This window comes from Xenopus laevis, chromosome 1L (assembly GCF_017654675.1).
Source record: "Xenopus laevis strain J_2021 chromosome 1L, Xenopus_laevis_v10.1, whole genome shotgun sequence".
Lineage (NCBI taxonomy): Eukaryota > Metazoa > Chordata > Amphibia > Anura > Pipidae > Xenopus > Xenopus laevis.
In genome coordinates, this window is record NC_054371.1 from 108,226,400 (window position 1) to 108,370,578 (window position 144,179).

The window sequence follows — 144,179 nt, forward strand, 5'->3', positions numbered from 1 at the left end:
AAACCAAGACTTTTGCAACATTGTTTAAAAAATAACAAGCAAGAGTTAAGCAAATGCTGCTTTCAATGGCAATTGTTTAAAAGCACTGTCATTTTTTAAAATATGTATGTTGAAAAGTCGCTAAGAATTGTTTTCTTTTATTAGGCAAATTTTTATATTGGGGTTGACTTGTCCTTTAAGCAATTGGCACATTTAAAATAATTCTTGTCAATATGCAAAAGGGAGATGCAAGTTACCTTGTAGCATGTGCTTTTAAAGTATGGGACAGTGGAATAGACCTAATAAGAAAACTATTACTTTTTTTGGCCACATACTGATGGAGCTTTATCAGGTGTAGCATAGGCCTATGAAAGTGACAGGTGCTAAGCAAAATAAAATAGGGCTGGTAAAATGCTTTGTGATTGGTGGGGGTAACAGTGAAAGGATTTAAAGAGCAAATGTGTGGCAGTGATAAGTTTGTCTAAATGTCACTGTCCCACTGGGATATCGATGAACAACCAGAGAACACTATACTAAAAACAATTTGACAAACTTCTTTTCCCTTTTACTTTGTCAGTTAAGACCATCCTCTTTTTCCTCTTTATGAGTATGTATGTTTCTTATTATTCCTTGTCTGCTTATACATTCCTTATTATTCAGATAACAGTAGTGCATATTTACATAGCATGTTACAGGCATAGGGGTATATTTATCAAAGACTGAAGTTAATGATCGCCATAGTCCACTAGTGTGAAATACCACATCTCTCCATTCATTTCTATGGGATTTTTAAAGGCGTATTTATCAAATGGTAAACTTTCACTTTCACCCTTTGATATTTTACCCCAGCGGACTGGTGATCTGTAATTTCACTCTTTGATAAATATACCTCTTAGAGTGAAGGCTTCTCAAAATCTTTATATTTATAGAATCCCTTAAAACAGCTGTTTTCTACCTTTTCAGTACACACCACAACAAATTTCAGCCATAGCTGATAAATATGTAGGGCAGCAAGTGTCTACAACAGTTTCCACCTTAAAGGAGAACTAACCCTCCTATTAACAACTTAACAACCTTCCATTGTTCTCCTCTCTTCTCCCTCCCCACACTGTGTATTAGACAGAAAGGTACCCCTGAAAAAACCTGAGCCTAAAATTCAGCGGAGTTCCCTGGTTCCATCTTCTAGCCATTCACATTCTCTTCCAGATTTGTGGCGAGGCCACAAAGGCCCGGACCTAGGGCGGCAAATTATTAGTGGGGCATGCTGTCTGGCTGCTTGCTGAGGAGCACCAGTGCTCCAGCGTGTGCGCTAGGACCTCGCAGTCAGGCCGCAGACAGGCGCTAGGACCGCCTGGCCTAGGAGCGCCCGCAATACAAATCCGGCCCTGCCCTTGATATCAGTTTACCTGATGTACCATAGGGGTCTCATTCTGATCTAATCTCCCAGGCCCTGAAGTATTCATAAGAGTAAATATTACAAACATAAATACCAAACTGAAAAACTTGATTTGATTTTACAAACTTTTCACAAATTCAAAAAAATATCAGTGACGTAAAGTGACGGGGCCCCCAGCAAAAAATATCTTCAGAGGAGCCAGGCACAGCAATCCCTGTCCACGTACTCCTGACCCCGTCACCCTTTCCCCCCCCCATTCTCTTGCTTCTTGGCCGCTGGGTATTCTTCCTCTATAGCTACACCACTGCTAATAATGTTAACATAGCAGTCTCTTGCTTCCCAAAAAAAGCCATAGCATATATTGCCCCATAATGAACAAACAAAAAACAACTCAATATATGTATCAAAATAAGATTTCAGAATGGCCAATGGTTTTCTAGGAAAAACTAGCAAACCTTTATTAAACACAATGGATTTTTTTTACATCTGCCTTTTCCATTTACATTCACTGCATTTACAGTCTCATATGTGAGGTATTAATCTATGCACAAATGTAACAATTTCAACTTTCATCCAAGCACTAATCTGGAAACATTCTCTACAAGCAAATTTAAAAAGTAAGGGGTTTTATCTGCAGGAAAAATCTAAACCCCTTTATCCTTAACCTTTTATGAGGTTTATTAACATTTGAAACACCTGAATACTTTAAAAGGTTATGAAGAGGTGTAAAGCAACATTTTGTGAAACCTGACTTTCTTAGAAAACGTCAATAGGTGCACTACATTGTGCATTTATATGGTGGAATTAAGAAATGGTTGAAAGTTATCCCCATGCTAAATCTGATATTCTGGTAGGCAAGTCCTACTCTATTTAATCTTCAGTTGTCGTGATGACTGACACAACAACATTTTCATATACATTTAGCATTGTTACAAACTATTGGCAACTATGACCAAATACTAAAGCTCAAAATGTGGCTTGAACCAGTGATTTAGGGTTTCAGCTAAATTGTTCAGGGAAATCCTGAAATGTAAATGTATTACAATCTTCCAGCTCTCAAGCAAAATCCTCTAGGAATAATTAGAACTGTTTCTTAACCAAGGTTTGGTGCTTAAAACTGTTTTTTCTGCTTAATTTGGATACCCTCATAAAATAGTTAAGAAATACCAGTCCAATGATTACAGTAATAATAATAATATAAATATTGCTCATAATAATTATGGCTCTATTTCAGTTGTTTTCCAGCTAGCATAGGGAAGAATAGGGATGTAGCGAACGGCGGAAAAAATGTTCGCAAACATATTCGCGAACTTGCGTCAAAAATGCGAACGGTTCGCGAACGTCGCGAACCCCATAGACTTCAATGGGAAGGCGAATTTTAAAAGCTAGAAAAGACATTTCTGGCCAGAAAAATGATTTTAAAGTTGTTTAAAGGGTGCAACGACCTGGACAGTGGCATGCCAGAGGGGGATCAAGGGCAAAAATTTATCTGAAAAATACATTGTTGACACAGCGCTGCGTTTTGTGCTGTAAAGGGCAGAAATCACACTACGTCACTCAGGTGATGTTTCTGGACACGGAATGTGAAAAAGCTCACACAGCTAGGTGGCACTTGGTTAAAGACTGGGCAAACAATGCCTGCAAGGGCAACGTATACAGTAGTGGATACGGAATATATTATTGCTGCTGTAAAAACATCACTCAGGTGATGTTTACGGACACGGAATTATTATTGTTATTTAGACAGAATGTGAAAAAGCTCACACAGCTAGGTGGCACTTGCATACCTCCCAACTGTCCCTCTTTTGACCACTCAACCCCCTGTCCCTCTTTTGTACTGGAAAGTCCCTCTTTTCTCTGCACTGAACAGCCAGAAAAAAAACAGTTTCTAACTTAATTAGCTTTTGGCAGAGAGCTCAGAACAGCTAACAGGTGCAAATAAGATACTTTGTAACAATTTTGACTCTGGTTGGTGCTGGTGGTGGTGAACTACTAGGAGGAGCAGCACACCAGTCCCTCTTTTCTCTGAACTGAACAGCCAGAAAAAAAACAGTTTCTAACTTAATTAGCTTTTGGCAGAGAGCTCAGAACAGCTAACAGGTGCAAATAAGATACTTTGTAACAATTTTGACTCTGGTTGGTGCTGGTAGTGGTGAACTACTAGGAGGAGCAGCACACCAGTCCCTCTTTTCTCTGAACTGAACAGCCAGAAAAAAAAACAGTTTCTAACTTAATTAGCTTTTGGCAGAGAGCTCAGAACAGCTAACAGGTGCAAATAAGATACTTTGTAACAATTTTGACTCTGGTTGGTGCTGGTAGTGGTGAACTACTAGGAGGAGCAGCACACCAGTCCCACTCCCCAACACAGCTAGCACTGGGCTCTTACAGTAGCAAAGTAAAAAAAACAAAAAAGAAAATAAAAGCAGTCCTTACAAGGACTATTGGGTTACAGGCAGCAGTCAGCAGATGAGAGATCAGCAGCAGGACAGCTGCCCACAGCAGCTACATACAGAGCACTGCAGTAGAAGGTAGATTACTAGCCAGCAAAGCTACCTAACCTAAAATGTCTCTCAAATCCCTGCAGAGTTCTGTCCCTACAATACAGAGCAGTATCAAGTAGATTACTAGCCAGCAAAGTTACTATCAACTGTCCCTCAAATCACTCAACAGCTCTCTCCCTACACTAGCTCTTCCAAGCACACACAGGCAGAATGAAAAAACGCTGCAGGGCTGCAGTTTATATATGGAAGGGGAGTGGTCCAGGGGGTGTGGGGGTGGTCCAGGAGGGAGAGCTTCCTGATTGGCTGCCATGTATCTGCTGGTCTGGGCGCCAGCTAAGGTGAACCCAAATTGGCGAACGTCGCGCGACGTTCGCGAACATTCGGCGGACGCGAACAGTCCGCGACATCCCTAGGGAAGAATAGACTCCAGTTCAAAATTGTAATAAAAAGAGTTGGATTTGTAGTCTTAGATATGTATAATCAATAGTTTAAACTGCTGTTAGATTGCTTGCTTAGCACCATGGCCAGATAATGGTCTGAAGGTAACTTTTTGTTTTTGGTTCTTTGTTCTACCATTCTGCGCCCCGTCCCCTCCCTTTTATTCGCTCAAATTTTCATCATCAGGACCGTAGCAATGGGGATTGGCGCACAGGAAATCTAAAAACCGACCACGTCTCCTGTGTATCTTCAGTGTTTCTGAACCAATGTGGGTGTGGTTGGGCCACGTCACCCCCTAAAATCCTGCAGCCCTAGGCCCAGACTTTGGTGACCTTTCCACAAATCGGGGGCCTGCGTACATAGTTACATAGTTACATAGTTACATAGTTAAATTGGGTTGAAAAAAGACAAAGTCCATCAAGTTCAACCCCTCCAAATGAAAACCCAGCATCCATACACACACCCCTCCCTACTTTTAATTAAAATTCTATATACCCATACCTATACTAGCTATAGAGTTTAGTATCACAATAGCCTTTGATATTATGTCTGTCCAAAAAATCATCCAAGCCATTCTTAAAGTCATTAACTGAATCAGCCATCACAACATCACCCGGCAGTGCATTCCACAACCTCACTGTCCTGACTGTGAAGAACCCTCTACGTTGCTTCAAATGAAAGTTCTTTTCTTCATGGTTAGGTCCTCTCCTAAGGTCACCAAACAAGAGCCCAAACTGATAACAGGTGCCATATACTATTCATGTTATATGTTCCTTAGTGAAATCAACAGGAACTTATGTAACATTCCCAGATGAGTTTGGCAGCTTTGACTATTGCATATACATAACATCTTACATTTTAACAATTATTTTCAACATGGAAGAGATATATTTCTAAATATGTTTATATGTGTATTAATCTGCAAAGCACACTTGGAACCACAATCCAGCAAAATAAGGGCTAATTTTTAAGCAACACTGCCTTGTGAGGCAACTTCGGGCGACTTCAGAAAACGAATCGTGCCATCCCACCGGCGATTTACATTTTAGCCGGCAGGAAGGCAGTTAGGGGAGATTAGTCGCCCTGAAGAAGAGGAGATTAGTCACCGGGTGACTAATCTCCACGAATCTGCCTGTGTGCCTGACCCTAAAGCTGACCATACAGATTTTATCAGTTGTACAAAAAAACGTTTGGATATCTATCATATGGTTTAATGCCACAATCTAAAACTAACATTTAGATTTGAGCTGTAGGATTAAATTAGGAAACATAACAAACCAGACAATGTTCTGGCCATTTAATTGACAGACAACAATCATATGAAACGTATGTCCCAGTGACAGTCACAATATTGTTAGATAGGCAATACATTGTGAAATTTTCTAACCTGTCCAACCAACTAAATGACCAATCACCATTGTACGTAAATTGTCTGGACGATTATTCGCACACACACTGCCCGAAAATCGTTGTACACTTATGTCTGTGCATGTATGACCATCTTAAAACATGGAGCATATCATAAGTGTAAGGAAAAACTTCTGTTTTAGACCAAAACCTTTCAGGTTGTATTTGCTAAATTAGCCTGAGTTATCTAGCATTTTACAAATATAATCATGTAAACATGATTGATCCACCATGTTTACTTTCCTGGTGTCACTCCTTGGTTTATATTCTTTTTATTTGTTTTTGTTTGCATGTGCACGCAAGATCTTTTGTGATTTGTGATGTTTATTGTACAATGATTGTCCAAGAAGAATTAACAGATAAAGGTTAATGGCACATGGGGAGATATTAGTTGTTGGTTTATTAACCAATAAAAAACAGCACCTCCCTCAGAATAATTGTTTGATCCACTCAACCCTGAAACTCAAAGGGTAAACTACATGGGAGATTTTGTGGGTCAGATTTTATCTAATCTTACCATGCAACTGCATGCAACACCATGCAACAGCACAATGTTTGTAGGAACCTACAAAATCTGATTTCCCTATAGCTAAAATGTAAAGTTGGATCCGATAAAGTCGGATGGTGTACTTTGTTAATACATCTACATCTGACATTCAATGTATTTCAATAGGAAAATAAGTCCATCAGATACCAATCAGATTTTATCTTGTCTGATAAAGATGCAGCACAAAGTATTCCCATCCATCATGTCATGTGGAATGTAAAATTTTCCATGTGGTTTACTCATTACATTTTTGTATCAGCCCCATTATATTTTGATCCATATAAACTTCCACTTGTAGGATGTGTTTTGTTGATTGACACCATCCTACAAAATCTCCTGTAGAGTTTAGCCCAAATAGTTCATGTAGTTTTTTCATCAACATAGGCAGAGCAACACTCAAAATGATTAAAATGATCATCAATGATCATCAAAACATGTATATTATTTAGATTATGTGAGAACAATTGGCCTACCATGGTCTCCACCTGTGTGTAGTCAGATTTTGCATAACACACCTGTCAGACAGTGGCATAATTATATTCTAATTTTGTTATACACTAAATTGAAATTTTAGATATAACTGGGTGCTAATGTTGGAATATCATCCTGAGTCTACTGTCTTGACTGTTAATTCCCTCTTCTCAGGCACCAATGAAATATGGAGTCTGAGCCCCGGCTACCCCTCAGGATGTAGGAACCTGATGTCACGTCTGCAACCCCTATAGTGTCTACCCTCACCTGTGGTTTTCACCTTTTTATGAATATTTCACCAGTGTAAAATATATTTAATATCGACAAAAACACATTAGATAAAATATATTATTAAATTACGTTTAGATCCTTTTGCTTTGCACCAATTTTGATAAGGCCTTGAAAATTATTTGAGCGGGACAGTCCCTCTTTTGACAGCTGAACCTGCAGTCCGTTTGTACTGGAAAGTTTTCTCTGCACTGAACAGCTAAAAAAGATACACTGTTTCTAACTTAATTGGCTCTTGGCAGAGACCCCAGAATAGATACTTAAAATACATTTGTAACAGTTTTGTCCCTTGGGAGAAGTTAGACTCACAGCTTAAAATTCACCTTCATTAGTAAAACGGTAATAAAACATAAATAGGCTTACTTTGTCCTTTAAACCTGAAGCATGATAATACTTCATCATCAGTCAGCACAAAAGCAGTGCCCAAGAGCAAAGTACAGATCTCAAAAATACTTAGATCAGTGAAGCAGTTATGTGATAAAGAAAAAGTGCTTATGTCACAATATTTCTTATTATGTTCCAATATTCATCATGGATATGCATAAAGTATATTTGTTTTAGGAACGTCATCAAACATATTAATCTTCAATATCTATCAAATTAGTTTGATGATCTGAACAGGATTAAAATAAATGTGTAAATGTGATAAAGTGTTTATGTCTCCAAAAGCTCACTGCAACACTTATTTTGTCTTGTACTCAAGGGGAGCAAGGCTATCTTTGCTTGTTGTTTAGGAGGGGTTTGGGGACTGCACAGACGAATGATTAGTTGATCATGCCAGCATTGACATTTTGGCTCCTGCCCAAAACCATTTTGAGGCTCTAGACATGAGCCGAAAGGTTGATACTGGAATGATTTAATGTAATGTTCATTTTAAAATAACTATGAGTGCGCTTATATTGAACTATATAATATAATATTTATTACATTTTTTAGCACTAATAATACCCAGCATTTATACCGCAACCGCATATTTTATGGATGAACTGATGAACTCTACTTATCTGTAAACACAACACAGGCAGCGATTAGGTAAGCGGAGGGGCTCATTTATACAGATTTCTTTGCCTCTCGTATCCCAGGAGAAAAGGTAGGGGCAGGGCCGGCCCGAAATTGTGGGAAGGCCACAAAGGTCTGGGCCTATGGCGGCACAATTTTAGGGGCAGCATGCAGCCCAGCTGCATCTACTCCCTTACTGCTACACATACTGAGTGCATGAGGGAGGTTTGGGCCCTCGTGCTGCTAAACATTTGGCCTATTTCATGGCCATTCCCTATTCCTATGAGAAAAAAGGCTAAATAGTTGGAATAATTGATTATAGTATGTAAAGAAAAGAGACTAGAATAATAGAGGTTGAGTGAGGAGAGGAAGAATAATAGTACTTAGAGTGGGACCTGGGCTAAGGTTTTTGAGTTGGCCCCTGGTGTCCCAGTCCCACACTGAGGGGCACATTTACAAAGGGTCGAATATCGAGGGTTAATAAAACGTTTGATCGATTGAAGTAAAAATCGTTCGATTGAACGATTCAAAGGATTTTAGAAAAACTGATGGGGAAGGTCCCCATAGGCTAACATTGTACCTGGGTAGGTTTAAACTGCCGAACTATGTAGTCGAAGTTTTTTTTAAAGAGACAGTACTTCGCCTATCGAATGGTTGAATAATCAAATGATTTTTACTTCGAATCGCTCGAATTGAAGTCGAAGGTCGTAGTAGCCTATTCGATGGTCGAAGTACTCAAAAAAATACTTTGAAATTCAACATTTTTTTTTGCTTCGAATCCCTCACTCGAGCTTAGTAAATGTGCCCCTTTGTGTGTGTGCAGACTCAAGGGGGGGGAGCAGAATGGCCAGACATGGACTGGCCTAGGAGCACAGACACAGAACACACCGGCACAACATGGGTAATTCTAGCAGGTTTAACCTTGCTCGTAAACCTGCTAGAATTACCCATGTTGTGCCGGTGTGTTCTGTGTCTACGCTGTTTTTGAGGTTGCCCAATTCCTCTATCATCGAGCACCTGGGATTCGTTTGATTTTGGACGGCCAGGGTGTGCGAGTGTAAGTTTTTCTTTTCTGGCCTAGGAGCACCACATACAGAAGGCAAGAGAGTTGGAAGCAAAACAATAATCCATTAGTACTTATAAAATTACTTCTTAATTTAAAAAAAAGATTAAGGACTGGGAATAGAATTATCTTCCTCACAAGAACCAAACATGGAGTAGCCTCAGTTTCCCTGTTTAGCTCAAAAAAAAAAAAAAAACCTACTTGTTTTTATAATTAATACACAAAGGCCCCAGCACCGGTTTTGAACTACTGCCCCTTTAACAGCTCTTTAATACTTTGACAGCCACTCGTAAATCTGTGGCAATCTATTCCCTTGCCCTTTTACCCCTCCTCATACTTTCTCTATTTAGTAGCAGCCACACATTTGACAGAAAAGGCCACGCCCCCTTCATTTAGTGAACTTTTCTCTAGACACGTCCCAGACGGACTCCCCATTCATTCCCTGATTCTTGTCTCCACCCCCAGCCCCGAAGCCTATATTATTCCAGTGGGAGCACGTTCCTCTCTCTCTCTCTCTTCTGTGCTACTGAATCAATGTCTTCCGAAAAGATCTTCCTGGAGGGTGAGAGCTGTCAGTCTTCCTGGCACAATGCGACTGCGGGGTACGATGAGACTGACACTCACCTGGAGATCCTGGGCAAACCGGTGATGGAGAGGTGGGAGACCCCATACATGCACAGCCTGGCGACGGTAGCGGCCAGCAAGGGTATGTATGGATTTAAAACATACCATATGGTACTATCTGGCTCTCCTATTACTCTAAACAAACAAACCTTCACAAACTGGGAAGTGCTAAATAAAAACGCACAGAGGGTACAATAAAGATCTGCATAAAAGAAAGTGAAATTCATAGGCTGACCTGACCATTAACATAATTTATCTACCGTATATACAGAGAGAGAGGGACAGAGGTGCATTTGTTATATATAGTATTACAGCTAGTAAATCATTCATGGGGCTTTGGGAACAGTTTGGATTTTCCATTTATCCAGAAAATTGGTACAGGTATAGTTAAAATCAGAAATCGTCTACTAGACTTCTGGTTAGGATCACTATTGCTTTAAGGCAAGTGGCACAAGTTGGGTAGTGATTTAGGGGGGGTTTGGGAGAATAGATACTGTGGGTGAATGAGTTCAGCAGTGAATGTCTTTCCACAAGTAATACTTTCTTTTTGCAAATTTTAAAAATGTTGCCCTGTAAAGTTGTTATATAGCAGGCGTGCTCTGTTTTTTGCTTTAAGGTTTTCTTGGGGAAACGAGCATGCAGCATTGGTAGGAGCTGGAATTTGTATGTCTTAGAATGGCAGGGAGTTGTCACATTTAGTAACAGCTGTGTGCTGCAAGCAGGGGGGGTGGGGGCCCTAGCCCTATTTCGAAGCTCTTTATAGTTCCTTAAAATATTTCCTTCACTGCATGGATTCAGCATGTATAAGGTCTCTTTGTAATGCCACCAGGGTTAATACTTCGATCAGAGCTTGTTTCTCACGTTCCCTTCCTTCTTGTTCTTTGTACCGTTGCAGAGTACATTGCTGTTAGTTAGAGGGCAATGAGGTAGTTTGCAGTTCTAAAGATAAGTTAGTCCCAGTGACATTCTAGGCAACCTTATCTTCTTAGGCTGAAATCTTAAGCATTTTACTGTAGACGGGGCATTCAGTTCACTTTTTCTTTTTTTTTTTTATAAATACTGATGAATAGGTAATATTTGAGGTGGTTTCATGTATTATGTACAGTGCCATGGTGCTATATACATACCCTTACTTCCCAGATTTTTTTTATTGTAAAGTGCTGAATAATCCTTTTTATTTTTCCTTCATGGCTTAACCCCTTAATTAGATGCATCCACCCTCAATGATTAATCCCATTAAACCCTTTTTATCTTACTGTGGTAAAAAAACAAATTTATTGTATTCTACACAGGATATCTGTTATCTACTATATTTTTTTTCTGCTCACTTTTTAAAACTGTGTACTGTGGGTGGTTTGTATTTTTAAACAAAATTTATTGTGATTTTAAAGCAAAATTTATTGTGATGAGTGCACACAGGTTAATGGTATCAAGGCAGCGCACCTTGAAAATGCATTTTTAGTGCAGAAACCTGTCCTGAATAAGACAGGTTTCTATATATGACAAGTATTTTTATATGATTAGTGGATTTGCACTGTTTTGATTTCTTTCTTTAAAGGGGTGGTTAAAATTGTGAATTGTCTGAGAATATCAATCTCTACATCATATTAAAAGTTTAATTGAAAGGTGAACAACCCCATTAGGCTTTGTGAATAATTGTTTATGAAAAGAGCAATCTGCCTGCCGCCACTCCAGTACTGATCAATGTGTGATTTATTACAATCCTGAAAATAATTCTAATCTTATTGTAATCGGATGGTAAAGCATTGTATAGAGATAGTAAAGGTGGCCATACACGGAGAGATCCGCTCGTTTGGCGATGTCTCTCTCCCCGATATGCCCTTGAGGTGGGCAATATCGGGCTGATCCGCTTGTGGGCCCTAGGGCCCAATGATCGGATCCTAACGATGCCTAACGGTCGGATCTGGGGACTGTATCAACGAACAGATGCAGCCACGATCCAACGGGATTTTTTAGTCCCATCTGATCGAGAATTTCGGCCAGATCTCGATCTGGGGAGCCCGTCGGGGGGGCTCCATACACGGGCCAATAAGCTGCCGACTTGGTCGCCTTTAGTTACTGTTAGAATAGGTTAGCAAATGTTTAATAGTTGGCTTCCAGGTTGCTTGGATCATTCCCCATTCATAATAATGTGGGTAAAATTAAGTAAAAGATGCAGTACCTATATGGAGATGCATATGCTTCTAGCTGTAATTTTAATAAATAATTTCCAGTTATTTCCTTTTACATTTTTTAAGCCATGCCAACTTTTATTTTTAGGTGGCCGTGTGCTGGAGATAGGTTTCGGCATGGCAATTGCAGCCACTAAGTTGGAACAGTGCAACATTGAGGAACATTGGATAATTGAATGCAATGATGGTGTATTCAAGCGGCTTCAGGAGTGGGCCACAAAGCAACCACATAAGGTGACTGGTATATTACTGTTTTTTAAAGGAACAGGAGCCCAAATAATGTTTGCAATAACTTGTAAATAAACTGTGCTTTTTGTAAGCTATCCAACACTCAACAGTGGTAGAATACTGCAGCACTCTTATTGTAACTCTTATTGTTACTGATATTGTATTTATTGTTACTTATACTCATGATCATAAATATTGAGAATATTCTAATGGAGATTTTCAATCTTTACCTTTTCAGATTGTGCCATTAAAAGGGCTGTGGGAGGATGTAGTGCCAACATTGCCCGATGGACACTTTGATGGTAAGCAGTACAAAAACGTTGTAACATATTTGCCACAGTTAAAATGCCTCTGTGACTACCTGACTCTTTTCTCTAACCCTGCAGGGATCCTTTATGACACATACCCTCTCTCTGAAGAAACATGGCACACACACCAGTTCAACTTCATCAAGGTAATATGGGTGAATTTTTGGAACACAGACAACACCATGAGCTACTATTTTATTTGAAACTGTGGAGTTGTGTTAGTTTAAAGTAGTAGGTAGCCTTTTCTCATCAGTATTTTCTATTCTTCATTAGGGATGTAGCGAACGTCGGAAAAAAAGTTCGCGAACATATTCGCGAACTTGCGCAAAAACGCGAGCGGTTCGCGAACGGTTCGCGAACCCCATAGACTTCAATGGGAAGGCGAACTTTAACATCTAGAAAAGACATTTCTGGCCAGAAAAATGATTTTAAAGTTGTTTAAAGGGTGCAACGACCTGGACAGTGGCATGCCAGAGGGGGATCAAGGGCAAAAATGTATCTGAAAAATCTGCCTGTGTGTGCTTGGAAGAGATAGTGTAGGGGGAGAGCTGTTAGTGATTTCAGGGACAGATGATAGTAAGTTTGCTGGCTAGTAATCTGCTTGATACTGCTCTGTATTGGAGGGACAGAAGTCTGCAGGGATTTGAGGGACATTTTAGCTTAGGTAGCTTTGCTGGCTAGTAATCTACTGTTCTCTTTAAACAACTGCCATACGTTGACCTTGTAGGCATTGTTTGCCCAGTTTTTTTGGACGCAGCCACTGAAGCACAGTTGCCATAAAAAATATGCCATATAAATGCTGAAAATAGTAATTTTTCGCCATACGTTGACCTTGTAGACATTGTTTGCCCAGTTTTTTTGGTTGCAGCCACTGAAGCACAGTTGCCAGAAAAAATATGCCATATAAATGCTGAAAATAGTCATTTTTTGCCATACGTTGACCTTGTAGGCATTGTTTGCCCAGTTTTTTTGGTCGCAGCCACTGAAGCACAGTTGCCAGAAAAAATATGCCATATAAATGCTGAAAATAGTCATTTTTTGCCATATACGTTGAGTCAACGTATGGCAAAAAATGACTATTTTCAGCATTTATATGGCATATTTTTTCTGGCCTCTGTGCTTCAGTGGCTGCGGCCAAAAAAACTGTGCAAATAATGCCTACAAGGTCAACGTATACACTACTACAGCGGTGGATACGGATTACGTAAAATATATGAATGCTGCTTGAAAAAAAGTAACTCAAGTGGTTTTTCTAGAGACGATAATATTATCAATATTTAGACAAAATGTGAACAAGCTCACACAGCTAGATGGCGGGTTGAAGAAAACAGTGTGCAAATAATGCCTACAAGGTCAACGTATACACTACTACAGCGGTGGATACGGATTACGTAAAATATATGAATGCTGCTTGAAAAAAAGTCACTCCGGTGTTTTTTCTGGAGACGGTAATATTATGGATATTTAGACAGAATGTGAACAAGGTCACACAGCTAGATGGCGGGTTGAAGAAAACAGTGTGCAAATAATGCCTACAGGGCAAATAATGCCTAAAAGGTCAACTTATACACTACTACAGCGGTAGTAAAATAAAAAAAAGTAAAATAAAAAAAAAATGAATATTAAAAAAAAAAATTAAAGTTGGTGCTGCTGAACTACTAGGAGCAGCAGATTAGCACACCAGTCCCACTCCCCAACACTGCTAGACTAATAGCACTGGGCTCTTATAGTAGTAGTAGTAGTAGTAGTAGTAAAACAACAAAAAAATAAATAAAAGCAGTCCTTACAAGGACTACTGTTATTGCAGCAGTCAGCAGATGAGATCAGAAGCAGGACAGCTGCCCACTGCAGCTACATACAGAGCACTGCAGTAGAAGGTAGATTACTAGCCAGCAAAGCTACCTAAGCTAAAATGTCCCTCAAACCCCTGCAGACTTCTGTCCCTCCAATAACAGAGCAGTATCAAAACGATTACTAGCCAGCAAACTTTCAACTGTCCCTGAAATCACTAACAGGCAGCAGCTCTCTCCCTACACTATCTCTTCAGCACACACAGGCAGAGTGAAAAAACGCTGCAGGGCTTCGGTTTTTATAGGGAAGGGGAGTGGTCCAGGGGAGAGCTTCCTGATTGGCTGCCATGTACCTGCTGGTCTGGGGTGAGAGGGCAAAAAAAAGCGCCAACAATGGCGAACCCAAAATGGCGAACGTCGCGCGACGTTCGCGAACTTCCGGCGAGCGCGAACACCCGATGTTCGCGCGAACAAGTTCGCCGGCGAACAGTTCGCGACATCTCTATTCTTCATTGCTTTTGTAAAATGTTGGTTAAAAAATAGATTAATGCCGTTTCTTCCATCTCATTCAAGCTCTGTAAACTGACTTGCTGACTTTCTAAACCAAGGGTAGGCAACCCGCGGCTCCAGAGCCTCATGCGGCTCTTCATCCTGCTTGCTGCGGCTCAGTCTTGCGGAAGCCGCCAGCAGATGTGAGGGCTGCATAGACATCCCAGCAGTGACAGGCAAGACCGAGCCGCAGCAAGATGATTCATCATGGTCCTTACCGTGGTCACACACTCAAGACGAGAGGGAAGATCAGCAGAAGTCACATTAAACAGATAAGAACACTATCATTTAATAGGGCTATTCAGTGTTTAATTTATTTCAAAGTAGGCCTACACATACACACTGCACTTCTGTTTGTTGTATTCTGTTGTTGTAACAGTTAAAATTAAAAAAAGGTTAAAACTTTTAAAAGTTTATAAGCTGTGTTGTATGTTTTGCGGTTCCAGACTATTTTTCTTTAGTGGAAGAAGGGGCAAAATGGCTCTTTTGATAGTAAAGTTTGCTGACCCCTGATCTAAACTAATAAAATGATACTTTATTTGTTACATTTCACAGCAGCATAAGAATCCATGCAACTAATGTATCATTTGCAACAGTAGCTGTATAGGGGCTGAAGTGTAAGCAGCTGCTACAGTTTAGTAAATCAGAATATGTAAACAAACTCATTTTTAAAAATTACACAAAACAAGAATAAAACAGAGATCAACTGAAAAAAAAATCAATTATTTTGTGCTATTTCAACATAAGTCTTAAAAAGTAAGTAAGACTGGTGTTTCTCAAGATGATTTTACCAAGTTTGTCTAAATAGAAATGATTAACTTTTTAATGAGGTTTATCATTTGCAGAGGTTAGAGTCAACCTGGCATCAGTAAACCACAATGTTTCTGCAGGGTCACGCTTATCGGCTGCTTAAACCTGGTGGAGTCCTTACCTATTGTAATTTGACATCTTGGGGTGAACTACTGAAGACCAAATACAATGACATAGAAAAAATGTTCCAGGTATGTAGTTTCTGTGAAATCCTATAACACGATTCCATATACTCGAAACATAATACCTTGTTTATAGGGTTGCCACCTTTTCTGGAAAAAAATACTGGCCTTCCTATATATTTATCTTTTGGGATCAGCAATCATTTTTACTGCTCAGGCCAGTAAAATACCGGCCAGGTGGCAACCCTACTTGTTTACCAATGCAGCCAATAGTGCAAAATGCAATACAGTGGCACTTCAATTTTACATCCCCTGATTTAAAGTTTCCCCTCATTTTACGTTGTTGTTTTGTGGTCCCACCTATATATTATGCATAATACATTTCCCTGATTTAACATTTTCCTGGATTTTACACCATTTTTTTTCTGGTCCCCTGAAAAACAACATAATGGGGTTCAACTGTATTTGGGCAGCAAATTGGCATTTTGTTTTTTTTTTTACACACTTTACCCACAATGCTCTCCTCCAGTCCTAGATTGCAACCATCTCAGCTTTTCAAAGTGACACAGTAATACATGTGCAAATTAGCTTGTTTCGTGAATCACACAGACATTATGGTGATGCCATTACTTCTGATGCACATGCATTTATAACATGAACAGCAAGTTAGTAACAGCTATTGATGCCAAAAACTGGACCCTGGAACTAATGCCACATCCAAGCTGGTAATTCCAGGCTTCCCTTTTCTAAATGTGTCAATAGAAGCAGCAAAGACAAAAAAAAGAGATGCACTAAGGGGTGTAACTACAAAGGAAGCAGACCATGCAGTTGCGGGGGGGGGGGGGCAGGAGTGTAGAGGGCCCAGTGAGACCCTAATTAATGAGTAAATTTAATATATCGGTTGAAAATATATTGGTAGAAAAGGGCAACTTATAAATATTTGGAAAAATCAGATGGGACTCACGAAGCAATTGTGCTGATATTTTCAGTGCTTTATTGAGATCTCCACACAACGGAAGGGAGAGGAGCCCCCGAAACGTTGTGTGGAGATCTCCATAAAGCACAGAAAATATCAGCACAATTGCTACACGAGTGCCATCTGATTTTTCCATAATTCCTACTGTTGAATGAAGCTGTTCCATGCAACAGAGCTTCCAGATAGAGCACCACATAATTTACCACATGGAAATTGGGACTATATTATAGTATAAATAAGTATAGTATAAATATTTGGGGGCCTAAATTGAACTTGCTGTGGGGCCTAGTGACATCTAGTTATGCCACTGGATGCATTCATCCTATAAGTAGAATTAAGCAACGCTAATTCAATCCAAAACTCTAAACTCCCTTCGACATATAAGGTGTTTCTTATAAAGGTGTTTTTCGATTCAATGCCTTTTTTTTTTATTCTTTTGCTTGCCCTAGAGTAGTACTATACAGTAGTCTTGTAAATTTTCCAGTCAGATTGAGGACCACATGTGTGCCTTGATATGAGGGCCAAATGATCGGATTAGCCCAATATTGCCCACATCAAGATGGACATAGGTCCACTTGTTTGGCGACCTTGCTAAATGAGAAGATCTTCACATTTACGACCAGCTTTATGCTTGTAAATGACAGACAAAAAGTATTGTTTTTACAATTTATAATATTACAATATTATACATAACCCTAGATCTTTAAATTGATTTTTTTTGCATTAAGCTGTTTAATTAAAAATACACAAGTTTCCATTCAGAAAAGATCAACAGAGCACCTTAATGTCACTAAACAACCACAAACCATTCACACTGGTATACATCTCTCTTCTATTACCTGTGATACAAAGTCATGATCTACCAATAGAGATGGTGACCAGTAGATCATGGCAGCAAATGGTCTTCAAAAAACTCCCTTGAATCCCCTTTCTGCAAACCGCCTATTATTCAGATTTATTTCAATGATTTGCTAGTGGATGATATGCCCCACACACGTAATGTCTGGGTATACTTGATATACTTCTTACCAATGTCAAAAAGCCTCCCTTGGCTACATCTTCAAGGGTCCAGTAGTCTAACCAAAGTCCGAGGTACTTAATGGTGTGGAGAGTTGGATAAAAAGGCAGGAAATTGATGGTGTGCTAAAATTATGGTGATAACATGGTTATATTAGTTATAAGGAAAGCTTCATCTATAACATGTTGGAGAACCTATGTACAGTATATTCTTGATACCATACTTATATACATTGTTTCTCTTTGCAGGAGACTCAGACTCCGCAACTAGTGGATGCTGGTTTCAAGTGTGAGAACATTAGTACTACTGTAATGGACCTGGTACCCCCTGAGGATTGTAGATACTACTCCTTCAAAAAGATGATCACACCAACCATTATTAAAGTCTGAGAAACTGTGGAACCTACATTTGTAACAGGAACCAAAATGGTCACACTGGCCATCTGCTAAATGATTACTGGATCTTCTTCTGTATGAGAGACTGTAAAACCATGAGGGCAAGAGTTGTGATTTTTAGTTTTATACAGCAAGCACTCTGCCAGCAAATTACAGTGAATGATCAATAAAGCCATATGTTTGGAACATCTGTTATTTTTGTTTTTTCTTTTATGTGCTATATATTAAAAGCACTGTTATCTACTTATAAGAGGCTAAACCACTGCTTGGTATCAGTCATAAGCATAGCTAGTGAAGTATGTGAAAATATAACAAACTAGGTATGCCCAAACCGTCCAGCTAGTTCATAACACATTGTATTTGCTTTCATTACAATATTTAAAAATTGGGTTTTATAAATAGATTGTCTAGAAAAAAAATTGTTGGATAGATTTGTTTTTTCTTGATAAATGCTTGATGTAAGACCCAATATTTGTTTGCACAGATCGAGCTCATTAGAATGAGCATGGACATCCAAGGCTTATTTATATGTACATACAGTGTGGGATTTAGGAAGTCTTCCCCATTACATTTTTAGATATAGAATTATATAACATTTAAATCTTTCACCCATTTATAAATACTGTACACTTATTTAAAGGAGAAGGAAAGCTACGGAGGCATTTTATTGCCAATAGATTAGCTGCATTAGTGCAAGCTAGAATGCTATATTTATTCTGTATATTTATTCTGAATTTTTTACCATACCTGAGTAAAAAGCTGTAGAAGCTCTGTTTGTTTAGGATAGCAGCTGCAGTATTAGCTTGATGTGACATCACTTGCTGCTGGAGTCTCTCCCAGCTCACTTATAGCTCTGGGCTCAGATTACAGCAGAGAAGGGGTAGGGGGGAAGAGGAGCAAACTGAGCATGCTCATGCCCAGGGCAAGGAGGTTTAAGCTGAAGGCAGGAAGTCTGATACAGAAGCCCATGTGTACACAATAGAAGGAAAGAAACGCAGTGTTTCTTTTGACAGGATTCAGAACAGCACTATTTTGAGGGTTTACTGGTATATTTAGATGGACCTTTCTGATAAGGTTTACTTAGTTTTAACCTTTCCTTCTCCTATAAATACCATGATTGGAATGAATTGAAAGTGGGTGAGTTTTTCTGTGGTGAGCTCTGATTTCACACTTTGATAAATCTGCCTTAAATAAAGTATAATGAAAAGTGACTGACCTGGCCAAATGCACTACAAGCATAAAAAAATAATCAATGCATTCCCCAGCTACATCCGGTCTTTGCAATGTATTCTGTGGAAGTACATACATTTTCCAAAACAGGGCTTTTTTTTAAGTTACAAATGCCATGTCACCAGGTTATATTTTCATAGGCTGGAAATAAATTACTTGGTTGCATTTCTTGCCTGCATCTCTCAGGCTGTATCCTCCTATGTAGGTTTTATGGGAAAGACCAACACCATTTTTTTAAGCATAACACCACCACTTAAAGGATGGGGCAAGGGTACTAGAACCACATGTATACAGATGGAATGCATTCCACCTGTGTTCAGTGCTTGCCTGCGCCTCAGAAAGTAGATTTAGGATTCAACACAGGAATAAACCAGGGTGTAAGAGCCCTTTAACATGGACAGTATTCTTATCACAAGAACATAAGTGTTTCCAGGTGTGCTAACACAAGAGATACTCAGAAAAAAATAACTCACTGCAAGCCAACAAGCCTGTTTATACGTTTGTGATCCAATTTACGGCAAATAGAAGTTTATTACATAAAATGCTACATTAGAGCATATGAGTTTATACAAAACATCAGTTTGATAAATACAATTATTGTTATTCTACTTCCGATACCAGACTCGTAATCTCTTCTCTCGTTTAATCTTCTTCTGCAGCTGAAGAATTCCATACAATAGCGCTTCTGCCGTTGGAGGACAGCCTGTGAATAGACGAATAATAGAGGCTTAATATATCCAGAAGGATTAGGTTAAAAGAAAGCAAAGTGGCTTTTTAATTTTAGCCTACTGAGATTTATCCTTCAACTGACCGAGTTAAATTACATAAATAAAATGAGCTGTAAAATCATTGAAAAGCAACAAAAAAACCCAAAAGAAATAACATCACTTCAATAGGCTGAGCTGTGCTAGAGCTTTGCAACTAGGTCTCTCTTTCCAGTGGGAAAGACTATTGCAGATTGCAGCCTAAGTCTAAAAAGATATTAAATCTATTTTAGACTACAAACCACAAACAGATGAGTGTTTAAACAAAGGTTGCTTATTAGATTCATCTTTTTCTAATAAAGAAAAATAATCTTTCCTTAATTGTATCCTTTTTCTATTATTTATATTTATTATTCTTTTAGCTCCCCATGCCAGTGTCTTCAACCTGTATATAAAACCACGCCTCTGCAAAATTATTTTTATATTCCAAGCAATCTAAATCTTCAGTGCAGGAAGACTGTGTAACGACTCTTGGGACCATGTACAGATGTAGCAGCACCCCCCCCCCCCCCCAGTCTGGACTGAGAATTAAAATATGTCCTGGCATTTCAGGAACACAGAGGCCCAAACAGCCCCCACTAGCTAAATACTGACTTTCAATGGCACCTTATAGCAGCCCCTCTAGGATTTGCTAGAACCCACAGATTGCCAGTCCGGGCCTGCTCCCCCCTTTGCTCACCGGAAAATGACATGCTACATCTATGCCCCTAATACATGCAAGTTTTGTGACTTACATAAGGTAACTTGACACAAGTGCACCCCACTGTTGTGGGCTGATCTGTTTATAATAAGAACTTGATTGGTGGATTTATACCTTAAGCATAGGGAAATTAGGTCCTTCTCCTTCAACCTCACCTCTCCTCCACAAGAGCTGACTTGGGAAGGAGCCCATCCCGAAATGGTTGGGTTGGCAGTTCCAACTGGTTAGTAAAGCATAACTAAATGGTTGATAAAGGTGGCTTCATGGTATTTAAATAGGGGATGGGAAGGATTCCTATTTATTGGCTGGTATTTGGTGACATAACGGACGCCTTAAATTTCCATAAATAAGGCATATTTTATTTATTAGTTGTAAATTGAATAAGATTGCAGAGATAGAATGCAATATTCCACAAGGAATGCAATACAGACTGGAATAGGACTGCAAGAAAAGAATATTCCAATGTAATCTGTCATACCAAAATCTATGCTCTCAATTTGTTTTGACTTATTACCTGGGACATAGATATCCACTGGGACAATGCGGTCGCATCCTCGGACCACCGAATAAGAATAATGATAGTAACCTCCTCCATTAGCACAGCTGTGGAACAATTAAACATAAAAACCATTTACCCTTTATAAATGTGCATTTTACATAATGTATGTCATGTACAAATAGTTGCTATGTAAAATGATTATATCCCTAATTCAGAGCAGTTACTGCAAAGTACAAATAACTCACAGATGTGTTTTAACAAGTTGCATAAACTATTAAGGTGGCAACATTCAACAAAAATCTGAAAAATAGAAGGATGTTTAAATTAGTAGGAAAAAAAGAAAATCAGAGTAGTTACTTACCTTCCCATAGACACAACATACCGTGGCTCTGGCATTTGATCATAAACCTAGGGCAAAATGTTTGTATTAGTTAAGGTCTCTTTACCGGTGCCCACCACCAACTACAGTGTTGTGGTGTAGGCAGTAGGAGTGACAGACCTACATAAAGATGTGTGGAAGAGGGTTAGTTTGTAGCAGTCATTGCAAACAGAACTACTTAATTATCCCTGCCCTAAAAACTTAAAGGCAATGTCACATGATGCTGAACATTTTGTCTGATGAGCAACATTTCTGGTAGATAGCTTTCTACATTTTATCCATACCTTCCATGATGCTAATGTTTCTATTTTATAAGCTGCAGGAAAAAACTTTTTTTTCAGAATAGTTATTTCAAACAGAAACATATACACAAAAATACCGCTGCATGACATGGCCAAAATAACAAGGAAGTTTTAACTACAAAAATTCTAGATTTATTTGATAAGATTCTGCAGCAACATGCGATTGAAGATATAGGGGTAGATTTATCAAAATCCGAGTCAAAAAAAGAAAAAAAGCAACACTGAAAAAAAACGTGTGCGACTTGTTTTCTCGAATACTAGCTTATATAAGAAAAAACGTGACAAAATATTCCCGCAAGTATTTTTTTCGTGGGGAAAAAAAGTTGCATGCCAGTGAGAATCTCATTGCCCCATTAATTTTCAATGAGGCTGAAAAATGTTTTAATAAACCGGGAAAATAAATAAAGTTGTCCGAGAACATTTTCATTGACTTCTATGCAACCTCGCCCGCTTTTACTTGAGTTTTTTTCTGGCAACTTTTCCTGGTTTTATTCTTAAATGACTATTCAAGGTTACAAAGAATTTTCTTGAGTATATTCATACTTTTTTTTTACTGCGTTTTTTCTCAAATTGAGAAAAAACCCAACTTGATTTTTGATAAGTCAGCCCCATAATGGGAACATACATTAAGGGCCGATACTATAAGCATTTATTGCTTACAATATAATAATGGTCAGTTTTATTGCCACAAAATTGAGAGACTTGGACTATCCTCACCTTTCTAAGAGCTGGGGCCATCTTATTGGTGAGGGTTCCTGCCACGATCATCACATCTGCTTGCCTGGGACTAGCTCGAAAAACTACCCCAAACCTGTCCATGTCATAACGAGGCGCAGCCATATGCATCATTTCTACTGCACAGCATGCCAATCCAAAAGTCATGGGCCACAGGGAGCTCTATGGATATAAAAGAAACCAATAGCAGGCAATTCTGTAAAAGGATCATCAATCAGATTTTGCAATATCTGCTCAAAGATCGAATACCTAAATTTAAAAGATCATAGGATAAGGAGGATGCATGAGGATGGTTAAGGAAATTTAGAAAGAGTGCAAATGAGTAGAGGGTATGGATGGGTATAGACATTTTAAATGTAGTTGATTTTATGACTTCCAGTTCTAAAAATAATTATTTTCAGAACAGCCTTTTAAAGACTGTTATCAGAGAACAAAACTCCTTTAAAATCCCCATACATTATGATTTAAGTAGCACAGCAGGGTTGTGCGTGTTCTTGGACACCAGAGAGCGGAAGTGAAGCATTCAAAGATGTGGCCACCAACCCTGGTACAATGACTTTTCTTATGAGGTGGGGGTTGCATTAAACTATTAGCGTGCATGGGTGTGTGGCTTGGGAGATGAAGTGGTATAAAGGAATTTTTTACTCCTTTAACCAAGCACCTGTGTGAATTATAATGAAGTACAAATTTCTGAAAGATCATGATCATTACCCTGCGTGCCCAGTTCACCAGCTCATCCAGTTTTGTGATAACAAACTCCCCTTTGTTGCTCGGCAGTGATGATTTTTTTGCAGTAACTGCACTGCTATTCTGTCTGACTGGTAGGAGGCTGAAAAATAAATGAAACAAATACACAAGTTACATTATACATACCAGGACAATAAATGGGTATAGATAAAGCATTTTCATAAACATTATCACTTTTTAGAAATATGTGATGTTTTACCAAATTCTCTAATATGTAATTATGATATTGGTTAAGTATGTTATAAAGGTATAGTTTCCTTTAACTCAGGGATCCCCAACCTTTTGAACCCATGAGCAACATTCAGAAGTAAAAGGAGTTGGGGAGCAACACTACCATGAAAATGTTCTTGGGTGCCAAGTAAGGGCTGCGATTGGCCATTAGGTAGCCCCTATGTGGATTATCAACCTACATTGAGGCTCTGTTTAGCAGTATACTTAGATTTTATGCAACCAAAACTTGCCTCCAAGCCTAAAATTCAAAAATAAGCTCCTGCTTTGAGGCCACTGGGAGCAACATCCAAGGGGTTGGAGAGCAACATGTTGCTCACGAGCTACTGGTTGGGGACCACTGCTTTAACTGAACTAATTGCTGTAGTTACAAGGAGGGTAAATGGACACTATAAATGTTGTTGGACATTGCTTCATTTCATCAATATACCACACTATAAAGTGATATAACTTGCCTGGTGGCATTTTCAGTTTGAGTTGGTGGGTTCCAGGTCCTTGTGTGTATGGCAGCCAGAGAGGCTGGTCTAAAAAAAGAAGAGACAATTAGAATAAGCAAATAAAGACAATACATTGAAAAGAAAAGTGATAGAAAGCATGCAAGCTAACAAGAAAGCCACTGTTAAGAGAACACTCACCGAAATGTAGGAGCACAGAGCCGAGACAGCCATGAAGCTGTAAAAAGATATAGTTGGATTGAACTACAATGCAATTGTTCCCATGCTAAAAATGACATGCCTTTTTTAACTAATGGAAATTATATATATATATATATATATATATATATATATATATATATATATATATATATATATATATATATATATATATATATATATATATATATATATATATATATGTATGTTGCACGTGGTACTGGCACTCACAGGGTTTACATGAAAAAAATCAAACGTTCGATATAGTGAAATAAGAGAATAAGGTTTATTGAATCCGACGTTTCGGTTCCCCACAGGAACCTTTCTCAAGGGCAGAACCGAAACGTCAGATTCAATAAACCTTATTCTACTATATCGAACATTTGATTTTTTTTCATGCAAACCCGTGAGTGCCGGTACCACATGCAACGTCTATCTATTATTCAACCAGAGCACCCAGGTATTTTTGTGTACTTTATGCATTATATATATATATATATCTCTATCTCATGTATAAAGGTTAAGGGTGCAAAATGCAATAACATAACTGTCCTAAATAAGGCATGCACTCACAGGTCTTATCCAAGGAGAAAAAATGGTGTTTATTCAGCAAAAAACTGCTAACGTTTCGGGTAGCCCTCTAGCCTTTCTCAAAAGTGTGTTTTATATATATATATATATATATATATATATATATATATATATATATATATATATATATATATATATATATATAAATCCCATACAACTGGTGCACTCTAAACTGTCCTCACATGCCTGGGTGCCGGTCAACACATTAGTATAGCAGAAAACAAACAAACCGCATTTCAAGGACTTCGTGTCTCAAAAGCCAAGTGAAAGTTTATTCTTGCTCAACGTTTCAGCGCTCCAACTGAGGCCGTCTTCCTATATATATAATTTTATTTTTTCCCCTGGGTACTGCCCTGCTCATCCAGAGAGGAGTAGATGGAATTCAAAACTTGAGTGTCACAGGCAAATGTTTTTTTTATAAAACGGTGGCACTAACCATAAAAGTATTAAAAGCATATAGCCACTTAAACATTTTTGACTGAAGGTAATGCAGTTTAATTCAACAGCACATACAACAGGCATAATGTTTTAAGAAATAAAGTTTGATATTTATTTTACAAAAGTGGAATTTAAAGAAATGTATATTTATCTATAAAGTTTTTTTGTTTGATTTTAATTTAAAAAAAGGAAAAAGATTTAAAGGAATACTGTCGCCACACAAATATTGCTAAAAAAGAGCAATAGAGTTGTACATTGGTCCTTCTTTACAATGTCTATTATGGTCAGAGAACAATCACTTACAAAAGTGACAAAAGTTAAAATTCAAAGTGACCTCATTGCTGCTCAACCCTATTACGTATGTATAACACTAATCATAAAGAACTTAATTGTTACACAGCCCTGTGCCAGAAACTACTTCATCTAGATGTGTTTATGAATTATTGGGCATTTCATTAGAGAACAGGTGACAACTAACAAGCATATGCTCATGTTTTTCTTCTATAAACCCTCCCAAAAATAACAGAGGAGTAAAACTAATAAATTTTTTAAGAAATAGGTACAACTAGGTTCAAGGGATGGATTTAAATTTTTACAAACTCAAATGGATACTTTTATTTTCCAGAGTCATGAAAGATATCTTGTGTTCTCAATTGCTATCAAAATCTATTTGTGTTATAATTTTTAGCAAAAATATGCATAGATTCCAAGCAGTTTGACTACCCTGCCACTTCATCATCAATCTGGTATATTCCAAATATCAACTATATAAAATTAATTTGACTTCCTGCTAATTTTGGAACAGAATAGGTAGAAAGAATGCCATTGGCAAACCCATAACTGGTAATATTTTAAAGTAGAACTGTGGGTAATCAGAGAAATTCTTGTATAGCTCGAATTTTTCAAGTTCAGTTTATGTAACTGTAATTAAGATAAGAGGTCAAGGAACATAAAAACACAGTACATTCACTGACTAGCATTAGCCGGGTGTACTGAAACAATAAATAATATTGGAAAAAAAATCACTGTTGTATAATAATATTGTACAGCATATGCTGGGAAGTTTCCCTTCTAATATACAGCACTACACTTACAGTAATGCAACTGTTGACATTACTGAAACACCAATATTTTCAGCAAATTACGTTTAGCAAACTCAAACAAATGTTACCATGCTCATGGTCAGCAATTCAACCCCCCCCCCCAAAAAAATGCGGCCAGTTCAACCTGTATTTTCCAGGTTATAAACAAACAAAAGGCACATCTGACCATTATTAATTGGGTTCAAGTGGCGACTCTCGCAAACCCAGTATCTTAAGGGACAATAAATACAAAACACAAAGTTAAACAATACTTAATAATAATAAAAATAACGATATAATACATGTCCCTAGATAAACATAGTTGCGTTCCAGTTGGTCATATCAAAAAGATACCACAGGTGACAGCAGGGCATGCAAAGAACATCTATATGCCGGTCAAAAATGTCTCCTATAGCCTCCGCGTTAATAGGAAGCACAAGCAATCCAATGACCCTTCTACCTGTCAGTGCCGCCATATTGGCTTTCGAACGCCCCCTGAGAACTTCCGGCGCATCCACTTGCCAAACCCAGCAGTTAAAGTATTCCCCGGAAAAATAAACTCTGTGTTTGTGTTCCGGTGTCACAAGAAACGCACAGGGACAACCAGTTTTTTTTGTAACACCGGAAGCTGCTAGTAATAAAAACCTACTTTGCGTTATGTTCTGTTGTGCGTTGTGTTTACTTTACACAGAATGGCTAAATACAAATACTCTTTTAGCACAAACTGGACAAAGGGACGTGGTGGCGTCCATAGCATTGGTAAAATTAGTGGCTTTTAAAAAGTTTCAGAACATCATTGCTTTGAAACTTCTATTTTACAGCATTTTATCTTCTACATACCTTATAACATAGAGTTTAAAAACATACCTCCCAACATTTTGGAAGTAAAAAGAGGGACTAAAATTTTTTTTACGCACGTAGCGCAGCAATTTTTTGACCACACCCCTTTCTGTGGCCACACCCCCTAATTACCATGTTTGTTTTACAAAATTTGGCAGGTTATGAAAGTTTGAAAATATTTCTCCTTATCTAAACTGTGTTTTTGTGTCTCAAAATTGTTACAAAGTATCTTATTTGCACCTGTTAGCTGTTCTGGGCTCTCTGCTAAAAGCCAATAAGTGAGAAACTTTGTTTCTTTTTCTGGCTGTTCAGTGCAGAGAAAAGAGGGACTTTCCAATACAAATGAGGGACTGCGGGTTGAGCTGTCAAAAGAGGGACTGTCCCTACGAAAAAGGGACAGTTGGGAGGTATGTAAAAATTACGAATGGCTGCCATATAAGGGCTCATTTGCTAAAATGAGTGAAACTTGCAAAAAAGGCCTCAGCCATTTTTTTTGCACAATGATGAGCATTGCTTTTTCTATAAGATAGTCAGTCTTTCAGTTATTTGATCAAAATACCTTAAGACTAGTCCTTGGACTGAATTTATGCAGCTTAGTTACCGTCAAATACAAGGTGTTCTTTTATTGTTCTATATTTTATTACAGAAAGGGAATACCTGTTATCATATAAAGAGCAAAAAGAATGAAAAAAAAATTGAGAGACTTTATATCTAATTTATATCTAAATAATATAAGAATAGTAAGAACATCATACTGAAATACTGGCTTTTCTCCAGCTAGATAAAACTTTTGGGGAGCTGTACTGTTAGCAACCCATAGTATTTTTTTTTTATAAGAGGGGGACAATTTGAGAGACCTGCTTAGCCCCAGTAATATAAAACAATGTAATGACAGCAGGTACCTAGGGACACCAAAATGTGCTATGCTTCCTTGCCTGAACTGTAATTGTTACTCATCCCACGAAAGGCTATAGTATTCCACTGGAATATGGTATGTGTGTAACTGAATTTTTTTGTATTATGAAATTGGAGCTAATTTATCAGCATTGGTCACAGTAATCCATAGCAGTAACCCATACCAATCACATTTAGCTTACATTATTCCATACCTCCCAACATTTTGGAAGTAAAAAGAGGGACAAAAAATTTTTTCCGCACGTAGCGCAGCAATTTTTTGACCACACCCCTTTCTCTGGCCTCACCCCCTAATTACCATGTTCGTTTTACAAAATTTGGCAGGTTATGCAAGTTTGAAAATATTTCTCCTTATCTAAACTGTGTTTTTGTGTATCAAAATTGTTACAAAGTATCTTATTTGCACCTGTTTAGTTGTTCTGGGCCCTCTGCTAAAAGCCAATTAAGTGAGAAACTTTGTTTCTTTTTCTGGCTGTTCAGTGCAGAGAAAAGAGGGACTTTCCAGTACAAATGAGGGACTGCGGGTTGAGCTGTCAAAAGAGGGACTGTCCCTCCGAAAAAGGGACAGTTGGGAGGTATGATTATTCTACCTGCAACTGACTGAATAAAAAACCTGTTCATTGATTGGATGCCTCAGAAAGCCCTAGTGTTTCCCTCTACTAAAAATAGAAGAATAATAGAAGTCAGTGTTCTGTGATCACATGAAGTCATAAAACACAAGATGCTAAATGCTTTTATACAGCTGATACAACACAATGTTTGAATAGTTTTGAGTTTATAAATGATCCCAGTACATTCCTCACTACTGTGTCCTGTATAAAACATTTATTCCTTGGCTTTGGGTTGCCACCTGCCCAGTTTTCACCGGGACAGCCCAGTTTCCGGGAGGGCTGTCTGAGTAAAAAACTGCCTGTCTGGATTTAAGAATCAGGAAAATCCAGACAGATCTTTAAATGGCACAGTGATCAACCCTGCCTCGACACATGGACACAACCTCAGACCACCACACACTCTGCCCCCGACATTACTAGGTCTGAGACTCACCAGAAGGTGGCAACCCTATTTTGGCTCTATACATTTATATGAACACTGTTTTCTAAGGGTTTCTTCTGGGTATTCTGGTTTCCTGTCACTTACACATGGCAGTGGGCACTGTAGGGTTAATCCCTCCTGTCGCAGACGGAACAGGAACTTCCTAATGAATAAATTAACCTCCCTTCCCCCGCGCTGCCATCTTTTTTTCTTCCTGCCTCCCCCAACTAGTGCCAGCGTGGTAAAACATCTCCTGCGCTGAAGCCCCAGGACCGAGCCTTCGTGCTTATGTGCGTTTCTGGGGGGACTGGCGCGTCCATGGCCATCCGTTGCCGATCAGCGTAGTAAGTCGCAATGCCGGTTTTTGGCGCATGCACAATAAACCGCTGAATGACTGCAACCTGCAGAAAGGTCATGCGCAGTCGCGAAAATTCAAAAGCCAAACGCGCCAAAAGGATTAGATGCTGCTGTATGAGTAATAGATATACTGAGTCTCTATCTCCCCCTACAGTATCTACTGTAAGTAGATACCCTTATACTTATGCATCAGCCTCATGACGGACAGGATAAGTGTTAAGCACCAGTACAATTATTGTTTCAACAGGGGACTGGTGTGATGAGTTCTAGACGCTCATACTCAGGCTCCTCATGTGGACATGCAGCATTGCCAGACAAAAGATTATGCACAAAGTGCACTGGAAAAGGCGGCTGGGGTCAACTCCAAACAGTTCTCAGACCTGATGAAGTGGATGAAAGATTAATTTAACAATTCCATGTCCAATATGGTTTCACAAGTCATGGACAAAAGAATGAAAGCATCAGCATCAGACCTAGAGAAACGATCTCCCCAGTATCTGAAGGTGAAATTTCGGAGTCAGAATCAGAAGAGGAATCAGACATATCACCAGAGATGGTGGAGCCCCTAATCAAAGCAATAAGAAAGACACTAGACCTAAGAGATCTATAACAAATAAAGGTGACAAAATGTTTAAATCATCAGTTAAGAAAAAACATGTATTTCCTCTGCATGAGGTCATTAAGAAAACTATGGAAACAGAGTGGGAAACACCTGATAAGAAAATTACCTTTTCCAAAAAATGTAAGAAGATGTTTCCTTTCTCGGAGGAAGATGCAAAAACATGGCATAACATACCCAAAGTAGATGCATCCATTACCAGGGTGGCCAGAAGAACCACATTACCTGTAGATGAGGGAGTATCCCTCAAAGACACAATGGAACGAAGGCAAGAAGCCACCTTAAAGAAATTATAACTCTTGACGGGGGCTATCTGCAAGGCTGAGGTAGCTAATACTACAACAACCAGAGCCAATAAAATCTGGATAAATGAGCTGGAAAATGCCATCAAGACAGGGACAGAAAGATCCAAACTTCTGGAGATGCTCCATGATATCAAGATAGGCAATGATTATTCTGCTGAAGCCTCACTCAGTAATGTCAAATTGGCAGCCAGATCAATGGGTCTTGTGGTGGCGGCAAGAAGATCCCTCTGGCTGAGGCATTGGAACGCAGATTCCCAATCAAAGCACAACTTGTGCTCTTTAACGTTCAAAGGAGACATTGTTTGGAACCAGTTTGGATCAAATCATTTCTAAAGCCTCAGCTGGAAAATCTGCGTTCCTAGCCCAAGAAAGAAGAGACAAAGGTTCAACTACAAAAACCAGCGTAACTCCTTTTGAGATGCAAGGCAATATAGACCAGGAAAGTACAACCCTAAGCAATGGAAATCCAGAAGCCAAAATTTCCAATCACAGGGTTACAAAAGAGAGCCCAAAACTAACAAAAAAGCATGAAGGTGCGAGAGTCCAGTTGTCTTATCTAGGAGGAAGATTGAACAGCTTCAAGACAGTTTGGGCTCAAAACATAAGAGACAAATGGGCGGTGGAGGATATCGAATGGAATTTGTAAGGAAACCCTTTCATCTCATCAGACAGACCAAGAACAAAAGAAGCCACAAAACATCTTTGGCTCATAATAGGAGACTTATGGTGGAACAAAGTGATCTCAAAAGTCCACCCAGATCAAAGATTCACGGAAATCTACTCCCACCTTTTCCTACGAAAAAAGGTAAATGGGGACTACAGAGTTATTTTAAACTTAAAAAACCTCAACAAAAATCTGAAGAATCCCACATTCAGAATGGAAACCCTAAGATCAATCGCTGCAGCCCTATCCAAAAGAGATTGGATGGTCAAGCTGGATCTAAGGGACGCCTATTTACACATACCCATTTGGAAAGCTCACAGAAGATTCCTAAGGTTCAAAATTCTTGGAGAACACTATCAATATGCAGCAATGCCTTTCGGGCTGACAACTGCTCCAAGGATTTTCACAAAAATCCTAGCCCCGGTATTAGAAAACCTGAGGCTCAAGGGAATCCAAATTTATGCCTATTTAGACGACATCCTTCTCAAAGCACAGACGGTGGCAACTTTGGAGACTCATCTAACAATAGTACAAAGCTACCAGTAAGGTTGGAAAATAAACGAGGAAAAGTCCATGCTCATCCCCAGTCAGAGGCTGGAATATCTGGGCACAATTTTGGATACCAAAAAGATGCTCTTGAGCCTTTCAGAGGTAAGAATGAAGGATATAATCTCGCAAAGACACTAACTCATTCGCCACCCTATTACAACAACAAAAATTTGCCAGAAGTTACTAGGAAAAATGATCTCCACAATAGACTGTGTCAAATGGTCACAACTACACTCCAGGATTCTCCAGTTGATTTCCTGTCCCAATGGAACAGGAAGCAAGAGCAGGATTAACTCATCTATTTGGGGAAAGAAACATTGAAGAGTCTAACTTGGTGGACGCAAGCAGAGAACCTGTCAGTCCCCATGCACCTCTTGGTAGATTATGGGATCACAATTACCACAGATGCCAGCAGTACAGGATGGGGAGCCCACCTGGGGGAACACAAAGTACAAGGTTGGTGGAATAAAGAAGAGTCAGAAATCATCCAACTGGAGGGAGTTATAAGCAATCCACCTGAGTCTCTTAGCCTTCAATCCTCTAATATCAATGAAGGCAGTTCTGATCAAATCAGACAATACAACAGCGGTCAGATACCTCATGAAACAAGGAGGAACAAAATGTTGGAGCCTCTTATCTCTGACCATGACCATACTTACATGGGCAGAAAAACAACGAGATAGCAGACAAATTAAGCAGATCTCCCCCAATGGAAGGAGAATGGGAACTAAACAATCAAGTTTTCAGAACAATTTGGAGGAAATGGGGTCCTTTCAAGATGGACTTGATGGCATCCAGGTTCAACAAGAAAATGCAAACATTTTGCTCTTGGAAAAAAGATCCAGAGGCCACCTTGACGGATGCTTTCTCAATAACCTGGAACTGGGGACCGTTGTACATATTCCTTCCAATAGTACTGATCCCGAAAGTTATCAGGAAAATACTGGAAGATCAAGCCAATGTAATCCTGATTGCTCCCTGGTGGCCAAGACGAGTGTGGTTCCCTCAACTTTTCAGACTGGCCAAAGGGAATTTCTGGAAACTGCCAGTAAGACAGGATCTCCTCACTCAGCAGACACGGGTGCATCTCTATCCAGAAAAACTCGCTCTAACGGCTTGGTGTTTGAAAGTGAGAAATTGAGATCCCTAGGCCTTTCAGAAGGCTCAATCACCACCTTGCTAGCGGCCAAAAAACACTCTACAACTGAAAAATATTACAAGACCTGGTAAAAATTCTCAGAATGGTGTTCCACCAGGAATACATTCCCCACACAGAACTCCGAATTACAAATAGTGGAATTCTTACAAAGTGGAGTGGAATTAAAATTGAGCAATTCGACCCTCAAAGGCCAGATTACAGCCATTTCGCATTTCTCAGGCATAAACTGGAGTTCCAGACCACTAATCAAAAGGTTTGTTCAAGCTCTAAAAAGAACGAGACCCTTACCTAAAACCAAAGTTCCCCAATGGGATTTAAGTCTGGTCCTGAAAGCTCTAACAGAGACTCCTTTCAAACCTCTGGACAAGGTACCTCTTAAAATGGTTAACATTAAGCTGGCGTTTCTTCTTGCCATAACATCTGCCAGAAGAGTGAGTGAAATTCACGCTATATAAGCAGAACCAGACAAAATCACTTTTTATAATGATAAAGTGATTTTAAGAACTTTGGATGAGTTTACACCAAAAGTGGTGTCAAATCTTCATATGTCTCAAGACATTATACTGCCTACCTTTTTTGAGAACCCTAGATCCTTGGAAGAAGAGAAGTGGCATTCTCTAGATGTTGTCAGATGCCTCAAAATCTACCTTGGAAGAACCAAGGAGATCAGGAAATCTAACTTGTTGCTAAACATTGTCCCACACAGTACCCTCTCAGCTTAAGGCACACTCAACCAGAGGTACAGCAGCATCCTGGGCACTCCGGGCCCAGGTAACTTCAGAAGACATCTGCAAAGCAGCAGTATGGAGTTTGTGGGACACCTTTATCAAACACTACAAATTTGATGTTTACTCAAAGAGTCTTTCTAATTTTGGCTCTGCAGTTCTTAACTGTGCTCTAAATAATTAAATTTTCTTTGGCATAACCCACCCATGTATTGGCTGCTTCTGTATGTCCCTACAGTGCCCACTGCCATGTGTAAGTAACAGGAAAACAGAAAATCAATACATACTTACCGAGATTTTCGTTTCCTGTACTGAAACATGGCAGTGGGCAAAGCTTCCCAACCCTCGTTATGGGGGAGTTAAGAAATCAAAAGATGGCGGCGCGGGGGAAGGGAGGTTAATTTATTCATTAGGAAGTTCCTGTTCCGTCTGCGACAGGAGGGATTAACCCTACAGTGCCCACTGCCATGTTTCAGTACAGGAAACGAAAATCTCGGTAAGTATGTATTGATTTTCTGTTTTCCTTCCACACTCCAAGAACAGGCAGCAAATTGACAATTGTGGGCAGGGCTTATTTTTAGCATGCTGTGCTAAGAGACATGCATAGCATCCCTCCACTTCTTTCACCCCAATTCAAGCACTGTGAGTTACCCACTAAAAGTTGTTACCTGATGAAACAAAGAACTTATTTTTAATCATTTTACACTTCTGTATATTTTGAATGAAAATATTAGCAGGTTAATGTGTAATTATATTCTTACTTACTTTTTTGTCACTATAAAATGATTCATAGTCTTTGAATTACGAAGTCCTAGAGAGTCATAAGTCCCTATATCATACTATGAGTGCTTTTGGGGTGTTGCAGAAATCCAAATGGGTTTAACAGCCTATAAATTCTAGAATTCTAGAAACCCTCTGCCTCAAACAGAAAGAGACTGTGATAGGTGGTCTACCTTGAAAACACTAGCTTTGGTATTTAGGATCACCTGCAATAAAAAAAATGTATAGTGAAAAATAATAGGTGGATAGACTGAAAATACTTTAGCTTTCATATTGATCTAATACAAACTTTTTTCTCTTGCCTAATTGGGGGACACAGGCACCGTGGGGATGAAGATCCTGCAGCTGGAGATGGACACTAACATGTTAAACTTGACTCCTCCTCCTGCTCTGGGCTTCATCCCCTGCCTCCTCCTACAATCTCCAGTTTCGTTTAGTGTCCTCAGAAGGAGAAGACACAACTTTTAGTGGCTGGAGCATATGATCAGGACTACAGGTTAAGATCATGCCACACAAAAGGGGCCACTGATCCTTTCAAGAGCCCTTCCAGCTGCTTCCTACTCTGCCCTATAGCCTTCCCGCTCTACGGAGGTCTGCAGGCTGGCTCCTCTCTCCCTACGCTGTCTTCCCGCTCCCCGGAGGCCTGCAGCAGCGTTCTACACCCCACCAGGAGTGTACACTTATGCAGATATCTATATATGTGGGGAGTCATCTGCACATATATGGCTATTTGTGTATACTGGGAGACGTTATATATGCAGGGCATAAAGAAGCTGGCACATTGGTGAGTACTACCACCTTGCATACTACACCCCTCTCTCTCTCTCTCATAGGCCCCTTACTGTCCTCCCTTTCTCGCCGTTCCTTGCCTGTCGCTGGTTTCCGCGCCTTTTTTCATCCTACTACGCCATACCTGCGTTCCACGCTGGAACGCACTTCCGCCGCACTGTACGCGCAACCTCTCGCGCCCATTCTTGGCGCCAACACGGGACCTTCCCCTTCCTGCACGGCTCCCCTGCGCTTCTGACCGTGCGCACAGTACCTCGCGCCCTATTGGAGCCAGCAGCCTGGCAGCGACCCCTGCGACTGCACAGAGAGAACTAACCTCTTCAGCACACGCAGGCAAGTCTCCTCACTTTCCGTTCTCTGCCTTCTGCATGATTGTTTTTCCAGGTTGCTTACCCTTCACTCTGTCCCCCTTCTGTATCTACAGAGTACAAGGATCATTCTTTCTGCCATCTACCCTGCTCTTAGGCCGGAATCCCCTGCCTCCTTCGCAATAAATAAATAAATATATAAATACAATATTCTCCCTACCCTTGTACCCTACATATACAAGGAGGGAAGCATTATGGCAGACAAATTAGAGGAAGCCAGGACATCCAAGTCCTCCGCTCATCCTCGCCCTAATACTCAAATATCCTTCCTGGCCTGCGCAAATTGTAAAGCCAAATTTCACTCGGCCGATTCCGTGTGTATGGCCTGCAGAACTTCAGATCCCTCGCCAACTCCCACGGCTAGCACATCTGAGTCTGACAATTAGGGCACTCTCCCTCTCACTTGCAGGCATCCAAAACCTGGCCCGCATACCCGAGACATTAGACAAGGTACTCGAGCGCTTATCACAACCCGCTAGGCCTGCTGAACTCCCAGTCTCTAAACGCCCAGCGCATTCGCCTCCCAGTTCCCCAAGGGAACCGTATTCTCCCTCCGATGAGGAAGGCCAGGTCACTACAGAGGATGGTTCTGATCAAGAGCACACAGATCCAGACGTTGACTCACCTAGAACCCAAAAAGAGGTTGAAGGTCTTATTCAAGCAGTGCTTACTACCCTTAACATCGAAGAATCCGTCTCAACGGTTGAACCTGCAAAAAACATATTCAAGAGACAAAAGAAAAGTTCTTGCGTTTTCCCAGCATACGAACAACTTGATGACTTAATTAAAGCCCAATGGAAGCACCCTGATCACAGGGTACAGATTTCCAGGCGATTCTCTCAAACATATCCCTTTCCGCCTGAGTGCACGGATCTCTGGGCGTCACCCCCAGTGGTTGATCCTCCGGTTTCCAGGCTTTCCAGGAATACCACTATTCCGGTGGCTGATGCAGCAGCATTCAAGGACCCCATTGACAAACGTCTAGAAGGATTCTGCAAGTCATCTTTCACGGCGTCCGGTTCAGCGTTTAGACCTATATTCGCAATTGCTTGGGTTGCAAAGGCCATGGAGGTCTGGATCGAACAAGTAGCACAACTGATAGGGTCTGAGGATCCAACTACCGACAATCTTCTGTCACAGATAGCTGACGCTACCAACTATGTTGGGGACTCTGCAATCGATGCAGCAAAAATGGTAGCACGAGCCTCAGCACAGTCGGTGGCGGCTCGTAGGTTTCTCTGGCTAAAGACTTGGTCAGCGGACTTAACATCCAAACGTTCTCTAGTCAGCCTCCCCTTCCAAGGCAAACTCCTCTTTGGTTCCGAGCTCGACAAAATAATCTCACAGGCAACGGGTGGCAAAAGCACCCTACTTCCTCAAGCCAGAACTAAGAGACCACCCTTCAAGAGACGACCCTTTTTTCGTCCCTTTCGGCAAGGCCAAAGTTCAAAGGCACAGAACGACAAACCCAACACCAGCTTCCGCTCACGCTACCCAGCCAAACAGAAGTCCGGTTGGTCCTCCAAACCAGCTCCACCCAAGCCTTCCCACGACAAGTCCAACTCTGCATGAAGGGGTGCCCACCCCCGAAAGGGTCCCCTTAGGAGGCCGCCTTCAATCCTTTCGGGAGGTGTGGGATCAACGAATCCAGGACCGCTGGGTCCTTCGTGTAGTTTCTCAAGGACTACTGATAGACTTTACTCAATCTCCACCCCACAGATTTTTCATATCCAGGCTGCCCAGACATCCTCACAACAGAACTTCGTTCCTCAAGGTCATCCAAGACCTAGTCACGGCAGGAACCATTCAACCTGTCCCTCAACCAGACAGGGGAAGGGGATATTACTCAAACCTTATCATGGTCCCCAAAAAGGACGGCTCCCTGAGACCAGTCTTAGACCTGAAAGATCTCAATCCCTTTGTGAAAAGGTGTCACTTCAAAATGGAATCAATCCAGTCCGTTTTGGCGTCCATGGAAGACGGGGAGTTTATGACGGTCATAGATATCAAAGATGCCTACCTACACATCCCCATACACCCTGCCCACCACCGGTTCCTCAGATTCTTCGTCAACGGTCACCACTGGCAGTTCGTGGCTCTTCCATTTGGACTTTCCTCTGCCCCCCGCACCTTCACCAAGGTGATGGCAGCAGCACTAGAGGAACTAAGACTTCAGGGAATTCCTGTCATCCCATATCTGGACGACTTACTCGTGAAGGGACAGTCCCAAACGATAGCCCTTCACCATACCCTAGTGGCCCTAAAAACTTTGACGGACCTCGGGTGGATGATCAATTTCAACAAGTCACACCTCATTCCGTCTCAGACTATAGAATACTTAGGTCTGATTTTGGACTCCAGAAGAGGGAGAGCATTTCTTCCTCCGGACAAGACCAATACACTACAGAGCAGGATTCGGAAACTCAAGTGTTCCCACAGGATCTCTCTCAGGATTGCCATGCAAACCCTCGGTACGATGGTGGCTTCTTTCCCAGCAATCCCTTACGCTCAATTCCACACCAGGCCTCTGCAACAGGCAATTCTGTCACACCAACGCAAAGATCGACACGATCTAGACCGCCTGATAACCCTTCCAATCCGGGTGCTACACTCTCTCGACTGGTGAGGGGGGAGACCATTCCCACCCCTACATTGGACGGTCCTCACGACGGATGCCAGCTTACGGGGATGGGGAGGTGTCTTGGACCAGACCACAGTCCAAGGGCTCTGGGATCAGGAGGAGAGCTCCCTCCCTATCAATCTCCTGGAACTGAGGGCAATTCGCTACTCACTACAAAGCTTAACACACCTACTCCAGGGCCGAGCAATACGGATCCAATCCGACAATGTCACCGCGGTGGCTTACATAAATCACCAGGGCGGCACCAGAAGCCCCGCAGCACTACAGGAAGCAAACGAAATCCTCCAGTGGGCAGAGAACAACGTTCCGGCGCTCTCTGCGGTACACATACCAGGGGTAGACAACTGGATAGCGGACTACCTCAGCAGGGAAACGCTAGACCAGGGAGAGTGGAGTCTGCATCACGAGGTCTTTCAACTGCTGGTGGAAAGATGGGGGCTACCAGACATCGATCTGATGGCTTCAAGAAGCAACTGCAAGGTTCCTCGGTTTGTTTCAAGAAGTCTAGACCCATTAGCACACGCAGTGGACGCTCTGGTGATCCCTTGGCAGTTCTCTCTGACCTACATCTTCCCACCTCTGGCACTTCTGCCGAAGGTCGTCAAGAAGATCAAACGGGAAAGCACCACGACAATTTTGATAGCCCCATACTGGCCCCGGAGGTCATGGTTTGCAGACATAGTGGCGCTGGCAAAGGACGATCCCTTCCACCTGCCACTCAGACAGGACCTTCTTACTCAAGGCCCCGTCGTCCATCCGAATTCTCGTCAGTGGGCTTTAACGGCATGGCTCTTGAGGCCTTAGTGCTGAAGAGAGCAGGAGCACCTGAAGACGCGTTACCCACTATGCTTAGGGCGCGCAAGCCTGTTTCCTCCAAGGCGTATCACAGGGTATGGAAAACCTTCATCTCCTGGTGCGAACACCGGGACACAGACCCGCAGAGAGCTAAGGAGAAGGATATCCTTTCTTTCCTTCAGGATGGGTTGCAGAAAGGGTTGGCACTGAGCTCTCTGAAGGTGCAAGTATCAGCATTATCCATCCAGCTCCAGGAGAAGCTGGCGCTCCGGAGCAATATCAGAACTTTTCTTCAAGGGGCAACCCGTTTAATACCTCCATATCGCTGCCCAGTTCCACCCTGGGACCTTAACTTGGTGCTCTCTGTGCTTCAGGAGGATCCCTATGAGCCAATCGACATGATTCCTCTGTCTACACTGACGGAAAAGGTTGTCTTTCTCCTGGCCATCACCTCTGCTCGCAGGGTTTCGGAACTAGCCGCACTCTCCTGCAAATCACCTTTCACCATCATCCACAAGGACAAGGTGGTGCTTAGACCTACTCCGGACTTTTTACCTAAGGTTGTATCCGAATTCCACCTTAATCAGGATTTAGTTGTGCCTTCGTTATGTCCAGACCCCAAAAATCCTGGAGAGAAGAAACTGCACAACTTGGATGTCGTACGAGCTATTGAACACTATCTTCGAGCTACCAAGGAGGTACGAAAGTCAGATTCTCTCTTCATCATTCCGGATGGCCCCAAACGCGGGTCCAAAGCGGCTAAAACCACGGTAGCGAAGTGGATTAGGGCTACCATCACTAGAGCCTATGCAGTTAGAGGACTACAGCCTCCACTCAAGGTGAAAGCACACTCTACTCGCTCACTTAGCACTTCGTGGGCTGTTCGACACCAAGCATCGGCGGAACAAGTTTGTAGAGCGGCCACCTGGGCGTCCCTTCACACCTTCACACGCTTCTACAGGCTACACACACGGGCCTCTGCCGAAGCCGTCTTTGGGAGGAAGGTGTTACAGGCTGTGATCAGTTAAACACCTTATAGCTTGTCAGTGTCCCACCCTCATGGGTTGCTTTGGGACATCCCCACGGTGCCTGTGTCCCCCAATTAGGCAAGAGAAAGAGAGATTTTTGTACTTACCGTTAAATCTTTTTCTCTTGTCCTATATTGGGGGACACAGGCTTTCCCTCCCTGTTTGACACTGATTTTTCTGATTATAATCTGTTAATTCTCCGTGTTGGGAGTAATTTTCTAAGTTCTATATGTTTTGAGAGGGTTAAGACTCTTCCTTCTTATGGGTTTTTTCTGCTCCTTCTTCGGTCGAAACTGGAGATTGTAGGAGGAGGCAGGGGATGAAGCCCAGAGCAGGAGGAGGAGTCAAGTTTAACATGTTAGTGTCCATCTCCAGCTGCAGGATCTTCATCCCCACGGTGCCTGTGTCCCCCAATATAGGACAAGAGAAAAAGATTTAACGGTAAGTACAAAAATCTCTCTTTTTCAAGCCATATAGGACAGAAAAATCCTGGCTCTTGGTACCACAGAAGTTGGACAGCACTGTTCTAGTTGGCTACCATGGTTATTCAGATCCTAGCAACCAGATACCTGCCGAAGTTCCACGTTAAGAAACTGCTGAACAAAAGGCTAAATAAATAAAAAACTACAAATTAAAACAATTGCAAATCATCTAACAATAGTACTTTCTACATCATGCTGAAAGTTAATCTAAAAGTGAACTCCCCCTTCAAATAAATCTGTGGGCCCAGTAACTTCTAGTTAGAACACTGTACCAATCTAATGAAAACAGAACTGTCTAGTGATGTAGAGACAAGATAATATGAATTACTAGTAACCATTCGATATGACTTACTAATGTTTCAGAGAACAAATACTGGGATAAATTTCACAGTTTCACTTGTATCACAACCAACTAAAACAAGCATCATCATAACAAACATGAATAGCTTTATATTTATTTATTACAATGAAATATCTTCACTTTATCAAACATAATGTCTAAACATAAACCAGAAAGCACAGATGTAGAGGTAAGGTAGTAATTCGAGTGGGAGAAGGCCTGTTGTATTGATAACATTATGTTTTTTATTTAGAAGGCTGGAATTTAATGAAAGTAAGAAGGATTCAACACCTATAAAACATTAAGTTATTCACAGAAAAGGAAATACAAAATAATATTTTAATGTGCCTCATTACATGTAATATGAGCTCTAGCTGTAATAAAAAAATATAGATATACATTCTATAGATTTCAACAAAGACAACACTTTGGAAGAAGGCTGGTCTTGGGCACATAGCAGGTGGTCCACTACCTCCCTAGCTCACCAGTTGACCCTCACATTATTGTTCATGTAGCGTTTTTTTGAGATCTCAAACCTGATAAACAGAGGTGATGTTTCTAAACATTGAGCTTGCCTAGTCGAAAAGCAAATCTAAACCTCACTGGTTGTGTCTGAAGATGGCACTGCTTAGTTATTCACAGTAACACTATACACAGCAATAGGTTCATGTCCTTACGTATTCTGGCAAAATTGTGCCTATATCACGATAAAGGTCATCAGGTACATTCCACATTATGTTAATTGCAAGAAGTATGGTCAACATATCCCTGTATATGACACAGCTTATTTAAAAGTATGCTTTCTGATAGATGCATAAAGAACAAACAGAGCGGTCCATATAATTGGACAATAAAGAAAAGCCTTAGGATTGGTCAGTGCTTCAGTATAGTACCAAAGAAAAGTAGTTCACATTATATACATGTTTAATTTTCATTCCCTTTGTTCTTCGTTTGATTCCATCTTGAGTCCAAGCTTCTCTGATTTCTTATTTTTCAAAATTTGTTCCTCAAACAAGTTTCTTTCCCTTAAAATAAAAAGTTAGAATTAGTGTTTGCATATGCCATGCTAGAGCACAGTACACCATGTTTAGCAAAGACAGTTAAGTTTCTTTGTTATAGTAGTGTTATCCTACCTTTTACTGACAGAGGGGCCATTCAAATACTTCTTTTCTGCTTTCTCATAATTAATTTTGTCAATAGCTGATATAGCAAAAATAACAGCCTGTAGGAGTAAAAAAAAACATGGTTTCCATTATTATCTCTTGTGAACAAACCTTTCTGGGCTGTTTAATTAATATAATAATTATGTTAAAGAAATACTTTCAAAACAGAAGTAACTTATTAACTATATTTTATATAAAAAAAAGTCATAGCTTTAAGGCTGTTTTGTTGCCCGCACTAAATCGCATTCCCTGTGGGCAACAAAATTGCCACACTGAAACCAGTTGAATTGTGCAATTGTTCAAAAATACTCCCTTCCAAATTTTTGCACAATCTAACTGGTTTCAGCATGGTGATTCTGGTCATCTGCAATAGAAAGGTATTTCCAGGGGTTTTGTCTCCTGAGGGGAGTGCAATTTACCAAGGGTGATGTTGTGTGTATAGTAATAGTTTGTTTTACTTCTGACAGAGCTCTTAGTTCTTCTGCTTTACAGCTAAATATCTCTCCAGGTAGTAAATGTTAATCAACCTTTCAAGTTAAGGGTAATTTATCAATATAGTGTTTGGCTGTCAAGAATGTATGTAACAATTGTGTATAACAAGTAAACAACAAATTATGCTAAAATACCTCACTCAATTGACATATAGGATGCCAACATACGTGTATATATATGTCTATGTTTTTTTTGTTTTATTCATATTTTCGGTCTCAGCAACAATGGTTCAGTAGAGAGAAATATTTCTGCCGAGACCAAAAGGTTGGTTCAATCATTGTTTTCACTTTACGAGATCTGTGAGTACAGCAGGAAATACACTAAAATATTATGTCATGTTAAGCTGGCCATAGATGTTTAGGAGTTTTTATAAGATCTTTTCGTTATCGCAAGACCAAGCTTATCTTGAAACGATCATTAAAATGTACAATTTGTCCATCAACTAAAAAGACCATTTAAAGCAATGTTGTCTATTTGAAGCTAGGAAAACCGACTGTAGCTGCCTGCTTGGCCCTGCAAACAATTGGACAATAGATAGACTTCACTGTGACCGAAGTTTCTAACCTGGCCAATCAATTTTCTTCAAATGGTTAGGGGAGGACAAGGTGCTCCAAAATTAAATGTAAAGTAACTCACCAAACAGTGAAATTGGTCCGGGTGCGCCAGCCCCAGACCCCCAGCTTTACGGAGCGGTACAGCAGAACATAAGGAAGCAGAGCTGACACTCGAACGGATCAACAAGACCAGAGATATTCAGTTAAAAAATAAATTTATTGGTAGAAAAGTTAAAAATATAGCTGCATCTCCATCCACCCTACGCCTACCCCTCAGGGTGCTTAGTCATCGCACCCTGAGGGTGCGTATTTTTTACTTTTCTACCAATAAATGTATTTTTTAACTGAATATCTCTGGTCTTGTGGATCCGTTCGAGTGCCGGTCAGCTCTGCTTCCTTATCTTCCAATCAATTTTCTGACGGTGTCGGAAGAAAAATAGTTAGATGCGCGATCGTTCGATTCCCACTAACCTCACAATAATTAACGGATTGGATTGCTCTGAAATCGGTCGTTCATCAAAGAAAAATCTTTGCGTCTATGGGGGCCTTAAGGCTATAGGTTAAAACTTTGAATGCTTTTAAAGGATCCATTTAAAAGAAACAACGACAAAAATACATCCCTTTGGGCAAAAGTACTAATTTTTGATGCTGAATATTTCACAGTGGCTCATGTAAATAGCTAATGAATGTTACCTCTGGAAGCAAAACATCCATAATAAAGGCTGCTGGGTCTTTATTCATTAGCTTCTGTGCTGTGCAGCCCATCTGCTCGCAAACATTCTGCAGATAAGCAACCACATATTCGACTTGTTCCTCATCTTCCAGATAGGTCTCTATACAGGTCGTATGTCGGTCTGCAACCTGAAAATCATGTAACCAGCGGGACTTTTTTTTCCCTGCAAGGATGTCCATAAGATGATTCTCAGCCTGCTTGGTCTTAACAATAAAGTCCACCAGTCTTTCATTTGCACGATCCCTTGCTGCTCGTGCACGGTCTGGCAATAACTTCCTGTCTAAATGAGATTTGCTAGTCACTTCTGTTTGTGAATCTTCACTTTCGGTATCCACAGTGGGGAAGAACAACCGTGATTTGCCAAATCTCAGCTCCTTCCGAACAGGGTAGCCTTAGAAACAAGAAATTAAATTATAGTTTCAGGTCTGTCTAATCTTTAAAATAGTGGCAATGGAAAGGCGTTAAAGCAGTATATAAAAATGAGCAGAAAAAAGTTATTTTAAACACAGAGGAGTGTGCATCACTTACTTATAGCTGCAGTACAGTATTCCACAAAAGATCCAGAAAATGAGCTACACCCTACAAAACAAAATATATAAATATTATATTGGAAGAAAGAAACAAAATCATTATACAATGAAGTTCTTTAGTGGTGGAAAAAGGTGTAACATACATTCTTAAATAAGGAAGCCAGAGGATTTTACTACCGATTAATGAAGTGCGGCAAGAGATGCTCATGATTAAGTATATGGTAAAATTAAGGGCATGTTAAATATGGGCATAAGGTATTTACTCTCATATAGGACAAATGTGACCCCAGGGAAAATTGCCCTATCAGTCCCAGGAACAGCTCAGCATGGCTCGAAATGAAAATTACAAGTTGATTCAGCAAAGTTTCAACCTTTTTCAGTTGGATTAGGCCGAATCCAAGCACCGGGCCAAACTGAATCCAAAAAAAATCACGTGGCTTTTGGTCACACAAACAAGAAAGTAAAAAAAAGTTTCTCTCTCCCCTTTCCTTACCTAGTTTACATATGCAAATTATGGTTCGGATTTGGTTCGGTATTCGGCCAATCTTTCACAATAAAAAGCATGGCAAATAATAATTAAATGTAATGAAGCCATCTTAACTTAAACTAATATCACACTTGGAATAAAAATGCCGGCAGGGATTATGCTCCAATCCACATCCTGTTCATTGCTTCAAGCAATGATAGGCACAGCGTTGTGTTAATGCTCACACAGAAAATATTTCAGCCTGAAAATGTGCAAGCATGCATTTTTCGGCCAAAAACCTGCCAGCAGTGACAGGAGGATGCTGTACCTCCGTGATTACTGAACAGAGTGCAGAATGGAGTAGATGGCGTTTCTCTAGTGGCATTTTTCCTCTGGTACAGAAAATGTGACGTATAACACGTGCCTAATGGAAAAACTAAATGAAAATTAACCCATCTCACATTACATTAAATTCTCTGCCGTTCTAGCTCTGACTCCTAAAACAATGTTGCATGACAACAGATTAACAGTTCTGGACTATTACATTGGTTTGACTCAGACCCACAGAAACAAAAAGGCTAAAAAAATACAGCTTTCAATACAATAACTTTAACAACACAGAAAAACGTCAATAGATGTATATATAAAATAGTTGCTTAGAATAACAATATGCAAAAAACATTTCTCCATTTGGAAGACCTCTTTGTATCTGTCCAGCCAGCACCTAGCAGTCTATTTCTTGTCAAAAAAGATAGTTAGTCTGATGTCAGTAGTAGGAAAGCTTTTTGAAGGGTTATTAAAGGATAAGATACTGGACTTTATAGCAAATCATAATACTATGAGTGTGTGCCAGCATGGTTTTATACGTAATAGATCTTGCCAGACTAACTTAATTTCTTTTTATGAGAAGGTAAGCAAGGACCTGGGATGGCAGTGGATGTGATTTACTTAGACTTTGCTAAAGCATTTGATACAGTGCCACACAAAAGGTTACTGGTTAAATTAAGGAATGTTGGCCTGGAACATAGTATTTGTACCTGGATAGAGAACTGGCTAAAATATAGACTACAAAGAGTGGTGGTAAATGGAACATTTTCTAATTGGACCAGTATTGTTAGTGGAGTACCACAGGGCTCTGTACTAGGTCCCTTGCTTTTCAACTTGTTTATTAATGACCTGGAGGTGGGCATTGAAAGTACTGTTTCTATTTTTGCAGATGATAATAAATTATGCAGAACTATAGGTTCCATGCAGGATGCTGCCACTTTGCAGAGTGATTTGTCCAAGTTGGAAAACTGGAAAATGAGGTTCAATGTTGATAAATGCAAGGTTATGCACCTTGGCAAAAATAATATAAATGCAAGTTATACACTAAATGGCAGTGTGTTGGGAGTTTCCTTAAATGAGAAGGATCTAGGGGTTTTTGTAGATAACACGTTGTCTAATTCTGGGCAGTGTCATTCTGTGGCTACTAAAGCAAATAAAGTTCTGTCTTGCATAAAAAAGGGCATTAACTCAAGGGATGAAAACATAATTATGCCTCTTTATAGGTCCCTGGTAAGGCCTCATCTGGAATATGCAGTGCAGTTTTGGACTCCAGTCCTTAAGAGGGATATAAATGAGCTGGAGAGAGTGCAGAGACTTGCAACTAAACTGGTCAGTGTGGAAGACTTAAATTATGATGGTAGACTGTCAAGGTTGGGGTTGTTTTCTCTGGAAAAAAGGCGCTTGTGAGGGGACATGATTACACTTTACAATTACATTAGAGGACATTATAGACAAATAGCAGGGGACCTTTTTACCCATAAAGTGGATCACCGTACCAGAGGCCATCACTTCAGACTAGAAGAAAAGAACTTTCATTTGAAGCAACATAGGGGGTTCTTCACAGTCAGGACAGTGAGGGTATGGAATGCACTGCCAGGTGATGTTGTGATGGCTGATTCAGTTAATGCCTTTAAGAATGGCTTGGATGATTTTTTAGACAGCCATAATATCAAAGGCTATTGTGATATTAAACTCTATAGTTAATATAGGTATGGGTATATATAATTTGTGTGAAAGTAGGGAGGGGTGTGTATGGATGCTGGGTTTTCGTTTGGAGAGGGTGGACTTGATGGACTGTCTTTTTTCAACCCGATTTAACTATGTAACTATGTAAGAGCCACAAGTGAAATTTGACCCTTATCTCCTGATTTAAGGACTAAAGCCATTATATTCTACAGAGCATGTTATTTGTTGCAAATATGTGCACTATTTTAACTTATATGGCTTCACTGTGGCTACACAGCAGCTTATTAATATATAAACTATATTCCAGCCTGTAAAGCAAATGTAATTTTACCAGTGAAGGGTAACCTTGCCATATATTTAAAATCATAGAAACCTTATGTTTTTTGGTGTTGCTGCTCCTTTAAACACATAGGCATAGGTTATTTTGAAAAGATAAGACAAAATTAACAGGAGAAAAAAACACATGGGGATGAATTGAAAAATCTTCAGGCAACGCTAAGGTTGTAAAGTAAAAAAATCTAATTGGTCAATACAGATAAGATCCATATAGGTGTCCATACATATTAAGATCCACTCACCCCCTAGGCCAACAATTGGATCATAATAGGGGTATGCAGGCCGTTGGGAGAGGACCACATCAACACATAGATGTGGCCCTGTCTAAAAGGATTTTCAAACCTGCCCAATAGATATCTGCCAGATATCTATTGGAGAGTCAGTTGGGGAGGGCCCACACATAGGCTTTACTAGGGTTTATTGTATTTGATATATGCCACCCTTGTATGCACCAAATGCTATTTATCTGAATTGTGGACTCAACAACATTTCAACACTTTGTATATAAAATAGAAACGGTGGCTTCTTCCAACCCCCCACCTCTTTAAGGACAGGTCATGACAAATGAATGAGATAAGCAAAAAATAAACACTGCCTTGATGGGGCACATCAGCAATGCATACTTTGTGCAAACCAGGTAACTGAATATGTATTTAACAAATGTGGACATTCTCCCTTTAACTTGTGAAAGTTTATCATCTAGTTTCCCTGTTGAGTATCCTGGGTTTTCTTTTCCAAAATACAATTTTACAAGTATTAGAAGTATTTTGTTATGCATGTTATTTTGTAAATAGACAGTATGGATGATTAATCAATAACTGGGACTTGCTACTTTTTAATAGTGACAAGGCTTCTTAAAAAGATTACAGTGGATGGTGATTTTTATTTTTCCAGAGTGAAGTGAGACAATAGTAAGTGGCTATCATCATAAACAAGGGGCAGTTTTATCAATATCCAAGATTGTGATTTTTTGTGAGAAAAACACCATAGTGAACGTACTAATTTGTTTTTGAAAAGTTAATTTATTCTGGAAAAAAACTGCCAAAATTCAGATGAGAAATCTCAGCAAGTAAAACCTTGTGTTGCTTATAGAATTGGGAATTGACTGAAGATTTAAACAACCATTATTTTACAGTTTATTAAAATAATTGAGAACAAATGGATATTCGTTTGCATGCAGTCATGGGTTATTTTCTTGACAACTGATGAATCTGCCACCCCATGTTTAATCAGGATTAGTGCTGACTAAGCCTTAAGTCTCTAAGTATGATCTAAATATGATAGAACATGATGACATTTCGGGGGGGGGGGGTGTACTTGTCCCCTGAGCATGTAGCTACAATATAACCCAACAATGCATATACCTCTATTTTTTACTTGGCGTAATAGGATTATACATAAGTATATGCCAAGTGTACATTAAAAAAAACCCAAAAATCTTTTCTTGATTAAACTGTGTCAGTCTATATTTGTACATATTTGTACATATATTGAATTAATTTGTAGTGTAATTATTTTAATTGGTTATTTCTAATTTGGGATTGAAACGGTTACCTGGTTGGTAGGCTCCCACTTACCCTAGCAACCAGGCAGTGGTTTGACTGGCAGACTGGAATACGAATAGGGATAGGTCTAAATAGAAAAAATAATGGAAAAATATTAACAATAAAATAAATCTACCTCTAAGGCTACTCTAATTTTTGGCTGCCAGGGTTGGTGAAATAATATTGCAAGTTGAATAAAAGAAAACAAAAACAACAATTCGGCACGCCTCGTTTTTGTGCGCTTGGCTCAGCTGCCCAGTGCAGGAATGTCCACAGCCCAGTTCTGGGCCGCTGCCCAGCGGTTGGGGACCCCTGGGCTAAGGTATACAAATCCTTGATGGAAAAGGGAATAAACAGCAGTAGCAAGCAATGTCAGTCAGTACAGTATCTGTGCACCACTGACTATGGAAAGCAGAGGGACCTCAAATCCCAGAATTCATTACTTTACAATAAAATAAGGTGAGGGAGAAGTTCAGGTCCGGATTTGTGGAAAGGCCACAAAGGCCTGGAAAGGCTGAATTTTAGGGGGGAGGCATGCTGCCCAACCACACCTGCATTGGTGCGGGAGCACTGGAGATTCACAGGAGATACAATAGTTTTTAAAATTTCCTGTGCATCAATCCCCAATACTCCGGACCCGATGCTGAAAATTTGCGCATGTGCACAAAGGAAGAGGAAGGGATGGGGGCGATGAACGGCAGAAGGCCTAAGGGCGCTTGCTATGCAAATCCGACCCTGGAGAAGTTAGTTCACTCTGTAATCCTAAGGGGGTTGGAGATGTGGCTCTTGCAAGCACAGACCAACTAGCATTGTGCCATTTCAGTCTCTGGAATCAAGAATGTCTCTATGAAAAAAAATGTAAAAATGTGGAAGTTCAGAAACTATTTATGCATCTTTTTTACACAAGCCCAAATTAATTAGGTTGTGTCTCAAATGTGATATATTTTCCCTTTAAGGAACATCTCACTTCCTTAAAAGACAAAGAAATGTTAAAACTAAGTAAACTTTATCAGAAAGGTCCAGGGATATACAACCTTAAACACTCAGTAATGCTGCTCTGAGTCCTCTGTGAAAAGAGCCATCATGTTCTTTTCCTCCTATTGGTTACACATGGGCTTGGTATCCGTTTTCCTCCTCACTCCCCCTCTATTATGCTGTAATCTGAGCCTAGAGAGGAGCAGGCAGCCAGACACAGCAGGGTAGTTATGTCACACAAAGCTGATATGTTAAGCAAATGAGAGAAATTCTATGGCTGTTTACTCAGGTATGGTAGAGCATTCGGACAAATAAATATAGCGTTCTAGCTCGCACTATTATGGCTAAATACATCACAAGTTTCCCTTCTCCTTTAGGGCAGAGACACACGCTGCTATTTCGGGAGATTAGTCGCCCACCGACAAATCTATTCTTCGGGCGATCTCCCCGAACTGCCTTCCCGCCAGCTAGAATATAAATTGCCGGTGGGATGGCACTCTGATCGCTTTGGATTTCCTTCGGGCGACTATGGAAAACTGAAGCGATCCGAGTGCCATCCCGCTGGCCATTTACATTCTAGCCAGAGGGAAGGCAGTTCGGGGAAATTAGTTGCCTGAAGAAGAATCAATTTGTCAATGGGCGACTAATCTCCCGAAATAGCAGCGTGAGATCACTGAAGATAAAATATTGCCTTTCAACCTCTCCAAAGCTATCTAAAAGAGACACTACAGAAATGATCATTTTGTATTGTTTTTGCATTACTTGCCTTACCCTTCTGTTTTATTCCAGCTTTCAGAGAGCGGTCACTAACCCCGTTAATAAAAAAAGCTATAGCTCTTTGATGCTACAGATTTGTTTTTGTTGTTCCTTTTTATTAGTTATCTTTCTACTCAGACCCTTTTTCTATTCATCTTCCAGTATCTCATTCACACCAGTGTTTGGTTGCTATGGTCCGATTAGCTGCTCATCAAGATGGAGAGCTGATAAACCAAAAAAAACTAAATATTTAAAAAAAAACAAACACAGAAAATAAAAAATCAAGTACAATGAAAATATAATTCTCGGCATCATGTTAAAAGTTAAAGATGAACTGCCAATTTAACATACAGGGACCTTCTAAAAACCAAACTCATTTTGTATAAACTCACCCATCCGAATCCGGTAGTCTGATATCATTTCATTACACCAGTCAACAGCAATACCATAGCCTTCTTTGGCCTTTTCCTACAATAATAATAGGAAAACATTAGCAAATTTAATTTAATAAAGACATTAAAGTAGAACAAATAATAAAGGTTGTAAAGTAAAATGGCAAAGCTACATCTGAGAAACCAGTTCAATAGAAGCCAACCCAAACCCCAAGCAACTTTTTTGTGAGTATAAATTACATCTTAGTGTGGTAGCTGATAAAAATACATAGGTTTTTTCTGGTCTGATCAGTAATGGTCCTGCCAGTGGAAGAGTTTTAGTCTGTAGAGCATTTCAATACAATGAAAACTGTTTTCCTGTAACGGGGGCGTGGTTAACGGCTAATGGAGTAGGACGTGTTGCTGCAGTACTCCACGCTCGAATACTATCAGACAGACGGTAAAGATACTTGCCCAGAGCGTGAAAACCCCCAAGACGAAGCGGATTTTGGGATTACACAATGGGGAAGTCGAGAAAGAAACAATCACCGCTAAAACTTACGAATTTTTAAGGTAAGCGCTCTTTTGACATGCAGCAGACCCGTAATGGCCGTAGAGAGAGTTTATCACAAACACAAACCACGTGCAATGAAGAGCCGCTGGAATCTGAAGAGGATAGCGGTGAGCCCAACGAGCCGATACTCACCGAAAAAAAGATGAGAGAGCTATTACACTCCTTAAAGGCGGATATTCAAGCAGACTTCAAACAGATTGCTAAGGAGATCCGGTCAGACATTAAAGATTTGGGAGAGCGTACTGCTCACTTAGAAAATAAAATGGGAGAATTGGTTGCGGCCCATAACAATCTGGTGGACGAAACCGACACAATAAAGGAGGATGTGCAGCAAATAAAGAACAAACTAATTGATCTGGAAGACAGGTCACGGAGAAACAATGTGCGTATTCCTGGTATGCCTGAATCAGTAACAACGGACCAATTGATGCCGCACTTCACAGAGCTGCTACAAACCATTCTCCCAGATATACCAAGGGAGCATCTGCTAATTGACCGGATCCATAGAACAGCGAAAGCTAAAGCAGGCCCTGTTTCTGCACCTAGAGATGTACTGGTTAGATTACATTTCTTTCACGCCAAGGAGAAACTTATGTTGATTACAAGGAAAAAGGAACTTTTACCAGAGCAATATCAACCTCTACAGTTCTTCACGGATCTATCACCAGCAACTCTTGCAAAAAGGAAGGCTCTCAACCCAAACACTGAAATGCTGAGACAACATACAATTCCCTATAAATGGGGTTTTCCTGTTAAATTATTATGCTCTAGGAATGGAACGACTTTCGTTATTAATACAATAGAGGAAGGAACTACCCTACTAAAGTCATGGGAGATAGATTTGCCTGATCCTCCCTCTACATCCGGAACGAAAAGCCCAAATCGAGTGATGGACGACTGGAAAAAAATGCCAAGGAGAACCACAAGGAAGCCAACAACAGAGCAACGACACGTGTGAATACACTCTATCAGCTATGGGCAATTATAAGCTACTTAAAGGGGTTGTTCACCTTCAATGTACAAACCTTATGAAACCACTAACAATGCTCTCAATGTGTTAGAAAAACCATTTTCCATAACAAAAAGTAAAAATGCCAATGTAAAAGCTAATTTCTATACCTATTAACTCAGCCCTTCTCCTGTCTCTCTGACCAGTTTTCTGAAGTGATGGGAGTGGCCTATTTTGAACCTGACACACCAAGAACTTCCTATATGATGACATCATCATGCCTAGGCTTTGCCCTTACTTGTTTCCTATTGGATGTTGATACTGCCCTCCTCCTAGTAATTTATTGGGTGCTTGTGAACTGTAACCAGTCACATAATTTGAATGATCATTGGTTGATTATTCAATTGTAATGGCAGAGGTTAACAGATGCAGCATATAAACAAACCTGCCTTGCAACAAACAATCACACAGCCATGCAGACAAATACTGCAGAAAAGGAAGGAGCAACATTGTTTGGCAACCTTTGGCATTAAGCATAATGTCAGTTATTTACAAAATTGCAACAAAACCAGCACCGACTTGCTTAGAAACATATGTAACTTACACATCTAGCAGGGACAGTAGGGCTGCCACCTCACCGTTTTAAAACACATATGAAATCCACAGCCTGCATGGCTAATTATCAACTCATTTAGATGCTGCAGACTGAACTGATTTCTGTGCAGCCATGTATCATGCATCTGAATGAATTGCTAATTAGCCATGCAGGCTGTGGATTTCATATGTGTTTGGTTTTAAAAGGGTGAGGTGGCAGCCCTAAGTGACAGGCAGAGCAGTGATGAGGGCAGGTAGGTTTTTTGAACATTTTGTGCGCTCTCCGGGGGGGGGGGGGGGGGGGTAATTTACCTAAGAAAACGATACCTTTTTTAAAGGTTCCACTTTTGGAACAAGATTTAGAGCTCTAAATACCAAAAAATGAAAAAGTTATATTTTTCATGATATAGGGATCTATGCCAGAAAAATATTTTACCTTTTTTATGAGGTAAATACACAAAATAATACATGGACCCCCCCCCCCCAAAAATAATAATATATTTCTGGAAAGTACAAGTGTCATCTCCCATAGTAGCCATTATAATCCAATAATTCAAATTTTTAAAAATGATTTCTTTTTCCTGTGTAATAATAAAACAGTAGCTTGTACTTGAGCCCAACTAAGATATAATTAATCCTTATTGGAAGCAAAACCAGCCTATTGGCTTTATTTATTGTTTACACCATTTTCTAGTACTAAGATCCAAATTACAGAAAGATCTGCTATCCGGAAGACCCCAGGTCGCAAGCATTCTGTATAACAGATGCCATACCTGTACCTTGTACTTGATCCCAACTAAGATATAATTCATCCTTATTGGAAGCAAAACCAGCCTATTGGGTTTATTTAATGTTTACATGATTTTCTAGTAGACTTAAGGTATGAAGATCCAAATTATGGAAAGATCCATTATCCGTAAAACTCCAGGTCCCGAGCACCTTGATCCCTACCATCTGCTCAGTTGAAGTCTCTGCAGCCCAAGCCCACACTCCCCCTCCCTCTCACAAACTTGTAACAGTTTCTCTTCAGTACCTGAATGCTGCTCAAATTCCCCAGCACAGGAAGCAGTGGCAGATTGACAGCAGACATAGCCAATAGGAGTTAAGTTAGCTGCCAGTACAATGTGTGATGTCATATAAGGAAGAGGAAGTGAACACTGTAGTGTTTTTGGGGGTCAGTGACCCCCTCCCAGCACAGGGTCTGTGTGGAACTGAAGGATTAGTACAGGGACACTTCTGAGGTGAATATCTCTTGAACTGTACTTTTTCTGTTAACTATTTCTATGGAAAAGTTTGTTCTATTCATGTGAACTGTTAGATTTGTCAATTTGTTACAAAGGTGAACAACCCCTTTAATGTAGCTTAATAGCTAAAATTCGAGCTACGAGCATGTAGATATACTGTCCAGACCAATCCTTATTAATAGCTAGGTTTATTTATAATTGGTGTGTGTATTTACCCTTTTTTTTTTTTCTCTTTTCCTTTGACTCTGAGGATATTGTTATATCAGCTGACGTAATGTGTGTAAAACTTGACATAAATATGTTGAAATGTGAGATAGACCTTTGGGAATTTTCACCAACAGCACTAACTTTCTTAATTATATATGGCATATAAAGGGACATCTTTGAGTGCTTACGGCTTTAACCGTCTAATTAAATATTCCGTAACATTTAAAGAGGTGGCTAAATATTCAAGCCATACCAAGGGGATACAGGTAGCACCTGGATGGATATTTTTGAATGTTTTTGGTCTTAATTACTTAGTTGGGAGATTTTTGGTGTCCAGAGGTGGGAGGAGGAACCCTGGGGATTTTACGGGGTATCACATGGGGATATTACTGCTATTATTGGTTGTTTGGTCAGCAAGAGCTAACGAGGAATCTTCCCGGGGAGATCCACCTATAATAGCAACCTTTTTAAATATATATGGCACTTAAATGTATATCTCTGAATGTTCATGGCCTTAATTCTCCAACCAAACGTGCCTTAGCACTAAGAGAAGCGGCTAAAAATTTTAGTGACATTGTATGGCTACAAGAAACTCATTTTTTAAGATCGGCCCAACCTACATTGGGCAATAAAACTTATCCAATTTGTTTTACAACATCAGCAAACACAAAAAATAAAGGGGTAGCCAAACTATTCCATAGGAACATTCCCTTTCATTTGGATAAGTATATGGTGGATCCCTCGGGTAGATGCCTTAATAGTTATTGGTACTATGTATGACCAATGGTATACACTGGTTAACTTATACGCTCCAAACGAAGGACAGATTGGGTTTATTAGACAGGTCTTACAGCAGGTATCGCAATGCAAGAAGGGCATTTTGATAATTGGGGGAGATTTTAATTGTACTGTAGATAATAAGTGGGATAGGAAAACATCTAAACAAAAGCCCCCCAAATATTCCACACTTTCCCCTGTGCTACAGACATAACATTTATATGATGCATGGCGGTTATCTAATCCAACACAACGGGATTATACATTCTATTCTCACCCTCATATGTCCTATTCCCGTATAGATATGTTTCTAATTTCTCACTCAGATCTACCTAGACTACAACAAGCTACAGACACTAACACTCAATTTATTAATCCAATCCAAATTGCTAATGCATTTGCACAGTTTTACAGTAAGCTCTATAACTTAAATAATGATTTTTCTGAGAACCATCCTATTCCGGACCTTATAGACCAATTCTTGTCTTCTGTTAATAGGCCTAAGGTTAAATCTGGGGATAAAGAAAGTCTGAGTTTGCCTATACAACTAAGGGAAGTAGAAGCCGCCATTAAATTATTTCCCAGTAAGAAAGCACCAGGCACAGATGGCTTCTCACATCTATACTACAAATTATATAAGGAGGTACTCCTAGATCCCCTAACTAAACTATATAACGAGATAGTGAACACAGGTAAATTTCCTAGGGAAATGTTATCTAGTATTACAACTATCTCGAAAAAAGACCCAGCATTATGTCAAAATGACTATTGCACTTTTAAACGCAGACTTAAAAATGTATGCAAAAGTATTAGCCTTGAGACTTCAAGATATATTGCCTCAACTTATTAATATAGACCAGGTTGGTTTCCTCAAACAGAGACAAGACTATGACGGCACCCGCAGATGTATAAATATCCTTCATCATATTGAAATTAATAAAATTCCCTCATTAATTTTATCCCTCGATGCGGAGAAAGCCTTTGACCGCATTCACTGGGGATATATTCAGAGGGTATTAAAAAAATTTGACTTTCCTCCTTATTTCTCTACAGCTATTATGGCCTTATACGCAGACTCATCTGCGAAGGTAAATGTAGGGGGACACCTTTTCTGAACACGGCAAGGTTGCCCACTCTCACCCCTTATCTTTACATTGGCTATAGAACCGCTAGCCCAGACAATTAGAGATAATTCCATCTTACAAGGGGTGACATAGGCAATGTAACTCATAAAATTGGGCTATATGCGGACAATATAATATTATTTCTTACCAATCCACAAACTGCAGTGTCAACTTTATTACAAATTTTGAAAGGTTTTAGTAATATATCATTGTATAAGTTGAATCAATCCAAAAGCCAAGCTATGGGAATGAATATTCCTGAACACATTATGGTACAGTTAAAACAGACTTATCCATTTGAATGGAAGGATAAAGAGATTTCATATTTAGGTATGCATCTATCAAATACTATAGGTAATCTCTATCAGGAGAATTTTATACCTCTTTTACATTCACTAAGAGAGGAAATTGGTTCATGGAAAACCATGTTTATATCGTGGGTTGGTAGGATTCAGGCTCTGAAAATGATATGTTTACCAAGGTGCTATATCTGATGCGAGTTGTGCCAATCGCTTTACCACGATCATATTTACAGAAACTACAAAATATTTTTACATCTTATATATGGAATTCCAAAAAACCAAGATTAGCACAACAAATTTTACAACAAGAGGAAGGGGGACTGGCATCTCCAGCTATCTCAATTTATCACAAAGCATCAATATTAGATCAACTAGCAGAGTTGAATTTACCTAGAGGCACTAAACACTGGGTTGACATTGAAAACTATTGCCTTTCCCCTTGGACCTTAGTTCAAATTTTTACCTCTAATAGTCCAATAACTTTTTGCAATTCAGGCACCATTCCTCCTCATTTAGGGTGGATAATACAGAAATGGCGATCTATACGCAATTCCAAATATATTTCTCCCTTTCCATCACCCCATATATTGTTAGACACAATTGCTATGGATATACCATCTTTACAATTTAAAATGTGGTCTCAAAGGGGTGTATTCACATTACTTCAATTAATGGAAGGTCAATCACTAAAGTCATTTACGGCAATACAGCAAGAATTTCAACTGCCTCACACTGAATTTTATAAATATCTGCAGATTCGCCATTACACACAGAAATGGATTCATTATGTTAATAGACCACCTACAGTTTGTGAAGTTTTCTTTAGAAACCCCATTCTTAAGAAGCAAGGTACTTCCTCACTGTATAAGTTGCTAGTTCTACCTGAGGATTGGTTGGAAAATAAATATGGATTCAAACAAAAATGGGAAAAAGATCTACATCAAACATTCACAACACAACAATGGAATGAAGCGTTTATATCGCCATTAGTATTTTCTAAACGTGTTAATCACCTTGAGAATGCTAGGAAATTAATCTACCAATGGTATTTAACTCCAAGCAAATTAAATAGAATATATGGTTCACCGAATAAATGTTGGAGAAATTGCGGGGGTTCAGGGAGTTGTTTACATATCTGGTGGGAATGTCCCCAGGTACAAACTTTATTGAGATCAGTCGAGAATGTGATACAGGATACTACTAAAATTAATATTATACTTACTCCGGCTTTAGCACTTTTGGGTATAATGAATCCAATACAAACATTACAGTATAACAAAGCACAATGTTATTTAATGTATCATTTTTTTCGCAACAAGAATGGCTATTGCAAGGAAAGGGAAAACGGAGGATATTCCCTCAATACAATCCATCTTGCAGGAATTGAACCAAACAGCAACGTATGAATGCTCATTCGCACGTACCCAGGGAACCCTCCCCAAAATTGCCAGTTACTGGCAATGTCTGTATTTATATGATAAGTGATATGGTTAACTTAAGAATATGACAACAATGGTCTAACAGTATATATAAATGAAGGTGTCCCAGAGTAAATTTTTTATTTTTTTTATTTTTGGTTTCTCTTTTTTTCACTTTTCTTTTTGTTATATGTATGATCTTGTTATTGTAAATTCATGACTGGAAAAAAACAATAAAAAACTTTAAATAATAAAAAAAAAAATACATAGGTTTTTATACATTAGTACACAGTTACAGATTTATCATTGACTTACGAGAAGTTGCTTCTTCTCTGTACAATCATAGTGCTTTAGGTTGCGCAGGGAAACAGAAACACTGAATGAGAAAAACATGCATTCATCATTGACTGCATCAGTTCTCTAATGTCACTTCTGTAAAAGTAATGTTCTCCCAATACACTTCTACACAACCCCACATTCTTGCATTTTCATATTCAGATATTTCAAAAGGTTGAGTCTAAAGCTGGCCATAGACACACAGATTCGATCGTACGAATCCTCGATTCGTACGATTTTCGGATCGTGTGTGGAGTGTCCCGACATTTATCTTGCCATGCCGATCGGTCATTCAGTTGATCGGACAGGTTAGAAAATTTCTGCGGCTTCCGATCGGACGATTTTTAGTGGGAGACTGTCACTAGCTTGGTAGGCATAAACTTTCATACGATTGCTGTAGGGTGAGAACATCGGCTAATCTGTTCTTTTACTGCTTTATTTGGTCTGAATGGTGGCAGGTTGGGAGATGAGGACGTACAATCTTTCGTCCGATATTGAGGTAAAATCTTTCGTCTATGGCCAGCTTTACAGTCAATGGTAATTAAAGGACCAGTAACGTCAAAAAAATTTTAATAAAATTTTGTTTGTAGATAACGAAAAAAAACCAACCAAGACATATTTAACTTTAAAATTGCTAAGTCTTTATTAAGAAATAACTTTCCAAAACTATGCTTGCGTTCCTCTTCAAACGAGGCGACAGTGTGACAATCCATCATGCGGCGCTCGAATTTCTCCTCCCTGGCTATCTCCTATAGAAGGCAGGGAGGAGAAATCGAGCGCCACGTGATGGATCGTCGCCCCGTCACCTTTTCTGAAGAGGAACACAAGCAGAGTTTCGGTAAGTTATTTCTTAATAAAGACTTTGCGATTTTAAATTTAAATATGTTTTAAATTTAAATATGTCTTGGCATTTTTTTTTTCGTTATATACAAAAAAAAATTTAAAAATAATTTTTGACGTTACTGGTCCTTTAAAAATGTGGCTTACACAAGCTGTGTTCCATGCATTAGCACGGTCACTTAGCTTACCCTTTTGCTTTATTGTCGGGGTCTGCCAATGTCTCATCAAGAAATAACACACTGGCTCTGCGATCCTTCCGACGTATGGTTTTGACCTATAAAAAGCATGCATGCCAAAATGGGAGGGGGGGGGGAAGTAAAAAATGCATTTGTAAAATGTATTTAAAATGCAAAATGCACAAAACCTACACTGTAAGTACTTACCACTGACGGCCAGTAAGGGAATTTCTGGTATTTACACCAGACAAATATTCCAGGTTCAAATGAAACAGGATCTGAAAAAAAGAGGGGGAAATGAAACGTCGCCATTTCCACTTTCCATAGGCTTCATTGTAACCACGTCATACAGTTGCTACAAAAATTCTGTGTTCTTAGGACAAAAACTACTTTTATTAGTTGTGAGACATTTCTAATGGAAATAACAGGATGGTAGAAGGCCTGTAGAGAAAACACCATGTGTTCCATTAGCTTTAGTGCATTAGTGCAGCAGTTCCCAATCAGTTGCGCTTATATCTTACATGGGGGTTAATGATAAAAGGGAACCAAGCAATTCCATAAGAATGTAATTTCTCATGTGACAAAATGCAGAACCCTCTTATGTGCTTGTGCGTATATACAGTATATCACTATGCATATCAGGTAAATGTCCTCTAAAGCTTTTGCTCAATTCATCAGACTGCATATCTCTAGTCACTGCTTGTGACCAAGAAGTGCATGATGTGGCAAGGCAGGACATAGAGCGTGTGTGTGTGCTGGTGGAGGAGGTGGGAGATGTCAGGAAAGAAAAAACATTGAAAGGTTTTTGCTCTGCAGTATTTGGGGTGGGTCACATTTAAGTTAACTTTTAGTATGTTATAGAACGGCCAATTCAAAGCAACTTTTCAATTGATCATTATTTATTATAGTTTTATAATTTTTCTTCTGACTCTTTTCAGCTCTCAAATGGGGGGTCGCTGACCCCATCTAAAAACAAATGCTCTGTAATGCTACAAATGTATTATTATTGCTACTTTTTATTACTCGTCTTTCTATTCAGGTCCTCTCCTATTCATATTCCAATGCATGGTTGCTAGGGTAATTTGGACCCTAGCAACCAGACTGCTGAAACTGCAAACTGGAAAGCTGATGAATGAATATCAAAATAACTCAAAATTCCCAAATAATAAAAAATGAAAACCAAATGCAAATTGTCTGAGAATATTACTCTTTACAATATATTTAAAGTTAATTTAAAGGTGAACAACCCCTTTAAAAAAAAAATCACAGTAGTTATTTTTAAATACCTGGATGGTTTAAGAAACTTGGTAGTTCCATATCTTCTAGATTCTCCTCCTCTGGTAAAATGTTATCCTGTGCAGAACTTGTTGGGGAGCTTAGCTCCATATCAGAGGAAGACAGTCCAGGAGAGAAGTCTAGAAAGCAGAGTTCAACATCTCAGTTACATGATTATCATTATGTGTGACTGTACACCTTGAAAAATGTTATACTTCTAACAAAAACAACAATGGAATTGATCATCATAGTTACACAAACCACATATAAACACCGGATATTGGATTAAAAACTGGTTTAAAAGAGAAGGAAAGGTGAAAAGTAAGTAAGCTTTATCAGAAAGGTATATATAAATTTACTAGTAAGCGATCAAAGTAATGCTGCTCTGAGTCCGCTGTCAAAAGAAACCCTGCTTTGCTTTCCTTCTATTGTGTATACATGGGCTTCTGTATCAGACTTCCTGTTTTCAGATTAAACCTCCAGGGCTAGGGCTTGAACATGCTCAGTTTGCTCCTCTCCCCCTCCCCTCACTGCTGTAATCTGAGTCCAGAGCTATGAGTGAGCAGGGAGAGACTCAGGCAGGAAGTGATGTCACACCAAGCCAATATGGCAGCTGCTATCCTAAACAAACAGAGACAATGTCTAGAGATGTTTACGGTAAAGCATTCTGCAGAATAAATATAGTTATAGCTTGCACTATTGTGGCTAATCTATTGGCAATAAACTGCTTTGGTAGCTTTCCTGCTCCTTTAAAAAATAATTTAGGAAGAAACTATTTTCTTTTAATATTTTATGACATTCTTGCTAAAAAAATGGAAAACTATAAAACCAGGATACACTTTTGCTCAATAGTAAATGTACCTTGCTCATCTTGAATATTACATTTGCTGACCATGCCATTCTCTGTTTCTGAAGAAGTTTGACAGTTTAACAAATCCCTGCAGGTTTTGCTTAGCCTGGTTACAGGACGTATTCCCAAACCAGGCTTCTTGCTCTGTGGCTTCAGTTTGCCTGCTCCTTTCTTTACTCGCCCATTAGTGTTTGTAGCCTTGCAATTCTTTGCAGCACCCATGCACTTTGGTGAATGTTTCTTTGATAAATTCATTAGGTTTCCCTTGGAAACAGATGCCATCTTGAACTTTACTCCCACAGAAGAGACTTCTGACCGAGGTCCAGTACAGCTGGAATCTAAATGTTCCTGAGAAATTCTGGAAGGTTTCTCTGAACTTTTTGTTCGCTTTCTTTGTACACAAATTGCTGCACAACCTTGCATTTGGGTGTTTGATGTTGTTGGAGATGAAACTGTGCCAGTTAGTCTAGGCCTCCCAAGTAATTCTGTTTTGGTTGCAACTGTGCCCTCATTTGTTTTCAGACTTCTCAATGTCATCCTTTTGTTTTCAGGGGATTTCTTTGTGCTATTTGTGGAACTGTCATGTTCATTCTTCACACTTTTTAGTGCTGGGTGCTCCATTTTCTCAGATTTCATATTCAGTCTTTTTCTCTTACTTTCAAAGGGTTTCTTTTTCCTATTGATGGTACTGGATGCATTTTGATTTATGTTCTTCCCATTCGTTAGTTCCATTTCTTTAAACACTATATCCTCGGAGGAAGTATTATTAGTTTCATTGTTGCAATGATTATTTACTGAACTCACTGCAGTGGATGCTTCATTCAAAATATCTAATGCAATTCTGAGAGCTTTCCGATAGGTCAACTCCTCTACAGGTGTATCAGTGTTTTTAGATTTGGATGCTAGAAAACAAATGTTGTGTCAAAGCCAATAGATTGTTAGACAAATAAGACACTTCCTTATAGTAAACATTTCCATTTACTTCTGTTTAATATTATTAAAGGGGACCCGTCACCCAAAAAAATTATTCCAAATCCTATTTTATCACATTAGTCAAGCAAAATTAACTTTAATTACACTATATAAATTATTCGAATCTTGTTTCCTTCAGTCTGGGAATTCAAAATGTTAGCAAGCAGGCGGCAGCCATTTTGTGGACACTGCTTTTAAGGAAAGCCTTGCATCATCTTAGAATCTTGTTTGTGCACCAGAATGGGGGACCTGATGCCCATGGCATAGAGGAGGGGCAGACAATATTTGATTGACAGCTGAGATTTTTAAATGAGTTTACAACAGCTATGAATGCTTTAATAAAAAATAGAAATTGGATTTCATGTTTAATTTGAAAAGGACTTTTATTACACAGATTTTTGTGTCTGGGTGACAGGTCCACTTTAATGTTAGACAAGGTTGTTCCTAACTACCAGTGCCAGTGAAATGCACAAGACTAATGTGTGTATAATGGAAACAGCTTTTGCTGAATTGTAAAGTGGTGTAGGGGTTTGGGTAGAAAATGCTCTAGAATGCCAAAACACACAGGCAGTTTTTATTATACTTAATGAGAAGTGACATGGAAATGTCCTCCACATATGAAACACCATCATCTGTTATTAGCCTAAAACTGATATATCAAAATAATCTAAATATTTCTTAAAGAAACAGTTCAGAGTAAAAATAAATCTGGGTAAATAGATAGGCTGTGTTAAATAAAAAAAAGTTTTTAATACAGTTATTTACTGTAGCCAAAAATGTCATTTATAAAGGCTGAAATAAATAGATTTTTGTACTTACCATTAAATCCTTTTCTCTTGTCCTATATTGGGGGACACAGGCACCATGGGGACGAAGATCCTGTTGCTTGGAGAAAGGACACTAAAAGGTTAAAGTGGCTCCTCCTTCTGCTCTGGGCTTCTTCCCTGCCTACCTCCTCAATCCTCAGTTTTCTGACCGAAGAAGAGATGACAAGCCCTACCAATTGCCCATGTGAAGAGAAGGAGCACCTTCCCAATGCAAGCTAAGCATGGTATGAAGCACTTGCTATTTGAACTTATTGGTATTTGAACAATAACAATTATATATGATATTAACTGATAACTTTAAACTTTAACTTGAACTAATACAGGGAGGGAAGGCCCATGTCCCCCAATGTAGGACAAGAGAAAAGGATTTAACGGTAAGTACAAAAATCTATTTTTCTCTTAGATTGGGGGACACAAGCACCATGAGGACGTCCCAAAGCTACCCATGAGGGCGGGACTTTTTACCCCTAGTGTTCAGGGAATAACCGCCTGCAGCAGTTTCCTTCACTTCGGCTGAAGCGCATGTATGCACCTTGTAGAATTTGGAAAAGGTGTGTGTGGATGACCATACTGCAGCACTACAGACCTGTTCTGCTGAAGCCTGGTGGCGAACCGCCCAAGAAGTGCTGAGCAAAAGAGTAGAATGAGATGAACCCGGAAGGGTGCCTTACCACGTACCTCATAGGCCTTCAAGATCGCTGACCTAATCCATCTAGGCAATGGTGGCCTTAGATGCCTTAAGGCTTTTCCATGCTCCTTATGGTAAGACAAAGAGGTTGTCCACCTTCCTTATGCTCTTGGTAGCCCTGGTGTATGTTCTGAGAGAACAAACCACATCTAGGTTGTGTAACTTCAGTTCCAACTTTGTCTTTGGTTCAGGACAAAATTAAAGGAACCACCAGGTCCTGGTTAAGATGGAATTCTGACACCAACCGGGTAGGTCTCAACACTCCCTTGTCCTTGGGAAAATCAAAAATGGTGTACGACAGGAGCTGCTAGTTCTGAAACTTGTCTAGCCGAAGTGATGGCTAATAGAAAAACTACCTTAAGAGTGAGCAGAGGTAATGAAATCGATTCCAATGGCTCGTATGGTTGCTCCTGCAATACGGAAAGTACCATATTGAGATCCCAGGGAGGGATTGGATGACGGTATTGAGGTACCATCCTCAATACTCCCTGGAGGAAGGTCTTGATGTTGGGCAGCATTGCAAGCTGCTGCTGAAAAAGGATGGATAAGGCTGATACCTGAACCTTCAGTGAGCTGAGCGCCAGCCCTTTGTCTAAACCCTCCTGAAGGAATAACAATAGGCTACCTTCGTCACAAGACTGTGGGTCTTTGGCTTTAGATTCACACCAGGATATGAATGTCCTCCATAACCTTTGGTAGATGCGTGCCGAGATGGGCTTTTTGGCCCTTAGTAAGGTCGGTATAGCCTTTTTTGGAACTCCTGATCTGGCTAGGATTAAGGCTTCAAATGCCATGCTGTTAGTCAGTCGTGGTGAACTCGGGTGGAGGATCGGCCCCTGAAATAACAGATCCCTTCTGTCTGGAAGGTGGAATGGTGCGTCCACTGATAACGTATGAGCTCTGTGAACCAAGTGCGTCTCTCGGCTGAGAAAATCTGCTATCCGATTGTCCACTCCTGGAATATGAACTGTGGAGATAGCTGGTACTATGTTTTCCGCCCACAGAAGAATTTGCTGTGCCTCTGCGAGGGCCGCTTGACTCTTTGTGCCTCCTTGATGGTTGATGTAAGCCACCGCTGTTACATTGTCTGACTGTATTCTTACAGGTAGAACTCGAAGTCTGTCTGACCAGTGGAGCAATGAGAGGTGGATTGCTCTTCATTCCAGGATGTTGATGGGGAGTAGTTGTTCTTTCTGTGACCAACGTCACTGCACTGTTAGGTTTCCCAATACTTGTAGACTGTCATTTGTTGTGATGACTGTCCACTGGTGATTGGGGAAGGGTTTTCCTGACTGAAGTGTTATTGGTGAAAGCCACCAATTGATTTAGGTTCAAACTAGTTCTGGGGAATCCTGCGGTTAAGCTCTGCTTGGTTCCTCCTCTGGTGTTGGAGTATCAGTCTCTGTAAGGCTCTGGTGTGGAGCTGCGTGTATGGAATCGCAGGATGACACCATAGTCCCCAGCACTCTCATGGCAAAGGTACCTGATACGCTTTCTGCAGAACGGACAGGAGCCCCTGCATTGAGGTGATCTTGGATTGGGGAAGGAAGGCTCTTCCCACTGAAGAATTATGGACAAGCCCTAAATATTCCGTACTCTGAGAAAGTATGAGTGGAGATTTTTGGAAGATTATCTGCCAGCCTAACAGCGTTAGTGTCTGCATCACTGTCTGGAGATGAGTTGCGGCCAGTGCCATGGAACGGGCCTTTACCAGTAGGTCATCCAGGTATGGTATGACACTCACTCCCTGCAGTCGCAGGTCCTCTAGAGCTGCAGCCATGACCTTTGTGAATACCCTTGGCGCAGAGGATAGTCCGAAGAGGAGTGCCACAAATTGCAAATGTTTTCCTGCCACTGAAAAGCAAAGGAACCTGTGGTGGTTGGAATGTATTGGGACATGCAGGTATGCATCTTTGATGTCAATCCCTCCATGAAATCCTCTAACTCCAGGGACATTAGGACTGACTGGATAGATTCTTAAAGTGGTGCTTTTTTACATGGTTGTTTAGTGCTTTTAGGTCTAGCACTGGGCAAAAAGATCCGTCCTTTTTGGGTACTATAAAAAGGTTTGAGTAGAAACCGAAGCCCCTTTCCCTTCAAGGGACAGCCTGTACTACCCCGGAGGTGGTCAGGGTGTGCAGAACCCCTTGGAACGCCGAGAGCCTGGGTTCTCCGGTAGGGAGCCTTGAGATGAAAAATTGTCTCGGGGGTAGCTGAGCGAATTCTATGAGATAGCCCTGGGGTATGATCTGTAGGACACAGGGGTCCAGTACTCACTGCCGTCACACCTCCAGAAAGTGACTTAAGCATCTGCCTAAGGGTAAGCTTCCGGGGGAGGGCACCTACTAATGCGGAGGCTGTTTTGTCCTGTGTGGGCTTAGGTGCAGCTCTGCTTCCTGTCCAAGAAGTGCACTCCCTTGACTGGAATCTGGGGTGGGTTGGAGCTTGTTGTTTTTCATGTTGGGACCTTTGCCTCTGGCTCTGATTTTGGTGAAAGGGACAAAAAATGGTTGCCTTTTGAAGGTAGTTCTCTTGGGTCTGTTTTGCAGAAGTAAAATGCTCTTGCCTCCTGTAGCTTGAGAAATTATTTTCTCTAGTTCAGCGCAGAAAAGCTGTTTTCCAAGAATGGGAGACCAACCAGAGACCACTTCGAGGTAAGATCTGCAGACCAGTTCTTTAGCCAAAGGAAACGTCTGGCTGCAATGGATCGTGACAAAGGCCTTGCGTTGAGCTTAGCCGCGTCCAGGGCCGCTTCACAAATGAATCTGTTTGCGTTCTCTATCTGACCTAGAAGGAGGTCTGTGGAGGGACCTTCTGAGCCAATGAGTTGGGCCACCTGTTCCACCGAAACCTCCTTTGCCCTGGATACCCATGCGGTGGCAAAAATAGGTCAGAGAGCTTTGCCTGCTGCTGTGAAATAGCCTTTCAGAAACCCTCAAGACGTTTGTATCGACAGGATCCTTAAAGGAAACCGCATCTGCTACTGGAATGGTGGTGTTCTTTGACAGTTCTCGAGACAGGTGGGTCCACTGCTCAGGGTGAAGACCAAAGGTCTGTACAGTCCTGAGTAAAAGGATAAGTTTGAGTAAAGCTCTTGGAAAATTGGACTCTAAGGTCTGGCGTTTTCCATTGTGCTTTAACGATGTCATCCAGCTGTTCATAGGCTGGAAAGACACAAGACGACTTCTTTTGCCTCTTGAAAATGTTTTTGGTTGGCTCTTCTGAAGGCAGGGTGGTGTCTACTAGACATAGTGCCTGTAATACTGCCTGAATCAGGCTCTCAACCTCTCTTTGTGAAATAGGGGCATCCTGATTGGATTCATCTCCGGATAGGATCTGTCCCTCTTCCCCTGATGCCTCCACCTGTTCATCAGGCGATACAGGTGGGGAAAGGGGAGGTCACTTTGTGGCCGACTGCTGAGTGACCAGTCTGTGAGGCTGTGTAGATAGGTGCTGTAGGACCTTATCTAGAGTCTCTGGTATTCTGGCTAGGTTCTGTGGACCCGCTAGAGATAGAGCGCACACCAGAATCTGAACTCGTTTGATTAGCCGTAGCTAGCAAATTTTGGTTTTCAAGTAGCACATGCCGAATACGAAATTGCATTGGTTGTACGTGCACGTGAGGGAAGTGAGAGAGAGAGAGCGAGAGAGAGAGAGAGAGAGAGAGAGAGAGAGAGAGAGAGAGGGAGAGAGAGATAAGGGAAGTGTAACTACCTGTTCACCGGGGTAGGAAGGAATGGTGGTACATTGGCCAGGAAATTAACCCGGGCCTCCCGCGTGCCATGGCAGGCGAGAATTCTACCACTGAACCACCAATGCTGCCTTGTTCTTCCCTGTGAGAGACAGTGAGGCTGGAAACGCTCAGTGCTGGAGAGAGATGCTGATCCAAGATGGCCGCCAGAGAGGTTTCCCGGGCTTTGTTATAGTACCTTAGTAAGATGGCGCCCAAACACTGACCCCCAGTAGTGGCATGATACTGAAATATGTACCATTGCTCCCAGCCACGAAGTGTCCACCCTCCTTCTGAGGACACTAAAAGAAAACTGAGGATTGAGGAGGTAGGTGGGAATGAAGCCCAGAGCAGGAGGAGGAGGAGCCACTTTAACCATTTAGTGTCCTTTCTCCAAGCAACAGGATCTTCATCCCCATGGTGTCTGTGTCCCCCAATCTAGGCAAGAGAAAACTGGATGCCTAACATAATAACCAGAAAACTACTTCCTTTGTTTGCAGCTCTCTAACTTATTGGTCAACGACTTAAAGGGGGCCACATGGGACATAACTGTTCAGTTAGTTTCCGATCGATCCTTATCAGACGTCAGATCAACAGCAAACTAACCGAACATTTACGTTAATATGAATGAATTTTGTTACAACATCGCCACCTGCTGGTCATTTTCCCACCAGTCTGACCAGCAAGTAGTCAAAGAAGTTGTCAGGAGAAATAAAGAGGCTGATGTTCTTCTGTTTAGGAATAAAATGAGAAACCTCTCACATCTTTTCTAAGCAGAACATCAGCCTCTTTCTTTCTCCTGACAACTTCCTTGACTACTTGCTGGTCAGACTGGTGGGAAAATGACCAGCAGGTGGCACTGTTGTAACAAAAGTCATTCATATTAACAGTACATGTATCCCTTAATATCTTGGAATAAAAACAAAATAAATAATGAATATAAATAACAAAAGTGCTTAGAATAGCCCCCTCATCAGTTTTACACTGATTAATATATAGTTCATTTAGATATTTTACCCAGATTATTCTGATAATTATAGATAGTTTATCATATAAATGTGCCATATTCTAGAACACCTACAGTAAAGTAGTTTAAAGTAGACAGCTTTCTTCTTAAGGATAAACTAATAGGAAATAATTTTTGGTGATTGCAGATTAAGTTTTCTGACTGGAAATTAAGTAGGAAATAAGAAAGTATCTTATTAGGAAAGTATCCCTTTCAAGGTTATCTTTGGCAATCTTTAACTGACCCTACCCTGGAAATTCAAGTATGGGGGTGGGCAAAATGTGCCCTTAAAGTTAATTTTGTATGTGCCCATTCTTTATAACAAACAAGCTGCAAGAAAAACCAGGGGATGTATTTCAGTTTGTACTCATACAAGCAGTTTGTCAGGTCAAAATTATTATTTTTGGTGTAAATGAAACATTGGTGATAAACACAAATAAATCTAAAGAAGAACATGACGTGCAGATTCAACAACAACAAAAAAAATATCAGAACTTGAATTTACTTTCAGGGCATTTATTTAACACTAAGGAGCAGATTTATCAAAGGTTTACTTCGACTAGGGAATAGTCCAAATTCGAATATCGAAATTTATCATGTACTTCTAATTCTAATTCGATCATTTGCCATCTAAAACCTGCGAAATTGCTGTTTTAGCCTATGGGGGACCTCCTAGAACCTATTTCGAGTCAATTGGTGGACTTTGGAAAATCAAAACTTTGAATGGAATTCGATCGAATGAGCTATTCCTTCGATTCGGATGATTCGGCCGCATACGGATCTATTCGATCGAAAACTGACCTATTCGACCCAAAAAAAACTTTGCTTGGTCTTTTTGAATTCGAATTTCAAAGTTTTTTCAATTCAAAATTCAACCCTTGATAATTATGCCCCATAATCTTAATATGGACAGAGAAGCAGCTGGTACAGTACAGTAAATAATCACCTAATTCTGCAGCAATATTCTCTACTTCGACTTTCACCAAGGGTTTTGTGTCCTTGTACTGCACATGAACCCTATAAAATATAATGTTTAGGTCAGTACATGCCTCAGCATTGCAACACAATGCACACTGTTCTTAACAAGAATTAACCACAGCAGGAATTGGAACAATACTGATTTCAATACTGAAAAAAAAAAAAAGCTTCCATTTTAAACATATAAAAAAGATAGATCTTGCTGCATTACAAATGCTGGAGGATGGGCTATCAATATACCATACAGCTTCATAGCAAAATGTTGCTGTCTAGGTGCGAATACCAGAAGAAAATATTCACCTGTCTGCTTTTATTAGCAATTATAATTACAAATAATTTTAAAACCGCTGAACATTTTTAAAGACTGTATGCTTAAAAGTTGCTTATAATTACATATTGTTTCATTAGCCAAATGTAATATAAGGGTTTTTACTCCTCTTAAGGTGTTGAGAAACTTCAATAAAATGCTGTAATCAGGAAATAGTCATAAATATTAGTATACTTAACAGTTCATCCAGGCAGAGTATCTCGACATCCATCTTGCTGTTATTGGTTTGCTTGCTGGGTTTGGATAAAACCTACATGATCAGGAAAAGGAAATGTCATTTATCTAAAATGGAACAACAGAAAGACATATAATCCTAAATTTTAAAAAAGTAAGAACAGTTGCAAATTTGCATAGAATATTCATATCTACTACTAGTTAACCCTTTAAATGCGGCAATAAAGAACCTACAGCAGCGAGATATACCATCGTAGAGTTAGATTCAGTGTTTCCAGGTTACCTTCTGTGCAATAACCGCCACTTGTTTATTAGCAGCATGTAAAGCAGCAAGATTTACATCCCCAAGCATTTAAATGGGCAGAATGCGTCTAAAATCACCTTTGCTAAAACGAGCACAATAAATAGAACTTGTGTTAAGATTATATTCTCATTTTTTAAAAAACAAAATCCACATTTTCATATTTTGCAATTATATAGCATTAATCTAAAAGTTGGGCTATTTTACCCCCCCACTTTATAAAAAGGGCAATTTGATCCCAGCTCCTGATCTACCCATTTTTAAAGTTTATTAATTATTTGTCTCTCTTTTTACCCCAGCAGCCCAAAAATATATTGCTGCGTGAGGCTACAATTTTACGGTGACGTTTTATTACGTATCTTTCTATTATGGACCGCTCCTATTCATTTTCAAGTCTGTGCTTCATACCACTGCCTAGTTCCTATGGTTATGTAAAAGGGTAAAGATTGTGGAAATAAACAGGCTCCAAAAACCGCAGAAACTGTGCTGCAAGGTTTATTCATACAACATGTTTCAAGCTATGAATAAACGTAAGAATAAACCTTGCAGCACGGTTTCTGCTGTTTTGGAGCCTGTTTAGTTCCACAATCTTTACCCTTATACATGAGCTTCAGTTGGGACAGAAGCAGTGGTACAGGCATCGAGTCGTGCAACTGGTACAATCTTTACTCTAGTTCCTAGGGTAAATTGGACCCTAGCAACTAGAGAGCTAAAATGTCAAATAAAAAAATCAAGACCAACTGCAAATGGTCTCAGAATATTACTGTCTACATCAAACTAAAGGTTACTTTATAGCTGATCTAGCCCTTTAAACTTCTGATTTTATGCAATGCTAAAGGTATGGTGTTCCCTGCATTGTTTACTTATGGCGTCATACCTTACTTGCTCATATATATTGTAAAGGTATAGTCCTATGTTATAAAAGGAGAACCTAAGGCATACTTTTGCTGGCCAAAAATGACTCTTCCATTTGCAGAGGACATATCCCAAAGAGCTCATGGTTAGGCTTCATGTGTAGTTTCATTCAAATTCAGGATTAGCATTCGTAGAGATACTCGCTGCAATGTAGAACAAAATAGATCAGTTAAGAGAGGAATTCTGTTAGTAAACACAGTAATTGCTCCTGCATTTCTGGGGTGGAGGCTTAATATTCCTTTATTCTGTTGAAATGATCAATAGCCCAACTGTGCAGCATTATTTTCTGTAAGACACATATCAATTGTAGTTAGAGCACTGAGACTTTCCTCCATATAACATAGCCTTTTGGCTGCAGACACTCATGACCAAGTTCAAGTTGGCTAAGCCATTACCAAGAGACAAGTGCACAACCCATGGGTGCACTGTGTGGGGTCTAGGCAATATACATTAAAGTAAATGTATGGACAATTCCAAGTCCTCAAACCATTTCTCTTCTGCTGTGTGCAGTCATATGCAAGTGCAAACACACATTCCCCCCTTTCCAACACAGTGCCATAAGGATCATGGGCATCACCCATCACTTAGTTGTGGGCAGAGCAAATAGTAGATAACAAGCCATCTGTAAACCAAAGCAGTCATGTAAAAATACCTCATCCCAAACACATTCCCTGAAGCATCCCTAAACAGAGCACTTTATCAACATATTAATTGTCATTCTGACCAAATTTTACCTCTCCAACCTAAAGGGAAAGTAGCCTTGGTTGTTAATTCTGCACTATGGATCTGTTCTATAGGAGAAGACACTTGTATCACATGCAAAAAGTTTATTCGATTGGATTTTTTGCGTTTAGGATTGTCCATACCTGTGAGTACAAGAGTCCTTTTTAATCTGCTGGGCACGTTAAATAGCGTAAACACTACAGTGCCTCTGCAAGCCTATACACACTCTCATGTATTCTTTGTCAACATTGCAGGTCTGCCAATACTTTTACATACCGCCCAATATTACTGCTTTTTTCGATTTTCTTAACATGAAACACAGTTTCGCAACACTGTTTTAAATGTTTTCTGTTCCTTGGCTCTTGCCCCTCCTACCTCCCTAATTTTAATGTTTTTCTCGCGAGACTGTGACGTCCGGTACAAGTATATAAGCGCCGTGACGCAACACGTAGCTGACCTCGAGGAGAAACGTTGGAGTAAACATACATATAGTAATTTGTGTAGGGCAGGACGCGGGTATCGGGTTTCAATTATTTTTCTCTGCTCGTAGTGCCTACGTATGTCAGGGAACAAAAACAAGATGTCAGCCATACTGGCTGCTTCCAGAGTCCGCTCTCCCCATATAAAGTGCAACTAATACATTGTTTTCTCTGCGCTGTAGAAACCCGCATTTTGCTTGTGCTGCCCAGTTTGTGCTTCCAGTATGTCATCAGTAATGTATATTTGCTGTTCATAACTCTTATTTTTGCTAGGGAACAAATAAAAAACTTTTATTTTCCTGGTGGTTATGAGCAGTCAGGTACAGACCTATTTACAATAGGCCCTGGCATTTAAAGAAAATGAGACCCAAACTATCCCCATAGGCCCAATAGATAGAGTGACTGGCATCTTACAGCAGCCCCTCTGGCATCACCACAAGAGTCTCTCAGCTCCAATTATTTTGTCTCTTCTGAGAGAAAAATGCATATTTTACTGGTTGCAAACAATACTGATACAATTTGAGCCTCTTCTCCCCAAAAAAATAATGAATTAATGAAATTGACCAAAGCAAGTTTTTATTATTTGTTTAGTCTGGTCCTAAAACATGAAGCATGCAGATTCTTAGTTCTGCCGTCCCAAAAGTGCATAGGTGAAGACTTGTGCCACCTTTTCTGGAAAAAAATACCGGCCTTCCTATATATTTATCTTTTTTCCCTATTAATAACAGTGGGATCGGCCATCATTTTTACTGGCCAGGTGGCAACCCTGACCACACCGGTTGTCACTCCAGGCTACCCATAAACAGATGTCCGGTCCAGTGTTTTATGTGAAGACAAGTGCCATATCTTTATAATTTATGGATAAAGATTTGCTAATTTACAAAAGGATAATAGTTTAAATTGAGTTTAAACGAAACTCAACGCACATGTATAGTACCCCCGTATCTTTATAGGGGTTCCTTTTTGTGGATGCAGCTGCTGTTCCAATTGCCAAAAAGGGGATGTGGGATACAATCCACGAAAAGGAACCCCTATAAAGATTCGGGGGTACTATACATGTGCGTCGAGTTTCGTTGTCTACATTATAAAATGCCCTTGTGGCTTATTATATGTGGGGCAAACGTCACGTCCTGTCAGAGAACGGATGAGAAAGCACAAATCAGCAATTAGAACTGGCAAAAGGGAACAAGCAGTTGCATCGCATTTTTTGGAAGCTAGTCATGGTATACACCAGCTTAAATATCAAGTGGTCAACCATGTCTAAGACTTGGGGGGGACGGTGTGGGAGCATTACTTAGGAAAGAAGCAATATGGATTAGAAAATTGGAGACACTTACCCCGCAAGGGTTAAATTTTGTTTTTAAATTGTTTTTAACATTTGTCTTTCAGATTTTTTCTGAACACGTGATTGGGCCTGTTTCCCATACAGAATTTAAAAAAGTTCCTACTATTATTGTGACATTGTATTCATTTGGTTACTAAGGCTTTGCAACAATTTTATAAACGATATATATATGGTCATGTTAGTTTGTAACCAGTAGGTGGCAAAATATTGTCTATAAAAGGGCCATCTGGCCAGTGTTAAGTGAGCTTGATAAAAGGCCGCATATAGGCCTGAAACGTTGCTGAACGGGTCTGCCATGAGAATTTGAATAAAGGCATTTTTTAACCACAGGGTGCTGTGCTGAATTAATTCTACTGCATTGAAGTGGAGGATGGACCACTGATGGGACGTGCACCTCTTTATCTGAGAAATTGGGGCATTTGAGCTGACTCAAAATTTCTATAAGTGCAAAATGTGGCCAATTTTTTTGACAATTTAGGGACAAAAAAAGGGCAAATTTAGGAAAGACAATGGGAAAATTGAGAAAAAGTAATCCCATTTTAAGATAAAACATTAAAAAAGCTCTTCACAGTTGAGTTTAATAAATACCCCCTAATACTTGGTCTTTTCAGTGCTTTTACATGACGACAGCATTCTATAATGTCAATTTCGCTAGCCCAATGGATTCCTACCAGAAATGTGACCAGTTGTGATTAAAAATGTATTCTCAATCATGTGATTGCTAAAAGTTGTGCACAGTGGCATAACAATACTGCAGTGTTGGTCAGAGGTACCTAAAGCCCACCAAAGGACCTCACTCCAGGTACCTGCCACCACAAACCCTCTCAACTTTTACTTATCTCCCACCCCCCACTATGTACATGGATGAGCAAGATTGCCAGTAAGCTTTACCAGCCTGTTCTGTAAAATAAATTTGCTGGAGTTTTCTTATACTATTCATATTATGGGGTGGATTTATTAAGGTTCAAGTGTTATCCACGAAAAGTTTTTGAGTTGTATTTTTTGGTCAAAACTCACATTATCTGGTTAAAAAAAACTAGAATTTTGAAATTAAAAAATTTATTTATTATACCCTGACCCTGGAAATAGCTTGAATCCAAAAATACGCCATTTAAAACCTATCATGGTCATGTAGGAGTCAATGGCAGAGGTCCCTTGAACCATTTGAAGATGTTAGTCTGCATGATGTTTTTTTTTTAGGTTTTTGCTCGTAAACTCGAATAATTTGAGCGATCCTAGTTTTTTCCTGCGGAACACGTAACTTATTTGAGTTTTCAGGTTTTGGGACTCAACTCAGCTTTTCCCATTCCAGTTTTTTCTAAAAAAAAAAAAAAAAAATACCATTCGAGTTGTGAGTTCATTTGATATGCAGGTATATGTAGGTGTATATTACAGAAAGAGCAGTTATTTTTATATACATATGTTATACACTAACACTATAGAAAGTGTGTGCCTTCCCTCTTAGATGAAGTGGGCTAAAATCAATCAATTTTTTCAGGAGTTTTAATACAGCTGCGTCCCCTGTGGATAGAGCACAGTGTCCTTGTGCCTGTGCCTTGCTCTGACATCAGAACCACACTGCATTCACTACCCGCTGATTGGCTGAACTTTGTTACTTGCAGGGGACAGCATCATATACTGCCTGTTGATTGAATGGACTCTGCTCCAGTTTGGATTTGAGATTCTCTCTAAAGTTAAAGTGGCCATAGACGTAACAATTACGATCTTTCTTCGAAAAGATCTTTCCAAGAAACAGGTAGATATACAGGTAGAAACAGTAGAATTGTACCAGTATCTGATGCTTCAGCACTAACAATGGGCGATGGGTGCCTTCAAAGGCACCCGATTGAAAAGCCAACCTATATTCAAGTCTTCTGCTGATATTGGTCGGCTCTTTTCCTACCACGCACCAAATATTGTATGAAAATTTGTTTCGTACGAGCATCTATGGCCACCTTAACTGCAGAAGCTTCTTCCTTTACTGGGAGGTGAGAGAAAACATGGAAATGGTAGGTAGTTGGTTATTGTAACTGAAATAATAAATAATACAATAGCACTAATGGGTATAGAAGATCCAGGAGGTGTCAATCCAATGCCATCCCATTTTATCTAATAGAACTATGTGTTACTTAGTGGTGCATAGCAGTAACAGTATTTAGTACTGACTGAGGTGAAAGCACAGGTAGAGGTAGAATATGTAGGGGACCAGGGAGATGCAAGAATGGCAGCTGATGTATAGTGTGTTCTAACTGAATAATTTACAGATGGAATAGCATTCTTCTTGATAGCATCAGCAGCTCTTCTGTTGGACCAAATCGGTGGACTGCCATCACATTTATTGAGAATTAACTATTCAAATGCAGACAAACACAAACAAGACTGATTAATCTTTTGATAAACCAAGAAAGAAGAAAAAACATTCAGTAGTTAATCCCTTGGGAAAAAAACACACAGACAAGGATCCAGACCCCAATATAACCCTTTGAATGTAAATGTATGTTATTAAAATACATGTATAAGTGGGCACAGTCTTTCCCAGCAGCACCACACTTCCCTCTACTCTAGGAGGTGCCTGGAGAGCCCTGAGGTGTGGGAACACAGCCTTTTTACATTTCCAGGTAGCTCTTCTCTCAGCTTCCACTTGATTACTTGGCTGAGAGGGAATATTAACCCTACCTGTGCTAGGTATCCCATAAAATGCAGCTTAAATGCACCCTTTTTATAGTGCACTTTCCTCCAAGACAGTGGTGTTGCGCAAACACCCTGTCACAATATATATATAAAATGAAGGGATCAGACTGACAGACAGACATATAAAAGTCTCAAGTATATGTGACAATTTTGGAGGACTAAACACTATGATCAGTCCTCTACTGGTATTCACGACTGAAAACAAAATACAAGACTGCTGTACATGATGGAGTAAGAAATGTACCAGGGACATTTTATTCACTGGGATATAAAAAGCAGGGTCGGAGTGGGGGGCCCATGGGGGCAGCGCCCCCCCTCCAGCCTCCCTCGCTAAGCTGGCGTGCAATGTTTTTGCTGTGACCGCCCGACAAACGAAGGTCGCGGCACGAAGAAACTTACAAATTTTGGATCTGGGTGCGGATCTGAGCCGGCAGGGCCCCCAAGAGCCGACCCTGATAGAATGGACAAGGTAATCAAATTATCAAATGAGTACACAATTACAGCTGTTGTTTCCTTATGGTGTTTCGATAATAATGTCACCATGCACACTTTTAAACATATTAAAGAGTGGTTTCATGAATACAAGGGTGAATTTGAAATATGGCCTCTCCAAACACAATATTTAGGCATCAGAGTGTAAAGTAGATTTCCATACACCTTCCTCACCCCTCAAGGAACTTGAGGCATTTTTTTCCCATTGAATTATAGTCCAGTAACTCACTACATAATAGTAGCATTCCTAGAAGGATGCATTAAATGAATTGTAGTTTGTACATAGAGGATGGGGGGCCCAAAATATTTTTATTCAGGGCCCAGGGTAGTTAGGTTATCCTCTGCTATTCTTGGCTTCTAAGTCTGCAATATGCCCCATTTAAGAAATATTTGAATTAGAATTATTTCAGTTTAAAAAAAAAATTGAAGATGTACTGTATATTGTTATAAGAAAATACCTATATTAATTAAACAAATGTGCATAGAGGTAATTAGACACTATAACTGTTGTGATTACCATGCTAGTTAGGGAAAATGAGCAACATATGGGCATATAATCGATAAAAAAGAGAAAAGTGTACAAAATCATACTGGCTGCAGAATATCTTCCTGCTAGCATTTTAGCTTTTTCTTGCATTCATCACTTGTGCACTAACTGAAGACACTTTTTGTTCAGTTTTGGCCGATGCTTTGGCCATCACAGTTCCCGAGACTTTTGTCACACAGGATCTTGAAGCCTCTTCTTGTGAGCTCTCAGACCATCTTATATTTTCAGGGCTTTGTATATTTCTTGAATTCTCATGGTGGCCATGATTTCCTAAACGACTTGAAGCAACTACGGCTTTTACAGCTGCCTATTGAAAAAAAAGCAATGAAAGAGCATTGCCCTAATTAGTTGATCCAGAAAGCCTGTCTATATTTAATTTATTCAGTCTGCACAATTCTTTATATTATTAGTAAATCACATGTTTAGCTAATATGACATTGCTTGTTTTCTCTGCAGACTAAAAAACTAATGGATTAAATTCTAACACTGCTTTGAACTGCTGTGATTTAAATGGCATCATTTTTATGATTCACACAGTTAATTAATTTCATGACATTATTGTAACCACTATATCTGAGAATTATTTTGTCACAAGATGCAAGTGTCAAGATGTTAGAAGCTAACTGCAAATGGAAAGAAAGACTGGATGCACTATATTTTCTAACAGTTAAACACTTGAGGAAGATAAGGATTTCTCAACTACAGTACATACAGTATTATTCCTTACCTTTAGTTTGCGCCTAGCATTGAACTCCAGTAGTTTCTTTTGTGTATGGTCCATATGGGAAAACTTAGCTGCCTTTCCAGTTACCCATGGGTGTTGCAAAGCTTGAGAGACTGTCATTCTTTTTTTTGCATCCAATACAATCAATTTTTTTACCTGGTGGCAAAGCACAGAAGAGCACCATGTGCTAATAACCATTTGGTATTGTCTTTCAATTCCTGTTTGACAGATTGTTGCTCCATACCCATAAAAGTGTTGCACAGAAAATCAACAATTAACAAATGAAAATGTGCAATGTACAATAATTGCTATTAATCTTTCTTTCTCTGATTTTACTTTACCTTTGTCAATACATCAAGTTATGGTTTCTAGAAATGGTTTACAATTCTGCAGAACATTACATTTAAATGCATAAAAGGCATTTTCCAGTGTTACTGCCCCTTTAAAATGTAGGGAGCAGTATATAAGTTACTTTATGTTTCAGATAAGGTTTCTTTTATTGCCATGAAAGAATAACTAATCACTTTTACCAGTTTTTAGTTAATGGATTATGTAGAATACTGAAAATTGCAATAAAGTTGACTATTTACGTACCAAATCCATAGCGTTTAGGGAGATTTCATCCCACCAGGGAGACATGAAGTCAAAGTCACAATTTAGGATTTTGCTGTACATGTATTGATCACCCCGGGGGTCAAAAAACGGTTCGAAACCACATAATCTAATATAAAGAAGAGGATACATTTAAAATAGCTTTTTATACATATTGCATAATCAGTGAATATGGCTAACATACACATTTTTCAGAAGCCCACCCTATCTTTCATGCCTCTACAGACACGCATTTTGGCATGTGGTTCTCTCCGGTGGTTTCTTTATGCATTCCACCACAAGTAACCTTTGAATAGAGACACTGCAACTGTTCATGCTCCCCACATACAGTAAACAAGTATTAACCATAAAAAAATGCTACATAAAAGAAACTTACAAAATGTATGTAATGACTCCAACAGACCACATATCCACTTCTGGCCCATAAGGTAAGCCAAGTAAAATTTCTGGTGCTGTAAACAAAGCATAAATAAATATGTTAAAGGAACAGTTCAGTGTGAAAATAAAAACTGTGTAAATAGATAGTCTGTGCAAAATAAAAAATGTTTCTAATATAGTTAGTTAGCCAAAAATGTAATATATAAAGGCTGGAGAGAGCAGATGTCTAATAAAACAGCCAGAATCCAACTTCCTGCTTTTCAGCTCTATAACTCTGAGTTAGTCAGCGACTTGAAGGGGGGCCACATGGTACATTTCTGTTCAGTGAGTTTGTAATTGATTCTCAGCATTCAGCTCAGATTCAAAAGCAACAGATATGACCCATGTGGCCCCCCCTCAAGTCTCTGATTGGTTACTGCCTGGTAGCCAGGGTAACCAGTCAGTGTAAACCAAGAGAGCTGAAAAGCAGGAAGTAGTGACATATTACACATCAAATCACTCCAGCCTTTATACATTACATATTTGGCTAACTAACTATATTAGAAACACTTTTTATTTTGCACAGCCTATCTATTTACCCAGTTTTTATTTTTACACTGAACAATTCCTTTAAATGTAACAGAATTTGAATTAATTGTAAAAAGATTATTTGATTGCTATAATAGCCCTTACACAGTGGCATTTACAAGCATGTTCCTGTTTTTTTGTGTATTTTTAGTTATCTGACCCCATTCTTCTGTATGGGAAATGTACAAACAGCAGTACACTCAAATTCAGATAAAAGTAGACATGTCTCATTGCTTTTCAACTTGTTTATTAATGGCCTGAAGGTGGGCATTGAAAGTACTGTTTCTATTTTTGCAGATGATACTAAATTGTACAGAACTATAGGTTCCATGCAGGATGCTGCCACTTTGCAGAGTGATTTGTCTAAGTTGGAAAACTGGGCAGCAAACTGGAAAATGAGGTTCAATGTTGATAAATTGAAGGTTATGCACTTTGGCAAAAATAATATAATACGAATTTACTTCAAATTCGATTCGAAGTAAAAATAATTTGAATATTCGACCATTCGATAATTGAAGTACTGTCTCTTTAAAAAAACTTCGACTTCAATACTTCGCCAAATTAAACCTGCCGAAGTGCTTGACAAAGGGGTATAGCCCTGGAACATTGTATTCCTGTGAATAAACACGCAAGGGGTCCTCCCTGCTTGAATTTGCTGCGAGTGCCAGTGTATTTTTCAGTTAACAAGTGTTCCTAGGCCCTAATTTAATTGTGTAACCCTGTGTTTTGCCCAACAGGTTAATAAATTAGCTCACACAGAAAGAATTTGTGTGGTTGAACACAGCAAATATATCAAGGCCTTCAGCTACACAGAGTGTAAGGATGTGAAATAGTTAAGGTCCTCTACAATACAGAATGCTCCCTTAAAGTGAAATCCCTGGTTTGTTCACTTTTGGGAGAGGAAGTTATTTCCCTTTCCCAGCTAGAGTTCCCTGGTAGTTCCCTGTGGTTCTGCCTCTTTTGATCCCACCTACTGGAGGGGTGGATGGTACTCAGAGCCTGAGGTGGAGGTAGGCCTCAGTAGGAGTAGCTAGTGTACATGGCATCTATCCTGGCATCTGTCAACCATGCTTTCCTGTTTTGTATTTTTATATCTGGGACACACTTAGGGAAACTTTTGGCAGTAACACTTTGGGCACGGAGGGGGTGCTGGGGTTGTCGGAGGATTATGTTCTCTTTTAGTTCTTGAAACAAGTCAATATAATATATAATTGTGTAATGATTGTAATGAACTATACTAAGTAAAAGGGGTCCACTCTGTTCTACACTGGAAGCTGCCAAATTGGGGCATATCATTAGCATTAATCGAGTAAAGGTGGCCATACACGGGCCGATAAAAGCTGCCGACAGACCGTGTCGGCAGCTTATTGGCCCGTGTATGGGGGCCCCCGACGGGCTTCCCCGATCGAGATCTGGCCGAAAGTCGGCCAGATCTCGATCGGATGGGATTAAAAATCCCGTCGGATCGCGGCCGCATCTGTTCGTTGATGCGGTCCCGCGATCCGACCGCCCGTTTGGCGAACGCTAGGATCCGATCGTTGGGCCCTAGGGCCCACGATCGGATCAGCCCGATATTGCCCACCTCAAGGTGGGCATATCGGAGGGAGATCCGCTCGTTTGGCGACATCGCCAAACGAGCGGATCTCTCCATGTATGGCCACCTTAAGGCAGGACTCTCAGCAGAATTATGGAAAAAATTAAATTTTTCATGTATTCACGAAGAACACAACTTAAAAATGCTAAACATGATTGAGCTCTACATCACGTTTATACACTTTTAGATATGTAACCCATCAATTAGCCCGAAACGAATGTGCTTATATTGTTATCTTATATAGATATATTGTTATATATATATATATATCTTTATTATGGATGCACAAATTCCAAGATTCAGTTTGGGAATCAACCTTTTTCAGAAGGATTCAGCCAAATCCAAGTGCCCGGCCATACCGAATCTGAATGCAAAAAATCATGTGACTTTTCATCAACACAAACAAGGAGGTGAACAAATTTTTTGACTGTCTGCATTTCACTTTTACTCTTGTTTCCTTTATTTACATATGCAAATTAGGGTTTGGATTTGGTTCGGAATTCGCCAAATCTTTCACAAAGGATTCAGGATTAGTGCAAATCCTAAAATAGTGGATTCTGTGTACCCTTAATCTTTATCTAGCACCAATCTTTTCCACAGTACTTCGAAATAGCTTTAGACAACGAGTTTTCCAAGTGAAATCTCGTGAGGTACGGCAAGTGCACATATAACATGATAAAGCATAAAGTATCTTTGCTAATGTAGCTAAATAATATATATTTATACAACTCACCACAGTATCCTGGAGTACCACACATGGTCTTCATGGCTACCTGGTCATCAACAATTTTGGACAGTCCGAAGTCGGCTTTCAAATGATTGAATTATTGAGAATTAATAGCATGGAAAGAAAATTCTATACAGTGTATATAGTGCCATTATAATTCCTTTTATCATTCCCTCTACATTGCATTTTCACCATTTGATAAATACACTCTAATACACACTAAAAATAGGAATGAATAGAAAGTGGGTGAATTTTTCTCTGGTGAGCTCTTACTTTGCATTATGATAATACTGCACTTAAGATCTTCAGCTGGACCAACATTTTGGGCCATGTTACAAAGTTAGTTAAATTGGGTTGAAAAAAGACAAAGTCCATCAAGTTCAACCACTCCAAATGAAAACCCAGCATCCATACACATACCCCTCCCTACTTTTAATTAAATTCTATATACCCATATAGAGCTTAGTATCACAATAGCCTTTGATATTATGTCTGTCCAAAAAATCATCCAAGCCATTCTTAAAGGCATTAACTGAATCAACCATCACAACATCACCCGGCAGTGCATTCCACAACCTCACTGTCCTGACTGTGAAGAACCCCCTACGTTGCTTCAAATGAAAGTTCTTTTCTTCTAGTCTAAAGGGGTGGCCTCTGGTACGGTGATCCACTTTATGGGTAAAAAGGTCCCCTGCTATTTGTCTATAATGTCCTCTAGTATACTTGTAAAGTGTAATCATGTCCCCTCGCAAGCGCCTTTTTTCCAGAGAAAACAACCCCAACCTTGACAGTTTACCCACATAATTTAAGTCTTTCATCCCTCTAACCAATTTAGTTGCACATCTCTGCACTCTCTCCAGCTCATTTATATCCCTCTTAAGGACTGGAGTCCAAAACTGCACTGCATACTCCAGATGAGGCCTTACCAGGGACCTATAAAGAGGCATAATTATGTTTTCATCTCTTGAGTTAATGCCCTTTTTTATGCAAAACAGAACTTTATTTGCTTTAGTAGCCACAGAATGACACTGCCCAGAATTAGATAACATGTTATCTACAAAGACCCCTAGATCCTTCTCATTTAAGGAAACTCCAAACACACTGCCATTTAGTGTATAACTTGCATTTATATTATTTTTGCCAAAGTGCATTTATCAACATTGAACCTCATTTTCCAGTTTGCTGCCCAGTTTTCCAATTTAGACAAATCACTCTGCAAAGTGGCAGCATCCTGCATGGAACCTATAGTTCTGCACAATTTAGTATCATCTGCAAAAATAGAAACAGTACTTTCAATGCCCACCTCCAGGTCATTAATAAACAAGTTGAAAAGCAAGGGACCTAGTACAGAGCCCTGCGGTACTCCACTAACAACACTGGTCCAATTAGAAAATGTTCCATTTACCACCACTCTTTGTAGTCTATCTTTTAGCCAGTTCTCTATCCAGGTACAAATACTATGTTCCAGGCCAACATTCCTTAATTTAACCAGTAACCTTTTGTGTCGCACTGTATCAAATGCTTTAGCAAAGTCTAAGTAAATCACATCCACTGCCATCCCAGAATCGAGGTCTCTACTTACCTTCTCATAAAAAGAAATTAAGTTAGTCTGGCAAGATCTATTACGCATAAAACCATGCTGGCACAAACTCATTGTATTATGATTTGCTATGAAGTCCAGTATGATTCAGTGTGATTCTCCCATGCGTGACCAAATACTTTCCTTCTTGAATCATTACAGCATTTTTGCTCAAATAAAGTGTTTTACATATGGAGATAATCGTATATAAGGAGGGGAAGTTATTTTGGGTCGCTTTGTTACCCACATGTGTTTTACCTTGTTATACTGATAGGGGAGCGGGTGCGAGTCAGCGGGGCCCACCAGGTTTTTTCATTTGTCCCGTCTGCCTAGTCTGACCCTGTACAAGACAATACTTTGTTGGCCCGTCTGCTACTGACTGGCATTGCTTACCACAGCTAAAACTGTTATCCACAAATATCCCTAGTTCCTTCTCCATCAAGTATTTGCCCAACATACCGTAATGGGTATTCATGACTTGCATAATTTTACATCCCATGCTCACCCCCTTAGATTTATAAACATTGAACCTTATCTGGCACTTTGCTGCCCAGATTGCCAGTTTCCAGATTGTTCAGATCAGTCTTAAGGGCAATGACACACTGGAAGATCTTTACCTCTTGCGACAAATCGCATGGAAAATGCCTATGCCCAATACACTAACCTTTTAATCCGCGCAAGTAAATTATATTACTGGTGGCATGAAAATACCTGCTCTTCCATTTCACACCTTCACAAAGTCTAGTTTTGATAAACAGGCCTCAGTGTGAACTGGTCATTTGTGTTGATTGTTTTTGTACAAGTCAGAAATTATAGTATCTGTATTGTACTGTGTATTGAGTAAAGTTATATTTATTGGGAACAATGTTCCCCTATTTTAAAAAAACTGCTTTTATACAAGTCGTGGATCAAAATATATTACAACATAATTTACAACAGGGGGTACTTTATTTGTTCATGATTTATGTGGCCTTTCACTTATCACTGTTTATAACCGATGACTCATCACTGTTTATAAGCATATATTTTACAGGATATTCATGACTTTAGTATGGGTACAGTGGTTGTACAGTGGCTGATCAGCAGCTGTTGTCACCCTGAGTAAATTTGCAGGCTGAGAGAAGCAGATCTGCTCAGTGCCCCTGCTCCATTGATTTGAATCTGATTAGCCCGTGTGCGCTCACACACAGACTGAGGTCAGCCCAATTACACACGCTGAAAACAGCATTTGTGTCCAAAGCCGTAAGTATTAAATACAGTCTATAAAGTTGATTATAGTTTTCATAGATATATTTTTGTGCACGTATGTAATGGAATCTATCTCATGTTCTCAAGATGGCGTCCAAGATGGCGACTGCCTGCCTCACCACATGGCTCCTGCTGGGCACAGGTCTATGACCTCACCTTTTTCCCACTCCAGGATTGGTCGTCGGCGACAGAACGGACGCCGGCGTCAGAATCGGGCGCCGGCGTCGAGACGCCAGCGTGAGGACGCTGGCGTCTGCGTCTGACGCAAGCGCGTCAAAATTGGCGCCAACCCAGGGACTACGTAAACGCACTTCCCCTTCCAGTCCTTGCCCAACTATAGGTTCCTTCCAGTCCTTGCCCAACTATAGGTTCCTGCTACAGAGTTCCTGGGTGTTATCTTCTATATTGATTCTTGTGTACCGATTTCTGCCTGTTTTTCGATTCTGCTTGTCTTCTGCCTGGTCTGACCTATTTGCCTGTATTTTGACGATTCTTTGGATAAACCCTCTTGTACCTCGAACCTGGTCTGGTCTCCTCTTTGGTCTACATAGGGATGTCGCGGACTGTTCGCCCGCGAACTAATTCGCGCGAACATCGACTATTCGCGTTCGGCGAATGTTCGCGAACGTCGCGCGACGTTCGCCAATTTGGGTTCGCCTTAGCTGGCGCTTATTTTTGCCCTCTCGCCCCAGACCAGCAGATACATGGCAGCCAATCAGGAAGCTCTCCCTCCTGGACCACCCCCCCCACCCCCTGGATCACTCCCCTTCCATATATAAACTGAAGCCCTGCAGCGTTTTTTCATTCTGCCTGTGTGTGCTTGGAAGAGCTAGTGTAGGGAGAGAGCTGTTAGTGATTTGAGGGACAGTTGATAGTAACTTTGCTGGCTAGTAATCTACTTGATACTGCTCTGTATTGGAGGGACAGAAGTCTGCAGGGATTTGAGGGACATTTTAGGGTAGCTTTGCTGGCTAGTAATCTACCTTCTACTGCAGTGCTCTGTATGTAGCTGCTGTGGGCAGCTGTCCTGCTGCTGATCTCTCATCTGCATCTGTTCTTCAAACAACTGCCACCTAGCTGTGTGATCTTTTTCACATTCTGTCTAAATATCAATAATAATACCGTCTCCAGAAACACCACCCGAGTGACGTTTTTCAAGCAGCAATAATATATTCCGTATCCACTGCTGTAGTGTATACGTTGACCTTGCAGGCATTATTTGCCCAGTCTTTAACCAAGTGCCACCTAGCTGTGTGAGCTTTTTCACATTCCGTGTCCAGAAACATCACCTGAGTGACGTAGTGTGATTTCTGCCCTTTACAGCACAAAACGCAGCGCTGTGTCAACAATGGATTTTTCAGATACATTTTTGCCCTTGATCCCCCTCTGGCATGCCACTGTCCAGGTCGTTGCACCCTTTAAACAACTTTAAAATCATTTTTCTGGCCAGAAATGTCTTTTCTAGCTTTTAAAATTCGCCTTCCCATTGAAGTCTATGGGGTTCGCGACGTTCGCGAACTATTCGCATGTTTTGTCGCAAGTTCGCGAATATGTTCGCGAACATTTTTTCCGCCGTTCGCTACATCCCTAGGTCTACACTATTACTGTGCCTTCGGGCCCATTACAGTATAGTTGGGCCATGGACCCTTTGGAGGAGACCCCAGCTCCACCTGATGTCGGTGGCGCTATCCGTGGTTTGGCTTCCCGCATGCAGTCATACGAAGCCCAGCAGTCTCACTTCGGTCAGGCTCTAGAAGCTATTCTGGACAAGTTGTCGGCATTGTCACCGGTGGCCCCGGTCCCTGTGGCCGTTCCTGCAAGCCCACTCCAGCCTTCGGAACCTCGCATTCCTGCGCCTCCCCTCTACAGCGGCGATCCTGATGCATGCAGAGGTTTCATCAACCAGTGCGAGATCCAGTTCGCCCTGCTGCCAGGTCAGTTTGTATCCGAACGAGCTAAAGTGGGGTACATGATTACTCGCCTGCAGGGGAAGGCTTTGGAGTGAGCATCACCTCTGTGGGAGAAGGGGGACCCTTTGATTGACAACGCCAGAGCCTTCATCCGTGAACTTCGGATCGTCTTTGATGCCCCTGGTCGAGCTATGGCATCCTCGGCTCGCCTGTTCCAGATCCAGCAAGGCACTCGCTCTGTTCCAGAGTACGCTATCGAGTTCCGCACCCTAGTGGCGGAGACCACCTGGAACAATGATGGGTACCATGCCGCCTTCTACAACGGCCTAGCCATGCGTATTATGAACGACTTGGTCTCCCGGGAAATTCCTTCTCAGTGGGAGGATCTGGTGGCGCTGGCTATAAAGGTTGACACCCGACAGAGGGAATTTCAAGTCGAGCTTGAACGAGAGGCGTTCGAAGAAGTAATCCCCCGGTTCCAATCCACCCTGGGCTCCCCGCTTCCAGAGACCCCTACTCTTCAATCCGGCTACTGCTTTCCCCTCTCCTACTCCTGCGGCTTCTGCTTCCTCTGCTCCATCTACTGAGGAACCCATGCAGATCGGACAGGCTCGTCTTTCCGAACAGGAGAAGCTACGGAGAAGGGCTGCCGGCCTATGCCTGTATTGTGGGGGCAAATTGCACTTCGCCCATGAGTGCCCTGTGAAGCCGGGAAACGCCAACACCTAGGTAGGTTTGGGGAGACCTATCTGGGTGGTGTTTGTTATTCTCCCCAACCCTCTACTCAACGCTTCCTTCTTCCAGCACAGATCCAATTCGGTTCCCAGAAAATCCCAGTGCAAGCTTTCCTGGACTCTGGTGCTGCTGGAAATTTCATGGACAGAGTTTTTGCTGCTCGTCATGCGGTTCCCCTACAACCCTTGGCCTCTCCTCTGCGAGTGTTGGCTATTGATGACCGCCCTCTGTCTTCGGCCATTATTTCTCAAACCACCGCTGAACTTTCTCTTAGAGTGGGCACCATGCATCTGGAGAGATTGGCCTTTCTACTCATCGACTGCCCTTCAACTCCACTCGTTTTGGGGCTCCCCTGGCTGTGCTCCCATAATCCAGTCATTGACTGGTCCTCCACTCAAGTCTCCCGCTGGAGCCCCTATTGCCAACAGAACTGTTTACCTGCCGTACCCCTTATCAAGGTTTCTTCTGTTTCTTCCAATTTGTTCCTTCCATCCGTCTATCAAGATTTTGCTGATGTCTTCAATAAGGGCTCTGCAGAGACTCTTCCTCCTCACCGACCCTATGACTGTCCGGTCGAACTTCTTCCTGGTTCCATGCCTCCCCGGGGTCGCACCTATCCTCTTTCCCCCTCTGAGACGGCTGCCATGAAGACCTACATTCAGGAGAATCTCCAAAGAGGCTTCATCCGCCCTTCTTCCTCCCCTGCTGGTGCTGGGTTTTTCTTTGTCGAAAAGAAGGACGGAGGTCTGCGACCATGCATCGACTATAGGGGGTTAAACAAAATCACCATTAAAAACCGTTACCCTCTCCCCCTAATCTCCGAACTCTTCGATCAGTTAAGAGGGGCCAAGATCTTCACCAAGCTGGATCTTCGGGGTGCCTATAACCTCATTAGAGTTCGTGAAGGGGACGAATGGAAGACCGCCTTCAATACCCGAGACGGGCATTACGAATATCTAGTCATGCCATTTGGACTCTGTAATGCCCCCGCGGTCTTCCAGGAGTTCGTAAATGATATATTCAGAGACTTGTTGGGGCAAAGTGTTGTCGTCTATCTGGATGACATTCTTGTCTTTTCCAAAAATCTCCACGAGCATCGCTCCCAAGTGAAAGAAGTTCTTCTTCGCCTAAGAAAGAATAGTCTCTTCGCTAAATTGGAAAAATGTTCGTTTGAAGTGTCCTCCATCCCTTTTCTTGGATACATCATCTCCCAGCAGGGTTTCAAGATGGATCCAGCCAAGGTTTCAGCAATTCTTGATTGGCCCCTCCCCACAAGTGTCAAGGCTATCCAGAGATTTATTGGCTTTGCCAACTATTACAGACAATTTATTAAAGGTTTCTCTTCCAAGATCTCTCCTATCCTGGCCCTTATCCGCAAAGGGGGTAAACCACAGCATTGGCCTCCTCTAGCCTTGGAAGCCTTTGAATCCTTGAAAACTGCCTTTTCTTCTGCACCTATTCTCAGACACCCCGAACTCCTTCTTCCCTTCTTCCTCGAAGTCGACGCCTCAGATGTGGGAGCTGGAGCTGTCTTGTCACAGAGATCATCCTCGGATGGAAAGTTACATCCCTGTGCATTCTTCTCTAAGAAATTTTCCTCCTCCGAGCAGAACTACGATGTGGGGAATCGTGAGTTATTGGCAGTGAAACTCGCCCTGGAGGAGTGGAGACATTTACTGGAAGGATCCTCCATCCCCGTGACCATCTTGAATTTGTCCAGTCCCTCAAACGCTTGAATCCCCGACAAGCCAGATGGTCACTATTCTTTTCCCGTTTTAACTTCATCATCACCTTTCGTCCTGGCTCTAGAAATAGAAAGGCTGATGCTTTGTCAAGAAGTTTTGTTCCTGAAGTTCCCTGCTCCGAAGATCCTGAACCCATTGTCCCTCCCTCTAAGATCGTCGCTGCCCTATTTCCCTCCTTGGCTTCACAAATCCTTTCCGCTCAAGCTTCTGCTCCTGACAATATTCCTCTAGGGGTTGCCTTTGTTCCACCTGATTGTCGCCAGTCTATTCTATCCCTGGCCCACAGTTCTAAACAGGCCGGCCATCCCGGAGTGGAGAAGACTACCAAACTCCTTTCTCGCCTGGTGTGGTGGCCATCCATGAGGAAGGACGTCAAAGACTTTGTTTCTTCTTGCACCATCTGTGCCATTTCCAAGTCTGGACATTCTCCCCCCAAAGGACTCCTTCTTCCATTACCCATTCCATCTCGTCCTTGGACTCATCTTGCCATGGATTTTATTGTGGATCTGCCTGTCTCCTCCGGTCACACTGTCATCTGGGTTGTCGTTGACAGGTTCAGCAAGATGGCTCATTTCATTCCCCTCCACAAACTTCCCTCTGCTCCTGAACTTTCCAAGCTTTTCATCCAACATATTTTTCGTCTCCATGGGTTTCCTGTCGAGATCGTCTCTGACCGTGGCTCACAATTCGTGTCTAGATTCTGGAGATCCTTGTGCAAAGCTCTCAACATTTCTTTGCAATTTTCTTCTGCCTATCACCCACAGTCCAATGGAGCCGCTGAGAGAGTGAACCAGGCATTGGAACAGTTTCTTCGCTGCCATGTTTCCCTGTGCCAAGACGATTGGTCGGATCTCCTTCCCTGGGCTGAGTTCGCCCATAACAACGCTTTGCATTCTTCCTCGCATCAGTCCCCTTTCTTCTGTGTCTACGGTCAGAATCCATTGGCGTTCCCTCAGGATCTTCTCCTCACCAATGTCCCTGCCGCCAACGATCAGGCTGCCCACATGATGGCTATTTGGGCTGCTGTTGCCTCTAATCTGCAGAAGAGCTCCCTGGTCCAGAAGAGGTTTGCCGACAAGAAGAGGATTTCCGCTCCACCCTATGCTCCTGGTGACAAAGTTTGGCTTTCCACCCGTAACATCCGCCTGAAGATTCCTACCCCCAAGCTTGGTCCCAGATTCATCGGTCCCTTTCCTGTCATTGAAATCATCAATCCGGTGGCGGTTCGTCTTCAACTCCCTCCAGAGATGCGGATCCCGAATGCCTTCCATGTCTCTCTCCTTAAGCCTGCTGTGTCTTTTTCTTCTTCTTCTCCCCCAGCTCCAGTCCTGGTTGACGATCACCAGGAATTCGAGGTGAAGAGGATCTTGGACTCTCGTCTTTCCAGGGGCACTCTTCAATATCTCATCGAGTGGAAGGGGTTCGGTCCCGAGGAGTGCTCCTGGGTCAGGAGCTCAGATGTCCATGCGCCCATCTTGGTTCGTAGATTCCATAAACTATTCCCTCTCTCCCCTAGACTCGGTGGTCCTGAGGCCCCCCCTAAGGAGGGGGGTACTGTAATGGAATCTATCTCATGTTCTCAAGATAGCGTCCAAGATGGCGACTGCCTGCCTCACCACATGGCTCCTGCTGGGCACAGGTCTATGACCTCACCTTTTTCCCACTCCAGGATTGGTCGTCGGCGACGGAACGGACGCCGGCGTCAGAATCGGGCGCCGGCGTCGAGACGCCAGTGTGAGGACGCTGGCGTCTGCGTCTGACGCAAGCGCGTCAAAATTGGCGCCAACCCAGGGACTACTTAAACGCACTTCCCCTTCCAGTCCTTGCCCAACTATAGGTTCCTGCTACAGAGTTCCTGGGTGTTATCTTCTATATTGATTCTTGTGTACCGATTTCTGCCTGTTTTTCGATTCTGCTTGTCTTCTGCCTGGTCTGACCTATTTGCCTGTATTTTGACGATTCTTTGGATAAACCCTCTTGTACCTCGAACCTGGTCTGGTCTCCTCTTTGGTCTACACTATTACTGTGCCTTCGGGCCCATTACAACGTAATACTGGATGAATCCTGGATTTTTAGCATAAGAAAGACTTTTATTTTTGAAAATGCAGAATAAGCCTTGAGCAATGGTAACCTTGTCAAACATTCACTTTAAAGGGATACTGTCATGGGAAAAAAATTTTTTTTCAAAATGAATCAGTTAATAGTGCTGCTTCAGCAGAATTCTGCACTGAAATCCATTTCTCAAAAGAGCAAACAGATTTTTTTATATTCAATTTTGAAATCTGACATGGGGCTAGACATACTGCCAATTTCCCAGCTGCCCCAAGTCATGTGACTTGTGCTCTGATAAACTTCAGTCACTCTTTACTGCTGTACTGCAAGTTAGAGTGATATCAACCCCTCCCTTCCCCCCCCCCAGCAGCCAAACAAAAGAACAATGGGAAGGTAACCAGATAACAGCTCCCTAACACAAGATAACAGCTGCCTGGTAGATCTAAGAACAGCACTTAATAGTAAAAACCCATGTCCCACTGAGACTCCTTCAGTTACATTGAGAAAGAAAAACAGCAGCCTGCCAGAAAGCATTTCTCTCCTAAAGTGCAGGCACAAGTCACATGACCAGGGGCAGCTGGGAAATTGACAAAATGTCTAGCCCCATGTCAGATTTCAGAATTTAAAATAAAAAAATCTGTTTGTTCTTTTGAGAAATGTATTTCAGTGCAGAATTCTGCTGGAGTAGCACTATTAACTGATGCGTTTTAAAAAAAACATGTTTTCCGATGACAGTATCCCTTTAATAACTGAATATATGAACTGCTGCTGCTAATAAAAATGCAAGTGTGCCATAGAGCTGAGGCTTACCAATTTTTAAAAGGGAGTCAGGAGTCATGTCTGCATATAAAAGATTATCTGGCTTTAGATCCCGATGAACAACTCCAGTTCCATGTAGATACTGAAAATGTAAAAAAAACTTATTTTTTATTCCAAAACCAAAAAAAGCTGCAAAAAATAGAGCAATATTTTACTGAAAGATACAAATGCTGATACATACAAATTATGCCCCACAGTTATGTGTAGTGGCAGAAATTAGCTTTCAACCATTTTTAGTTACCTATTTACATCCCTCCTTATACCCTTCTTATCACAGGTCTGGCAACAATGGCCCCGTTCATGACAATGGCTACGTTCATGAAGATGACCTATCTCCTATATTCTGTATTGAAAAATATCAGCAATTCTGGGAAGGAAAGTTTGCTCCTATAATATCAATTTTATGAACTTTTTTCTCTTAGGGCAGGACTCGATCCATTTTGACCCGACACAACGTATGCGACGTGTCGGATGTTTTACTGAAAACGGAAGTGAAGGAGAAATCGCATGTTTACAACTACATTGATCCGACTCAATGTCCTGCCCTTACAAGGGTTTAAAGCACAACCAAGGTGGCAGCTGATCCAAGCAGAAATTGCACATCATCCATTTATTTTTAATTCTGTGGCTCACTCTTACACCCCTAGCAATAGCTGTTGGCTGTTCCTCCTTGTTGTCCCTGTGCTTAGTAGTGTTCTACATAGCAGTTAAGGGGGAATAAGCCCAAAGAATACATTAATTAAAGGGGTGGTTCACCTTTCAGTTAACTTTTAGTATGTTATAGAATGGCCTCTAAGCAAATTTAAAATTTTTGGTCTTATTATTATTTATTCTTTAAGTTTTTTTAATTATTTGCCTTCTTCTTCTTCTTACACTTTCCAGCTTTCAAATGGGGGTCCCTAACCCCATCTAAAACAAATGCTCTGTAAAGCTACAAATGTATTGTTATTTCTACTTTTTATTGCTCATTTTTCTATTCAGGACTCTCCTATTTATATTCCACTCCCTTATTTAAATCAATGCATGGTTGCTGGGGTAATTAGGACCCCAGCAACCAGATTGCTTAAATAGCAATCTGGAGAGCTTTTGCATTTTGAATTCTACTTGGAGTATGAATCAGTGAACAGAAAGTGAAAAACAAATAGTGTTTTGAACTGCAATTACAAATAACTTTGAAACCGATATTTTTAAAGTTGTTAAAATTGTTAATTAATATATATTAACAGAATTACATTTTCCTTTATGCAAAAAAGTAAAAAACTGTTTTTGATTAAAGATTAACATCTGTGCGCAGACATAAACTTGAAAGAAAGCTTTGTACAAAGGTCTTATGTCATTTTGTAAAATAATCTTTATAAAGGAAAGTTTTGCAATTGTGAACTTACGGCTACTGCTTCAAGAATCTGCCTTACAACACAGGCAGCATCCCGTTCGCTGTAATAACCACGTTCTACTATTCTACAGAAAGACAGAAAAATAATATTTTTTAAAGCTAAGGAGAGATCACATCTGACATCAAAGACAGACTGGAAATGTTCTGAAAGCAATGTGTAGAAAACCAGTTGGCACAGAGTATCAGACTTCATGAACATTATAGGCCATGTGGCTGACCAAGGAGTAATACATCAATGCGTCAACCTTATCCATTTACTGTCGATGGTTTAGAGCTAAACTACACAGGAGATTTTGTAGGATGGTGTCAGATTGACAGACCGCACCCTATAAGTTAAATGTAGTTGCACAGGTCAAAATATAATGGCACTAATAAAATTTTATAAAAAATTTGGTGTGTAAACTACATGGAAGATTTGCCACATGACACACCTGATGGAAGGGAACTCTGCATGCTACATCTGACATTCTGACCAGATAAAATCCGATGGTTACTGCATTGCATAACGCAATCTAAAATTTGATAAAACTTACCCCCTACGACCATACCAACTTTATCCATGCAGCATCATCCCATTGCTTAAAACAGGACTTAAGCCACTGCAAAGAATATCATGTTGAGGAAGGACTGCAGTTATTTATTTAATGTGTAATAGTTGCTTAGGATGCTCCCAATAAAACTACTCCAAAATGCTTTACGTAATCAATACAAGCTAAGGAATTAGATCAGGCAAGGCAAAAAAAAGCAAGTCTAATTAAACCTCTTGAAATTATCCAAGGGGATCATGGCGGGCTAATGTCTTATACCTAAATTACACAGTAATATTGCAAAACCTCCAATTTATCCCAGCCATGGCAATCATACATTTGAAAAAAATAACTACACCAGCCTTAACTATCAACTTATACATACTGCCAGACTCAGACGTGAACACAGACACAGAAACACAGAAATGAAGTACTGCTCCTAGCCTTGGGTATTTGTTTAATTCATATGACCAGTTAGCCCCGTCAGCAATGTAGCAGATGTTTACTGGAGAGGAAGTCTGTTCTCATGCTTTAATTGTAATAGGTACTATATATATATAAACATTTATAATATATAAGCAATTAAGTACTGCTGCTAGCCTTGGATATTTGTTTAATTCATATGACCAGTTAGCCCCCTCAGCAATGTAGCAGATGTTTACTGGAGAGGAAGTGTGTTTCCATGCTATAATTGTAATAGGTACTGTATATATAAACATTTATGGGCAGATTTATTAAGGATTTAGTTGTGTTTTCAAGGTTATTTTTTTGGTCCAAAATCAATTAAAAAGAAAAACCTCCGTTTTTTTTTTTTTTGAAAAACTCAAATTTTCGAGATTTATTATACCCTGACCCTGGAATATCTCAAATCTAAACCACCAAAAACACCATCTAAAACCTGTCAAGGTCATGTCATCAATGGCAGAGGTCGCTTGAAACATTTGAAGATGTTAATAGCCAGTAGTGTAACCTGATGCTACAGGGCTGATTATTAAATTCTTAAGCTAGTTGCACTGGTTTCTGTGTTGGCATGTAGAAATGATCTGTATTAATTACTATTCAGCCTTATATTGTAACATTTCTATTCTATGTGTACTGTATATTTTGAGTCCGTCCCTAAGCTCAATAACCGATAGCAGCACAGAGCATGTGCAGTGAATTAGCAGAAAAGAAGACGTGGGGCTACTGGGGCATCTTTGGAGGCACGATATTACCTGCTAAAGGCCTGTGGTTACCTTGGGCAGGGACAGAAGCTAAAACATAATGTACAACATTTCTAGCCTATATCTTCACTTAAGCTTTATTTCTCCTTTAAGGTGAGTTGTGAAATTGTGTTATATATTTTCCTATGTGTATCATGCAATTGTAGAGTCTGGCAAGGTTGACTATGCTCCTATCTCCCCAAAATATTAATTTTTACCATTTCCATCCTACCCATTTTGTCATTGCTTATTCCAATGTTTTCTTAGAATGATTCAGTATAGACTGAGAGTTGCGCACCCTCCGGCGCTTAGTCATAGGTGTATCTGTATACACCTATGACTAAGCGCCTGAGGGTGCGAAACGCGTAAGGTGGGATATGTGGGGTAGTATGTACTAGATACTGTTTTAATGTGAATAACAATAAATTAATATTTTTTTACTTGAAGAGGCCTTGGGACTTATATTGTTTTTGATATAAACTTTTCTGCATAGATTTACACATCCCTAACTTGTATATACTATCTTATAGTGAGAACTGTGGATGGGTCCACTACCAAATGTTACATATAAATGAAAGACAGGCACAGTATATCACTTAAAACATTTAGTTGTGCCATTCATCCATAATAAAATTCACAAGGTACCTGCCTCATTACCTGTCAAATAGTTCTCCACCTGTCACTAGTTCAAGAATTAAAGTGAATTCTGAAGGAGTTTCAAAGATATCCTTTAATTTAATCTGAAAAACAAACAAATGAGAATGATTTAACCCCCCCCCCCAATACTGATAGGAACCACTTACTAACTGTACATAATATCGACCATTAAACTTATTATGGGGGCATAACCCATGTTGTGCTCTTCAAGATGCTCATTTTTTACTGCACACCCTGATGGGAATACTTTGAGTGCTGTAAGGGATACCTGTATACATTGTTGGAATTAAACAGGCAATGATCATTTGTGTTTTTGGGTGAAATTTGAACATTTCAGAAATATAGTTACATCACATCTTTTGTGATGTACTAGGGCAACCTATTGCACAAATCATTATAGTAAGGGGTATTTTGATCAGGTTTTTAATGGAATGGACAGAGTTAATATTTTAAGACTCCCACTCTTCAGCTATCGGGGCAGTGTTCTCTAAAGTATGCTAACTACATAAATGACTTCTATGGAAAGATCCTGACATTGATATTGTTTTATTTATATGTTTTTTTTAAAAAAAAAAAAAATTATCTAGGCGTTTCGTTAAATTAAAAACTCTGGCCTGCCTGCAGTATGAAAGCAAATGTAACCATATTTGTGCAAAGTATGTAAGACTTGGCATGATTGAGTTGAACGAGAGTCTACATGCTATATTACACAGTGAGACATACTGTATCTTAAATGACTTACAATATTTGGATGTGAGAGATGTAGCAGTACTCCAATTTCTGTTCTCGCAATTTTTAGATCAATCTGAAAGAAAGTTTGTGAAATGCCATCACTTAGCAATGGTATAATTTGCACATGTGAAATCTATATATCTGCCAAAAAGTCAGAGAAGGGTCAGAATTTTTACCATGGAATTGTGGTGAAGGTCTGCATTTCGACATAGGCACATTTTTTTTCGAGAAACTGTGACAAAATTTCACTATAAAAATTTTTGCTGTGTAAAAACGTGAAACAAAAATGCAGGTAAATATGCTCATTGACTCCAATATATTTGGGGGCAGATTTATCAAAGGTCGAAGTGAATTTTCAAATTGAAAAAATGTGAATTTCGAGCTATTTTTTGTACTTCAACTAGGGAATAGTCCAAATTCGATTAGAAATTGCAAAAAATTTGAAAATTCGAATATCGAAATTTATCATGTACTGTCTCTTTAAAAATTCGACTTCAACCATTCGCAATCAAAAACTTGCCGAATTGCTGTTTTAGCCTATGTGGGACCTCCTAGATCCTATTTGGAGGCAATTGGTGGACTTTGAAAAATCTAAGTTTTTTTTGGTAAAAATTTCGAATCAAATTCGATCGAATGTGCTATTCCTTCAATTCGAACTATTTGAATTTGGCAGAATACTGACCTATTAGACTGAAAACGGACCTATTCAACCCCAAAAAAATTCAACTTAATTTCGGTTGGTCTTTTTTAATTCAATTTCGAAGTTTTTTCAATTTGAAATTCAACCCTTGATAAATATGCCCCTTAGTGTGGAAAAAATGCAGTGAGAAAATGCCTATGGTCTCTAATGTTTTTTGTGGGGAAAAAAAGAAGCAAAAAAACACCAATTGACTACACTGTATTTTGCTCAACAAAAACCTGCAAAAAATCCCATTGACTTCAATGTATTTTGGGTGGAAAATATGGCCATTGACTTAAATTAATTTTTCATGAAAAAACAGAAAGAAAACACCAAGTTACTATATGTTTTGCAAATTGTCATTGTTTTGCTGAATTTTCTGGCAAAATGGTACAAATTCACTCATTACTAGTCAATTGTTTTTACATTATACATTTTATATTGGAATACTACAACTCAAAAAGTAAAAAAATTTAGTGAATTTATATTGCTCATTGCGGTTAAAGAAATAGTCTTATACTTTAAAGTGGAACATCACTATTTCTTCTATTCATTAATTATAACAGCCAGTGGTTGATGGTGTTTTCATAGTTGTGGTTCTTACTTAGGGAAATAACTCTCTCTCTACTTGCTCATTCAATTCAAAGATGCTTTTGATAAGCACAAAGATTTTATTAACCAACCTGAACAAAATATTTCTTAAGTCTGAAGCTAGCCATACATGGGCGAATATTGATTTCTGACTAGGACAGTCAAGACCAACATATTGACCCATATATGGCCTGCCTGAATAATATGTGGTCAGAGATATTGCAGATATCTATTAAACATGCTTGAATACTCTGTTGGCCAAGGACTTAGGTCGTTTCTCAGCTTCTCTGTATAGGCCCCTATTATGATCAACAATCAGCTTGTGCCAGAAATTTCTTTCATTATGAAAAAAAGGTTTTCGGGTGGAGATCCTATTAAACTGCCAAAATGTAACAAAAACGGCAGCACATATTAGTTACCATTGGCGTCTTGAAATCCACTCTACTGACATCAACGCTAGAACCCAGAAACAATTATAGAAAATTTGTGATTACTATGTACTACTTACTGTTTTTTTAATTATTTTAGCAGCATATAGCTTTTTGGTTCCCTTTTCTTCACATTTAAATACTGTAGAGGTGGCACCCCTGCAGACATAAATTGTTCAAGTAATTAATTTAATGTATATTATAATATTACATTTGTAGTAGATGTAAAATTCAAGTTTCACCTACCTTAGTCTTATTCTGGAACATTCTAGAATAAACTGTTATTTATTAAGGCCCAAGCATTTTCATTGTACATCAAAAACAGAACAATCAGCTTATATAGGTAGTAGTGATAAATACACTTAGGGTAGGGGCAGGAAGACGTAAACATGGGCTATGTTGGTGGAAGGTCAGGGATGAATATATAGCATTCTAAGGGGCATATTTATTATTTGGTGTAAAAAAATGGCGGAATATTACTCCGCACCAGCTTTGCATACATTTTTTAAGCATTTTTTCTTAAAGTTACTTCTGCCGGAAGCAATGTAAAATAACAGCAGCAAATCTGGTTTTCACATGGCTTAAAATAAAACACACCCAAATTTGTCATTTATTGCACACAGGTTTTTACACATTTTTTCTGCAAGTTTCATTTACCCAGCATAATAAATATGCCTCTTAATGTCTGATGGTGATGTCACTCTCTTTCATACACAGACTGTGACTGATGGGTTGCCATTATTTGCCTATTTTCCACCAGCCTAGTTGGTAAAACCCTGGCTAAGGCTGTTACCAGTGTCAAAAACGACCAGCAATGTAACAATTTGAACCTTCATGATAGTAAAAATGATTAAAACTGGTAAGATTCATAGGCTTAATGCATTGTGCTGGTTTTGTCTTATTCAGCAGTCGAAGGACAGTTGTGTACAAGCTGCTGATCAAATGTTCAGTGACAGATGCAAGAACAACCCCCAGAGATCCAGCCAACCCTAGATCCCTTGGGTTTACTCTAAGAACTAACCCAATGACAATAAGCTACTGTAAAAAACAAACACTCTGTTCTAGCACATTGTTTATATATAGAAGCTTGTGACAGGTATATAAAACTGAGCTAAGCAATGACAGGACCAGGCTTTTACCAAGGGAGAAAAAGAAAAAAAGATGAGCAGATTTAGATCAAATGTGACTGGGCTTGTCATGCTGTAACCAGCGTACTGGTGATTTGTTACTGCTGAACTCTTCCCCCCCCCCACCCCTGCACAAGTCATTTAGAGAATACTCTGCTTTATTTATATGCTAATAGCATAATTTAGCACCATATATTGGCTTCTACCAATTTTTTTTTTCAGTAAACATTTGTTAGCCAGAGTTTCCTTAGCTTCTCAGTGAAATATTTCTGGCCTGTTTCACCATTTTCTGCAACCAGTGTTAATTAAGGCTGTTCTAAGTTCAGCTCTGACTTATAAGGAGCATATTAGATTTAGCCATAAATGTAAAGGAAACCTTCGGTTTTACCATTTGACCAAGTTCGTAAACAACTAAATCCTTTTGACTTCGACTGGGTAGTATCTCTAGAGTTGGCAGGCTGCAGATTGCATTTATTTTAGTTAAAACACAATAACCCACTTTATACATTTTTTGTTCCCACTCTATGGGGCAGATTTACCAAAGGGCGAAGTGGCAGACGCTAGCGAAAATTCACCAGAATTCCCATCCACAGGGACATCACCAATTTACTAACAGGCATAGAGGACAATTCGCTAGCGTTCATTTGTACCCTATCACCAGGTGACTTTTTGCTCTGGCGAACGTCTGTTACTCCGCAAATTCACTAAGATGCCAATTTTACTGAATGTTACCTCTTTCGCCAGAGTGTACTTCACCACCTCCGTCCAGGCGAACTGATAAAAAAAGCTACATCTTCCTCAATCTTATGTCTTATGACATCATATACTGTATGCCGGAAATGCATTAAAGTTGGAAAAAAACTATGACAACTTTTCTTTTTTAGAGCAGGATTGCATTTGAAAGCCCAAGCTATTAAAGAGTTATGTGTGGGCTCATGTCTAGGGCATTAGAGCATCTCTTCTGTCTTTATTATGGCTCATTGGACATGTGTTTGAAAAAGTGGCCACTTCAAGCATTTGCACCAACATTTCTAATAAAGACATCCATATGATTTTCAAGTACCAGCCCTATTCAAATTAACCTAAGTGTAAGAGTGCTATTGATGTTTCGCTAGGCAGAAATGAACGCTATGAGAGAAAATTCACTATGAAATTCTCGCCCAGTCGATGTAACGCTAGTGAAAATTCGCAAGTGTTTTGCTGCTGAGACGCAACTTCGCATTGTAGTGAATTTGCATAGTGGTAACTAATTTGCGCTTGGTGAAGTGGCGCAGTGTGTGGCGAATTGGTCGCTAGCGAAAATTAGTCCTTTAGTGAATATACCCCATGTGTTGCCATACAATATTGTGACAAACCATAAAATAAAATCTATAATGCTGGCAGTAAATGATCTATGGAGTATAAGAGGTTAATTGCTTTTTTGTAGATACTAAGAACAAGATTTATATGGTAGTTAATACTGTATAACTCAACAATTTTTAAACTAGAAAAATATAATTTTTACAGGGAATGGTTTTCCAAGAGACTCAGTACCTTCCAAGCTCCTGGCCAATTGTGTAGAAGTTCTCCAAGACTGCATCTCGCCGGGAACCATCAATACAGTACATTTCTTCTGGTTTGCAGGTTGGCATTTTTTAATTATACCCCATGCAAAATTATAATAATTGCGAATATCAGAAGTTCTTTCCAGTCATCTAAAAACAATAGGTTTGCAATGAGATTCTTTAAGGTCCTCTTGTTTGTGTATTCGCATTTGGAGTTTAATATTTGTAAGGTTTTAATTTATGTAATGGATTGTCTATTTTCTGTTCTCTGTATTTTCACTATATATACACTATATAATTATGAACACTCTATTTCAAATATTTTTAAATATGTTCACTTGTTCCAATTGTTCTACTTTACCATCAAGTACTTCTATTACATTTGCCTTAAAAGCAAAATACAGTAAAGTGTGTGACAACGCTACTTATGAAACTGAGAAAAATGTAAGAAAAGACGTAGGGGCAGATTTACATAGGGTCGAATATCGAGGGTTAATTAACCTTCAATATTCAACTGTCGAAGTTAAATCCTTTAACTTCGAATATCGAAGTCGAAGGATTTACCGCAATTAGTTTGATCGAACGAAAATTTGTTCGATCGAATGATTAAATCCTTCGAAACAAATGATTCAAAGGATTTTTATCCATCGATCGAACGATTTTTCTACGACCAAAAAAAGCTTAAAGGTCCCCATAGGCTAACATTGAGGTTCGGTAGGTTTTAGGTGGCGAAGTAGGGGGTCAAAGTTTTTTTTAAAGAGACAGAACTTCGACTATCGAATGGCCGAATAGTCGAACGATTTTTAGTTCGAATCGTTCGATTCGTAGTTGAAGGTCAAAGTAGCCAAAAAAAACATTCGAAATTCGAAGTTTTTTATTCCTTCACTCGAGCTAAGTAAATGTGCCCCAAAATACATTTTAAAAAAACCTTCCTACACATTTTAATATAAAGTATTTTTGCACTTTTTGCATTTTCTTTAACAGAAAACGTTTATCATAAATATAATATCAAATAGGCTCCTGTAGGGCATTTGATGTCAGTGTGAACAGCAATTTATACACTGGCAATTCAAATTGCAGTTGTTCTGTAATTAAGTTGTGGTAAGCCAGAGTCCAATTACATGGACAGTATTTCTTCCTAAAAACCCATTGAATAAGTACCATTATATAAAGTACCATTATATATAATAGACAATGACAGTGCTCTAGCTCCTATCAAAGAATAATTCTATTTTCTTTTATTAGTGCAATATGAATGCTTATTTTGTGTGGATTATTCTAGTTTTGATTGCAAAACTGATCCTGTCTTTAATATTCCAGCTAATGTTTACATTTTAAATATAAAACTATACTTACTTACTGTACTTACATAATGCATTTGTCTACCAATTTTCCATCTTGGTTATACGCAGCTCAGGTATCGGACCTACTATATTCCTTCTTTCTTCTGTACATTCTTTATTCCGGATTCACTGCAGGAATATTATTCTTCTTTCAATGCAAATATTCAAAAGAGAAAACACCTCTATCACCTCTTGTATTATAAAATCCAGTTGATTTTTTTAAAATCCACTTGTCACAGTTTTCCCAGTGATACAGATTTTTTTTCTTTTTTGCTGCCTTGTCTACCAGGTCGGTTTCATCCCATCACACACCCAACTCTGCTCCCTCCCTCTACCACTGACACTGATTGTAAGATTGAAATTACAAGTTTTAGCTCCCTCCAGTGTATCTAACAGGCAAGCTGTGTATTGTCTAGTAGTTTCCTCTGTAGCAGTGATCTCCTATTCATTCAGCATCTGACCTTCTGCTGCAAGAGCGGAGTACACATTGGATGTGCTGTAATGATTTGTTTAAGCATATTGCAGAGAATGAGATTTATTATATCTTATTTTCAATGTGGCAAAATAAATACTTGCTTAACTTCTAGGGAGCTTTTCCCTGAAAGTCACACAATATTTGACATATTTTAAATAAATATTGTATAGTAATAAACAAAAACATCTTCCTGAAACATTTAACCTGAAAAAAAGCTATTGTTTCGTTTCCAGCACATTTATTATGCAGATGGCTTAGAACCTAAACTATTCAAACTTCAACCTTGAAGCAGGTAATAAATTGCATACAATAATTTCAGCTGGTGGCTTATCCCAATGATTGGACATTTCAAAATCATGTGTGGGTCATTGGACTACATCATGCAGTACTACTTGGGCACAATAAGTGATCCATAATGGCACATAATCTTTTGTGTCCACATATGTCACATGCGGTACTTTCATAAATACATATATGTACTGTTAGAAGATTGGGCCGCTTAAAATACTTCTTTTCCCATACACTGAATTGCTGATGTCATATGATGCCATAGACAGTCGATATTTAGTTAGCTGGGGGGGGGGGCTATTTGGGCCTGGGTTTGGGTTTGTATTTGAAATGCCAGGGCCTATTCTGAATCTCAGTCCAGGCCTGTGGTCTCCAACAAAAAATTGCTTGATATGTTGGTCCATTACAAAGTATGTACATTTGAGGTACCCCCAATTTCATCAGCCCTACAAGGTGAAGATGGGGGGGTTTAAGGAGTGTGATGGCTGCTCTCGCCACCCAGCCCCCCCGCATGCTTTAGCAAACACACAATGCCACATGCTCCCACAATAACATGCAGCATACATGGGATGGTGGAGTGACAAGGGGTGGCTGGGGGAGGGAGGTGTTGGAATACATGCAACAGCATTCATGCTTAAACACTGGAGTATTAAAATGGTCACAAGGTGGCGCTGTGAATATTGTTAATGTATAATTGCAATGATCTTTGCTGTTGTTTTTCTGCACTCTGTTGTTTTTCTTTTCTATCCACCATATTGGTTTTGATCTTGCACACTGTTAAATGTGCTCTGTATTATCCCTGAGTGATTCACAAGTAAATCCTTTTCCAAGTTGCTGTGCTGAGTGTTCCCTGTGTGATCATCATAAAGACCAACTCTGCCAACAGGTTCTGGGCCCAGGCACAATCCAACTCAGTGAAAAGACTGAGACAAGGAATCTTCCAGAGGTTCTGTGAACTACAAAGCACAAGTAAGAATCACAGCTTATACAAGGAAGTGAGGCAGACATGGCTAGCAGCTCAGAACTTAAACTAGCAGTGGCTAAACTGAATAATGAGAATTATCAACTGTGGAAGTTTAAAGTAGAAATGCTGCTATCCAGAGATGACTTGTGGGAAGCTATAACTACAGATAGACCAGATGTTAATCACCAGGAATGGGATAAGAAAAACAGACAGGCACGGGCAACAATAAGTCTGTTAGTGGAAGATGAACAGCTTATTCATATAAGGCATCAGAATACTGCTAAAGGCATGTGGGATGCATTGCAAAAACTGCACGAAAGATCCAGCCTGAATAACAAACTATTCCTGCTAAGGAAACTATACCAGATGAGATTAGGTTCAGGAAAAGACATGCAGGAGCATATAAATGCAATGTTGCAGGTTGTGGCACAACTCCAGGCAATTGGAGAGGATATAAAAGACAGCCACGTATCAGCCATACTTCTGTGCAGTTTACCTGAATCATACAGTGCACTGATTAATGCCCTGGAAACAAGGCCTGAAGCTGAACTAACACTAGAATTTGTCAAAACCCGGCTCATAGATGAATACATGCGCAGAAAGGAGCAAACATTTGACAATACAGAAAGTAATACTGAGGCAGCTCTTAAAGCCACAGACACAAAGCTACATAAGAAAGAGAGCAAAGTTTGCTTCAGATGCAAGAAACCAGGACACTTTAAGAAAGACTGTTCAATATGGAAGGCAGAGCAAAGGGCAAAATTTCCAAGAAGTTTTAAACAAACAGTCAGAACTACAGTGAATGACAATGATAGAGATCAGTGGCACGGAACTTTTAAAGTAACAAACACCCTTTCAAACCAGAACTGGTATATAGATTCAGGAGCAACAAGTCACATGACAAGCGACAGAAACTTCTTTACAGAGTTTGATCCAAATAACAAAGAAACTATTTACCTTGCAGATGGAAGTAGCACTACAGCTGAAGGAATTGGGCATGGAATTCTTATTTGTCACAATGCTGACGGACACAGATTGCCTATACCAATAAAGGATGTGCTATATGTTCCAAAACTAGAAGGTGGGCTCTTATCTGTAAGGAAACTGGGATCCAAAGGACTTATCACAAAATTCCAAGGTGACAAGTGTACAATCCAGAATGGAGAAAAGGTCATCACAACAGCCATAGTGGATAAGCATCTATATCGACTGGACACAGTAAAGGAGCAAGCAAGACTCTGCACACAGGGGCACAACAACTGCATTCACATGTGGCATAGACGTCTAGGTCACAGACATCCAGATGGCATACAAGAACTGATTAGGCAGAACCTGACAAAAGATCTAGTATTGTCAGCCTGTCCAACTTTCGTGAGATGTGATTGTTGCATCAAAGCTAAAGCTACAAGAGCAACTCCTCCAAAGGTAAGCCAGAACAGAGCTTCAAAAACGCTTGACCTTATACATAGTGATGTATGTGGTCCTATGCGAGTGCCCACACCAGGAGGTAATAGATACATAGTGACTTTAACAGATGACCATTCAAGATACACAGTCACATATCTAATGAAAAACAAATCAGAAGTGTTTGAAAAACTGCAAGATTATGTGACAAAGGCAAGTAACAAATTTCAGAGAAAACCACTTGTGTTCAGAAGTGACAATGGCGGAGAATTCACTGGACACAAAGTAGAGAATTTCTTAAAACAGCTTGGGATAGAGCATCAAAAGACTGTCCCATATACACCAGAACAGAATGGGGTAGCTGAAAGGAAAAATAGAACCCTAACAGAAATTATCAGATGTATGCTGACTGATTCAGGACTATCTGAAAAATACTGGGGTGAAGCAGCAATGACAGCTACTTACCTGCAAAACAGATTGTACTCCAAATCTGTCATGAAAACACCATATGAACTGTGGCATGGTGAAAAACCCAGTGTTATATCAGAGTTTTTGGGTGCAAAGCATTTGCTTACATTCCAGAAGAGAAACGCAGCAAACTGCAAAATCGGGCAGTGGAAGGTATCCTTGTTGGATATGCAGAAAATTCCAAAGGATACAGAATTCTGGATCCAAAGATTGACAAGGTGGTGATCAGTAACAGTGTAACATTTATTGAAGACCTAAGAAATGGTGTAATGACTTCACTAGAACAAAGACGAGAAAAGGTGAAAGATACTGAACAAGTAACATGTACATCTCCAGAACAAATAGTTGAAGTTGGCACTGAATTTGACACCACAGATGAGCAGACACAACCAAGCACTGACAATGAACCAAGGCGTTCAATAAGAGAGAACAAGGGCAAACCAACCAGAGGATGGTTGCGATCCATCGACCTCTGCTACCATGTTGGCAGAGTTGGTCTTTATGATGATCACACAGGGAACACTCAGCACAGCAATTTGGAAAAGGATTTACTTGTGAATCACTCAGGGATAATACAGAGCACATTATTAATTTTCATATTCCATGCTCTAGCTGCCTGTTTGAGGCCATAGAGCCCTTTCTGGAGTTTGCATACTAGGTCTGGCTTTTGTGGATTCTCAAATCCCTGTGGCTGTTCCATGTAGATTTCTTCTGTTAGCTCGCTGTGTAAGAAGGCTGTTTTGACATCAGAGTGCTTTATCTGCATTCTGTATATCACATGGTGTGCCAAGGCCTAATATACAAACTCCAGAAAGGGCTCTATGGCCTCAAACAGGCAGCTAGAGCATGGAATATGAAAATTAATAATGTGCTCTGTATTATCCCTGAGTGATTCACAAGTAAATCCTTTTCCAAATTGCTGTGCTGAGTGTTCCCTGTGTGATCATCATAAAGACCAACTCTGCCAACATGGTAGCAGAGGTCGATGGATCGCAGAGGTTGATGTGCTCACAAAAGAAAAATTTCAAAGGAGCAAAGCAGATCCCTGCTTGTATACTAAGAAACTGACTGGTAGGTGGATCTTTGTACTCATATACGTGGATGATCTGTTAGTATGCTTTGAGGAAGAAGGGGATCACATCAAACTACTACAAGCTCTAAATAAGGACTTTGAGACCAAAGACTTAGGTGACATAAAACATTACCTTGGCATACAGATTGAAAGAGAAGAAGATGGCAGTTATCTTCTGAACCAAAGTCACAAAATACAAGAAGTAATTGAAACTTTTGGGATGAATGATGCAAAACCAGTTAACTCTCCTATGGAAACAAATTACTTAAAGGAAATGAACAATGAAGTTGATTTGCTACCAAATAACTGTCAATACAGAAAAGCTATAGGAAAACTGCTTTACATTGCTACAGTTGCAAGACCCGACATCGCTACAGCAGTGGGATTTTTATGCAGAAAGGTGTCTAAGCCAAGTCAGATGGACTGGAATGCTGTAAAACGGGTCATACGTTACTTAAAGGGAACAATACATTTCAAGTTAAAGTTGCCTGCAAGGGGCAAATGTAACCTGATTGGATTTGTTGATGCTGACTGGGCTGGAGACTCAAGTGATAGAAAATCTACTAGTGGACACTTGTTTCTACTCTCTGGTGGACCCATTAGCTGGACCAGCAGAAAACAGTCAACTGTGACACTTTCTTCAACCGAAGCAGAGTATGTTGCAGCAGCACAAGCAAGTCAAGAGTTAATTTGGCTAAGACAACTGTTAGCAGATTTGGATCAAAAGCAGATGGAACCCACTCAGATGTTTGAAGACAACCAAGGGTGCATTGCACTTGCACAGACAGAACGAGTCAACCCAAGAACCAAACATATTGATGTAAGGTATCATTTCCTAAGGGACTTGCAAGAGCAAAGACAGCTTGACTTAAAATATTGTCCAACTGAGGACATGGTTGCAGATATGCTTACCAAGCCTCTACATGCAAAGAGACACTTGGAACTGTTAAAGAAGAGTGGATTATCAGTTTAAGCCTTTCACTGTTGAGAAGGGGTGTTGGAATACATGCAACAGCATTCATGCTTAAACACTGGAGTATTAAAATGGTCACAAGGTGGCGCTGTGAATATTGTTAATGTATAATTGCAATGATCTTTGCTGTTGTTTTTCTGCACTCTGTTGTTTTTCTTTTCTATCCACCATATTGGTTTTGATCTTGCACACTGTTAAATGTGCTCTGTATTATCCCTGAGTGATTCACAAGTAAATCCTTTTCCAAGTTGCTGTGCTGAGTGTTCCCTGTGTGATCATCATAAAGACCAACTCTGCCAACAGGAGGAATGCCTCACTGGTGAACTAGTTATGCCAAAATACTCTCCAGGAAGGTCTATGGACTAAGGGCATCCAGGCAGAAGAGGTATGTGCCTGGCACCACCTTGCCTTTGTGCCCTAGGTGTGTGCCTCTTCTGCCTACCCCTACTTGTGGCCCTGCACAAAGCAATTAAATAAATAATATAAAAATAATTACACATTGGCAACTAGAGAGTATGTATTGCAGCACCCCATACGGCACAACAAAAAGTAGTTCTGTTCATTAGAGAAAGATGATGTGATGTAAAAACATACATTTAAAATGTAATTCTGTAAAATCAAAGGTGTCTATTAGTGTGGATGGTGTTCTGAACCATAAATACAGCAGTAAAGAAGGTACCCCCCTAGGTGATACTGTGCTTGAAAGTAATGGACCCACAGTTTGGGCTAGTATATTCTCCCAGAGGTTTCCATTGGAGGGGATCAGACCACTCAAGGAAACTTAAAAGGTGAACTTGAAATCTGCTTCATAGAGGTTTCAGTGTGTTCTGCTCTGTGCATGATTATAGCTGCAACCCATACACCTCTATGACAATGCTGTACTGTGTGAGTACTACCTGTCTCAAATAAACCTGTGTTAACAACCTGTGGTGTCCATAATCCTGATTGTTTGCAGCGAGAGAGGTGTCTTCTACACACAAAAGCAAGGGCCAGCCAAGGGGGGGGGGGGGTTGTAGTGTATCAGTGTTCTACCTCCATTCTAGCTTAAATATTGTTTTGGGTCAAGAAAGGGTTGCATATAGATCTGGATAGAGTTGACTCATTGGTCACAACTGTGAGTGGACATTATTGGCAATAGCCACTAGGCAAAAACTGTTGAAATATTTTGATTGCTATTTCTAGGGATGGGAGAATTTTTTTGCCTTGTTTCGACTTGTATGGCTTTGCGCGTTAAGAAAAAAGAAGCGCAACTTTAATGGGCGTCTGCGACATTTCGCTGGCGGCAAATTTATGGCGAATGAAACGGGTCAAATTCGCCCATCCCTACCTATTTCCTTTTATTTCTAAGATTTTTGTTAATACAATGAAGTACAGGGACTGTGGACATGAATCCTAATTCAAATATTTTATAAATAAATATGCCTAATATTTAAAGTGATAAGCAGCATATACACAGTAAAGAAAAAATGTATGATCTTCACTTAATGCGCAGTAGGTTTTATTGCATTAAAAATGTTAACTTACATTGTACTGGACACTTCATCCCACTAGCAATCTTATTTTATATATTCCCTGTAGATATTAGTGGTGAAACTGAAACAAGAATTTGCTTTTTTTTGTGCTTTCCTTCAGATTTGCCAGATAAGTGAGAAATCATGCCAATGAAATAATGTGTAGGGAAGGACGGCGTGCAGCTGCGAGAATTGCTTTAGCTGGTGAGCTGAAAATAGGACCATTTAGCCTGCAGGGAGAGATTAAACTGTAGAACTGCTTCTAGACTGGATCTCTTTATCATTGCACATCCTAATAAAATAGGGCACAGCAAGAAAAGCTTTTGTTTTTTGGCCTCATTTGCAGAGAAACTGTTTTATTGCTCAATCTGTCAGGGGGTTTATACACACCGACACACACACACACATATAGATGATTTTGTGTTTTTCTATTATTGTTTACATTCTGTAGATGATTAGGAATTATAAAAAATAAAATGGATGGTCCAACTAATGTTTTTACTATGATCCTAACCATGTCCCTGTTAATTCAGGTGTAATCATGTTAAATAGGACAAAGAGGGACACATTTTGTTGTTGCCACCCAAAGATACAGTTCTTAATGCTAATAAAGACAGTATACATGAATTAATTAAAGGTGAAGAGAACCATAAAATTGTCTGTTTACCACGTTTGAAGATCGTTTTCAATTGAGGCACGGCAGGGTTGAATCTGAGCCAATCGTATTTTACTTTAAAGACACAGATATCAGTTTTAGAAAGAGTGTTAGAGATATTGGAGTTAGTACATTGTGAGCTGTCTTGTTGGTACCAGTAGATGGTAGAACTACTTGTGAAGAACAACACCTTTTTCACATTCCTGAGATATTAAAATCTAGGTGTTAGTTCCTTGGCAGTTCCATGTGTGCTGCATATACAGATAATCTTCATCATGTACACAAGCCACACCTTTAATTTTTTTTGTCTCCAACTGAAATCAAGTACACTGTAATTGGTATTTGTAAGTGGATGGTAAATGAATACAATTGCTGTGGCCACCATCCACTCTATTCTCTAAGGACTTTTACTTTTTGATTGTTAAAGCTTGTGTAACAAATATCACTCAAGTATAGGAGAAGGAAGAGGAACTCCAGCAGTTAATACCCTTGATAAAGCGTATTGAACCCGAAACATGTTGTGTTTTCCACTGCCTGGAATAAAAAGTTGTTTGCAGTAATACTGCTGGAGTTCCTCTTCCTTCTCCTATACTTGGATCATTTGCAGCAGTTGCAGCACAGAGCAACTATTAAGGAATTGGACGCATACCATTTGGAAAAGCTGTGCTGACCACCATCCCCCTCTTCTATTTGGATAACAAATATCACTCACCCTGGTTGTCTAGTGGAGGGGCGGGGATGCCTGCCGCTCCACTCCTCTTCTGCCTCCATGCCGGTTCCTTAGAGCGCGCGTGCCCGCGTCTCGTTTCATTCATTGTATCAAGTACTATAAAAGGCTCATTTAGGCTTCAAGACCTTGCCCGTTATAGGATCTTGTTCCTGGTGCTTCTGTGCTATTGTGCTTCTGATTTATCTGTATTTTGATTCCTGTTGTGACCCCTGCCTGGCTATTGATTATCCTGTCTTCTGAATCCTGACCCTTGCCTGATTACCGACTTCGATTCTGCTTAACCCTTCTGATTGACTTCCTGGTTTGACCCTTGCCTGCCTGACTACGTTTACTCTCTGCCTGCCCCGACCCGGCCTGATCTGACTATTCTATTGCCTAACGCCTTGTACCACGACCTTCTGCCCAAAAACTTTGCTTACAGTTGTTCCCCTCTGCCTGTCTAGAACCAATCGCCTTGCACCTCTTGTTTTAAGACCTGGCGGCATCTGAGTAGCTGAGGGCTCCTCCCCAAAGGTGGCTGCTACAGGCAGAAGCATGAGCCGAGACCAGGGTGCATGGCATCGGTTCTAGATTTAGGGTGCCAACAGTTACAGCTTGTTAGGCTGGAGGGAAAAAGGAAGGGGGTCTACAAAAGGTAAGGGGTAGGTTTTTTTTAGTTAACGGTTGAATTCTCCTTTAAGTGCAAAAATTAGGTTGCAATAAGTTACTGCTTCTGGGAAAACTTAATGCCTTTTATTACATATGGGTGCAAATGTTTCTCCATGTAAAGTAGCCCTCTGCAGGAGATAATTTTCTCACAATCTTGGCATGTAAGTTTCATGTTTCTGTAACTGCATACTTTCCAACATTTGAAAAAAAGGAGAGAGGGACAATATACAATGTTCATTTTACAAATGAATATGGTATTTAAGGTGTAAAATGAACATGGTATTTTGTCAAACTCTCCTTTTTTGGCAGGTTATGGAAAGTTTGAACACATTTCTGGGGGTTTTAGGGTCATGTTTTATGTGTTATTACAGTTTTGCTAATGAAGGTGAAGCTGAAATTCTCAGTTCTCCCAAGAGACCTGCTTGACTTAATAGTTACAAATGCAGGTGCTGAGTGTTCTGGGCTCTCTGGTAAAAGCCTCTTATTTGATTAAATTTCAGAAACTTCTTTTTCTGGCTGTTCAGTGCAGGAGATCAAAGAGAAACTCAGGACATTTCAAAAAGAAAGTGTTACTTTGGGCTTAGCTGTCAAAAAATGGACTTTCCCGTAAAAAACTGGACAGTTGAAGGGTATGTACTTGGTATAGCATTAAAGTAAAATGGCAACATCTTATTATCAAATCTGAGTGTGGGACTTAGAGCAAGCTCTAAGACAAGAAGTTTGGGACAAGATTAGGTATCATTGAGATATGAAGAGAAAAACTAAGCGATTATGAGTAAAATATTTGAATTTTAGGGCATTGGGGTGTCCTAATAGAGGCTGAACTACTAAAGGGCAGGTTTCCTAGATTTTGGAGTGGTCCAGTCTGCTCTGGTTGCAAAAAATGAACTTTCATTTGGTTATTTTCATTTGTTATATGGCATTGGAAAGTATCCTATCTTTTAAAAAACCTTGCTGCAAAACCCAGTCAAAGACATGTTTAAAGTTATACCTGGTGTCTCTTATGGAAAAAAAACTTTTTGCCTACAGTATACACAGAAAAGTAGGGGAAGTGACCATCTTCTTTGCTTCAATTTGGTAGTGTCAGTAGATTCACATTGTTAAATATGATTCTTGTTTAGGTAGAAAACATAACTAATTCAAGTGTTTAGGTTTAGGGTAACGTGATATTAGAGGAGCCCAATTATTTATTATATTAGTCTATATTGCTATATCACTTTGATTTGATTTAATGGTCAAATCTGTAAATAAATGCCTATTTACATGGCAGATTTATAGTAGAAAAACTGATTTTTAACAAATAAATATCTATGCATATGAATTTCTAAACATGCAACAAGGTGCAAAAACAAGTCACTATGATCATTAACTGTAATAAAACAGTCAATAGAACATGCCATTGACAACTGACGCTTATTCTTGGTTCATTTCCCCCATAGGAGACATTAACAATGTGTCAAGATAAACTGTGACATGAACCAAGGTCGGCTCTGTTTCCATTAATTGATTTAGATTGAATACATACCGGAGCATAGAATGCTTTCCAAGAAAAAAATATTAGATCTGACTTATCAGCAGGAAAGAATTGCTGCCCAAGACATCCTGCTTACTTTATATGACAGCAGACTCACATCTTAGTAAATCTTTTGTGACACTGCAAGTGCAATTGCTCCAGAAAGAATAGTTTATTTATGCTGTCTGTAGAAGTGATTGTCAGTAGTTCATATGATATCTCCCTTTAGATTTTAAAGGCTTATCATGTAAATTAAATTATTGGTCTCCTTGATATTGTTTGGTCAGCGAGAAGGATACAGTAACAACTGTTTTTATCTCTGTACCTTTCCTGTATTGTTTCAGTTGATTTAAAGTCCAAAATGTCAGCTAGTGGGCACCAGAACTGTTTGGCTAGACTGACCTCATACTGCACAGATTTTTCATGTTAGTTCAAACTTACAGAAAGGCTGTGATAATCACAGATCAATTAAGGATAACCCTGTATTCATATAATTATATTTATTCTTCTAGATGAATTTTTAAAAAATGAAAAAAAATCTGAAGTAGTCCATCATTTGCCTCAAAGGGAGTAAAATAATACCTTCCTGAGAATCCTGACTGAAAAATAGGAATCAGACCAGTCCATGGATTATCATAATATGTATAAATTACTGTAATCTCAATTTCAGTGGTTTTCTGATGATCATAAAACCCTGCACTTCACTAATAAACTTTGTAAATCTGTGCTGTGCCCCCACTTACCCTGGCAAATCTGAATCCACAGTGTCAACCTTCCCTATTGCAGTTTTTATTTTCTGTGTCAACGGTTTTTATACATAAAAAAAGGCAAATATTTTAGAAGTCAAATTTAACTTCTAAATCTTTATATAAGATTTTCTCCTTGCCATTTTATTTCTAACATTTTATGTAAGTTGTGTGGATGTGAAATTTATTTTGTAATTGTCCCTCAAACAACAACATTTTAATGCAAATAATATATTTTGTTAAGGCATCCATGTTTGTTCAGTGATTAATCCACACATGTATAATCTCACACAATGTCACATTCTGTAATTTACACTACTTTTGTGTCTGTATTTATTCAAACAATGCCATGAAAACTGTAGCCAGGTTTCTTTTACTTAAACTTTGGAAAGAAGCTAAATTAAAAGAGCAACGTTTCTGATTAGACCTTTTACCATGGTAGTAAAATTCTTCACTATTTATGATTACAGATCTCTTTAAATCACATTTAACATATAGTGTACAAGTATGGAATCCATTATCCAGAATGCTCAGGACCTGGGGTTTTCCAGATAACGGATCTTTCCATAATTTGGATCTTCATACTTCAAGGGGGTTATTTATCAAAAGTCAAATTTAGAGTTATGTGAATTTTTTTACTCTAATAAACACGAATACTCACATCTGTAATGGGATCTTATTTATGAAAAAACTTGAACATCTAAAATTCGATCGAATGTTAACGACCTGAAAACTCAAATTGAATTTGAATCCAGTTTTCCTCCAAAAAAAACTAGAATGTCAGGAATGCTATTAACATCTTCAAATGGGTCAACAGTCCTTTGCCATTGACAGGTTTAGTTGGTGACCTATTGAGATGTTTCCAGGGTAGGGGGATGATAAATCTCGGATTCAAATTCGAATTCAGGCTGGTGGTTTTAAACTCAAAATTATGAGTTTACCATTCGAACCTTAGTAAATCTGCCCCTAAGTGTATTAGAAAATCATGTACACATTAAATACACTCAATAGGCTGGTTTTGCTTTGAATAAGGATTAATTATATCTTAATTCAAGGTTCTGTTTTACTATTGCGGAGAAAAACTAGATACATTTTAATAATGGAGACAACCATTCTGTAATTCTTAGCTTTCTGGATAATGGGTTTCTGGATAACAGATCCCATACCTGTATCTCTTGTCAGTTTATCCTCTACCTCCTAAAGAGTGTATAGCAATCATGGAATTATCGAGCAATGTTTTAGCAAGGCCGACAGCATCATATTGCAACATTTTTTGGCTTTTTTGGAACACACATACTGCACATTATTGGTTGTACTGTATCTCCAGCGTTAGCTTTGATCTTATAGACCTATTTACTGTGTAGGCAATCTCCATAACACTCCTGCCCTATTATTTCTTTTTAAACTGTTCACTATAATTGCAGTCTATGCAGATGTTTTTTAGGATGATAGAGGGGTCTACTCTGCAGTTAAAGGTAAATAGACTTTCCTGAACCTAAAGCCTAAATGTATGTTTCGTCCCTACCCTGGGACATAATCTCTGGCATCCTGTGGTTGTTCTCTACATCCTCCACAAGACTGTCTAGTTTAAAAGATAACGATAATAAATAGTTTATGCCATGATTATATTACTTGGAGTACTGTTTTGTTCAAGACATTTGATCAGAAAAAACAATAGAGGCAAATTACAGAGCACACCACTGTCCCTATTGCAGAACTTGTATATGCTACTCTATGGGGCAAATTCACTAAGATTCGTAGTTGCGCCAGGCGTAACTTCGCCGCACTTCGGGGCAAATTAAGTGCGCTTCGTTATGCGCTTATTATGCGCTTATTATGCCGAAGCGCATAACGCTAGCGTCAATTCGCTAGCGTTGGTCATTTTCGTTACTTCGCAAATTCGCAAAAGTCAAATGGCTGAATGTACGCCGCTGGCGTACATTCGCTAGTGTTACTTCGCACCCTTACGCCTGGCAAATTTGCGCAATGGACGCAACTACGCAAATTCATTAACGCGCGCATTGCACTGAATGCTACCTTTTACGCTAGACTTCCTTCGCCACCTCAGACCAGGCGAAGCGCAATAGATTAGATAGGGATTGCTTCAAAAAAAGTTCAAATTTTTTCTAAGTCCCAAAAAACGCTGGCGTTTTTTCTATATTATGGGTGATAGGCTGAAAAAGATAGAAATTTTTTTTGGGGCTCCCCTCCTAACCCCCTACATTTCCTAACTCATGGCAACTTAACTATACAGTGGGCACATGTGTAGGGCAAAATAAAAATTTTATTTGATGTTTTGAAGGTTTCCCAGGCATTTGTAGTGCTGCTACATATTCCTCCATTGAAATTTGAATTTGGCGCAGTATGCAAATTAACCATCGCTAGCGTAACTTCGCTTCGCTTAGCGAATCAACGCTAGCGCAACTTCGCAACCTTACGCTACTCCTGAGCGCAACTTCGGATTTTAGTGAATTTGCGGCGCGCTAGCGAAACTACGCCTGGCGAAGCGAAGTTACGCTAGCGATGGTTAATTTGCATACGGCGCCAAATTCAAATTTCAATGGAGGAATATGTAGCAGCACTAAAAATGCCTGGGAAACCTTCAAAACATCAAATAAATTTTTTATTTTGCCCTACACATGTGCCCACTGTATAGTTAAGTTGCCATGAGTTAGGAAATGTAGGGGGGAAGGAGGGGAGCCCCAAAAATTTTTCGATCTTTTTCAGCCTATCACCCATAATATAGAAAAAACGCCAGCGTTTTTTGGGACTTAGAAAAAATGTTAACTTTTTTTGAAGCAATCCCTATCTACTCTATTGTGCTTCGCCTGGTCTGAGGTGGCAAAGGAAGTCTATCGTAAAAGGTAGCGTTCAGTACAATGCGCACGATAGTGAATTTGCGTAGTTACGTCCGTTGCGCAAATTCGCCAGGCGTAAGGGTGCGAAGTAACACTAGCGAATGTACGCCAGTGTTCGTTAGTGGATTTGCAAAGTAACGAAAATGACCAACGCTAGCGAATTGACGCTAGCGTTAGGCGCTTCGGCGCTTAATGAATTTGCCCCTATATATTTACATTGTAGTTTTAATCTTGCCATCATCAACCAAAATGTTTGCCTGCACACACACACACACACACACTGAATGTTCGTCTGTATAATTAGGGTTATTCCTTAAAGGAAAACTATACCCCCCAAACAATGTAGGTCTCTGTTAAAAGATACTGAGTAAAACAGCTCATTTGTAAAACCCTGCTTCATGTAAATGAACCATTATCATAATAATATACGTTTTTAGTAGTATGTGTCATTGGGTAATCATAAATAGAAAATTGCCATTTTAAAAAATAAGGGCCGCCCCCTGAGATCGTACGATTCACTGTACTCACATACAAACCACATGTAAGGTCACATGAGCCAATTAACAGACAGAGTTCAGCCTTTTGCTTCCTCACTTCTTCCTGTTACAGTTAGAGTTGTAGTATTTCTGGTCAGGTGATCTCTGAGGCAGCACAGATAGAGTCACGAAATGGTGGCTCAAGGCAAGAGATATAAAAGGGCAATATTTATGTAAATATATATTCCAGTTTGGTAAGATTCTTTAATATGTCATTCAATTTGATATAAACTATCTGTTGCTTAAGTATTCATTTTGGGGGTATAGTTTCCCTTTAAGGAACCTATTCCCTGAAAGACTGCAAATCACAGTTTACGTTTTTATTTAGTTTAATGATGTTTCTGCATTTACAGCAGTTTCGCTTAGACTGTGTTTTCAAGTCACAAAAATCTCTCAAGGGTTTTTATTGCAAGAACCAGCAAAGTATCTGTTCTAGCAGATTTTCTACATGAATGTGTAACAAGCATCAATACTGTCAGGCAGAAGGACTGTCTGGTTTGATTACTAAATACTTAAAAGCAAGGCTATATAGAATTACTTATGATATTGATATTCCTCAGATTCATATAGTGGCCTCAGATCAAAATATAATTTAATATTTCTGTGGGGAAGCTAAATAACGTAATGGCAGGCAGATGTTTATTCATCCCTCAAAAAATGTTTTTGACTTTTAGATGGCAATTTCTAAATCTGTACCAATAGTCTTTGACTAGTTGTGTTCCTCAAAGGAACTGTCATTTTGAATATTCTGTGTCATACTCAAAAATGTAGGTCTGATTAGCAAAGCACGTTGGCAGGCGCGAAATTAATAATTGCATGCATTGTTCCCAAGCACGACAGCCGCCCTCACTAGGGGCACTCATGTTGGCATCTCTGCACCCGGCCAGATGACAACTTCTCATATATGACAACCTGCAGCCATCTGGACTGAAGCGGGTACAGTGTGTATGCAGGCTGGCATATCGTACAATTACTCTCACTAAATACCACATATTAAATGCCATCTGCTTTGGCATGGAGAGGTTGTAGAAAATAGTGAGGAAGTGGTCTTTCATAGGTCTGTTAATTTAGTGTTTACTGTTGGGCACAACTGTGTGTTATTTGAAAACTCAGTTGACAGACTGTGTTTGGCATAAAAAAGGTAAAAGTTCAAGCAGCAAATGTATGTATGCCGGAATATAAATAAGACACAGAATGCTTTAATTTATGATTGGTGGTTCTGAGTCAAAAGCTTTAATTGTATTATTAGAAATGTATTTCTGGTGCAGTCCATTTTCTGTTCACTTGCAAACATTGACACACACATCTACAGGGTTTTGTCAGGTGAATGTAGAAATCCACCTTTGTATTGGTGTATTTATAGTACTATATTGCAGTCCTTAGAACACTGTACATTCCTCTGCAAACAGCACTCTCATTGCTCAATGCAATAGCAAAATAAAATGCAGACAATTTGTGTGCTTCAGTATTTGTAACTATCCCATTATAAAAAGCAACATATAAAATCTCCTTTAAGAGGACCTGAAATATAAAAGTACATAAAAAAGGCAAATATTTTAGAAGTCAAATTTAACTTCTAAATCTTAATATAGCATTTTCTCCTTGCCATTTTATTTCTAACATTTTATGTAAGTTGTGTGTATGTGGGATTTATTTTGTAATTGTCCCTCAAAGGAACAACATTTTAATGCAAATAATATATTTTGTTAAGGCATCCAAGTACTGCATCTGATGCATCTCCTTGTGGTTGCAATTTCTCTGGAATTATAGGCAAAGTGAAGCCTTCTGAAATCAGAAGGTATTTACTTATCTCATGCCATACACATAGCACTGCCTAAATACCAAAAATGAGAGTTTTTTTTAAATTCTCCCATAAGGCATCATGGGTGGAGACATGCAAATTACTCCTTTATGTCCCCTTGGCCAACTATGCATCCAGAACCACTGGTTTCATAGCAAAGATACAGCCTAGTGGTTTAGAGCCATATATCCAAACTTGCCGAAAGCCTGTTTCGATCTTGTTAGATCTCAGTGCAAGATATTGGAACCTGGCTTCTGAGGGGGTAGTACTTGGAGAGTAGTGAAATAGAAAACCGAACCTGGGTAGGGTGAGATGGGCTAAAAGGAGCCAAAAAGCCCTTCACATGCATTTACATGCAAAGTGAAGCCTTCCGAAATCAGAAGGTATTGACTTGTCTCATGCCATACACATATCACTGCCTAAATACCAAAAAAGAGTATATTTAATTCTCCCATAAGACATGATATACTGCATTGTGGGTAAAACAAATGGTAACTGGTGTCCGAAATTTCACTTTACACACTACATTTAATGTTTGTGCTATTAAAACAAATAAGCATACCCTTTGCACTCTAAGCAGATGAGTAACGAGGGCACTGGGCCCTCCTACCAAAAAAATCACAAATTTTCCATCTCTCTAGCGTGGCTATAGAGAAAGCGGACCCTGTGATCCAGCTCCCCCTATCCCCTGGCCCCCCTTGATTGTTGGATCTGCTTCCTCTATAGTTTTAAGAGCAATGACACCCTAGGAGATTTATCGCCATTGATAAATCTCTGCTTCTGCGAGCGACAAATCTCCTGTAAAAGCTTTCCCATAGGCAATAATGTGAATTGCTTGTGGTAAAGCCCATGTGTCTATTCAGTCTCCCAAAATCGCTTGAAGTTACCACAAGAGGAAACTTCAAGTGATTTTAGGAGACTAAAGAAACACGTGGGTTTTTCCACCAGTGATTAATCTCCTGGGGTGCCATTGCCCTAATGGCTCATTAGAGTGCAAGTACTAAGTGCAAAACACAAAAACACATTGAAATCAGCATAAATATATTTTCAAAATGCTGAAACGTAATAACAAACTGAAGTTAGTGTTTGTATAATGTACACCATGCACATTGCATGCACCAATGCATTTACCTGTAGTTACAGCTGTGCTTTCATTTGCTTGCTTTTAGTAGGCTGGTAAAATAACTGATTGGTGATTGCTTAGTAACTGCAGTTTAGTTCTTAGGTTAGTAAATGAGACCTTGTTTTTATATCAGTTTAGAAGAATGGATGGACTAAAAAACATATTAAAAGCAAACTTTCCTTGTCTAGTAGTCAAGGCTTTTGAAATTGACAGGATTAGAGCCAACCAGTAGTCAATCAGATTTAGAAACATCACTAGTCCACAGCAAGTAGCTATGGCCAACCTGAAAACTCCAGCAGTAACAGCAATATAATATGAAGATTTGCTGCAAAATAGAATCCAAGTAGCTTGCTCTATTTTCTCTGTGAGTGACATTGGGGTATATTTATCAAAGAGTGAAGTTAGAGGTCACCACAGTCCTCGTGATTCCGCCACTCTCCATTAATTTCTATGGGATTTTTTATCAATGGGTGAAAGTGAAAGTTCATCCTTTCATAAATACGCCTTTCAAAACCCCATAGAAATGAATGGAGAGTGGCAGAATTTCACTCTAGAAGACCGTGGCGATCTTTAACTTCACTTTTTGATAAATATACCCCATTGCCTTATGAGTACATACAGTACATGAGGGTTAGATGTGAATGTGAAAAACAAAACCTCACATATCTCCATAGCTTTTCTAGTAGTTTTCTCTCTCACCGCTGGGTGTCACTATTGTAGTATGTAAGGGTTTTTATATTTTTTCAATATATTTTTTTAAAACTGCTTTAATTTTACCAAACAGTTATTTGAGCTGGAGTAGTTACTGGAAATGCCTAGGGCAGGGTTTCTAGTTAGTGCTAGCATTTTGTGTAATGTCAGAGCATTAAGTGCTTTATATTATGAATGGTTGGCACACAGACATATTGAATGTTTGTTGTATGTTCAGTAGGTCTCCCCCCTATAAAATTATAATGTATTTAAAAATAAATGTGTGCTTTAAAGATGCAAAAGGCTCCTTAATTTAAAACCAGTTTTAGTGATTTGGCTCATAAAAAAAACATAAATAATAAGATTCTTTTCATTTATCACTCTGAATATATGACAGTGATACCCTAGCAATCATTAGGGTGTCTGCTAAAATATCATCATTCCATTTTTATAGGCATAATTCATCTCCACGCACTGTCCAGAATCTTCCTAGCATTAGCTGGATAAATAACTGTTCCTTTTTTAAAAGAGGTTATCTCATGAATCCAACCCTACTGTGCCTATCATAAAATTGTTAATCTTGTGAAATCATTTTCTGCACTTCTGCAAGGTGAGATTATATTTCCGCTGTGCAAATGAAATGCTTGTTCGTTCCTTAACCCTTTTTGTGTCACAGCACTGGACAGCATAGTGCAGCTAGGACGTTTTTTGCAGTTTGCAGCTGGACTGTAGTTTTGATAGAATCATAATATTTACCTGTATTTATCAGCAGTGAACTGCTCACAGTAATTCAATATAATTCAGAATATGAATTCAGAGCTTTCAGAGTTAGGCCTTGCTGTCATTAGTGATTTTGTTATAACTACAGGAATACTTATTCAGGGTTTCATTACTGTTACCTAAATAGAGTTTGCCATTTAAAACTTTTGTAGAATACCAGAAAACAGAAACTATTTTTAGCTGTTATTAGTGCACTGCATGCAATTTGAAGGTGTTTACTGTATATACTTTTTTTTTCCATTTACTATTTTGTGAAATATTGCAGTCAACAAAGTTAGATATATGTGCAGCTTTTTTCTTTTATCGTTTATTTTTTCTGTATCATGCTTTCACAAAAACACATAAAATGCATGGCTGCAGTGTACAGTTTTTAAATTTTGATGCCACATTTGTAACTACTACTATAACTACTACTAAAGTATAACTGTTTTTTTTTGGAACATTGCAGCAGCAAAATTGCTTGTGTTGACAAGACTCTAAAGAGATAATAGGTTATGATTACTTTACTCTTTAATGAGGTTTATAATGTGTATCTTTAGGGCTTCTGCATCTGGCTTCTGGCTTGGTAGAAAAATGGTGTAAAACATGTAAATTAAGATAAATATGATTGTGGAGGGTTGTGTTTTGTATTCATTGTTTGCCCTAGTTTTGCAGTTGGAAGAATTTGAAAAATCCCCCCTTTTAGGCAGCCTAACTGTGTAAATGATATAGGACCAATATGAAATGTTCCAGATCTCCATTTTGGCAGCTTCCGGCAAGAATGCTTCATTGACAGAAGGACGGTTTGCGCCCGGAGCCAGTAGAATATGCCCCATAGTCTAGCAATGCACATATCTATAAGTATCATTATATTCCTAACACCTTCATTGCCATGAGAGACTCCACCATGATTTATACTCATTAACTTAAAGCCCTGCAATATGTTGCTGTTTGCTTTTGCTGTGAAACTGTTAAATTGCCCATGCGTCAAACAGGACTGTACCATGACCTCACAAAGCAGTAGAAGTTTTCATGCAGGATATTACAGTTCCAGCAAGAGCACTATAAAATGCTATAATTATTCTCACCTCCCCTTTGTGCAAACCTGTTAATGAATTTCTTGCTCATAAACTGAATGGCATTCTGGAAAGCATTAAAGGAAATGGAATGAGGTCAGGACCGCATTGACAAAGATGTGAGGAGTCAGACAAAAGCACAGAGACATGTTAGTGTCTGACATGCGGCAAACGAGTGTGACAGGTTTACCTGGCATAATTAGCTTGAGCTTGCTCATTATATAATAGCATAGGGCAAGTCCAGAATCCCATTGGGGAATCCAATGCTTAGTGATGTGCTTCTGTCAAGGTACTCTGTATAAAATGAATATTCCCCCCAATAACAGAGGAGAGACTTTCCTCAATAAAATGAACAAGAGAAACTGAAAAAGGGGAGGACGTCATAAAAACAGCAGCAAAATGTGTATAACCAAATGTGTTATCTGACATGGTCCAAAAGGTCACAGATACTACTGCTTCTGAAAGCAAGCCCTTTAAACTCCTCCCCATTGCCAAATACCCTCAATTTTTATTCCTCTTATTTTTTCGTATCTCATTTAATTTATAATAAATACAAAGTGGCACTGATAACTGTAAATATGAAATGTACTATGTAAGCAATACCTTGTAGGGGAGAGAGGCAAAGTAGAGACAGCAGACTCAGCAAATGCTTGGGGTTCTGGTGTTATAGAGGGTCCCTTTGGGATGCTGAACCTAATCTGGGCCCCAAAAAGTCTTTGATTTGAAGCCTAGTAAATCTTCCTCATGATACTGTGTGATGTACTAGTCTGGCAAAGCAGGTAAAACTAATGAAGTATAAATAGACACATTGTCATCATGGTTAAATGCCAATATGATCATCTTTATTGAATCTGACAGGGTCATAATTATTTCTGGATTAAATTATTTCTTGTCAAACCTGTGACCTGTGTTTGTCTTTCATTAGATAGCAGTTCCTCTTTCTTGCACATAAGCAAGCAAGTAGCAAAGTTTCTTGGGTGGTTAATATGGAGTACAGAATGCTCGGGATCTGGGGTTTTCTGGATAACGGATCTTTTTGTAATTTGGATCTGCATACTACTAAATCATGTAAACATTAAATAAACCCAATAGGCTGTTCCCCACCTACTTTAGCTCATGATATATAGTGAATAAAGTACCCCCTCTTGTAAAATATAAGGATATTATAAGTTACCCAGGAGTTTCATGACCATATAAAAACACGAGGCCGAAGGCCGAGTGTTTTTATACAGGTCATGGAACTCCGAGGTAACTTCTAATATCCTCATATTTTGCAACTGGGGGTACTTTATTTATTATAATACACAAATTTCAGTGAGTCATGTGACAGAAATGACATCAGAACTCACCGTTTATAAGGATATAATTTACAGGATATTCATGGCCTTTGTGTATTATATATAGTTATAGGCAAAGACAAAATTGCACTCATAGGTCTTTGGTGCTTACATTAAAAAAAATTAATTTAATCATATGCAGAGTCTATACGCCTATTATTAAATAAATATTTAAATGTTTTGCCCCTGAGACCCCTGAGTGCTTATTTTTCATTTTTATTGCAACCGGGCAGCTATTTTTTACATTATTTGGTTTGTACCTCTGCATTGTGATTGTAGGTATATATATAACTAATAACTAATATATATAGTTATGTGAAAACATTGCTGTATCACCCATTCAGTCAGTAGTGCCAAAAATAACCAGGACAGCAAACAAATGTACATTCCAAACCTAATTCCCCTAATTGAGGAGAAAAAACCCTCCTCAAATTTCAACCAAACTGGTATTAAGGCTGGGACCCCTAACCACTGCTTTAGCCCCCTCCCCAGGGTGCAGCCCAAAATTTAGTTACCTTTGGATTAAAGAGAACCAATATTTGCCTATAATGCAGGTACAGGTATAAGATCTGTTATCTGGAAACCCGTAATCCAGAAAGTTACGAATTACAGAAAGGCCACATTTTGGTCCCATCCAAAAATATTTATTTTATGGAATATATGGGAAAACAAATCTGATAATAATAATATGCCACTTTACTATAAGTCCCAACGGAGTTGAGGTATTAAAAATATTAAGGCATATGGGATAATGCTAAAATATCCTCTGTTTGTGTCTAGTGTAAAGAAAATATCTACAAAATCCTTCTAAATTGGTATTATACTCCTAAAAAACTCCATAGAATATACCCCACAGTCTCATATTTTATGCGACTGCCCATTATTAGGAGATGGTGAGGGATATTCTACTAAAGGTCCTTCAGACCAATATACAAAGCGAGCCATGGACCCTTCTAGGGAAACCGAAATCTACCGTAAATATATAAAAGCAGCCAGTACAATTACGAACCACATTTTGACAGCAGCCAGGAGGCTATTTTGTCAGAAATTCAAAAATGTTATTGTCAAAACTGGGCAAATTTGCACCTAGGCAGTAACCAATAGCAAACAATAAGTTATTAGTTTTTTTCAGCCAGTTGCAAGTTAAACACTAAAAGCAATCATCTGATTGGTTGTCATGGGTTACTGCCCGGGGCAAATTTGCCCAGTGTTTATAAAAAAATAAATAAAATAAAGTTATAAAAAAAAAGCCAGGGCTAAATTTTTTTTGGTTGATATTCTCCATCTTGAATTTGTGTCTTTGTCACTGTGTGTGACATAGCTAAATGCCAATTAGGACATGTCAAACAAAGTGTAACATGTTTTAGGTAATTTTGTAGCTGTGAATTTACTTACTCAAAGTTATATCCATAATTTTATGTTACTTTAAAAACTGGGATATTACTTATGTCTAAATGCAGAAAGCCAAGTAAAGAGGCTTGCTGAATGATGCCCAGTAGGAAGCCAAGCCAGAGAGTGTACACTAACCCATTTACCAGATGTCTGTATGCTAAAGTTTGTCAAGCTAGTACTACTTCTACCTCTTTTTTTAAATAACACATTTGTCATATCCCTTTTTGAACACACTTGATCCAAATAGGGGCTTTCTAGAAACTCTCTTAGGGATTTTAGTCTGTAATGAAACATGCAGCTGGTTATTTACATGAAGATAACATCTGATTGAGATTTTCATTTTAAATTACTTACAGAAATTAATTTTCAGAGATTACCAGCAGCAAATATGAGAATGTTATATCTGGAATAGAAAATGGATTTGAAGATCTCCCCGTATCCAGCCAGAATATCTAAATTTCATCTCGTAACCAAATTCCTTCCTGAAACATCTTCCCATTTTCTCATTAACTTAACATGACTGGTTCACCAACTGTGACAAGCGCTTTGGGGGATCCCATCTAGAGTTGGTGAGGAACCCACATGATAACATTTGGATTTAGATTAGAAGGCAAAATTTTTTCAGCACTTATTCATATTTATAACCTCCCACTCTCCGAGCAGAGTGAAACACCCCGGGCTATAACTGTTAGCCAGAGGATGGCTGAAAAGGAGAGTTAGTTTATATTTCAGAAGGCAAGCTGCACTTAGATACTCCTCATGTTTGTCTTGCTGATTGCTAATCTATGGCTTGGAAATGGAACATGCCATGCTTAAAGTTTCTATTTCTAATTCTGAGGCAATTGTAATGCTAGTATTACTATAAATATTTATTTAGCACCCATTAACCACATAATGAACATGGGCAAGTCTACAGTCATGTATACACATGCCAAAACATGCACTTATGCACATGTAGGTGACACTGGAACAAAGAGTTTCCGGCTCACTGTTTTTTTATGCTGTGGTTATGGAAGGGTTAATTGCCATTTATTTCAAATATATTTTTAAGATTTATGTTAATTAGCAGTTATAAAAATTCTGTATTATCATTAGTGTATATTCTGAATTTTAATTTCAGTGTAATGTTCATATTATTTTTTACACCAGTCCAACTGTAAGTGCTTTGTGTATATTATTCTTCTATATCATTTCAATATATATATATGTTATCTCCCAGCAGGGGGAAATAGATAACAGCAGTGTTAACAATTATAAAGGCTAATTGGGTCAAATTTTAACCACAACTGAATACAGCACTTACTGAGAGATTCCCATAACATATAAATGAATTCCAAAGTAACATTTGTAAGAACTTTTTTGGTATCTACTTTTTATACTGTGTATAAATAGAAAAAAGTAAGTACCTGATATATTTAATCTCTTTTCTTCTTCTTATTATTATTGTTGTGCTGACAAAGTTTTCTCTGATTGTGTTCATGGTTGTTATATTCATCCTTTTAGCATAGCAAACAAAAGCATTTGGTAACTCATCTGTTCCTAAAAAACAAGTCATTAAATAATAAAAATATCCTAGAGAAATAGGTCAGTTGGGAAGCTGATCTAGACCCCTAGGGGGGATGCTAGCTAACCATATTCTTATACAGTATATTACAACACTTTCCCAGGGGATGGCTTCAAAATGGCATACATTCTGGGAAATTTAAAATCTATGAAAAAAAATCACCACTCACCTGTATGGGACTGAGAAGAAAATGGTGTAAATTCCGGGAAATTGCCAGAATATATAGATGAAACTTTACTTACCGTAATTTCTTTTTCCTTGAAGTCCATACAGCAGCACATATGGATTAATATCCTCTTACTTCTTATAGGACAGACAAGAGCCAATAAACAATTGAGTGCCTATAACGTCACTTCCTCACCCCTCTTAGATTGTGTTGTAAAAAGAGTACCGAAAAACTGCTTCAATATAATTTTATAAGGGTGGGAATCATTGCATTCCATGGCCCCTGAGCAGTCTGATCCTCGTAATGTGCTCCCCACCTAAGGGCAAAGGCATCTGCAGTAACCAGGAACCAATCTGTTTCCAGAATTGGCCTGCTCACCTTCAGCCTGTCTGGGTGCAACCACCAATGTAAAGTTGACCTTGCTTCCTCGGAAATGAATCGTGTCACCTCCAGTGACTCCACCCTTCTGTCCCATAGACAGGATTTCCTGCTGGAGAGGACGCATATGAAACCTCGCACATGGAAGTGCCTCTATGGAAGAGACCATAAGACTCTCATTATTTGTCTCAGGGTGACTGGCAGTGGATTCATCAAGCAAAACACCTGATCTTCATGAGCCTCAATTTCCACTCTAACAGCTTTTATAAGCTTTGGGATAGACTCAATCTGAAAAACTGAAGTATCAACAACTTCCTCCTCCGAGGAGGAAGACACTTCATCCAGGATTAAGTATTCTCCATCACCAACAGAAGAGGGAGTATTACCTGCATCAACATAGGTGCCTTCCTTATGAAGAGACTCCTTGAATTCTCTAAAGGCCTCCAGAAGTATTTTTTTTTTTAACATCTGCGCTGATGAATCCATAGGATTAGAAGTGGCTGGACACTCCTTGGCCAAACAATTTTCACACCTGCCTCTCGGATAATTACACGGTAAAGGAATTTCTTTCTGCAAGGCTAAAGAGAGAATTCCTCCATATTGACAAACCAGCCTAAGTACTGAAGTATCTCCAAGGTCCTTTGAATATGATTCTGAAGGAGAGCTGCTGACACAGCTTTCAGACACCAATCGTCCAGAATATGGACCCCTCTTTTTTCAGGACAGCTGTGTAACGATCGCCGCCCGGAGCAGGCCCAGGAGCTCCGGGCGGCGCGTCCATCTTCGCCGGCGTCGCTCCCAAAATGGCGGCGCCCATGGCCGCCACGTGGGTAGCGGCGCCGGGCGATGACGTCAGTGCGCCGACGTCGGCGCAAGAGCGTCAATGACGTCAGAATGGCGCCAAATTTGAAAATAAAAACGCCAACTAGACGCCAGAATGGCGCCCAAGAATAGGATTACTTTCCTGAAGCATATCCTGGGTTTCCTGTGTGCCTTATTGCTTAATCTTGTTCCTGCCTTGTATCCTGACCCTTTGCCTGGACTTTGGACTTTGTTTGTATTCTGCCTGCCTGTGAACTCTTGCCTGATCCTGACTATTCTCCGTTTAACCCTTTGGATACCGCGACCTTGTTCCCTCAAGAGGGCTTCCTCCTTGATCCAGACAACCTCCCTGGAGGGAGCTCCCGGCTCCCTGACATTATTCTTGGGCCATGGATCCTTCTGAGGAAGCCACACCTCATGTCGGACGAGCGCTCCGCGGACTGGCATCCCGCATGGAGGACTACGAAAACCAGCAGGTTCGCATTGGGCAAGCACTCGATGTCCTGCTGGCTCAAGTGCCTTCTGCGTCCTCCACTGCTCCACCTACTGGGGATCCCCCCATGGCGGCAGCCCCCACGAACACAAGCTACCCGACAGGTGAGCCTCGCATTCCACCTCCCCCTCGTTTCAGTGGGGACCCACAAGCTTGCAGGGGATTTGCCACGCAATGCCAAATTCAATTTGAGTTCCAACCCACACAGTTTCCAAGCGAGCGTTCCAAGGTGGGGTATGTGATGTCTCGATTGGAAGGCAAGCCACTGGAGTGGGCAACGTCTCTTTGGGAGAAGAATTCCCCGCTGACTTTTGATGTTAAAGACTTTCTCCAAGCTTTTCGTATAGTCTTTGATGCTCCAGGTCGGGTTACGAACGCCCCTGCCCGTCTCTTGCAGCTCCGGCAAGGAAGCCGCAGTGTCAATGAGTATGCTATAGACTTCCGAACACTGATGGCGGAGACTTCCTGGTGTGATGACGCTTACAAGGCTGTATACTACCAAGGCCTATCTATCCGCATCAAAGATGATCTCGTCTCCAGAGAGACTCCTGACACCCTGGAAGGGTTGATCGCTCTATCCATTAAGGTGGACACTCGTCTCGGAGAGCACCAGGTGGAGAGAGAGCGCAGTAGACGATTTTCTCCCATGTTGGCCCCTCGCTTTCAAAGGCCGATTCTGCAAACACCCGCTGTTCCTGTGACCCATGTGTCGACGTCTCCCTTGGAGGAACCCATGCAAGTAGGAAAGACTCGCCTCTCCGAGCAGGAAAGACTCCGAAGACGTATGGCAGGTCTCTGTTTATACTGTGGTGGGCATTCCCATTTTGCCAACGCCTGTCCTGCCAAAGCCAAGAGTTTTGTACCCCGAGGTATGTCTCAGGTTTCTCATGTAGGGGGCATCACTCGAGGTTCTCTGGAGAAGTATCAAGAAAATTCACGCAGGCTTCTCCTTCCTTTGCAGATTCACCTGGCAAGTAAGTCTATCTTCGAAAGGGCCTTCCTCGACTCCGGAGCGGATGGCAATTTCATGGATGCCTTTTTTGCCGAACGCATGAAGATTCCTCTGCTTCCATTGTCTTCTCCCCTGCGAATTACTGCCATAGATGACAAACCCCTGGAGTTTGAATTCGTCACAAAGTTCACGGCGGAACTATCTGTACAAGTTGGGGCGCTGCATCAAGAAAAGCTTTCATTCTTCATCATCCCCTGTCCTTCTACTCCAGTGATATTGGGTCTTCCATGGTTACGTCTGCATAACCCCACCATAGACTGGTCCACTGGGCAGATCTCTCGTTGGAGTTTATTTTGCCTGCAACATTGCCTTCCGCCAAAACCCCTCGAGAAGGTGAATGTCTCCTCTGCGGAATTAAAGACTTTGCCCTCCACTTACAAGGGATTTTCCGATGTGTTTTGTAAAAAGTCTGCAGAGTTCCTTCCCCCACATCGCTCCTACGACTGTCCGGTTGAACTCCTGCCTGGAGCTATGCCCCCCAGAGGGCGCACCTACCCTCTCTCTCCTGCAGAGACTACCGCTATGAAGGAGTACATCCAAGAAAATCTCCAGCGGGGGTTTATCCGCCCTTCTACCTCTCCTGCAGGGGCTGGGTTCTTCTTCGTGGAGAAGAAGGACGGAGGCCTTCGGCCTTGTATAGACTATCGGGGTCTGAATAAGATCACCGTGAAAAACAGATACCCTCTGCCCCTGATTGCCGAGCTCTTTGACCAGCTGAAAGGGGCAAAGATTTTCTCCAAGTTGGATCTCCGGGGGGCCTACAACCTCATTCGCATCCGGGAGGGTGACGAATGGAAGACGGCATTCAACACTCGGGATGGGCACTATGAATATCTCGTTATGCCCTTCGGCCTATGCAATGCCCCTGCCGTCTTCCAGGAGTTTGTGAATGATGTGTTCCGAGATCTCCTAGGAAGGTTCGTAGTCGTATACTTGGACGACATCCTGATCTTTTCCAAGGACCTTGAAAGTCATCGCTCCCAGGTGAAGGAGGTACTCTCTCGTCTGAGGAAGAACTCTCTCTTCGCCAAGTTGGAGAAGTGTGTTTTCGAGGTATCCAAGATCCCCTTCCTAGGATACATTATCTCTCCAGAGGGATTTGAGATGGACCCCGTGAAAGTGTCGGCCATCCAGGAGTGGCCTCTCCCACTGAGTACCAAAGCAATCCAGAGATTCATCGGATTTGCTAATTATTATCGACAGTTCATCCGGGGGTTCTCTTCCCGCATTGCACCTATCCTGGCCCTCATCCGAAAAGGGGGTAAACCCAGCCTGTGGCCTCCATCTGCTATAGAAGCCTTTCAGTCCTTGAAAGAGGCCTTCACGTCCGCTCCTGTTCTTCGACATCCCAATCCTGCACTACCCTTCTGCATCGAAGTTGATGCTTCTGAAGTCGGAGCCGGAGCTATCCTGTCTCAGAGACATTCCTCTGATGGAAAATTGCACCCCTGTGCGTTTTTCTCCAAGAAGTTCTCATCCGCAGAGCAGAACTATGACGTCGGGAATCGAGAACTCTTGGCAGTCAAGCTTGCCCTTGAAGAATGGCGTCACCTCCTGGAGGGTTCTGAAATTCCTGTCCAGATTTTCACTGATCACAAGAATCTGGAGTTCATACAGTCCCTCAAGAGGCTAAATCCCAGACAAGCCAGGTGGGCCCTTTTCTTTTCCCGATTTAACTTTGTTTTGACTTATCGCCCAGGTTCCAAAAATCTGAAGGCCGACGCCTTGTCTCGTAGCTTCACTCCGGTGGACCGTGACCCTGAGAGACAGGAACCAATCATTCCACCAGTCAAGATCATTGCCTCTCTGTATCCCCAATTTGCCGACCAGATTCTGGCTGGGCAGTCCTCGGCTCCTCAAGATACTCCGATTGGCATGGCCTTCGTCCCTCCAGAACTTCGCCTGGCCATCCTGCAACAAACCCACTGCTCCAGGCAAGCTGGACATCCTGGTTCGGCTAAGACCCTTGAACTCTTGAGGCGCCTAGTCTGGTGGCCTGATATCCGCAAGGATGTAAAGGACTTTGTGGCTGCTTGTAATGTCTGCGCCACTTCTAAGCCTAGCCATTCCCGCCCCAGTGGGTTGTTACTGCCGGTACCCTCTCGTCCATGGACGCACCTCTCTATGGACTTTATTGTCGAACTTCCTCCCTCCGGTGGGAATACTGTGATCTGGGTTGTTATTGACCGCTTCTCCAAAATGGCCCATTTCATCCCTCTGAAGAAGTTGCCCTCTGCGGTGGAGTTGTCCCAGCTATTTATCCAGTACATCTTCCGCCTGCATGGTTTCCCGGTGGAGATCGTCTCCGATAGAGGCACCCAGTTTACTGCCAAGTTCTGGCGTTCCTTATGCAAAGACCTGGGAATTGTTCTTCAGTTTTCATCTGCATACCACCCGCAAACGAATGGGGCAGCTGAACGTGTCAACCAAGCCCTGGAGCAGTTCCTGAGGAACCACGTATCCCTCTGCCAGGATGACTGGTCTGATCTCCTCCCATGGGCGGAATTCGCTCATAATAATGCTTGTCATTCCTCTACAGGAAGGTCTCCGTTCATGTCGGTGTATGGTCAGCATCCTCAAGCTTTTCCCCAAGACTTTATGCTATCTGACGTCCCGGCTGCTGACGACTCCGCAGCCCATATGTCTGCTATTTGGGCTGCGACCAAGTTGAACCTAGAGAAGAGTGCTCTTGTTCATAAGACTTTCGCGGATCGTCGTCGAAGATCCTCTCCTCTCTACAAGGTGGGTGATAATGTCTGGCTCTCTTCCAGGAATATCCGGTTGAAGATACCATCTCCCAAGTTGGGTCCAAAATTCGTGGGACCATTTCCCATCTTGGAGATAATCAACCCTGTGGCTGTCAGACTCCAGCTTCCACCAGAGATGAGAATCCCCAACGTGTTCCACGTGTCTCTGGTGAAACCCGCCATCACCAACCGGTTCTCTGGCGGTCAGTCTCCTCCTCCTGCCATCTCAGTGGAGGGTCAACTCGAGTACGAGGTGGAGAAAATCCTAGACTCCAGAATCTCCAGAGGGTCCCTTCAGTACCTCATTCAGTGGAAGGGCTTTGGCCCTGAAGAATGCTCCTGGGAAGGACACCGTGATGTTCACGCTCCTCGTCTGGTGAGGGAGTTCCATTCCAAGTTTCCCCAGAAGCCAAGTCCTGGTGGTCCAGAGGCCCCCCGTGAGGGGGGGGGTACTGTAACGATCGCCGCCCGGAGCAGGCCCAGGAGCTCCGGGCGGCGCGTCCATCTTCGCCGGCGTCGCTCCCAAAATGGCGGCGCCCATGGCCGCCACGTGGGTAGCGGCGCCGGGCGATGACGTCGCAAGAGCGTCAATGACGTCAGAATGGCGCCAAATTTGAAAATAAAAACGCCAACTAGACGCCAGAATGGCGCCCAAGAATAGGATTACTTTCCTGAAGCATATCCTGGGTTTCCTGTGTGCCTTATTGCCTAATCTTGTTCCTGCCTTGTATCCTGACCCTTTGCCTGGACTTTGGACTTTGTTTGTATTCTGCCTGCCTGTGAACTCTTGCCTGATCCTGACTATTCTCCGTTTAACCCTTTGGATACCGCGACCTTGTTCCCTCAAGAGGGCTTCCTCCTTGATCCAGACAACCTCCCTGGAGGGAGCTCCCGGCTCCCTGACAAGCTGTGACTGACGCTAACACTTTTGTAAATACTCTGGGAGCAGAGGTTATCCCAAATGGCAGTACACGGAATTGGAGATGAACTAGTTGTTCCTGAATGAAGACAGCAATTCTTAGGTAACTTCTGTGTGCTCCAAACAACGGTACATGCAGGTATGCATGAATCTTTGAGATCGATGGTAGCTAGATGATCTCCTAGTTCCAAAAGAGGAACTAACGAATTGACAGTTTCCATCCGGAAATGTTTCTTCTGGATGAATTGATTAAAAAATCTTAAGTCTGTTATAGTACGGAAGGTACCATCTGGTTTTGCCACCTATAGGACTGATCTCTCGCCTCTCTTTATCTCAAATCTGGCCTGTGGAGTGCTGATTTTGCCTACGAAAAAAAAGAACCTCCACCTAGGCCTCTACCTATCTTGAGGCAGGTTTTTACCCTTCTGAATTAGACAGCTTTTCCATTAACATATCCAATTTGGAACCAGAAATATGGGCAGGTTTATAGGGCATACTACATAAAATAGTCTTAGAGGTGGTGTCCGCCGACCAAGGTTTAAGCCAGATAGCTGCAGTTGACAGCGCCATATTTTTTTAAGCTAATTTCTTAAAGCTTTTGAAACTGCAGAGGCTGCCACTAATGGTTTACACTGGGCTGATTCTGTAGAATACACTCGTCTCAGTGAGTTCTCTGCCCTGTGATCCATCGGATCTCTAAGGCCTGACTCATCCTCAACAGGAATAGTTGTTCTCTTAGACAGAGGAGCTACATCCACTACTGGTGGAGCTTCCCAATTCTCTGCTTCCTCATCAATAGGAAATAAGGATTTAATTACTGAAGCTTTATCCGGACTTTACATTCACTGCAGACTAGGTGCTTTGTTTTGGAAGTCCTTTTCCTCTGACAGTATCCATTAGATTGGACATCTATAACAATAAATAATGCAGTGTAATAAGTACCAGCAAGTAAAAACACGTGTCAGAGGATTAGACAGGCATACAATTCCTTATTGGCTTCCACAGGCAGCTGCAGCCCTCTGAACGTGTATTACACACAAAAACTAGGGCAGCACGGCTTGAATTATCTGATATTTAAAACTTCCAGGGTTCATTGACGCAATAGGCATCTCTGCGAATATGCGTGACGTCATTATGTGGCGTCTCGCCGACGTCTGCATGTTTGCATGAACTTGTGTTACATCGCCATTACTCTGCCGTGCGCTGCCAGCCTGAGGGTTTTTTCCCTCCAGGGTAGCAACTACTCAAATGACTCCCTGAGCGGCCACGGAATCTTCAGGATGAAAAAAGCATCTTGTCTACCTTCCAGAAAAAAACAATCTAAGGGGGCTGAGGGAGTAAACTTATAGGCACTTAATTGTTTAATTGGCTCTTGTCTGTCCTATTAGAAGCAAGAGGATATTAACCCATATGTGCTGCTGTTTAGGGTGTCAAGGAAATATACTTTGAATATAAAAGTAAGAGGTTAGTACCTAACTTCCTGTAGAGCAGTTTCATTTCTGCCCTGGGTATGTGTGTAACTACTATGGTGCTTTTGACCATAGAGTGAATTTCTGCAGTTTGGAAGAAGCCGTCCAATCACCGCTGTCGAAAACTCCCGACATCACGACATGCGCCCCCCGTGGGTGGAGAACAGTGTAACAGACTGCTTGGATGTGACGTCCTTCCTTGTAGTGGGAGCGCGACTGTGTTATGGCTGATATTTGTGGATACTTTCATCTTAATTCATTCCTGCCTGTTATGTGTGCTCATCTGGGTCCCTTTGCACTCTCTCATTCATGTAATAAACTTAAGTCAGCCATTTATCAGAGAAAGAGAGTGAGACCCTTGTGTGAGGAATAAGTCATTACGTAACAGCAGTAAGACATGGTGGCACAGTGGTAGTTTGGCTGCAATATAAATGGGTCTCATTCAGCAAGTGGGCAGCTATAGGCAGGGGCTTTATATTCTCCCCATCACTGGGTGTTATTGGGCCCTACAGCAGAATAATTTTAGGGCCCCCAAAATATACAGAGGTTGTGCAATTTTACCAATTTTATATCAGGGTCACAACTAAAGAGGAAGCAGACCCTGCGAGGGGTGGGGGTACGAGCGATTGTGCTCCACTTACGTACCCTGCGTGACTCCTCCAATGGAAGGCAGGGAAAAGGGTGCCAGTATAAGTTGAACTGTCCAGGACGGATTGTGCTTCACTACTCTATGCTGCAGATTCCTCCCTCCCCTACCAGACTATTAGCATAGAAAGAATGAGGGTGGTAAGGATACAAATCACATTGCACTGCTTTGTGGTGGTTTAACTCTTTCCTTGCCTTAATGTGCAAAGTAGAGACTGTGCCATCCTTCTATGAGTTCTGGGGATATTATACATGACATTTTCCCACTATTTTGTGCAGAGGAGACCCTGAAAAAAATTTGCAGGGGGGCCCTGGCATCCGAAGTTACGCCACTGAATAAAAATAATAAAAAAATACAATACATATAAATATAAAGTACATTTACAACACAGATTAAGTGCTTAGTGTCAAGGAGACAAAATGATGAGGTATTTGCCCTGTAGCACTTACAGTCAAAGGGTAATTTACAAACACAAATTGGGGAATATTAAGTGCAGTAGCTTACAGTGGGTGACTGAGTGCCAGTTCCCAGTTCATGTGTTGTGCTAATGCTCCAAGAGTCTTTGGGGCAAATTCACTAACCGGCGAAAATTCGCCAGCGATGGCTTCACGCACATCGTAACACTTCGCCAGGTGTAAATTCGCCTGGACAACGCTGATTCACGAAGATCCGAAGTTGCGCACAGGATACCGAACGCTGGCAAAATTACGCTCAGCAGTTCGAAGTTACGCTAGTGTTGGCTAATTAGCATACGGCGTGCAGTTAAAGTACAATGGCCGTATATGCTGCAGCAAACACATTACACTACACAAGGCCAGGGAACCTTAATAAAATTATATAAAAGTTGTTATAATGCCCTACACATGTGCCCACAGTATAGTTTAGGTGCCATATGTTAGCAAATGTAGGGGGGAAGGAGGATACCCAAGAAAAAAAATTTACGATCTTTTTCATTCTATCACCCTTTAAATAGGAAAAAACTGCAGCGTTTTTTGGGACTTAGAAATTTTTTTTTTGAGGAACTCCTATCTACTCTATTGCACTTCGTCTGGTCTGAGGTGTTGAAGGCAAGTCTGGCGATAGAGGTAAGGGTCAGTGAAATCAAAAACGTAGTGAATTTGCGTAGTATTGCTCTTTCGCCAGACCATAAATTCGCTTGGCGTTAGAGTGCGAAGTTGCGCCAGAATCTATCTCCTTGACAAAATTACGCCAGCGAATTTAGGCCAGCTACCGTTAGTAAATTGGCAAAGTGACGAAATGACGTCACGCTGGCGAATTTTTGCCAGCGTTAGTCACTTTGCCATTTCGTGAATCTGCCCCTTTGAGTTTAGTTCTGAAGACATTGAGAGATGATTCTCTCCAGAGAAATTCAGGAATGGCATTCCAAATTTAAGGAGCAGCAAGAAAGAAGGGTTTGATGCATGAAGCAGCATTAGTTGTGGGGGGTGCAACCAAGCAGTTGTTCTGAGGAGCGGAAGATTCGACCAGTAAAATATAGGGGCAGATTTACTAAAGCGCGAAGTGGACGTCGCCAGCGAAAATTCGCCAGATATCTCATCCAAAGGGACATCGCAAATTTACTAAGAGGGGAAGATGCCAATTCACTAGCGAAAGAGACCATCGTTAGCTAAGTTTTGCGCAGGCAAATTTTTGAATGATCTTTAAAAGGATACTGTCATTGGAAAACATGTTTTTTTCAAAACACAACAAAACCCAACAGTGAACAGTGCTGCTCCAGCACAATTCTGCACTGAAATCCATTTTTCAAAAGAGCAAACAGATTTTTTTATATTTAGTTTTGAAATCTGACATGGGGCTAGACATATTGTCAATTTCCCAACTGCACCAGTCATGTGACTTGTGCTCTTATAAACTTCAGTCACTCTTTACTGCTGTACTGCAAGTTGGAGTGATATCACCCCCTCCCTTCCCCCCACCCAGCAACCTAACAACAGAACAATGGGAAGGTAATGAGATAGCAGCTCCCTAACACAAGATAACAGCTCCCTGGAAGATCTAAGAACATGCAGCACTCAATAGTAAAATCCAAGTCCCACTGAGACTGATTCAGTTACATTAAGTAGGAGAAATTACAGCCTGCCAGAAAGTAGTACCATCCTAAAGTGCAGGCACAAGTCACATGACTGGGGCAGCTGGGAAACTGACAATATGTCTAGCCCCAAGTCAGATTTTAAAATTTAATATAAAAAAATCGGTTTGCTCTTTTGAGAAATGGATTTCAGTGCAGAATTCTGCTGGAGCAGCACTATTAACTGATGTGTTTTGGAAAAAAACATGTTTTCCCATGACAGTATCCCTTTAAAGTTGTAAAAAAAAACTTGTTTTTTTCAGTTTTTAAAGCGGGATTGCCTTCAAAAGTCCTATTTATTTTTGTGTTAGAACTTCTTACCCAACCATTTGAGGCGCATGCCACATTTGTTTTAGGGTGGGCTCATGTATAGGGCAGGATCTCTTTTGTCATTATTTTGCTTCCTTGGACATTTGTAATAAAAGTGGCCACTTCTAGCATTTGCACCAACATCTCTAATAAAAATGTCCATATGACCTATGTGTACCCGGAGTACAAAATCCGGAGTCGAGAACGTAGTCGAGGTCACAGGCCGGGTCAAACCAACAGTATCACAGTACAGAAACAGCATTCAAGGGAATGGTCAAAAAACAGACAAAGGACAGGCAGCAAACTAGATGGTCAGGAACAGACTAGGTCAGGAACAGACAAGACATGCTAGAAATCACACCCAGGAACTATTGAACAATTGGACATGGCCCCATTAAACTTTTGAATTTCGCACCACGCGTCATGACGTCAGACACGGAGCGTGTGTCAAAACCCGGAAGCGACGTAAAAACAGATTTGTCTCCTGACCGAAGATGAAGAGCCAGATGTCCCCACTATGAGTCTCGACCTCCAGGCATTCTCACACTTATCAGTGATAGTTTTTACAGATTGTATAGCAATAGGCAAATTTATTAAAGAAGTAAGTTACAGCCCATCTTGTATAAACAAAGTGGAAGAAGCTCAGCTCCTTTTGAGAGCCAAATGCTTATATTGGAGGGACCAAATGTTAATATTGGAAGGGTTTAATTACACATATAAACTGTACTGCCAGTTAATGGAATAAGTTTATAAACGTCATGACAATATCATATTACAGATTGTTATAGAGCCAACTAGAAATGTTATACAGTATCTAGTGACTATAATCTTATCTTTTTTTGTTTATTGCTAAAAGCATACCATCAAATACTCTATCAAAAAAAATAGCACCTTAAGATCATTGCTTGAATGCGTAGTTTGTAACATGAGGTTTTCAGATAGTAACATAGAACTGTAATAGGTATCTTTTTTTAATCCATTACATAATTTTATCAATTTATTCCGTTAAAAGGTAACTGTTGCTTGACAAGCAAAACTAATCCCAAATATGTTTTAAGTATAAAGAAGTAAAAAGATGCTGGTTGAGAGTGTGGCTCCATTAAAAAAATCTACATAATTTAGTACTTAGGGAAATGTAGTTCAGTTTTAGCCAGGCCACTCATTTTCTCAGACTCACTTTTGTCTGATGTAAATCCAAGATTTTAAAAAGGGATTACGATCTCAACTTGTCAATTATAGGACTGTAAATTTGACATCTGTGGTGGACAAGTTATTTGAAAATGTGTTAAGGGATCACATTCAAGAGAATGACATCATGGCTTCATGAAGGACAGATCATATTAAACAAATGTAATTGCTACAGTACCGGAAATGAGGAGAGGCAGTATACCATAGATTTTTTTTTTTTTTTTAACAATTTTTATTACAAAAAATGTTTTGAGCATACAGCTTTTCCAGGTTTCACATCATACATCATACATAATTATAATATAAGTTATGATCTAATATAGAATTGCATATACCCTATAGTAGACAATGATTTGTCTGGTTGATCCGATTAAGTACAGCAATTATTCAACAATATGTAGCCCACTGAATAAACAATAAAGAACAGATAACTAATAACCCTGAATGGCATTGCACATAAATGAATTATAAGGTCACGGAATGGTGAGTGATAATGATAGAAGAGCGATGATAGGTTTTAGGTTGGGCTGGTACATTATTAAAAGGCTTGGTAGGGGGGATAGTGTTTCAGTTGGAGATTTGTGGTTTACATCCCAATTGTTCCAGACTTGGTTAAATTGTTCGACAGTGTCGTTTCGTAAGGCTGTTAGGAAGACCATCCTTCCTGTGTATTGGATCTGATTCAGATGTTCCTGTTGTGTTGGTGGGATGTCTCCTTCCATTTGCTTGCTGTGCAGCATCTTGCTGCTGATAGGATAGAATTGGCCAGTCTCTGCTCTGGATTTTTAATCCTAGGGATTTTATTCCCTAACATAAATATTATTGGGTCTTTTCGGATGTTCGCTAGTAGTACCTTATTCAGCCATTTACCTAAAGAGTCTCAAAACACTTTCAGTACCGGGCATGTCCAAAACATATATAAAATAGTTCCCTCTCCTTGACTATATCTCCCAACAAGTGAAGGAAGCATTATGAGGGAATTACTTATGCAGTAGCGGGGTGTGGTACCACCTCATTTCAGGTACCACCTGATAGATATCTGCCTGATTTTCAGACAGATATCAGCCAGAGAGCCAATATATGTGCTATTAAGCTGCCAATTTAGTCTGGAGGGGCCACATTGGAAGCTTTTATCAGTATGTGTATAGACAGTTTAAGCATTCCTGAAGCTCTGGTGTTTCATTGAGCTTGTCTGAACACTTGAGAAGAGCTTTAATCTTCAGATTTTAATTCCAGTTTATTCTGGAGTTGCATTGTAAGTGTGAACTCATATCTCCATAATTGTCCCTCAGAACTTTTTCCCATTTTGTCTCCCCAATGAATGCAAGATAAAACCTGGTCAAAATAACTCCCTGGCGTGTAAAATTTCTGGTCTCTTATAGAATATAAGATTTGTTAGCTTTTTATATAAAGCAAAAACAGATTTAGGCAAAAGCTAAATTGCCTTCAGTTGGAAGTTTAACCTCAACGTTTAGAAACCATCAAAGGTTTAATGTCCAATTGATTAATTTTCAGTATATTTCAGATACTGATTAGTTAAAAGTACAGGACATTTCAGATGTAGCAATATGTAGAATGATTTTTTTCTCTGCAGAAAAGGATTTTCAAATTACAATTTGCATCAGAAATTAATAATTCAGAGAAGTGTTAGAGATCAATGTTGTAACTGAGAATTAATTAATTCAGAGAATAGCACTCTGTTTGCTAAACTAGTTGAATTATTCTTCTGACAAATTCATCTGATTTTAAAGATGTCAGTTTTTTAAACACTTTCCTGATTGCAGTGGCATTGTTATGTAGGAAGCAGACACCACGGTCACCAAGGGGTCTGGACCATGGGGTCAGCTTCTTCTATAGCCACCTTTCTGCCGGAAAATTTGGCCACCAGCAGGTAGGAGCATGCTTGCACACAAGAGGGTGAGTGAGTTTGGAGTGAGCGTGGTACCTCCGCTGATTTTCTGCAGGGGTTGGAGGGGCATGCATTGTAGTTATGCCGCTGCCTGACTGTCACCAAAAAAATTCCCGAAGACTGAAAAATGTTAAACACTTTGAAAAAATATATAACTGCTAGGATATTTAATCAATCTGCCCCTTATTCTTTGACAAAAAATCCACAGAACCAGTGATATGAAGGTTTTTTATTAGGGAACAGTATCCATAACAAAGAAGGTTAAAGATATGCCTCTTCTGAATTAATGAGCAATCTATCTCCATATTTAAGAAAGAGAGAGAGATTAATTTTAAGTTAAGTAAAAAAAAAAGACAAATATTTAACTTGCGTTGTCTTGATGCAAGTCCTCCCATAATCAAATCTTTGCTGTTTTATTTATATATTTTGTTAGGCCAAATATCTTTCTTTACATAATCAGTTTTTTGAAGACCCTTACTAAAATGTATATGTAAAAATCATTAAAAATGCAGGGCAGATAGATTGTGTGGCTCTCATTTTTAAGACCCTTACTCAGGACACAGAAGTAAATTGAATTAAAAATAAAATTCACTGCAGATAGATTGTTCCTCCCATAGGGAGCATTGGTAACTTGAGTTTTATGTTCACATTTCTCAACTGTATGACGGTTTATAAATCATGATTGTAGTGATAGTTTTTATTGCGTTATCACTTAATTCTAGCTGAATTTGGCACTACAATAACATGTCACATACAATGTGAAGCATTATTAACATTAAAAGGATTCATATTTTGCTGACTATTGTTGAGTCACCGTAGACTTTTAATTTGCTTAAAGGAGAAGGAAAGGCATCGTACACTCGGGGGTGCCAAATATTAGGCACCCCAAGTGATTGTATTGACTTATCTGAAACCCAGGGCCAGTGCTCCTATCACCAGAAAAGTGCACCGACCCGAGTTTATACCAGTGAGCACCAGGGAACGATCTTCTGTCTTCCTCCTTCTTTACGCGGCTGCGCATGCGCAGTAGAACGAAAAGCCAAACTTTATTTAGTTAAACTGCACATGAGTTTGCCCTGAGAAATTCGAAGAAAGAATAAGACGGTAGTGGATCGCTCTGTGGTGCTCACTGGTATAACCCCGGACCGGTGCAGTTAGACACCCCCAAGTGTAAAAATACTTAAAATCTTTAACTAATTATGACACTAGAATGACAATGGAAATTTTCCAATGAAGTATACATCCAGAATGCATCTTAGGCTGGCCAAAGGTCAAGTTGTAGTTTCCCTTGTGTACTTGCGTAAAAGCATATGTTTGGTGGCATGGTTACCCACCTCTAAAGCTCATTCATTCCAAAAGATCAAATTAAAAACTTTAAATGCAATGTATTGTATGTCTGTTTTTGGAGTGTGGAACCGTATCCACAAAACAAATCTTTGAGTACTCTCTAGGAGAAAATTACTATGTATGCTGCAAAAGTATTTTGTCTCCATTATTAGAATTTTCAGCTGCTATAGAAAGGTTACATTGTGGTCAACAATGCAACTCATTACAAAGATGTTTCTGTCTGATTGAATGTATTAAGTTTCACAGACTTCATTCATGCTGTGTAAAGACAGAATTATAGGTGAAAAAACTTTCAGCTGCCAATTTCTAAAAAAAACTAATAATTAACTCATAGCAACAAACGTCATGTGATTCTTAATGTATTTAAAGAGCAGTCCAGTAAACAATTACTGTAATTTCTTTAATGTACTGTAGTCTCTAGAGTGTAAGTAAAACTGAAAGAGTGGCACTCACTTAATTGTATTTTCTATGAACTCTGTTGGTTAATAAGCATTACATAAAGTGATTAAGAAGAACCAAGTATAAAGAGGCATTTATATTTGTTAAATATCATTCACTGATGTATTTGTGTTTTGCACTGCATTTCAGCATTGTGCTTATTGTCCTTAGTGGACAATAGTTTCCTTTGCATGTAAGACATACCAGCCTATACATTTGCACATTCAAGGTGCTTAAATAATAACACAGCCTGTATTAAAGATAATACTAGGCTAATGCAGCACACTGGACAAGTTATACAATGCTTACATATGGTTAATTGGCTTGTAAGAAAGACACACACCAAAACTGTAATGTTTTGGTCCTGATAAAGAGCCCAGTGTGGCCTGAAATGTTGCTGTTTTATGTCTTTCTAATGAGCCACTTTACAACTTGTCCAGTGTGCTGCGGTAACCTTGTACATTTATGACTATACTGACCCTGGGTGGGATTGGGTCTACACACTGTTCAGCATATAAAAAAGTTTAAATAGGTAGAGCACATCCAATCTTGTGAAGACTAGTATTAAAGATAAGATGATAGCCAAAGTGTATGTTTTTTTTTCTTGGAATGGACTCAGTTACCATTGAGTCAAGGTTCAGTGAAGACAGTTATAGTCGTATTGAAGGCAGGGATGGAACCTTAATTCCTATTTCTGGATCTTCCTCAATGAGGAGGGTGCATGTGTACTCAGGGCCTTGGGTTATGTAAGGCACGGAAGGCTTCAATCTTGGGACCTGGTGAATGAGGTCCTAGCCATTCAATGAACTACAGTACATTAAAAGGTCCATTAAAAGTACGTTGAAAGGTCCTACAGTAGCACATGCAAGGTCTAGTGAGCTGGGCAACCAAAAAACAAACAGTGATAGTAGTGTGGTGTTCTGGTTGCTAGCCCAGTGTTAAGAGTAAGTTTACTGACCATTCCAGGAGTGCCTTGGAAGGCAAAAGATAACATTGTTATACAATATATATAACTGGCTAATCTGCCATACAAATATTGGTGAATTGATGAACTGGCCCAACAATAGATATTGACTATGCCACTGATTTTAGATTTCAGTGTCTTATGCCCAATTATGT

General features: G+C 40.1%; 4 protein-coding genes across 9 annotated transcripts; 1 reads left to right on the top strand and 3 right to left on the bottom strand.

Moving 5' to 3' along the window:
- Positions 1–9,472: 9,472 nt before the first annotated feature.
- On the top strand, positions 9,473–18,287 carry gamt.L (guanidinoacetate N-methyltransferase L homeolog). Its single transcript, XM_018254799.2, has 6 exons — positions 9,473–9,795; positions 11,994–12,139; positions 12,372–12,435; positions 12,520–12,587; positions 15,671–15,781; positions 17,955–18,287. Exons 1-6 carry the CDS (start codon positions 9,624–9,626, stop codon positions 18,093–18,095), a joined length of 702 nt encoding a protein of 233 aa, XP_018110288.1. The 5' UTR covers positions 9,473–9,623; the 3' UTR covers positions 18,096–18,287.
- Positions 18,288–19,818: 1,531 nt separating this feature from the next.
- On the bottom strand, positions 19,819–26,946 carry ndufs7.L (NADH:ubiquinone oxidoreductase core subunit S7 L homeolog). Of its 2 annotated transcripts, none has more exons than XM_018247239.2 (8): positions 26,804–26,908; positions 24,321–24,357; positions 24,141–24,209; positions 23,422–23,539; positions 22,693–22,872; positions 21,656–21,702; positions 21,310–21,398; positions 19,819–20,034 (listed from the first exon to the last, which is right to left on the bottom strand). In XM_018247239.2, exons 1-8 carry the CDS (start codon positions 26,832–26,834, stop codon positions 19,937–19,939), a joined length of 669 nt encoding a protein of 222 aa, XP_018102728.1. In that variant the 5' UTR covers positions 26,835–26,908; the 3' UTR covers positions 19,819–19,936.
- Positions 26,947–40,940: 13,994 nt separating this feature from the next.
- On the bottom strand, positions 40,941–72,491 carry pwwp3a.L (PWWP domain containing 3A, DNA repair factor L homeolog). 3 transcript variants are annotated; one of them, XM_018254821.2, is made up of 14 exons: positions 72,355–72,491; positions 71,383–71,498; positions 70,145–70,215; positions 69,606–69,676; positions 61,448–62,338; positions 60,598–60,726; positions 59,519–59,589; positions 59,324–59,409; positions 58,275–58,335; positions 50,792–50,867; positions 44,308–44,358; positions 43,740–44,170; positions 41,971–42,059; positions 40,941–41,862 (listed from the first exon to the last, which is right to left on the bottom strand). In XM_018254821.2, the coding sequence occupies exons 2-14, from the start codon at positions 71,437–71,439 to the stop codon at positions 41,769–41,771; spliced, it is 2,178 nt and encodes a 725-aa protein (XP_018110310.1). In that variant the 5' UTR covers positions 71,440–71,498; positions 72,355–72,491; the 3' UTR covers positions 40,941–41,768. The 3 variants fall into 3 exon arrangements, with proteins under 3 accessions (XP_018110310.1, XP_018110300.1, XP_018110319.1); XM_018254811.2 differs by having other exon boundaries at positions 72,222–72,483; XM_018254830.2 differs by lacking the exons at positions 58,275–58,335; positions 59,324–59,409 and having other exon boundaries at positions 72,222–72,483.
- A 4,326-nt stretch (positions 72,492–76,817) lies between these two features.
- LOC108712576 (calcium/calmodulin-dependent protein kinase type IV) lies at positions 76,818–102,889 on the bottom strand. Of its 3 annotated transcripts, XM_018254844.2 has the most exons (12): positions 102,572–102,888; positions 101,192–101,352; positions 98,612–98,690; positions 96,844–96,906; positions 96,102–96,184; positions 93,708–93,780; positions 92,314–92,404; positions 82,241–82,315; positions 79,345–79,420; positions 78,951–79,077; positions 78,360–78,512; positions 76,818–77,939 (listed from the first exon to the last, which is right to left on the bottom strand). In XM_018254844.2, the coding sequence occupies exons 2-12, from the start codon at positions 101,287–101,289 to the stop codon at positions 77,706–77,708; spliced, it is 1,152 nt and encodes a 383-aa protein (XP_018110333.1). In that variant the 5' UTR covers positions 101,290–101,352; positions 102,572–102,888; the 3' UTR covers positions 76,818–77,705. The 3 variants fall into 3 exon arrangements, with proteins under 3 accessions (XP_018110333.1, XP_041417743.1, XP_041417753.1); XM_041561809.1 differs by lacking the exon at positions 82,241–82,315 and having other exon boundaries at positions 102,572–102,889; XM_041561819.1 differs by lacking the exon at positions 101,192–101,352 and having other exon boundaries at positions 102,572–102,887.
- Between the last annotated feature and the right edge of the window lie 41,290 nt (positions 102,890–144,179).

Bases quoted from the DNA above. Each gene is read 5' to 3' on its own strand.
- pwwp3a.L (XM_018254821.2), bottom strand. From the start codon at position 71,439: ATGAGCTCTTTGGGATATGTCCTCTGCAAATGGAAGAGTCATTTTTGG. The intron at 69,677-70,144 runs GTTAAGTATACT...TATATTTTATAG, and splicing joins ATACTCTGCCTGGATGAACT to GGTTCATGTGCAGTACAAGG. The intron at 44,171-44,307 runs GTAAGTGATGCA...CTTGTTTCTAAG, and splicing joins ATACTGTACTGCAGCTATAA to GCTACCCTGTTCGGAAGGAG.
- LOC108712576 (XM_018254844.2), bottom strand. From the start codon at position 101,289: ATGCCAACCTGCAAACCAGAAGAAATGTACTGTATTGATGGTTCCCGG. The intron at 92,405-93,707 runs GTAAGTTCACAA...TTACATTTTCAG, and splicing joins AGATTCTTGAAGCAGTAGCC to TATCTACATGGAACTGGAGT. The intron at 77,940-78,359 runs GTAAGGAATAAT...TTTTTTCAATAG, and splicing joins ATGCTAGGCGCAAACTAAAG to GCAGCTGTAAAAGCCGTAGT.
- ndufs7.L (XM_018247239.2), bottom strand. From the start codon at position 26,834: ATGTTCTTTGCATGCCCTGCTGTCACCTGTG. The intron at 21,399-21,655 runs GTAAGTAACTAC...ATTGTTCCACAG, and splicing joins TATGTTGTGTCTATGGGAAG to CTGTGCTAATGGAGGAGGTT. The intron at 20,035-21,309 runs GTAATAAGTCAA...GTCTATTCACAG, and splicing joins AGTGGATATCTATGTCCCAG to GCTGTCCTCCAACGGCAGAA.
- gamt.L (XM_018254799.2), top strand. From the start codon at position 9,624: ATGTCTTCCGAAAAGATCTTCCTGGAGGGTGAGAGCTGTCAGTCTTCC. The intron at 9,796-11,993 runs GTATGTATGGAT...TTTTATTTTTAG, and splicing joins GACGGTAGCGGCCAGCAAGG to GTGGCCGTGTGCTGGAGATA. The intron at 15,782-17,954 runs GTATGTAGTTTC...TTCTCTTTGCAG, and splicing joins ACATAGAAAAAATGTTCCAG to GAGACTCAGACTCCGCAACT.